The sequence below is a fragment of the Euwallacea fornicatus genome, chromosome 25 (assembly GCF_040115645.1).
Source record: "Euwallacea fornicatus isolate EFF26 chromosome 25, ASM4011564v1, whole genome shotgun sequence".
Taxonomy (NCBI): domain Eukaryota; kingdom Metazoa; phylum Arthropoda; class Insecta; order Coleoptera; family Curculionidae; genus Euwallacea; species Euwallacea fornicatus.
This window is the reverse complement of record NC_089565.1, coordinates 2,529,487-2,673,665: the sequence shown is the minus strand read 5'-3', so window position 1 is coordinate 2,673,665 and position 144,179 is coordinate 2,529,487. Positions and strand designations below refer to the sequence as shown.

General features: G+C 38.5%; 7 protein-coding genes across 8 annotated transcripts; 3 read left to right on the top strand and 4 right to left on the bottom strand.

Moving 5' to 3' along the window:
• Window positions 1–24,960: 24,960 nt before the first annotated feature.
• Window positions 24,961–44,583, top strand: LOC136346931 (uncharacterized). Its single transcript, XM_066296488.1, has 7 exons — window positions 24,961–25,286; window positions 31,026–31,253; window positions 38,602–38,764; window positions 38,819–39,042; window positions 43,504–43,734; window positions 43,787–43,958; window positions 44,051–44,583. Exons 1-7 carry the CDS (start codon window positions 25,205–25,207, stop codon window positions 44,247–44,249), a joined length of 1,299 nt encoding a protein of 432 aa, XP_066152585.1. The 5' UTR covers window positions 24,961–25,204; the 3' UTR covers window positions 44,250–44,583.
• A 1,163-nt stretch (window positions 44,584–45,746) lies between these two features.
• Window positions 45,747–47,922, bottom strand: LOC136346867 (sialin-like). Its single transcript, XM_066296362.1, has 8 exons — window positions 47,757–47,922; window positions 47,370–47,547; window positions 47,084–47,317; window positions 46,852–47,026; window positions 46,522–46,782; window positions 46,182–46,458; window positions 46,007–46,130; window positions 45,747–45,952 (listed from the first exon to the last, which is right to left on the bottom strand). The coding sequence occupies exons 1-8, from the start codon at window positions 47,789–47,791 to the stop codon at window positions 45,827–45,829; spliced, it is 1,410 nt and encodes a 469-aa protein (XP_066152459.1). The 5' UTR covers window positions 47,792–47,922; the 3' UTR covers window positions 45,747–45,826.
• Window positions 47,923–49,892: 1,970 nt separating this feature from the next.
• On the bottom strand, window positions 49,893–53,707 carry LOC136346907 (guided entry of tail-anchored proteins factor 1). Its single transcript, XM_066296449.1, has 2 exons — window positions 53,413–53,707; window positions 49,893–50,309 (listed from the first exon to the last, which is right to left on the bottom strand). The coding sequence occupies exons 1-2, from the start codon at window positions 53,482–53,484 to the stop codon at window positions 49,902–49,904; spliced, it is 480 nt and encodes a 159-aa protein (XP_066152546.1). The 5' UTR covers window positions 53,485–53,707; the 3' UTR covers window positions 49,893–49,901.
• Window positions 53,708–53,838: 131 nt separating this feature from the next.
• Window positions 53,839–57,044, top strand: TyrRS (Tyrosyl-tRNA synthetase). Its single transcript, XM_066296448.1, has 10 exons — window positions 53,839–53,950; window positions 54,118–54,351; window positions 54,596–54,795; window positions 54,855–54,952; window positions 55,006–55,146; window positions 55,211–55,482; window positions 56,018–56,153; window positions 56,210–56,347; window positions 56,480–56,630; window positions 56,690–57,044. Exons 2-10 carry the CDS (start codon window positions 54,145–54,147, stop codon window positions 56,940–56,942), a joined length of 1,596 nt encoding a protein of 531 aa, XP_066152545.1. The 5' UTR covers window positions 53,839–53,950; window positions 54,118–54,144; the 3' UTR covers window positions 56,943–57,044.
• Window positions 57,045–57,768: 724 nt separating this feature from the next.
• LOC136346924 (lipase 3-like) lies at window positions 57,769–61,487 on the bottom strand. Of its 2 annotated transcripts, none has more exons than XM_066296479.1 (9): window positions 60,959–61,487; window positions 59,786–59,942; window positions 59,188–59,374; window positions 59,009–59,138; window positions 58,711–58,957; window positions 58,490–58,651; window positions 58,346–58,430; window positions 58,079–58,221; window positions 57,769–58,021 (listed from the first exon to the last, which is right to left on the bottom strand). In XM_066296479.1, exons 2-9 carry the CDS (start codon window positions 59,885–59,887, stop codon window positions 57,842–57,844), a joined length of 1,236 nt encoding a protein of 411 aa, XP_066152576.1. In that variant the 5' UTR covers window positions 59,888–59,942; window positions 60,959–61,487; the 3' UTR covers window positions 57,769–57,841. The 2 variants fall into 2 exon arrangements, with proteins under 2 accessions (XP_066152576.1, XP_066152577.1); XM_066296480.1 differs by having other exon boundaries at window positions 61,366–61,452.
• A 3,410-nt stretch (window positions 61,488–64,897) lies between these two features.
• On the bottom strand, window positions 64,898–69,060 carry LOC136346926 (lipase 3-like). The gene is made up of 8 exons (XM_066296481.1): window positions 68,918–69,060; window positions 68,483–68,669; window positions 66,246–66,375; window positions 65,945–66,191; window positions 65,725–65,883; window positions 65,584–65,668; window positions 65,167–65,309; window positions 64,898–65,111 (listed from the first exon to the last, which is right to left on the bottom strand). Exons 1-8 carry the CDS (start codon window positions 69,014–69,016, stop codon window positions 64,956–64,958), a joined length of 1,206 nt encoding a protein of 401 aa, XP_066152578.1. The 5' UTR covers window positions 69,017–69,060; the 3' UTR covers window positions 64,898–64,955.
• A 9,711-nt stretch (window positions 69,061–78,771) lies between these two features.
• Window positions 78,772–86,353, top strand: LOC136346930 (trypsin-1-like). The gene is made up of 8 exons (XM_066296487.1): window positions 78,772–79,814; window positions 80,012–80,069; window positions 80,356–80,401; window positions 81,229–81,391; window positions 84,710–84,921; window positions 84,979–85,184; window positions 85,238–85,295; window positions 85,349–86,353. The coding sequence occupies exons 1-8, from the start codon at window positions 79,789–79,791 to the stop codon at window positions 85,486–85,488; spliced, it is 909 nt and encodes a 302-aa protein (XP_066152584.1). The 5' UTR covers window positions 78,772–79,788; the 3' UTR covers window positions 85,489–86,353.
• The last annotated feature ends 57,826 nt before the right edge of the window (window positions 86,354–144,179 follow it).

Genomic DNA, 144,179 nt, shown 5'->3' with positions numbered 1-144,179 from the left:
ATCACTTTCGAGACAAATTGGATTTGAACATAGAAAAGTAATCGCTCGGCATCCCGACGGATGCATCACGCTGCCCATAACTGGAAATGCGAAATTGACAAAGAGAGACACGGGAAATGGTAATAGAATGCATATTTGTTTATTCTAGAAGGAGAAATGTTAATGGAGGTCTCCAAGTAATTTTTTTAATGTAAAAACTAACTTGGAAGAGCGTCAGAAGAGCGAAAGGTGTGGGTGCATCTGCCGATGATCAAACACTAGCCCTCCTGGTAAGGTGAAAGAGGGAGATCGTAAGGAAGTGAAAACTAATCTAGGACACGTGTAACGAGTGTAAAAATAAGATGAGAATAAATAGAAAAAATACGTTTGAAGAATATAATTAAAAGATTAGACATGAGGTGCTTTGTTCTACGTTTGCGAAGTGTGGGAAATGGCACTATGGAAAAAAATTGATGGAGCATTAGGAAATGAGGAATTATCCCCTATACTCTTTGATGACTAACGAATCGTGATTGTGATTGAGGGATCGAGTCATGATGCCTTGCAGAGAATTTGCAGATGTAAACTCCAGGCAACAAGGCAAGTCTTTATTCGTTCCTACTAGGAGTATGTGGACAAAAGGAACATAATGAGGAAGAGGAAGTTAGAATTCTGCTGCCCGGCAACATGCTAGAAACAAAGCTGACAGGTATGTCTAGGAGAGAAAATACTAACACAGATAAAGAAGGGGGGCATTCGTGAAAGGCCTTTTATTGTCGCGTGTGACAATAGGCTTATCCATGATACGAGTTTCCATAAAGTAGGAGAACTACCTGCAGAAATTGAGACGATAGAGGACAACGATGTGGTTTAGGGCAGGAAGGGAGGGATTGCGACGGAACCAAAAAGCCCAAACCTGGGAGAAAGAGGGGGAGGGAAGAAAAATACGTAAATGAAATATGAATATATTTCTAGTACGTTCTGGATGGGATAAACAACGATCATATTGACCATGGTAGGGATTAAAGGTGATTTGCTCTCATGAGCAATTAGTCCCCCATATTATTATTACGCCAATCGTCCGATGCAAATTTCAAGAGGAAAATCGCACTCATCTTTCACCCCGTTGCCTGCCGAATCTAACTCTCTCCAACTATGACGCATCACCAAACAGAATCAGCATCCGATTTCGAATTCTATTACGACCTTCCTCCGTTCAGATTTGTTAGATATACGACTGCACCAAATCAAAAGAAAAATTCAATTTTATCCGGCGGTAAATGGTAGGCGGTATTCTAGTAGGTCTCACATGTTCCAAAAATCACTGGTCTGCAAGTGCCCTTTCGGCGCGGCATTTTTGTTAAGATACTTTCGAAATATTTTTGCAGTATTTGGCGTAATTTGAAATTTTTCATTTGCTATAATTTAGCGAAAATTTTATGCTTCTATTTATATTTATTCATATTTTTATGTTCATTGAAACGTTCATATTGAAGAATGAATTTTGTTGATGCTACCTGATCGTGCAGGTACATATAATAGTTGTACAAAAAGAAACTGAGCAACGAAGTTATATGCAATAAAAAAACATACTTAGACATGTTCAATCCGCCTGCAATTGTAAGCAGGTGTTGTTTATTTATGACTTTTTATATGATAAAAGTTTCAGTTGTTCAGGAGCTGTAGTTCAGTGCACAAAACATAAATGGAGACATGGACATTTCCAAGCAATATTTGAGAATATCAATGTTGTTCTGGTTGAAACTGAAAAAAAATGCTGCTGAAACAACAGAAATGGTTGATGCGGCTTGGGGAGATGATTCTCTTGGTGCTTCAACTGTTAGGAGATGGTTTAAGAAGGTTCGTGAGGAAAACTTTTGTCTTGAGGACGATCCACGTGCGGGTGTCGAAAAAAAGTTTCAAGACGAAGAACTGCAAACTTTACCGGATGAAAATCCATGCCAAACTGAAAGACAGCTTGCAGAGCAGTTAGGAGTAACTCAACAAGCAGTTTCAGTTCGATTGCATGGGATGGGAAAAATTCAAAAAGCAGGAAAATGGGTTCCTCATGAGCTAACCGAAGACGATAAAAATCGAAGAGTTGACATCTGCACGAACTTGCTTTCTCGGTATAAAAAAAAGAATTTTCTGCATAATATTATTACGGGAGATGAAAAGTGGATTTTGTATGACAATCCTAAGCGCAGAAAAACGTGGGTCGACCCAGGCCAGCCATCCACAAAACCAAACATTCATGCCAAGAAAATCTTACTGTGTGTCTGGTGGGATTGTAAAGGAGTCGTTTACTATGAGCTTCTGGAACCCGGTCAAACTGTTGCGGCTGACCGTTATCAGGCCCAGATGATCAAATTAAGCGATGCTCTGGAGGGAAAAAGACCATTTACGGGCCAAGTGATAATGCTCGTCCGCATGCAGCTAAACCGACCCAGGAACTCATCTTCTCGTTAGGCTGGGAAATACTTCATGCATGCGGCGTATTCTCCAGACTTGGCTCCTTCCGACTTCCACTTGTTCAGATCCGTGCAGTCTCATTTAGCTGACCAACGATTCTTTAACGTTGAAGATATTCGAAAATGGCTCGATAACTACTTTTCGTCGAAAAAACTAAGTTTCTATCACGAGGGCATCCATCATCTACCCAGTAAATGGCAAAAGACCATAGACAGTTATGGATATTACTTTGATTACTCATATTTTCAATAACTGTGTTTTTGATGAAGATTAATTTCACCAAAAAATGCTCAGTTTCTTCTTGTACACCTATTATTCGGAAACGTCCTCATTAGGAGAAACCAAAGGGTCCGGACTAATTTGTCTTTCTTGTAAAATAAGGTTCGTCCTGCTGCCGGTTTGCGTCGATAATTCGATAACGGCTCTTCGACGAATTTCCGATTTAGGCCCGACCTAACTGCAGCTGAGCGATCTGTTACCTTTTCGTACAAAACCACTTGCTATTTTTGACAATTCCATTCGTTTTATCGAATTCTCTCTCTATTCGACTTCCCAGTTCTAAGCAGACAGTGAATCCGCAACTGCAACATATATGGAACATTTTTGACCCAAATAGTTGGGATCCCTCTCAAACAGTTCGAGAATTTAGACGACTACACGGAGGATTTCAATCAATGCAGCAACAAAATGGACTGGTCCACGTTTTATACCCGCATACATCCGACTTAAAATTGTCTATGATCAAAATGAAATTCTTACAGTAGTCAAAAAATGAGGGGCATCCCAGGAATGCAGGTCGATCCACGCCATTCGAGGCCTTATGGCGTACTGCTTTAGAGGAAGCCGCCTTCTCTTCAGCGCACACCGACAAAGCCCTAAAGATACTACAAGGATTTTGTTTTACTGTCGGCAGAGGCGTACTTGAGAGGATTTTCGGAAAATAGCGATTGAAAAAATATTAAACTAAAAAATAAACTGTAAAAACGAAGTACCTCTCGCTGTTTCTTTTTTACCAGCACGAGGATAGCCCCGGGAGGGCCCCGCTTCACGCTTAAAGGGAAAAAAATTGGAAAATGTTACATTATTTGTTGACATAGTTTCCTTTGAGATCGACACACTTCTCCCAGCGATGTTAGACGGTCGCCCCCTTCAGGAGCTTCAAATGCTTCGAAATAAGCGTCATCTGCGAGCCCCACCTCATCGTTGTCCGCGAAGCTCTTTCCCCTGAGCCTTTTTTTTCAGGCTCGGAAGTATTATAGGAAATAATCTGAGGGGGTCAAATCTGGCGAATAGGTGGGCGAGGAAAAAATTCGAAATTAAGTTTATCGATTTCGGCCATCGCCATGACGAAAATGTGCATTGGTGCATTGGTTTAATGGAACAAGACTTTATTCTTCTCGCAATAAGACGTTTTTTTCTGTTCCGTCGCTCCAGCATTGCAATAAATTCGTATAATATTTTCCGTTTATTATTTTGCCTTTAGGAAGATAATTAATAAAAAAATATTAATAGTTACTTATGAAAAACTAACGCCATCATTTTTCCTACGGATGCCCTTTCGGAGCCGATTCTCCCCTTTGAGCCCCTCGCTTTGACTTCTCTTTCGTCGTAACTGGGAAATGTCGGCCCCACGTTTAATCCACGGTTTTGGATCGCCGGAAAAACTCGAGCCTTTATTACTACGAAACATTGCCAAACCCTCCCTTGAAACGTCCTCACAGTTTTCTTCAATTGTGAGTAATGGCGGCAGCCATCTTGCGCACAGCTTCCTCCCATCTAATCGTTCAGTCAAAATGCGATGTCCAGTACTATTTTAAATGTCTGTCTTCTAGTACGGCTTCATGGGGTTTTACCGCAATTTCTGGAGAGGTCAGATCTGGAGCGTCATCGGGTCGACCACTGCGGAGTTCGTCCTGGCAGCTGCTGCGACTGCGTTCCACCTCTGCCACCTAATATTTTGGAGTTGTTCGCCAAGGACTCGATTCCTTCAGAGTGGAATCTGACTCCCCTTTGATGTTGGACGGGCCAAGACGTTTCAAGTGAAAGTATTGAATCACGTATCGATGACTAATTTTTTTAAATCTGTAAGAGCGGTCACTGAAAACGGCTCCAAAGCAGACGTGAATCAACGCAACGCAGCCTCAAATCTTCAACATAAGCTTTTTGAGGTTAAGTCTTTGTGATGTAGCCACATTTTTGGTTAGAAAACCGCCATCTCTATGTCAGGTTGAGCACTTGTGGGACTATCCCTGGAGCACAGTCGGTGGTATATCTGAAGAGGTGCTCCTTGGTGGATCTTTCTGGCCGGGACATGGAGCAAGGTTTTCCATTATCAGATCCACAGCGGGACTCTCTATGTTTTCAACATTTTTTTTTCTCAACAGATGTTTCCTTCTTACGGTCGTTTCCCCGTGCGATCTTCAGCAGCTTTCTCTGATTTCACGCTGTCAGCTTTCATGTCAATATTCGATCTATTTGACAACTCCTATTACTCTAACTTGTAATTTGGTCTATTTACACGTGTCCTAAGCTGGGAATCATGTTGTCAAATTGTAGGCAATGTTTGGTGACAGGCTATCAGCCAGCGGTGATATATTCACTGTTTAAAATTCAGTTTCGGCACAAAAGGGAGCCCAAAACGTCGGCAAATTCTCGTTTGGCGAATACGTAATGCGATTCGTCGGTACTTGTTAGGCTTTTTTCCAAGACAAAAGAGAAAAGGACGGCCGCTCCACTCGTCCACCGATATAATTGAGTTCTTGAAATTGTTACAATCAGCGGAAAAAATCGAAGCTCTTTGATTTTAAGATCGATGGGCGTGTCGCCCGCTGAAAATTTGAAGGCTCCTGTTGATGTATTACACTGTTGCCTCAAAAAATTTTAATTGACATTCAAAAGAGGATAATCACTGCAGAGAGAACGCATCATAAGCGCTATCTGTAACGGTTGGATCGTCATAAAAGCCTGTAAATGTTTCTCGCAATATCAAGAAAGCAAAAGGACACTTACATCGGTTACATCCTTCATTTTCGGAATCACTAGAAGTTTTCAAAAGGCGGTAGATAATCTCTGAAAGCTGAGGACATCAGTGTCGCGATAACTTGATTACTGCTAAAGGGCACTCGCGGCTTTGACTCAGCAGCAGCCGCTTCGGGCGTCTCCCACTGGGTCTGCGCCCATAAGTCACACCGGCAGGAGCCGTCCATGTCCAACAGGATATTAATATGCACCTAATGTGCCGCTCACATCCTACCTACAAAAGACTCCACGGTATCGTGTGTTTATACCTCCTTTATTTGCTTTTCGCAAAACGTAAATTACGAGGGTTAGGAGAACGCTTCTGGGCCATTCTCTCAAAAGTTTTACCTTTGGGTATTTTGAGTCGACCCACCTTTAGAAAATCCGCATGGGCATTTTTCCGGGTGAAGTTATCTTTCTGGAACCACCCGGCTCATCATGGAAGACGCCCAGGGGGTCGCGTTAAATTATGGAGTTGAGTCGAACTGCATAGTATCTTATGACTTTAAGGGCTGAATCTCTGACGAATTCTAAGATAAAAAGTTTGTATTAACGTGGGTCTGCGACGGTTTAGGTCTCGCCGTACAGGGTGCGCAAATAAAAATGTAAATTTAATTTTTTTAACATATTATTTTTGGACAGTAACGCGGCCCTTTGATGATATTTTGCGTGCCGCATTTAAATGCTTATCCAGGATTTTCTAGAGCACCGCATATTGTTATGTATACCTTCACATAAATAAATTTTCTATGGCTCGCCATATGTCGTTTCGGAATAAAAAAATTATGAACGAGGAAAGGCACTTTCAGGGTTTTTCGCTAAAAGGAGTTTTTCTGAAAAAGAGAAAAGACTTTCGAATTTTAATTTTTGTTTTAAAAATTATAAAGTACTCTCCGCAATTTACGTCTAAAGTGGCGGTGCACAAGAAGACAATACACTTTTTCCCATCGCAGCAAAGTGAGAAAAACACTGATTTTTTTTATCATCGCCAGTTTATCAGTATTTAAAAAATGTATATAATATTAATTTTTGAAAATTTTGAATTCTCTTGAAAACACTCCAATTTACCAAAACTCATTACACACATAGCTCAGCTACGCACTTACAATGCTCAAGCGACAAGACAAACTTATGAAGCGCGCTTTCGCCATCGAGTGTCCTGAAACGTCCCGACCTTCACCAATGTTCACTCAGAACCTTTTGAAGTTGGCAGTTCCAAAGGAACAACACATACCTCACAAACCTCAGCATTTTGTCGACGTTTTAGGCGAAATGTAAATTCGTTTATCTCTAAGAGCCTTAAAAGTGGCCATCAAGCGCAGGTGTAGCCGGAGCTGCCCTTGAATATTCTGAAGTTCAGTCACAATCGCCAGACCTCAATTAACGAAGGAAGAGCATCCTCGCGAATTGAGCGAAAATCATCAGAAAAATTTGTAATATCTCAGAGAAGTCGTGTGCTTTTTACAAATCATGGAACTTCCACCACCACCACCACCAGGGAGCGCCCGTGAGTCGGCATTCGTTTTGGTAAAATTCAGTCCAAGCCTTAATGACGGAGAATACCATCCAGCGCTCTTCCAAAAAAGTTTAAATTCAGGACGTATCACAGTCGCAACTTGGACACAAAGACATGAAGGGGTCAAATACCGAAATGAAGAAAAACCATATGAATTTGAAAACTGGTTCAAAGAGGGCTTTGTCCAAATCTGTGCTGACCACATTGCACGCGAGTTTAATCAACCGACACTCTAAGACCAGTCGAACCGAATTTGGTGTGATTATGGCGGCCAATGAGAAAACTTGTCACAGGTAATTAGTGGAAAGTATCCGACTTACGGCCGGAAACCAAACGATGCTACAAGTAAGTGAAATGCCTCGAATGAAAACCGGGGAATCACAGATTATTTGATTCTTGAGGAAGACTTTGTCGAGACCAAAGACTCGGGGAAAGGTGATGGACGTACAAACAAGAAGTCTGTAAGAGAATTATGGAAAACGCTGGAATGATTATTTCATACCATTAATGTTTCTGAAAAAAATCTATTTGCTGTTCCGGAATGGATGGTTGGTTGGGATCTGGAAATATTTTATCAACAAGAGGCCCCGGAACAGGTTCAGAGGGTAAATGAGGCTCAATTGAGCTCAAACTGGAAATCGTCATGCTATTGATTCGATAGACTATTTTCGGAACTAACAAGAAGTCTACGGAAATTACCGTAAATAGGCAGTAGACCAGAAAACACCAAATGATAAGTAACAAGCAGTTTTCGATAGCTTCGAACTGAACCATCACAAATCGAGATTACTGACTTCTGGGCTTCTTGGAGGTGCTAAATCTTTTCCATAACGCTCCATGAGACGACACAATCAAAACCTACGAACAACAATGGGGTTTCACGGGATTAAGTAAAGGTGACCTGAAGGTGAAGGAGTGATTTGTTGTGATGCTCCTTATTGCTGGGTGCCTACGTACAAACAGGCCAAGATTTACAAAGTACGTCTGGCAATGCAGAGATGAGGGAGGAGACACTTCTCTGTTTAAAGTAATATTTTTTACTATTCTCCAAATCTAAAACTCACAGGTAACAAAAGAATCAAAGCAACGCAGAAATATTGAAATACTTTTAGGACTGATTTGGTATATGTGTGTGCAATATTGATGTAGATGAAGTTGGAGCTAACTCCGGGCCAGTCAGGGGTTGCCTGAAACAGCCAAGTTGGTCAAGCAGGTCCTGCAGGTTAAAATCGCGAAAAAGTGCCATTAAAGCTTATCGAAACGTTCTTCTGTGAAAAATCCAGGAAATTTCCCTTCGAGTCTGTTCCAAGTATTCCAGATTCCAGATAGGTCCCCCTACCGATAATGTAAGAAAATTCCCAGCGAACACAACCTCCGATTTCGAAGGTTGTTCCAACCACTCCACTGATATTTTCTGGTGTTATGGTACACATTTCTTGGCGTTTGATCCGGGAAATCTAATGTCTCCAGGACACGCCGCAGGGGCGGGCCCCTGTCCTCATTTGTCGTTGAGGTTACCGATCTCCTCGGAGCGGAGCTTCAATGCTTGAAATATTAGCCAGGTTATTCCATCCAGAGCCTCGCTCAGTGGATGATTTGTATGGATCGATTGACGCAAGGGAGTTGAGGGGTGTGCGAGAGGGTTCCAGCGCTTTCATTCAAGACGGTGCTGGTAACATGACTGAACCGAATAACAGAGGAACCTCCTCTCGCACATCGAAAGACATGTGGGAGAATCGCCCCAAGACATTGTTTATTTTCCTTTTGGCAAGCGTAAATTACAGAAGTTAACAGATATTTATTACCCGCGCGGCGATACAATGCTGAATAATTTATAAGGTGAGATCTGACAAACACAAATTTTAAAAACGCTCAGAATGTTCCTATTTACCTACTCGATGTTTCCCGCTGAATCCTGTTTAATCATCTTCAAGATGTATGAGGACATTAGCGGATTGTTATTTTTTCTTCGCATTTCGAAGAGGGTACTTTACACCAACGGAAGGCCCATTTTATTTGCATATGTAAGCTTCTTGTAGTGATCTTCTCGAGTTCTGTTATTCGGGCTGACGGTAACGGCATCCTTTTATTACTCTTTAAATTTATAGTTCAGGTTCTTGTAAATGTGATAAAATGCACAATAATTTCTCTAGGTCGTCTCTGGCCTCTCTCAGATTTTTCCAAAACAAATTATCTCTTGCCTCCATTGCCTGCCGTTTTTTTTGTAAGAATGCGACCGCTCAGCACGCTCGGTTTGGTTCGGTAGAACGCAAATACAGTGAAACTGCCACAAGTCGAACGTGTATAACTCGGACATTTCTATAGCTCTAACTGGTTCGTAGGCCCTTGCCCTTCAATGTCATTTCTTACCTGCAACTCGAACTTCCAAAAGTCGAAAATCTCTATAACTCGAAACAAATTAGATGCGCAACAACCCAAAAACTTCCACGATTCGAATTTTAAAGAGTAAAATTTTTTATTAACATTAGGAATCTTATTAACACGAACATAACACAAAAACCCGAAACGAATGACTTAAAAACAGTCCTGGTTAACAAGAGCTCAAAACATACAAAGACAAACGCTACTTGAAGACTCCCGAAATACTGGCAAGTATCCTTCTGGAGGCTTAGTAATGGTGTATGTAGTACTTGGTGTGGCCACCTTTAGCGTCCATGCCTGCTCTCAGTCTTCGTGACACAGAAGAAACTAACTGTTCCAAATGATCAAGTGGTGTTTTTTCCCATTCCTTTTTCAGACCCTCTTGCAGTTCTTTAAGTTTGACACCGTCTTCTCACGAACTTTCTTGTCCAAATACTCCCCCAGGCGCTCAACGGGATTCAGGTCTGGAGAGTGGGGCGGCGTTTCGATCACTTTTGGGCAGTTGTACGAGAGCCATTCTCGCTTTATGCTTGGGATCATCGTCCTGGTAGAATCGAAATCTGTCCGAGATCCATAATTTTTCTGCTCTGGGTCGGAGATTCTTTTTCGGAATATCAATGTACATTGCAGCATCCACATTCCCGGTAGTAAAGTGCGATGCGTCTACGCCATTCGCCATAAAACATCCCCAGACCTTGATGTTACCACCGCCATGTTCTACTGATGCGGTCAAGTTTTTGCCGTCTAGTGCCGTATTGGGTTTGCGACATACTTTTACTTTCCCTTAGGTCAAACTTGGACTCACGAGTGAAAATGACATCGTCCCGAAAAGTTTCCGACTCAAGCTGATTGCAAAATTTAGCCGCTTTTCCTTGCTCACTGCACTAAGGTAGGGTTTCCGTCGAGCAGAACCGAAAAGTACTTTTATCGCCCTAGGAAGAGTTACAGCTGAAATGTTTACTCCTTTTCTCTGCGATAACTCTGTAGCTAATTTGGGTGCACTCTTTCTTGGATTTATTTCTATTTCCCTCTTAGTCCGACGTTCATCGACTTCGGTCAACTTTTCCTGTTGACCTTTCACGAGGAATCGGTTGGATGCGATTTTCCGTTTGAAAGCGACGTGCGACTGCGCAAACGGTGGCCCGTCCCACATTTGATCATTCCGCTATTTGACCACCCGATAAATCTTCATCTTGGTTCGTAATCACGAGTTTACGCGCTGCAAGGGGGGCAAGTTTGCGCGACATTTCTGAACTGGCACGTATATACCGAAACCTTTCCGAATCTCGATGAAAATTACAGCGATTCCTAGCTAAATCATCCCAGTTGCACCGGCGGAAACGAGTTGTGACACGTAGGTACCCACGGCTCACGTGCGAGCTCTAACATTGTCGGCGCGTGCGCAGATCGATGCAACGCACCGTTGTGCTGCAGCTTCACGTGTTCCACGCTAAATTCGAATCCAAAAAATCGATTTTGCTCAAATTTCGAGGATTCGGACTTTGACGTTGCCTCTGTAATTTGAGAACTAAAGCGACGCAGCATATCAAAGAATCATCGAGATATGGGCCGTTGAAGGACCTGCTGCGGGTTCAAAGATTAGTGCGGCTCGCTGTACGTTCTTGGCGATCTTCGTGTTAATAACACTTTCATTTACAAATTAAACGTTCGTTTTTTCTTTAACTCGAAATTTCCAAACCCGAGCGGATTTCGGCGGCCCCTGAAATTCGAGCTGCGGAAGCTCCACCGTAGCTCCGTTTCCAAAAGAGAAACGTAACGTTCAAACGCAAATTGCACGGACGACGCGCCCGTCTACTTGGATTTTATCTAACGTTTAATCATCAGAAGCATATCTCTGTAAACGTTATTTTAAATTACAAAACTATCATCATACTTGTGTAAGTAGCATTCAGAATGATGGGCTTGATATCAATCGCAATCATAAAATTCTGGCGCCATTCGTATAATGTGCTCGCTGGTCAATTCTCTGTCGTATTTTAATTAAATAAGAATCCCCATCTGAGCACACTGAAAAAGAGATAGCATGCTTAGAATGCCGCTTAAAATGCACGAAATTAGCAAGAAAATTGTTATAAACGATCGGTTAAAAGATCGTTTCATTTTAAAATCACTTAAAAGGCAATCGCGTTGATTCTACCTGTGTGGCATTTCGAAATTTGTCTCCGAGTATTTTGCTCTTTATTGGTGTTTTGACGAAGTTAATATCTTTTTTAAGGTTTATTCCGGTTATCAAATCCAGCCTTAATCGGAAAAGTAAGTGAATCCGCCTGTTTGTCGTTTTATGGTAACCTGAAAATGAACGTTTAAGCAGATATGGGCTCTAGCTGGGTTTATGGCGGCTTTGTGTTGACCCGCCGGCGCATAACCCCATGCGTAATATTGGCAAAGTAATTATGCATTTTATAGGGGTATTAATATTTAAATAACCTCGTACCAGCGGGTTTACGATAAATATTCAATGGGAAATTTGCCTTTAATTACAATAAATTAGAGTTTATATTGTTTTATGACCTCTCACTGCAAGGGTCGACAAAGTGGTTTAAAGAATTATGTGAGAGAAGCACAGGAAGGCAAAGAAAATCAAGGAAGTTTTAATTCCTTGGCCTCGCTTAATCTTCGCAACTGCACATATTAACTTTAAAATATGCCTACTTCGGCTTACGTGTATTAAACTAATCCTAAACTAACGAGTGCACATTTCGTATTTCTGTTATTTCATTATGTTCATTCGCACGGTGTTGCACTATCGGCGTTCGATGAATCGCGCCAGATTTCGTTTGATTCTTTAATGAACTTCAAGAGCACATCACAATTAAATCCCGGACCGGTTTCCCAAAGCCCATTCATTTAACTGGCAAAAAAGCGTTTTTCACACTGAAGTTAAGCGTAACCAGCAGTCCACGCAAGGAGGAGCTCTTTGATGAAACACCTCCCCAATTTACATCAGCCTTTAGTCAAGACACTTCGACCAACGATGACCTCTTACTGTAAGTTAACATGTTTGGGCAGCACGTCACAGAACCAACCCTCAGGATCCGTCAATGTTCTGTTGAGCGACAGCTATCGGTGAACATCCAACTTGCAGATAAAGAGTGGTCAAACCGAAGATAAAGCTTACGGAAAAGTTGAAGCGATTTAAAGCAACTCCGCCACAGTTTGACTGATGGTTACGTTTGACTGTTAGTTACTTCTCGCATTTAGGCAGGGCATTGCGGTACTGACCCTCAGGGTCCGGCCGTGTCTAGTTAGGAAGCGACAGCTAAGGGCTAACTCTCAGATTAAGGATTTTCAGACTGTACGTAGAGCAAAACCAATTGTTGAAGCAAAAGCGGTGATTTGACTCACCTCTACAATCGATCGAGATACTTCAACTGATGGTTACACTTGACCGTAAGTGACTGCACATATTTTGTGGGATATTGCACAACTAACCCTCACAACCGTCAATACTCAGTTAGGATGCCCTGACACGAGGAGAGCCCCAGAAGCATCCGACCTGACATATTGTGTTGGTTTTGGTGCCGCTCTTAGAGAATTCTTTTAGGGATTTTGTGAGTATGGGGAAAATTGGTCATCAACGCTTGATTCAATAGTTTCATTTGAAAGGTCTGAGTCCATCCAACACCAAATCGGAGTTAGATCCTATTCCGAGGGAATCTGGTCCTTCGTTAACAACTGTAAAATATCGAATGGTAGAGTTCAAACGCGGTCGTGCCAGCTGTTAAGACGAACGCAGCAGTGGCTGACCAAATGACACTCCAGATCTGAACACTACAGAAATTGCGGTGGAAGTCCACAAGATTGTACTGGAAGTTTGACATTTCAAAACGTGTTGTACGTTGCATTTTGACCGAACAATTTGATATAAGGAAACTGTGCGCAAAAAGTGCCGCGATTACTCGCGATTGAATAAAAACAGCGTCGTGAGGATGTTTTCGGCAAAGTTTTGTAGCAATAAAGTCAAGCTTTTCTCTCCGTTCAAAATCATGGATGAAACAGTAGTTCATCTTTTTACACCATGAAAGAGCAGTCAAAACAATGGACGCAACGGGGAGAATTGCCTCCAAAGATGGGGAAAACCGTTCCGTCTGCAGAAAAGGCGATGGAGCTAGTTTTTTGGGGTGGTAAATGAAAAACAGTAAACGGGGAACATTATAAACATTTATTGCAGCGATTGGGCGGAGACGTTAAGATAAGATAATCTCACCTAGTGAAAAAGGTCCCGTTTCATCAAGACAACGCACCAGTCCACACTTCCGTCATCGCAACGTCCAAAATGAATTTAGTTTCGAGCTTTCTGCTCGTCCTCTCTATTCGTCAGATTTAACCCCGTCGGATTATTTTCCCTTTCTAAAATCGAAAAAATGGCTCGGCGGAAAGAGATTTGCCAATAACGAAGAGGTGGAGTACGAGATCGATGCGTATTTTGAAACATTCGAAGCTTCTCACTATAAACAATGTATCGAAGCCATTGAATATTACTGTCACTCTCAAGGGGGACTGTGTTGAGAAATATGCAATATTCCTCAAAAAAATTTTCTGCAAGAGTTAGCTCGGGAACTTTCGAGACTGCCCTCGTAAACATACCCTCGTATTTTAATACTCCGAAATCAAATCTGAAAACAGATTTGTTCCCATCACCCATAGATACTGAGTAACGTGTACAGTTCTAATTTGCAATACTTGAAATTTCTTCTATTGCATCCTGCCGCGACATACACGATGATCCATATTTCCCGTTAAGAGAAGTCTGTTTATTACATCTAAGCACTATATGTTTTGCGATCATATTACGTTTGTTAGTAGACCGACTTCCGAATCGGCGATATGTTCTATGTGTTGAGCACTGGAATGCAATTGAGGTATGTCAAATATCGCTTTTTCCTTTGCGAACGGGACAGATGTGCACGAGATCATCATTAGGTAGAGAAGGAGCGGCCATCACGTCAGGCATTAACCCCGGGACTAAAACATGTTACAAATGAACCACTAGGTGGTTACAAAAGGTGGTACCGCGACGTTTGCGTATTAAATTGGGACTCGGAAGAATTTTATTAGAACAATGGAGAGAATGGAAGAATGGAAGGAATGGAAGAATGGAAGAGAATCGTGGATCTAGAATACAAATTTCCGAGAGCACATTTGTAGGTCCACCATTATTCGAGTTAACGAAAGATGAAATACTTGACAACATACCTAATGGAACTGAATTGCGAGCTTTGAGTGCTTTTAGGTTTGTTGTTGACAAATTTTTGGGAAACGTAAAAGCTGACAATTGCAAAGATATTGTGAGTGAACTATTTAATGCTTATAACAGGATGGGATATCTCATGTTCCTTGAGATCACTTTCCGCACCCTCACTTCGATTCCTTCCCCGAAAATTTGGGGGCAGTAAGTGACGAGCGTCACGAACGGTTCTACCAAGACATTGTTGCCATGGAAAACTGACATCAAAGCAAACGGAGTGTCATTGTGCCTATTTCCAGACACCACTGAGGGATACTCCCGAAACAAAATAGCACCGTAAAACGTCAAAGATTACATTCTAATCCACATTTAAAATTAATGGTAAAATACATCTGTCGATATGTCTTGGTAGAAATCAGCTTCTTATAGCAAAAAAACTGTTGGTGATACAAAAAGCTCTAAGGCCAGTCTCGGCCTTTTGGGCGAGCTTTCAATGGCAAACACCTCGTTTCGTCCATGTCGCAAAAAAGGCGATTTTTCGTTTACCAACGGTATCATCCAGATCCATGGGTGTCAGCAACTATGGTTTGTGGTTTGGATCTTTGCATGTGCGTCATACATACGAATCGTATGCATTAAATCAGTTTAACATAAAATATGGCCGATGGCGTCTCAAAAATTTTATGTTTTTTGAGTTTAGGTAAAAAAGCTGGTATACAAAGGCAGCTGAGGAATGACGAGATGAAAAACTGTTACTTTATGAACGTAACATCAGAAAAATAAAATAAAAATCACGAAAACTGTTTATAGGTATACAGAAAACAGTGAAGTCATTAACATATATTGTCACGCTTCTGATCGTGCTAGAATTATAACAAATAATCAACTCAGAGACATACGTTCATACCACCATCTTTGTTCAACCCGTATATACTGCCATTATCAATGTTCACTCGTTAGTATAGAATGCAGAAGACATGCATTTTATGTCTCTGTCCTTGTTCTTTAAACGAATATTATCCCCCCCCCTCCCCCTTTTTCCAGATATCCTAGACACCTACATGATATCTAATTCGATACGCACGCAAAGATGCGAGCTGCAACTAGATAATGAAGCATCTCTCAAATTGAAGCTGAAGCATCTGTAATTGAAACTATTTCTTAGAGAAAATACATATTCTCTCCATAGATTCCCAACTAGGAACCGGATCTTCAATGTCCTGCTAAACCTGCACGTGAAGCGACTTACAGTCAAGGGTAACTATCAGTCAAGGTGTCTGTGTCAATTGCGGAGGTGCTGCAGATAGCTATTATTAATTCAGCTGATACTTAAGTGTTAATTTGAGTTTGAAAAACACTTAAGTCGTTATCTGACAGCTGTCGCTCCCAAACTGCCGGAAAAACCGGTTGTAACAGAGTTACTTTGCTGATGCCTTCGACTGTAACTTACTCCACATGTCCACTGAAAGATTCTGCTTCAGCCCACATCAATTCTATTACATCACATCGACATGATATGGATGGGGGAACTCATATAATTTCATGTTCATATTTGAGCCGAAATTTTGAGCAGCTACTATGATATTTTTACTTTTAAATGTCACATTTGAGTCATTTTTGCAATTAATGAGTGATATGCAGAAAACTTTGGAGTTCCCTAAACCCTTAAATAATTCAAATCGGACATACATGTATCTATAAGTTGTTTTCTTAAAATTACCTCACCTTTCATCCGCCTCATTTTGTCGATGAGCTAAAATCCCGTCGTGTATGTGCTGCTTATTTAAAATCCCGGAATAATACGGGGCGTTATCTAATATAATTAAACATCGAACATTCAAAGTTGGGATGTGTCAAACAATGAGCCGTTTCTTGAACAATGAGTAATTCACATTTTCGTGATAATTTCAACGCTTTGAATGTTTTTGATTGGTTTTTCACAGCTCAGTGCAACCTTGCAGGTTTTTTTTTTTCAAGATCTGGGGATGTATCTTGAAGAGTTTGCAGCTAATTATTGTCTTATGTCATTTGCTAAGAATAATTTTCTTGCCGCTTTTGTCAGTCCCTGTACTACTGGAGGTTCCAAAACGACAATAGAAGACCTCGCGAGCTACATCTGTGATAACTTTTGATTTAGTCTAAATTTTCCAAATTAGGTCGAAGAACTGCACATTCACATTTCTTTTATTATTTCATGGTGGTATCCACTAAGATTGTGCTAAACCCTGAACATTAGCCACAAAATCCTTCATAATTTTGTAGAAATCCATCTATACTGCCGGTGAACGCAGGTTGGAGGTAATTTTGTTAGGTTCACCTCCTAGGTCCCCCGAAATATCTAAACTTTTGCAGCCACGCGTTAATGTCTTCATAGTTCAACGGTGTTGCATACCATTAAGTGGATGTTAACGAGGAACCTATCTCGGCAGCTAGCAACTCATAGAAGTATTGAATTAATGGATAGGTCATGAAAATCAGGGTCAAAACTTTTGCTTTTAGTTCCGAGAATTACTAGTGATTTTACCGTCTCATGTTTTCTCTAGTTATGCCTCGTAGCTTCACTATCACATATTCGTCCATTTTCAAAGATCAGTCTTCGAAACGAAAGTGGAATCTCGTGAACGCATGACTCCTGCATGAGATTCCGACCTATTTTGGAATCTTCGGCTATCGAAGATCGAACAGTTATGCATTGGCCTACGATACTACATGTTACCGCAGAGAGATCATAGATTATTGTAATTTTCCGAAAGAGAATTTTGGCTTTTGATTCATTGAAGACTATGTAGATAGTTCCATTTTACAATGCTAAAAATTCATAGTTTTTAAGTCTGCTTTAAGGAACTTCGTGAGATCTTTCACTGCGTGTTTAGCTAAAGCACTGAGCCCGATGAAATTTTACTTGATAAATGCACATCTACGAGATTATGGCACGATACAAATGAATGAATTTTTGATTTTGATAATGTGAATGGGGTACTCTGGTATATAGCAAAGTGGTATTGTGAGAAAAATAGTTCCAGCAGGTTTCTTCATATTCTATTACAGGCACTAGTATCTGTAAGATTTGGAGTAATCTGGCCCTCATCAACGAAACATAACATAACAGGAATAACTAACTAGACCCAGCCTTATTAGAAGTTCTCCCATTTGGGTGTATTTCTCCTTTCGAATATAAGTCGTTTCAGGTTACAGTTCCTCAACGGGGATAAACCATGGATTAACATGAATTGTTTTTGCGTTTATTGTACATTCTCCGAGCTTTAATAATGTCGTGTTAATTTTAGTCTCCTGAATGTCGACTTGGACTGTGTCTTCAGCACCTTCTTTGGCGTAGGGCTAAATGCTCGTAATATCATCGTTACTCTTTCAGTTCTTCTCAATTAAAGTTTCAAAGTTAGGCAATAGGTTCCCATAAGTATCGATGTAAATTCTCATAAGGAACGATGAGTGTGTAATATAAGAACAAAGTTCTTCATTGACGCTTATCACATTTATCAAAATAACACAGAATTTGGATAGCCGCCATTGCACATATAATTACACGGACTTCCTAAGAGAATAAAATCTACCGGCAAAGGGGAAGAAACTACTTCTTTTTTCAACATTAGCAAAATTTTTTATAAAAAATGTAATCATTCTACGTGTTCGGCATTTGAGTGGTATTTTTGGCGCAACTGCCCTTAAGTCCATCATAGTATGATTCCAAGGACGAAACAAAGGATCTATAACACATATATCATTAATAACAACATAAACAGAACTACGCAACATCGAAACTAAAGCAACTGTATAAAACTGAATTATTTTCGTTCGCCTTTCTGTCCAGAAATAATTTTTTAGCAACACTTTTAGGTTCTTTTTTCTAAATAAAAATAAATATATAGTAAGTTTTAGACGATTACTTTTTGTCGGAACGTAAATAATTTCTTGTAGAACGTAACCCCCTAGAAGTAGGCACGTCATTTCAGTTTCAAAATCGTATTACGAAATTAAATAAACTTGTTCGATTTTTCGAACAAATTCACCTTTAGGACAAAACTGCCTTATCGCTGTGTATGCAAATAATTCTTTCAACTCGTCATTACTTTGTATAATGTTCTTTAAAGCATCTTTGTGGTCAAGTATTATTTATATCTACGAGCAACAATTATTAGTTTAGTACTAAATAGATACATAATGTTAGAGCGTAGAAGAAACAAAACACCGAATCTCCACTACACGTCTCTATTTCGCTTTTTCGTCGATTTATCCAAAAGTGCTTGGTCGTAGAGATTACACATCGCCAGCCGCATTTTTGGCCGCGTCATCATCACAACTTGGCTGAATCGCCTAATGAATAACACTCGTAAATACGCAACCACCACCAATAATTAATTAGTTACAATAAGTAGGTATACATAGATAGATTCTTACTACTTCAACGCATTTTCCTCACTTCAGGCCTACTCTTTGCCTCATCTTATGTACAAATGTGAAGAGCGGCCATTAAAATAAACTTCGCAGGTGTGTAAAATTAGAGGCATAATTTGGATAAATTCATCTATTGTCAATACTTTTTATGGTAAATAATAAATAATGTAATCGAACATACTGAGAGTTTTTAGCACTGATGTAGGAAACTAGAAATTTATTTAAACAATTGGGCTTCTATTTTTAAGGTTATTGCAGATGTAATACAAGTCAATTTTTTTCCTTCACCATCCAGTCGAGAATTTGGGTGTTAGGTAATTTTGTTCTGATATTTATTTATGCTTTATGTAAAAGTTGCAAGGTAAATTGCAAAAAAAAACATAATTACGAATAGAAAAGTTTTCAAAAATCTTAGTTTTTGTCAAACATCCCAATCTGTACTCCAATAGCATTGAAAGTATAATTATATGACCATTTACGCGTGACAATAATAACAATAACACGTGCCACCCGTGTAATTAGCCAATAGGAATCCACTTCATCAGTCTTATGTAAACTCAGCTATATTTTTATATTTAAGCAACCACAATCATTCAGCGATTCATTAAGAAGTTAATCAAGTCATTAAGTAAACCTACTGCTAAGTTGTCTTGTGAACCTATATACATATATTATACTTTGTACTTTTCATAATAAATCATTTTTTTATACAAAGTCCTAAAAGTTAAATAAAACTGTATATTTCATGCACAATGGGCCGTTCGTAAAGGCTTATCCATGAGGGAATGTGCGGTGTATACACATATAGTAACAAAACTATATGTAAGTGTTTCGCGTATTCATTTGATATTCAAAAGGGCGTATCCATTAAAGTATATACCACGTACGTTTGCAATGAAATATACAAATGTATTTTTTTTCTTTCACCTGAAATTAAAACATGAAAAAAACGTACATGCTGACAATCAGAATTAAAAATCTTTTCAAGTGATGTCTCATTCGACCTAAAGTGCCATTTGAAATTTCAAAGTCGAGTTCGCTCCCGCGAAGGGGGTTGTTTTGGTGAATCTGTATTTAGCGCTAAAATATATCTTCAAACACGAAATCCGGATATAACGACAATTTCCAATATTCTGAGGACAAGTCGAAATAAGCCAGGTGCAGATATTGCAAGGTATACCCTGTATATCTGTCTTCCATTAGTAATCGGCAAATAGGGCTGGTGGCTCAACACTATCTCCGAGAGTGTGTTATTAGTTTCAATTGAGATTATTTGAACTATGGACTTTATCAAATAGCAAAAATCATGCTAGTTCAGAATCATTCCTAACTTAAGCGTTTTGCAAGCAGTCTGATCCAGAGAACCACCCTCACGTAGTCTAGATGATGTATCATTTAATATTCAATACCATTAAACCTTATTCGTGTTAAAAGTTAACTGTTACATTTTCTTACTTCGCATTGGCGAGTTTACACGACTTTGGCGAGCCGATGAGCTTCGTTCGTCTCTCGTGCTTTGCTTGAGTTTAATTTTAAAACTTTCATGACCCAAATAATTGAGATAGAGCTCCTCTTAGTATTTCGGCAAAGTTTGACAAACGGCTCATGCGGACGGAATTTGTAAGAGGCAGTTCATTCTCGCCGATTCAATGAAAAATCTCTCTATTCTCCATCGTGAGTCGATTGGAAGTGCGAGTCCACCTTGGGCTTTGATGCCTGCTCATGGTTCCCAGAAATATGTAACGCATATCGAATTTGGGATATGACTTTGCCCATTAGATTCGATGTAATTTTGCTATAATGGCTGTATTATAATTTAAACGAATAAAACTTGATTTATTGAAATGTGTTGGGAAAGTGATATTCACTCCTTCTTGAAGTTAATTTTCCATTATTCCGGCAATTTTTCTAAATCAAGCCAGAAAGTAGGACCAAAAATTGTTGGCATGCTTTGAGCATAGTTCTTTTGTATTAATGGTTACAAAGAAACATTTTAACTGCCAATTAAAAATAAACAAAGTCAGTCGATGGCTGCTTTAGTATTTCAGTATTGACGGATTTATTTTTAGAAATCATTTGATGAGGTTTTAGTGAAACTTTCCTTATCAGATACGTAGGTTTTGTGTATGATGTAAAGCGTTGGAGGCGGCATTAGATTAGAAGACAACTAATTTGGAAAATTGCGCAATAGAAAGTGAAAGCGCTTTTCGCAATTTCGCGCTTTTTCTGAGAATAATTGCGCCTTCTACTCCGGTTACGTCCCACGCTTTTGATGACCCAAGGATCCCCACTTACAGGGATTTCACGTGTAAATCCCTAACTGATCCTTCGTCATAGTTAAATACAGATTACCCTATATATTTCCAAATATACCAGATGTCAATTAGCCATTGTGAAATAGCGACTAAATTTTAGTTATTATAGCTGGTTAGTGTCAGTTATTCATGGTTAATCTCACACCCAAAAAATAAACCTTATAAAAGCATAATTATTTTTATTTTGGGACGATGAAGCAAGTTGGGCGGATTCAAACGTCGGAATCTTTTTATAATTAAAATTTTAAACATTTAATTAACGCCGTGGAATCTGTATCATATTTCTCAATTTCTGAATGAAGAGGTTTTATTAGTGCGGCCAAACGATGAACTTTATGTTTAGTCAGTGGTCCAACGGAATAGCACAACACGTTAGTCAATAAGCCTCCGGTCTAACTGAGAAAATCTAAGTAAGGAAATCGTATGAGCCTGTCAATGGTCTTGTCATAATATATACAGGGCCTCGCAATAACGCGTCAGACTTTAGCTTCTATACCAGCGAAGTTACAATTTTTTTTCAACTGCAGGATTACATAGCACATAAAGGCATATTACCAGGAATATTTCCTATTGTACAGAGTGATCCCAAAAAGTTTGATGATATATAACTTTGAGCCCACCCTGTACATTATAAAATAACTTCTGTAAATACGCCTTTATGTGCTGCGTAATCTTGAAGATGAACAAAATGCTAATTTTATTGGTAAAAAGTTAAGGAAGGCTGACCTGTTATTGCAGAACCATGCATGTGCCACACCCGACACTTATTGAGCAATATGTCACATATTATTGTATTCTTATGATTGATAAGGCCCCAAAATAGGGTTTTCGTTGACAATTCAATGCTGATAGACGTACACAAATGGGAGTAGATTTGATGGGTGAATATTGAAAAATTTGGTTACTTAGTCCGTCCCTGGAGGAAATCTGATTTGGAACGAAACTTGTTGAATTATTACTTAAATGTTTGTTTTCTTGGTTGAATATGTTTCTTATGTGGCACTCTCTAAATGAAAGTTGATACTGAAACGTGGATTACTGCGCCCCGAGTTTCTACGAAAAACTTAAATTTTCAATTAGATTTTGAGAAAACGAAACGTGAACGCTGCCGGTAAGGCAAACAAGAAAAGTTCAAAAATAGAGCATGCGAGGAAGTTTTCTAATAAGAAGAGGAACAAGGACACGAACTTCTACACACGAAGGAACAACATAACGCAAACAAAACTATAAAAATCAAAATATTGTTAGATATACGGATGAACTGCGATAATAGAGTTGGCACACTTAAAGCTAAAAAAGGTTTTGTAGAAAATGTGATTTTTTTAGAAATTTAAAGCTTTTTTTCATAATGTATCAGGACGAGGAGCTTGCAAAATTATAGAAAAAAAAACCCTCAGGTCGACTAAATATTAAAGTATTAATAAGAGAATCCTGGACGAAATCTATTTTTTATCCACGTGAACAAGTGTCGATGATATTATTCGAAAATAGATAAGGAGCAAATATATGTAACATAATACAGGATGATTCAAAGCTCGAGGCTAAAAATTGCGGAATTTGTAGTTTAACATTCCTTTAAACGGGGTAAAATAAAATTTTGTTTTAGAGCTATTGCATTTCAAAGTTTCTGCATATTATCACTTTCCATTATTAATAATTAAATAAACAATAAAAGTAATAAACTAAGTGCTCAAAAATATCATTACCGCCGATACAAGCTTGGCAACACGAAATAAGTCAGTTACATCCTGATTGTATACTTTATCTATTTTCAAAGCATTTGACTGTAGTCGTTATTCTTTGCATTAATTGCCCATTGCTATCAATTTCTATTGCATAAACCAGTTGTTTTAAAGGCCACTACATAAGATAATCCAAAGGATTGAAATCGGGTGATCTCGCAGGCCACAGCACTTGCCCACTCCGACAAATCTATTTCCCATTGAAGCTTTCGTTTCGCCAAAAGACGACGAAATTGCTTATTTAACAGAACTGCGTATGTAACGAAACACACAACAAGGGATTTTTTAGATAAATGTGTCATTTAAAAATTTGCTAACTCTTTGCGATTGTGAAATCTAGAAAAATAACTAAACGTTCATAGATTTACTGCAAGCCTCAACACGCTCGTTAAAAACACATTTTAAGGAAAATCGTAAGGAAAATGTTTTCCGAGAACGCGGGAAAATACTTGAACTATATGGACTGTAAAAGAAGAGAACACCCCTGAGAGCAGAAAACTGCCTCCTGCACGAGGGCGAGGGTCGCTTTCATAAACCTGAAGATATTTGACCTCACTTGAGAAGTCTTCTGTCAACTTGCCATCCACTCCGAATAGGTAAGGAGTATTTGAATCAAGTTTTCAACCACGGGGTGACCGTTCAAAGACGCATCTTTTGTTCGAAAACGGTTTGCACATGTAGCTTCACATTTTAGTATTGGCGATATTTATACAAAGTGTTTGGAAAACGAACGCACGCCTAAATTATGTTTTTTCAACACCCCAAATATCATCAGGCATTTTTCTTCTGACACGCATTGCAGGCATCGTTTATGACGCAAGAGTGTTTACCCCACTACGGCGCAGTTACGTAATGGCAATACATTCCGTCATTTTCATCAAAATTTCAAATTGCAAGTAGGTGAAATATCTGAGAAACCGCTAGAGTTAGATTCGGTAAGAAGGAAATGGGGCGTTTAATTAAACAAAAACAGAATAAGACAGTGTCGTTTAGATAGATTTGCGATGTTGCCTGTTCGATTTGAATTGGTTTCTTGCAAAGCGGAGAAAAATATTTACTTTGCAAAATCAATTTTTTCTTCACAAGAATAACACCTAAAAGATTTTCGTTGGGCCGATAACTAACCATTAGATCCGATTTATTTACGTCATTCATTTGCACGCTTTTTTCGTTTATCCATACATCAAATCATTCTTTTTTTTTATTCATCCGCACATTCATTCATTCCGTTTTTATTCATCCGCACGTTCATTTATTCCGTTTTTATTCACCCGCACGTTCGTATATTCCGTTTTTATTCATCCGCACATTAATTTATTCCGTTTTTATTCATCCGCACGTTCATTTATTCCGTTTTTATTCATCCGCACATTAATTTATTCCGTTTTTATTCATCCGCACATTCATTTATTCCGTTTTTATTCATCCGCACGTTCGTTTATTCCGTTTTTATTCATCCGCACATTAATTTATTTCGTTTTTATTCATCCGCACGTTCATTTATTCCGTTTTTATTCATCCGCACATTAATTTATTCCGTTTTTATTCATCCGCACATTCATTTATTCCGTTTTTATTCATCCGCACGTTCGTTTATTCCGTTTTTATTCATCCGCACATTAATTTATTTCGTTTTTATTCATCCGCACATTAATTTATTCCGTTTTTATTCATCCGCACATTCACTTATTCCGTTTTTATTCATCCGCACATTCATTTATTCCGTTTTTATTCATCCGCACATTCATTTATTCCGTGTTTATTCGTCCGTGCGCTCGTTCGTCAATTTTTTTTTATTCATCCCTGCATTCGTTCATTCAAAATTGAAGGGTACATCGAGCTTTTATGGTGGCATAGCTGCGCTTGTACTAAAAGCCATAAAGTTTTGCAGAAAATGAATAATATATGTGTTCATGAGGAACCTGGCTGCCACCGAGTCTAACACGGATCCCTACTGCACAACACGATTCAAGATGTGGTGTCGGTGTTAGTTGGGTCGATCCGCGACGAGAAACGCGAACTCGCTCGATTTGGCGGCAGATACGAATCGTTCTGAACATTTACCAAAAAGTCGGATTTCGGAAAAACTTGAATTTTTACAATGGCGGATTATAGGCCTCAATAAACGTCGGGGAGTCGAGATAGTTTGGAATATATCATGGCAATTTCTGTCGTTTCCAATGGTGTCGCTAATTTGATCTTATTCTCGTGCACCCTCATGCTCTTCTATGAATTCGCAAGTAAGTGATTATGTCATCTGTAATAGAATATAATTTTTGCCGAGTAAAATCAAAGATAGGAATTTTACGCAGAGCCTTACTTGCAGCTCCGATTGAAAGGTATAAATTACTCCGCTATACTTCAGTTCTTAATAGCAAAATATTTATAGATCTGCCCTCATTAAATGTTTGTTCTGCCATTGATGTATCTTTAATTATACTTGTAAAGAAAAATAACGTTTCGCAATTTTGACACTTCTTTTAATGGATAAACCGTTAATCCAATTAAATACATTATATCTATTATTAACACAGTTAATTAAAAAATACCAATTAAATACAGCGCAATAATCAAAACATTAGATGCAATTAATGTCCTCAACATATTAATTTCATCAGAAGATAAACTCATTATTGACACTCTCCTCGGATTACGGGCCTTTTACGACATATTAGAATTTTCATATTTTTTCCTGCATTTTAGGAATTCAGTGGCCATTAGCTCTGCAAAAAAAATCACCTAAAGAAGCTAAATTTCTAGATTTTAGCAAATAATCTAATACTATTTGTATCAACGGTGCACACGTTCGGTATACATAACGAGCGTATCGTCAGCGAAAATTGATAACTTCATGCAGGTGATTAAGCGGTGTTGTTTTTGAATGTTATGAAACCATACCTGGTAGGAAAAGTCTCTTATCATCAAATCTAAATCCTTCATTAAAAACAGGTATCTGGTTTGACCGTCAAAATTAGATAAGAGCTAGAGGACTGTAGATAATTTTTGGAAATTTTGCCGCTCCCGCTTACAGCTATTCTATGTGGGTGAGGCTTCATGGAAACAGAATCGATTGCAATTAAGCCAACACCTCGACTTACCAATTATTTACAGAAACATTTCGCCAGACCGATTGCGATTTTTACTTTAGAAACGCATAATGCAAAATAGTCTTTCACGTGGAGAAGGAAAGCTTCAGTCTTCCATAATAATCTTCCCATTGTCAATTTTGGAATCAAACCTGTGCTGATCTAATTCGGAGCTATCTCCGAAAATCCCGGTTACTTCCGAAACGCCTGAAAGTACCGTGTGCTTCCAAAAGATAACGTTCTTTCGAGGGTCTTTTAGAATGGTGTGAACGCATCCTTGCCTCACCCACTAGAAAGATGTTCAGCATCTCTGAATATTCCCTTGAAATGTACACGTCCGAGGGACAATCCGTCATACCAACTTCAGACATTCATGCTTTAGAAGGACAATTAGAAATTTGCCTGGAACGATCAAGAAATCTACCTGGAAAATAGATTTCTACTGCGTTTTGCAATGAGAGAATTGGAAAATCTCTATGATCCTCGGGTATGGGGTAGATTAACTTTTGGCCAGCGATTCAGTAATTTCTGAGCAACTTTTACCTTCAATGTGCCACTTCAAAACGAGCTTTCTATCGCTTAGTGAAACTTCAATACTTTTTCTCCCCATTTCTAGTAGTTTCTCATAAAAACAACATCAAATCTGTATGTCTACTTTGTTAATCATTCGTCCTGTGCCTCAAACAAGCTAAGTCACGCTAAATTTCTAATGATTTCGATTTTACTCATTACAAACGATTGTAATGCGAATACTCTCATGAGCCTCATTTTGTTCTTGTTTTTTTTTTTTTTAATTTCTTTTTCTTCATACGAATATTTCAATTCGCAACAAAGTATAGGTATGTAAGTGCGAAAGCTCTTTAATTGCAATATGGATTTGGCATAAGTTTGAAAGCTTTCATCGTAAATTGATAGCATCGAGAGGCGTTGGGGTACGGATCATCATGAGACTAACAGTACGACGAAACCACAAGTTAGCAATAAATTATTTTTTGAAATAATATTTAGGATGCAATAAAATTCTTAACGGTTGGATTTCTATGAAAAAATGTTATTGCGTTTCCGAGAAATTTTCAAAATTACAAGTTTATTACCATCATACCATGTCAGTTTTGAGATTTTACTGCATACAAATTAGATTTCCTGCGTTGATCGTCGACAAGGGACCGAGCCGCAGGGACTCGTTATACAGGGTGATATATCGGAAATTTCGCATCGCGGCCATTTTTCCATTTGTAAATTTAAGAAAGAGCGTGTCGTCCTGCACGTAGGGAGGTTCATTCTGAGTGAATTCCCCCCTTCGTGGGGCCTACCTCATGTTGAGGGCACCCATGTGTATTTATCGCGTTGAAATCAGTACGCCGTGCGTCAAAAGCTCCTTCTTCGAGAGCAGTTTCTACCCTACATTTACTTATATTCGTGCAACTAAAGAGGAAGTTCTAATTGTACGGTTTATGTGGTTTCAGAGAAAAATATGTATATCATATAATACGGTAGTTATAATTAAGAAGAAGTACCACTCTTAAAAAGGATGCCATTCATCAGCTAGCGTAGGTATGTTATTATTTAAATTTTCTTTGTAAATTGTAGATGACCTCTGCATTTCGGGCAGTTAACACATATGGCACAATTACAGTAAGATCCCCATCCTAACCGTTACTATAATATTAATTTAAATTGATTACCCATATTTTCGATAGAACTGGTAAGTAACGACTGTTTTATTGCCAATTTTCTAATCTATTCTACAATTTAATGACGGTCATACTAGACGAAGTGGAATCATAAACTTGAGATCAAGCTTCGCCCCAACCGAACGCGACATCTCTTTGGTATTACCAGTGAAAACAACCATAATAAACCGAGGAAGGTTAACCAATATAGGGACAAACACCAAAATTTCGATATTTTTTTACATTACTCACAGCAATTAACACCTATTGAATGGCCTTAGGCAAGTGTTAATACGTATCATTACAAACTATTATTAACCACGTAACGCAGCAAAAGCAAGAATTTCACCTCATTGTAAAACTACATGTTTATATCGATGTAATTTATAATTTTCCAGTAGTCTATATACATATGTTAGTAATACTATTTCTAACATCACAATGGGAATTTTTACACCATTATAATAATCAAAGGCATAAATTTGTTGCAAAGGTATGTGACAGATGTGCAGGTGTGGAACAATGTGGTAGTCCGGAAAATATCTTAGTAATTTATCATACTATTATAACGTTGATAGGTAGTCTTAATGAGGCAATAAAACTTTTAATCGTATTCATGGCTTAGACGTTTTACTGCCTCTGTTACTCGCCCTGAGGTACATTCACGTTTAAATGCCCACCGAACGCTCAACTAAAACAAATTTCTACTGAAAAAACATTTTTGGATTGGGTTAACGATAAACTTTGGGACACCCTGTATAATGGAACAATTTTTTAGTAGTAGCAGCTAAAAGTTAACAAGCATTTCTTGCATCCTCCAACCACGAAAGGTTGGGCCACCCTGTAGATGAAAAAAAATTCGGCCGAAACTAGTCAGGAATTTCGCTATAAGATAGAGAAGAACACATCTGCTCATCATCAAGTGAGAGAAAATTCATCATATCGATCTACGCAAATCGCCCGTGGGGCGGTAGCGAAATACGTGAAAATACTTGAATATGTACACGGTGGTTCACGTAAGATTGTCCACTACCTTATCGCAAAAAACATAACGTTCACGAAACAAAGTTCTATGAAATAATTATTCAGTGTTTCGTGAATTTCAATATTTTTGATGTTACAGGGTAGTTTAGAAAACAGTGGCGTCGCGTTTTTTTTTTTTTTTTTAATGAAATACTCAATATTTTGTTACGGATACTAATTTCTCCTGTAATTATTGGTATTTTTTGTTATTACAAAACATGAAACGACTGAAATTGCAGCTTTCGTGTTAATTCAATTTTAACTAACGATCGAAGGATAAATAAGCTGCTGAAAACTCTTAATAAATTTCCCAAGTATTAATTAAAGTATTTCAAAACTTACCTACTCGGTGCTTCTACTAGAGTATACTTTTAATTTTCGAGAAATGTTATACAGGCTGTGAAAAAGAAGTATCCAAACTTTTCACATTTCAAGAGCCTCAAACTCGATTATTTTTAATGAGACATCCTGTATTTTTTTTGAAAATGTTTTTTTAGTTCGCCCCCAATTATTAGTAAATTACTAATAAGTTATTAATTACTCATAATTGAAAGTGAGTGAAATACATATTTTTTAATGCTCCATTAAAAAGAATCGACTTTGAGGTACTTGAAATGTAAAAAGTGTGGAAATTTCCTTTTCACGGTCTGCACATAAAATCTCTCTAAAATTAAAAATATACTGTGATAGAACCACCCTGTGTTCGAAACTAGATAAATTTTCAAATAATAGAATTAATACTTTGTGAATTTTTAAAGATTTTTAAGAAGCTTCATGTCTTTAGCTTCGAGTACGTACAAAAATACCATTTTCATCTGGCAACTTATTAGTAATTTATCAATCAAGTAAAAGAATAAAATTTTATAATTGTAATTAATTTAATGATTTTTTGATAGCACAACGCATTAAAATCATTTATGGAATATACTATGCACGTGTATACACATATGTCGCCTTTAAATCAGTTTGAAAAAGAAGGCGTAAAAAGAACCAGGAAATCGAGGGATTCCGAAAAATATCCAAAAACTCTGATGTCCGTAGATTTTATTGAATTTATAAATTAATTAATTTCTAAGGAAGCTGAAGAGAACTCGGCTAAAAATTAGGAAAAATCAAATTTAGGTGAAGAATTTGGGAAAAATTTTAAAATTCGCCAGTGGCGTACACGCAAGTTTTTCTAAAAGATTTTATAGCCTAATACCTCGAAAAACATACTTTCCTGTATACTCGCAGTAGTTGGAGACAATCTACTGTCGTAACCAGCAGGAGCTGAATCCTAAGATGCATACTAAAGTTGAAGGCCTAATCTGCGACAGATCAGACACAACAAAAGAAAAACCAAATTTTTCGTTAACTCGTAACACCCCGTCAATTTTCTCTCATTTCGTATTAGAGGATACATCTCTCGAATAGTGCCTCGCACTTTTGAAGCACTCTGTATAAAACGAAGTTATGGTTTTCTTGACAATCTTCTGCTGATGCAACTGACAAATATCTGCGTTAGTACTTCATAGGTACCCTTCCCATCGTCGTTTAACCGCCTTGCATTGTGAAAACAGAAAAGCCATTTAATTGTACCTTCAGGGCACACCTATCTTCGGTTTAATTGAAGCATATAACTGTTGTTTAGGCAATTCTTCCGTGTATTCGCATCAGATTACGATTGCGCCGTCTAACTAACAGATAATTTTAATTCTGAACGTTTAGTCACATTCTTCTTCATACTAGGGAAAATAGACTTTGAGATAAGAATCATCGTCCTCATCTAGTTTTCAAATCTAAAATGCGTCCAACTACGTTGCGAACTCCGGTTTAAACTGAGAGTGACGCCTTCGTCCCATTTAGTAACAATATTTTGGTATTAGGCAAAGTTGATGTTATTGTTGAGATTGTAGCAATATTTTTCGACATTGAGAAAATGTACTAAAACGGGGTTCAGATAAAATAACAGAAAGAGAGAAAAATGATGATTGACTTCTAAGGCCCAGTTGCGCCATTGCAGTTCAAGTGCAGTTCAGCTAAGTCCAGTACTCTCACGAGGAATAAATTCGTCTTGAAGTTAATATCAATGCACGACGCCGAGGAATGATTCGTGAGTGCCGGAGATTTGCGAGGATCAGGATGATCTAGCTCCGTTTCGAAGATTCCGGCGCATCCGGGCCTTAAACTTCAAATTATTATTTTTGATTTTTTTCAGGTTCGACCACACAAAACAACGGGTCTCTTCAGTATCACTACGTATGCCCCGACAATTTCGAGAACGTAGGTCGCAAATGCTACCACTTCAGCAACACGACCGCGACGTGGTTTCAAGCTTACTTCAGCTGTAAGGATTTTGCGGAAAGCAATTTGACTGTCATCACTCAGCGCTATGATCAGAGACAAGTTGAACATTATTTATTCAAAACGAGGAATCAAACCTGGGGTAAGTCGTGTTACAACTTGAACGAGTCTTACGTTGCACTTTTGTAACGTGATCCTGTAAATTTGCAAACAAGGGAATTTCCAGAAGAACGTCGAATTCAAAGTTTATAGGTCGACCTCTCCGGTTTCAAGGGCCTATCTTCTTGGGTTTTAAGTGAGTATGCAGACGAAGTTCGAGGTGCAAGTAAAGTTTTCACTTTCAAACGAATCTTTGTAAAATTTTATTATAAAATGTTCCTATTAACGTGCGCTCACCAAAAATAATCTAGAGGGTTCAGTTCGGGTAGTCTTGCAGTCCATGCACGCGGCCCCGCTGTTGCCTTCGTTCAGAAATTGCTGCGGTGTTGCACCGTCGTTCACGACCCAAATTTTTCAACTGGTGTTCAAATCGACATCTCCTAAACGTTCGATAAAATCGTACTCAAAAAATGCCCTTTTCGCCATCGAGTCTTGCCCGAATGACGCAATAAAATAATTACTGATAGTTCTAATACGAATGATTGAGAAATATTTGCACTTCCTGATGATTTCTTATGAAAGCATGCGGATTTTCTGCAATATAAATGCGATTAATGCAATAATTAGTGATGACGTCACGATAAAATACAACTACAGACGCCCAGTGTCGCTGCCAATTCAATACTCCACACGCGGCATTTGAAGAGTAAGTTTTTGAGCTTTTGATATTAGTTCCCTTCAAAACCGATTTAGTTCACTACCGATTTTCCAAGTACTCATTCGAGGGTCTTTTTCGATATCGTTTGTGGCAGATTTTCAATATTGACCAGTCGCGATCGGTGCAGGCCTCCCTGGAACATCTAGACTGTTCCATGAAAAACGGGCAAAGCTATAACTCAGTTATTTTGATGAACTAAAAAACGAATAAAACGATATTGTTCAGACCATTAAATGACGTCATAGTTGATTTTTTTTTTAAATCAATTTCTGCGTCAGATGTAGTTTTCAGAACTTTAAACACACCCTGTATATAATAACAAACGTAACTCCGTATTTTTTTTTGGCATTTTTTGATATTTTTCTGAACCTGATGATGCACGACAAGTTAATGCTACAACAGTTTCTGGCTGTAAAGTTTTCATGTTTGGAAACACTCAGGGGAGAAATCGTACTTAAGTTAAGTTCATCCTACAAATGAAGAATTTCCCTGAAGATTTCGTAGGAAAAATGCAGGCGTACCAATGCTGCGTTAAAAATTTTAACAATTTCACGAACCACAATTTATTGTTCAAAAACTCGTATGAAAAAAAATTTTAATGCAGAAAAAATTGAAGGTGGAACATCAAAATGTACCATCAATAAATTTTATGATTTTAGCGCCTTCGCAAAATGATCATTGTTTTCCAAAGCTCTTTTGAATTCATCGTTTTGATATTTTGATAGTAGAAGCGAAAAAATCAAATAATTTTTTTCAGAACGGTTACTTGTATGGGAAATGCAGAATAATTCTTTATTCAAAAATGACACATAATGGACCACAAAATTCAGGTATATAACAACATGCGGTGGCCTCTATCGGTAAATAAAGACTGACTAAACATGCCTAATTGCGAATGCCGCATTATTGTTCAAAAATATACAGGGTGTTTCTTAATGAACGGTAAAAAATGAGGTGGGTAGATCATACGCTTGTTCTAAGATAAAAGCTTCATATAAAAGCACGTCTTAAATTTCTTCCATTTTGAATTACGAGGTGGTCAAATTTAATTTTTTCTTCGATTTTCAACTCTTATTTGTAAATATTGATAACTCACAATTGGCAGTGGCAATCGCTTTAGCATTACGAACAAACTGCAATTACAATCATTTAAAATACTCTACAGGGCGTTAGTTGCAATGACAGAGAAATTTATCAAAATCGAAAAAAAAAATTAAAGAAATTTAGAACATGTCTTTACATGAAGTTTTTACCTGAAAATAAGCTCACGATTAACCATTTAATTTTTTTATCATCCGTTAAGAAATGCTCTGTACATAAAAACTGAAATAGAAATAAAAACTTCAATACCTTGCATACCAAGAACTTCGCTCCCATTGCGAACCCATGTTGACATAAACTTTTTTTTTTTTTTTTGAATTCACCCTTTAAACTTTCTCTGCGTGCCCAATCAACACCCTGTATGGGCCATATAGGACGCAAATTTTTTTCTTTTGGGTTCACAATCAAATGCGAATTATTTTCTCGTTCCAGTTCCATTATTTTGAAGGTTTTAGGTTCAACTGGAACATAAACAAAATGAATATTTAATAGCATAGCAAAGCTTATGGGAAAACCGTCTAGCAACCATTCAGTGTGTGTTCCGGTCACGACTCAACTATAAACCCGTCGAATAAAAAAATGTAACTTTTACGTGCTCGGCTTATGGATAAGTCAGAAGCGAAATTGGATGTATTTTCTAGAGGTTTGAAACGTTTTTCATTCTGATTATTCGGGGCAGAGCCATAAATTGTATCTGTATTTGCTGTAGATATAAAAAAATATTGCAGAGCGCCCACATGAGCCCTAAATTCGCGGCCGCAGGAACCAAGAGGTAATTTCAGGTGGAACTGGGAGGAACGGAGACAATTAGGTTATAAGGCAGGGAGGAAATGATCCGACTCGAAGCAAATGTTAATATCAAAAATATTTTTACGGGAATTATGATCCATACACTAAGAGCTAAAAATCTTTATATTATTTCATCATCTATCTCTGTAATTGATGTCCCAAATGAAAGGCTGCACCACAATGACGAAGAGATAATAGTAAGAACTTCATTTTTCCTAACAAGGGAAGGGGCCCAAGTGCCCCCCCCCCCCTCTTTGATTTTAATGGAATTTTGCGGAGAAGTAGCTTAGCCCTATCTAAGAATAGTGATGTACGCTTTACGTCCCATCTTCAAGGTTTAAGGGGTGAAACTACCCCCAAAGTTTCGTCAACTTTTCGTTTTTGATCGTTTTGATCCATATGAGTTAAAGCAACGAAAAAAGGAGCAAAATGTCCCTTTTTCAATTCGCCATCGGCCTGTCAAGGTCCGGAAAAAAAAGTCTTTTTAATATATTTTTGTTTTTTCGCAAATTTCATTTCGTCTTGACCCCGTTTTTACACGCGTCCAGCTGTCCCGTTCAATTTTCTACCGTTTTATAGATAATTTCTCAATAAAATTATGTAAAGCAGAGCGCGGTACCACGTTTCTAACAAAAGTTACAATTATTTATATAAAAGTGTGCACGTCATGTTCGACCGCTTACAACTTTAGAACAGCAGATCCCAGAAGAAGAATTTCTCACAATAAATGAAGCTTCATTCATTCAAGCCGATGATGTAATTATTATACATTAATCTCTGGCCCAGGTGACATCATATAATCCGCATAAATAAATAAATATTGTTCGCTTTTTCCCTGTAAAAATGTATACAGGAGTAAAAAAATAACTCTTTCGAACAATCATCATTGCTTCATTAACAAATCGAATTCTAACGAAAACGCATTCCACTGATCCAAACCCCAAATTGTCAAGTGTGTAGTGGGACACCCCCAATCATCACAATAATTTTTTTTAACTCATCTAGATCAAAAGGTATTGTGAAAAAAACGAAAAATTGGCGTAACTTTGGGGGTAGTTTTCACCCCTTAAACGTTGAAAATGGCACGTAAAACTTGCATCGCTATTCTTAGACAGGTCTAAACTACTTCTCTGCAAAACTTCATTAAAATCAGGGAGGGGTCCTTTCCCTTGTTAGTGAAATCTTCACAATGCACTCGAGCTGGTATTTTTTGCTTCGGGTAATATTAACTTCACCGGCAGTCCCTGAGGGTGGCCAACTGCGTTCGCAACTTTTCTCCAAAAACCCCGGGTTCCCTGAATCTCTGTGAAGCAATACCTCAGGAAAACTTCTTAATTTCATACTTTAAGTTTGTAGTATGTGGTCTCGTCTCTTCCTCTGTCTTCTTTACAATAACGTCGGCCCGTATGTACATCTTTCAGCTTTTTGACTTGAATTTTCAGCATGCGAAGATGATGCTGGTATGAAGTATCATCAGCTTAGGAATAATCCCTTTCTTATACTCTGAAGGAACACTCCATACATGCTATGTGCAATGATCGTCGGTACCATGAAGAATTTTGCTCCCTCATACCCTCATTATTTCCAACTTTTCACATTGTTGATGTAGGCCATCGTATTTCCTTCATATTTAGATAATCCTTCTTGACCTTTCTTGGTTCCTTTGCCACACTTAAATTTTAATTGGCTTCGTTTGCTTGGTAGTCTTTGCTTCGATGGCATTTCGTCTACTCTCCTGCTAGGAGAATTAGTGGCAATATTCCCACGATCACCAGACAGCCTCCAGTTTATAAATCTCTCGCAATGAACGAGTTTGCGAAAAGTTACCCATTAAGATGCGAGTCATGTTGCTATATTGTGCGATTTATCTCTGGCGAAGGGATATTTTCTCGTCAAGTGCCTGATCCTCTGAGACACCCTGACCCGAGGTTCGGCGATTTTTATTCAGCACTGTTACACATGACTTGATATCTTTTCTTCAGATAACATACAGGGCGTCAGCTAGGTACATGGCCAGATTTCAGAGGGCGGTCTTTTAAGCCATTCTAAGACGGAACGAACGTAGATCCGGTAATGCTTTGTTCTCAAGATGCGGGGTGTCAAACTTTGTCTAAAAATCTTGACAATGCTTTAGCCGATTTAATTGCAATTTGACATTTACTCAGTGTTAGATGTTTTTTTACTGAAAAAATTGGTTCTATTTGTTTAAGCGCAGTTTTAACAAAGCGTCTTTGTTGTTTGATTTATCTTAAATTTCTGGCGTTAGCGCTATGCCTGCCATTAACAGAAAAGACAATTTCTAGCTTAAAATGTCCCTTTTTAGTGCATTAAAAATTCTTCAAATTTCAACGTCACATTAATTTGCATTTTCGTGTTATTTGGGAGTTTTTCCAATACGTAAAGCACCTTAAAACAAAGCATTATCGGACCCATATTCGTCTAAACTTTTCGCCTTAGAATCGCCTCTATGACTTGGCCACGCACTTAAGTGAAACCCTGTATAGATTGATCCGTATCGCTCTAGCGGTCCTAAAGTCGCTCCCGCAACGTCACGCATCACATTTATTCGTTCGATTTTGCTCTCTTACCACCAACATTGTCAAACTTGGTGTCAGATCAGCAATTCAAATCCCTGACACTCGATGCGAAATTAGGGACCGTTTGGCCTCACCATTCCTCGCTAATATCTTCAGACAGTGAATCTAATGAATGAGCTTCCACATTTTGGAATATGCAATTAGCTGTGATAATCAGCAAAGTCAATATAAATTATTTTCTGATGGGATTGCGTCACGTCGACCTTGTCGGGTCTGCTTTCAGGGTAATGTAATGCGTGCAAGAAAACTTCATTTATCAACATCATTTTCGAGTAATTTACATAAATGCAAATTAGGGAGGACCGCTCGGGTGCAAAATTGTCAAAAATCGAGGATGAATTTTCGTTGCACAAATCGTCCTCACGAGGAGAATTTCATGTGTCTCATCCTCGGACCACTTGGCCTCCTGATTTTAGCTTCTTGCAATGCACCAGTGAGGCACGGCGATCCTGCCTGGTTCAAAGAAACACTAGATTGGATAAAAAAAACTGTCAGTTTGACACTTTTCTAGTTAGGACCCACAGACACCTTTCCGAGTTACTCAAGTGGTATCGATTAGGGGTGCGATTTTTGCAGTTTTGAATCACACGACGCAGCTACGTTCCCATTAAAATGAGCCCTATTTGACGTTCATTAGCAGCAGACGGATGATACTCGTGATCCTATTAATGATATCGCGATGTCAGTTTCAATAACCGAACGGGACCTTCATTTTAACGTACTATTAGATTAACCCAAATTAATATTAAAGAATGCGGATTTGTGTTGATAGAGCTTGCCTGCAAGTAGTGCTGGAGTACGCACTTGCGATTTTACATCGACGAAAGCATGAAAACCATACTTACGACTAAAATATTGCTATTTTGGGCAGAAAGACCATCAATGGTCGATAGCCCTTTTCCTTGTGGAAATAAATATTTATACATATATATATTGCTATTTTGTAGATAAAAATTTCCTCAATCTGACCTTTAGAATAAATCTTCGAACGCAGAATTCACCAACAATGATGGAATTTTTATACAGTACGAGCGCTGTTTATTTCGGTCATTACTACTTCTGTGCGTAGGTCGTAATTCCTATTTTGCCTCTATGCTAAAGAATTCGGAAATAAACAATTTATCGGAGTAGGAACGATTTGGGTCCAACACAATTTGCCAAAGCATGATTTAGAACAATTTTCTTATTAGTTAGCACGCGAAGGAGCAGGATATAATACACAATCAGCATAAGAGGACCTACACTTTATCAATATAGTATTATCATGTTGGAAGTTAAACGCAGAGGCGTACTCGATCCAATAATTCATCCTTGAAAGTGGAAGCCGATTATCCTAAGCCCATTACAGGCTTAGACTATTACATAGAGGGAGGCCGTAGGGGCTGGATTCTCCAATCTGGAGAGTAGGCAGCGCTCCTTTCCTTGGGACAGACATTAAAAACGCTCCCTCAGTGGAGTTCAGCTATCTGTAATCTCATTCTTGGTGAAAGAATATTTCTTAGACCGACAACCCCCTGCACAACCCATCCAACCAACTGTTATACCAAAGCACCAACATGAGAAGAATAACGGAAAGAATTCTGGACGTGCAAACGAAATAGAAGGACAATCCTGACAATCGGGCAATAGTAGCCCCACTGTGTCTGACAAGACAAACAAGACAGTCAAATCTCCGATTCCCCAATACAACCCTGATAGAGCACTACAGCCTGTGAATGTAAATAGTGCAACTGATTCAAAATATTTCTCTTCTTTCTTCTTTTTTCTCTTGGACAGTATGAAACACTAAATTTAGTAATTTATATCATGGGCAGAAACACCAACAACGGTCGATAGCCGTTTTCCTTTCGGAAATAAAGATTTTTTATATATATTTCTTAGATTTGAAAATCCAACTCGTTCTATTGATTCCTTGAAGAATTTTGAAAATTACACCAGAAACTAGAGGAAGTTCGACGAATTGGTTAAAAAAAAAACACTGATAAAGTTCAAATAAGGAATTGCTTCACTGGTTCCATTGAGCAGTTCGTTATGAAAACTGCCGCCCAGAACAATTAAGTCAATACAGTTGTGCCTCTTGAACACTGCCGACAGTTGACCTCATTAGGATTTCTCCGAACATTTTAATTGATAAACGAAATAGTATCAAGGTTTGTTAAACAATCTAGATTTTTTTTCTCTTTCAGTGCAAAATTCGTCCTCGTTCTGGGTAGGAGGATTCAAAGACTGGAAGCAGAAGAAGTGGATATACACTGACGGATCTTTGATGCAATTCCCAGCATCGAAAGAGATCCATTTGAGCGACCGAGACAACTGGACGTGTTTACTTATAGACTCTCTTAAAAAGAGGTATTACACGGGTCGTAATTTTAGATTTTACGATGATGAAAGCGTTCTCGTTAGATGGAGCGCGGACAACTGCATGGAAAGAAGACCGTTCATCTGCGAAGCCCAAGCCGTTGCCTCTGTCCTACTGAGCTTTTCTGACAAAAAGGCCAAACGTAGAATCACCGTAGATGAGTGCGTAAGCAATCACTATAAACTGACCAAGAAACAGAGAAGAAAGTGCATGAAATTGCTCCATGGGAACGACAAGTCAGGCAGGAGCAATGAGCCGGCAGCAGTAAGTGAGTAGTAATATTAAATTCTTCACAAGATATAATTCATTCACAGCTGCTGCATTAACAAATTGTAATTACGGGGACGTGTCGAACATGAACGTGATCCGTTTCGTAAAAAGTTTAAACTTAATAATGACATATATTCAAAATTCAAAAATCAAAATCAAAGAATTTAGAGGTGTATTTTTGAGGTCAAAACATGCCCTTTTCCCATAAACGCGGGACTGCAAATGCTTAGTTTTCGATATACAGGGTGTTCAAATATCGTCACCATCAAAATTCGTAGCAGGTGATGGCGGCGTAGTTTGACAATCCTTTGCCGTTGAATTTTTTGACAATTTGGTTTAGCTGAAAGTTACTACGTCAATATCAAATTTGTTTTTTTCGTCTGGCTTGAAAATTGCAAAATCGTTTCGATCGCATTATTGTTAAGTTTCAATAAATTTGGGTAATTTTTAATTTTTTTTTTATAATAACAATAGTCTGTTTGCCGGCCGTGTCGTCCCTAGAAATCTTAAGATTTCAACGAATTTGCCAGAAAATTCACGGGAGTGTCAAATTACGCAGCCGTTGCCTACTGTGAATTTCGATAACGACGATACTTTAACACCCTGTATATCGAAAACCAAGCATTTGCAGATCCACACTTAGGGGCAAAAGCCATATCTTGCCCTCAAAAGTGAGTTCCTGAATTCTTTGTGCTGAATTGGGGATCACGTTGTGACATTATTCTTCTCCATAGTCCCCAGTCCTAGAACGGCATCTTTCCCCTTAGATTGGGACCTTTTTTATTCCATCATCGTAGAAATCGTTTGGGCGGTCTTGCAGCCATTGGAGCACGAGTGCTTCGACCGCATGGTCCTCGTCGAAATAGTGGCCTTCAACCGCTTCTTCAAGGGGCCCAAAAAGGCGGAAGTCGCATCGGGACACCACATGGAGGATATTCCAGCATTCAATTTTTGAATCGTGCAATAGCAGGCGGGTAACACATCCGGCGGACACTTCGAGACGAGCCATCTTCCACGACCTGCGGACACTCCCATAACTGAGGTTCGGCTTCTCGACGATTTCCCAGAGGGTCGATTTCCCTCCGTGAGATTTCGGACCTCCTCACTGTTGGCTTCGGCCACGCTAGTCTTCGGGCAGCGAGCGTGGCTCTCTTTCTCGACTTTGTTGCGCTCTCCCGAAAATTCCTTCTGATACACGACCTCTTGATAGGGTATTTAACATGTTGACGATGCCCTCGAAATTTCAGTGAGATTCACCCTCGGCGAAACGCCTGATCATAATCCGTCGTTCCGTGGAGACCTCTGGCCCGCCCGTGGTTTCCTTCGTCCATACTAAAGGGGACTTTCGACTCTCCCCTCTCCCTGACGCGGCACAGGTGATCCACGCAACAACTCCTCCATGGCCACGGACTCCTCCGTAATAACAACAAACCAGTTTCTGTTTTTATTTGATGCTCCCTCGTATATCACTGCCTTGGACGAAACAATAAATAACCGCTCATCAGCATAAAAAACATTAATTTTCTGGATGATTTGCTCATTTAACTAGACAATAAATCTAATGACCACTGAGTAAAGCCATAAACTTCGCAAGGTATGTCGTTGTTTGAATGCATAAAGATAAAAATTTGTCATCCGAGAACAGGGCGTACATTCTAAATTAAGATCGTAATTAGAGATATATACGTAGGAATGCTGGTACCTCTTTTATCGGCACAGATGAGCTCCATTCAAAGATCGAACAATGAGCTAATGTGATCGTACTGATGGTTTATCTAGTGACACATTGACCTTTTCGACAAATATTAAATCGCGGTGTTTGACATGTCAATAGAGATTGCACAAGCCAATGAAAATAATTTACGCATAACAGACACAACAATATTTCCCTCTATTAATTCAGTGAATATTCTCGGTAAACAGCGAACTTTTAATACCCATGAGTTCCTCAATTCAATGTAGCTATTACATTAAGTAGTTCAAGGGAAGTTCGTTTTAGTACAGGCGAGGAACGTAAACAGAGTAAAATATTTACTATGTAACAATTAATCATTTGTTGAATTTGTGAAAAATAGGCACCATTTTGTTCACTTAATCAACAAATTTCTCCGGGTCGTTTGCTTCGAACATCGCGTTTATTGTCCGAAACAAGGCAGTATCAGACTATTATTGGTTTTAAACCAGTGAATGAATGAATATCGGACTACTCCGTTGACAACTTAAGAATCGTATGACTTCACCCCGAATCGAAGCAATAAGTCGGTTTTCTACAAGATTACATCATCGTGGGCCTCATTTGCATTAAACAAATAGACCAAATTTGAATAAATGCCAATGAGGAGCGGGGCCGTCACTGACGGAAAATAGAAAAACTATTCAAAAGATAATTTTAGTCCTTGATAATTTGTTTATTGTTTCTTTCCGAAATTATTGGGCCACAACGAGCGGCTCGAAAATTTGCCAAAGTTTACGACCTTAATAAATTTTAATTTTGTTTTGTTAAATAATGTGAGCCATGAGGTTGAGCAAATATACAGAGAAACCACAACGCGTTGTCGGCGTGACTGTTTCAAGTTTGCCACGAAAAGCTGGATTATTCGGTCCAGATTTTGTTGCGAATTGACATAAGAGTGAGTTCCGAAGTTGGGCACTTGCTAGATTAACTTGGTCGATGGTGCCAACGAGCCAGATGTCTTCCATTTTCCGTGCCTTCGTATTGATGATTTAGCAACTTCCAGAAAGTAATCTGGAAAATTCGGACGACTTCGATTAACCAGAATTTCCCCGACCAGCTGCTCCGGACGATGACTTCGAGTTGACTAGAGGAATATTGCAATTTGCGACAACTGACTTCCGCCTGCAAATAAATCTTCATTAAGTCCTCGCTTGCCTTTTCATGAGCACTCTGGCCAATCTATCAAATCAATCAACTTAGAACGCAGCTTTCTCTCAAGTGTTCTCTAACCACAAACAATCAATTGATGTTGCGAAAACGCTCGTGGAAAAAGTATGCGCCAGAGGAGGTGGACTCTGAAACCCAAGTGGTATCATGGGTTTGCACTCCGGTAATCGGACTGATGGTCTCGTTCGGTGGTCAGCAACCGATAAAACCTGCTAAGCGTTAAACTTGGCGATATTGCAGAGCGGCTTGCCGGGCCGTCACTGGTTCGTCGAGAACCACGCTGAGACCGGCGCTTGTCGCTGTGCAGGAATCGCCGGAACTTCCAATCTGGATCGAGAGGGAAGCTGAGCTGTACCCTCCCGTAGAATGGTTGAGGCCGACAAACACAGTGGAATCAAACGCTAAGCGAAATCGGTCATTCTGTGCAAGGCGTTTCAGGCAGAAAGGGCCGCAGGCTGCAGATGGATGGACTATCTAAATTGCTCGTAAATGCAACCAGAATCTGACTAGTCTGACTCTTCTTTGAGATACAGGAATTTTAGTAAATTTCATCAGAAAACCCAACTTTCTTTTATCGAAACTTGCCACATCGTCAATTTCTACTACTCGACACACAAGTACGACTACATTTTTAAAATTCACATTAAATTTTCTGTAAGATTATGTAAGATCGGGTGGTTTAATATACAAGATGTTCCTTAATGGATGGCAAACAATGAAACGGAAAAATCATAAGTTTTACGGTAAAAATTTCATATAAAGGCCAGCGCTAAAACATCTCCGTTTTAATTTACAGGGTGTTGAAGTATAATTTTTCTTCGGCCTTAATTAATATCTCTGTTATTTGTAAAGATAATTAAATCGAAATTGATGATAACCATCATTTTAGCAGTATGAAGAAACTGAAATAAAAACGATTAAAAAATTTACTCTACAAGGGGTTATTTTTTTCGTGGTCGCTCTCAAGATATGATAAGTCATATGTGTGCTTTGAGAGATAGGAATTGCAGAAATGGCAGGTTCAGACCAAAAAGGCGGATTTTCAACGAAATCTCCGAAAATATCTATATCTCAAAAAAAAGTCGGGTTGCGAACTTCATTTTGGCTGCATTTAACTGTATTTTAGATGCTTTTTCCATCCGAAGCTTATGGCCCTTTCTGCCAGCAGCATCCAGTAGAATTGATGGGCTCGGCGAACTGGACATTCGGATCATACTCTCAAAAGGGGAGGACGAAAACCCGAATATTCCATTAAAGTTCAATCGAACAAGCAATCCTCCACCAGTCAAGCGGACCTAACACCTGTCATGCGCAAAAGCTGCATGAAGTCAAAGTTCATTAAATTAGGCTTACTCATCAGACCAACACTTTCTTCTTTCTCGTAACTACTAATTCGAGCTGGTTTTTACCTGACTGTCTTTAACTCCACCATAGTTGCATCCCAAACTCAGAAATTCCTACAGAAATCAAGTTTCTTTGTTTTTCTCCGATTTCCGTTATTTATGATTCAGTCAGTGCGCTTTTCAATCAAATCATCAAAGTTAATTTTATTTCCAGTACAACGAGCAAAACCGGGATACCAAGTGCAGCCCACAGTGGTGAAAGCAGTCAGTCACATTTGCCATCAAAACTGGATGGCACTTGGCAACCAATGCTACCTTTTCAGCAAAGAGAAAGCCACATGGTCAGATGCCCACTTCAACTGCAGGCAGATAAACGCCAAGCTTGCTATTGTGAGAACCAAAACTCAGGATCAGAAACTGAGGATATTTTTAAATGGATTTGCAGGTCGGTTTTGAATTATTTAGCCAGTGTACATTTGAACTTTAACATTCCGCAGAGAAATCAGAACGTTGGATCGGAGGACGATACAATACTAAAATCAAAGAATGGATTTGGGCTCTGAGCGGCAAACCTTTGGGCTATAAAGGTTTCGTCCAAGAACCATCTTCAAACTCAACTGACAACTTGGAGTGGCAGGCTATTGTAATGGATCCGCAGTATGCTTACAAGTAAGTGTCTTTACATGGCCCCGTCAGCTAATTGACTATCCTTGAAAGTCTGGAAGAACCAAAACTTCACTAAATCGATCTTTTCTCTCCAGATGGAGTCACAGAAACGAGCTCGATCGTCACCTTTACATCTGTCAAGTTAAAGGTACTCCGGTGAAGCGATTGAGCTACCCCAGAGGATCGTCAGCCACCATCCAGATTAACCACGATAGGGGGCACCCACGAAAGCAGTACGAGGGCAGGCCTAGAAATCAAAACAGTAGACGTACCAACCGAAATCATAGATCTTGAATGTTTTATGTCTGAATGGTACCAAATCGAGGACTTCGTGCATAGGTGTTAGTAGTTCGTGTTAGGTCTCGTGCAGCTTATTCCACTATACGTAAATTGCGCCTGGTGGTCGAGTTAAAGGTGTGTAAATGCGATAACTACTGCAATAATTATTACTTTTATTAACTTGTGCAAGAACAATGTGTATCAATGTATCAGTATTGGAAACGCATTTTGGGCGAACGCATACCCAATGGAAAACATGTCAGCTTACAATTGTTTAACGTTTATATAGATTTTAATTCTATAAGTAGAACATATAATTTATACTCTAATAGACATAAATATTTTTAAACAGCTTTTATTGACTAGATCCAAGAAACCAAATTTACACACCCCTCGTGACAAACCCTTCTAGTTTCCTTGTGGGTTGCATTGGGCGAGTTGTTCCAAGCTTCATGAGCGGGTCCAAAAGCAGAGAATCCCAGCGCAGAAATACTGGATGATTCGCAACTCGAGGTGAAAAAGTAAGGAACCTGTGCAGTTTGATATTCTGATTAATAAATTTAAAATAAAGTTTTTCCTGGCAGGCCCATTTTTCTGAGTTACTGCACTTCAAAGTTTCTACATTTTGATCGTTTTTGTTATTAATAATTACACGGTTAAAATAATAAAATAGTTCTAACACGTGCTCAAAAATATCGCCATTAGCGCTGATGGAATCTTGGCGAATCGTGTCTTGATTGTATATTTTGTCTATTTTGAACGTATTCGACTGCATTCATTATTCCTTGCACCGACTGATCGTGACCATCAATTTGTCCTGCACAAATCAATTGTTTCGAATGCTTAACGTACGAAATAGTCCAGAGAATTCAAGTCGGGTAATCTCGCAGGCCAGAGCCGCCCAAATTATCTCCCGTTAAAAGTTTTGTTTAGCCAAATGGCAACAATCCAAACAACAAACAAACTTTGAAAAGCTCATAAATAATTTCCTTTGTCAGCTGTGACCCCTCCTTATCGTTCGCTTCATGGTTTGCTATTTTTTTTATTAAAAAAACGATAACATACAGAAACTTTGGGGTGTATTAACTCGAAAAGAGAGGCCTACCGGCAAACATTTTATTTTAAATTGTTTAACCAAAATATCAAACTATACACGTTCATTAACATTCCGGATCGGGTTTCGAATCACTATAATGTATATGCTCAGATGTTTCATAACCCTTAAACACCCTAAAAACATCCCTTGCGTTGAGAATCTCTAGTAACTCGCACCAGACACTCGATGAAGTGCTCTCGTTTAAAGTAAAGAGAATAAACTTGCTAGAATTCTTATATTACTTCTCTGTTAAGACTCGGCAGACACTTGGTCAGTATGGCGCCCTCTCTGGAATTGCCTGTGAAATGGCTCGCACACCACTCGCTCGGCATGTTGAATGTTGGCGAAAATGATCAGAAGAATGGTAGATGTTGAGGGTTTGAGTGTAGGAAATTTCAGAACTGAAGGAACATCAATTTACGCCTTCTGAGTTATATTTACCTCTTTAATTCTTATTTTTAACATTTGTTATATCACAAGCTCCACATGTCGTACTCTAATTACTCCCTTTCTGCTTTGCCCATTGTTGCACCTCGCCCGAAGAACAAGTGAGATAGAAGAAAGCTCCAAATAAATACAAACCCGCTGCTATGAAGAAGACTATTTGCCATTCTTCAACTGACTGAAACAAGAGATACTTTTCCCGAATCTTTAGAGACCCCCTGTATTTACCTACCGGTTCGTTTGAAACAATGTATCCCGTTAAAATTGGGCTAATTATACCAGGGACGGTTCCCAGTGTGTTACTAATTCCTAATATTATGCTTGCATATTGTGGAGCTATATCCAGAGGATTCACACTAAAGAGAATCATTTTCTTTTATCAAATGGGGGGGTAGGCGATATCATACCAATAAGCCGCAAATGCGAATCCGCCAATACCAACAGCAAAAGTTAAACATATCACCGATGCAATTTCGCCAGAAACGAACGCCACTGCCATGAGAAAACAGGCCTGGGCGAAAAACCCTAGGAAGTTCCAAATTTTCCGACATTTGGTGACCGTGAGGTAACCCCTGGAAAGACAAAAATCTGCCATTTGACCGGAGATTGGAACCATGAATCCCATTGCCAAGTAGGGGAGACCCGACAGAAATCCTGAGGTTCCCAATGAGAAATTATAAATGTCTAAAATGATTTTGGTTGGTAAACAACATGAATGATGCTTTGAAGTTTGTAGAGATTGTACACCTTTTAAGTATGTGGGAAGCTGTGTTAAGAAGGTGTAAAACCCCCAATTTTCGCAAAAGTTCGACATGCAAATTGCCCATACAGCCTTTGAACTCGCGATAGATGTCCACGGTATTGTCACTTCGTCATCTTTCTTACTGATTAATCCTTCCAATGACGATTCGATATATTGACGTTCGGCTTCGGAGATTCTACTATCTTGAGCTGGAGAACTGGCCACTATGACCAACCATAGAGCATACCATAGAATTGCCAACGACCCTTCAATTTTAAAACACTCGAAGATGCACATTATCTACCTAGTTCACGTTTTAAAGTATAGATTTCTACCAAAGCAATAAAATATGTATCTCCATCCAAATGCTTCTGCGAGCATTGCACTAAGTGGCATTGTAATAACTGTTCCAAAGTAACTTCCTGCAGTAGACATCATAGAGAGGCCAGTGCGCTCCAAGGGAGGAGCCCATTTTGACCATATGCCCAACATGCTGGGATACGTGACGCCCTATAACAATTCGAGATTAAAATTTAAGAGCTGTTAACAGCAGGCTTTATTTTTTACCTCAAATACTCCCTCAATAATCCTGGCAGCGAGCAGCAGATACACATTGGCGTCGGCCAACCAAGGGGTGATCACGGTGAGGGCACCAGTTACGAAAATTCCGGTCCCAAAAATGATTTTCCCCCCGTATTTCTTAGCGAAATAGCCTCCTAATAGCTGAGTGGTAATGTATCCATAAAAGAAGGAACTGAGTATGTAACCTCGCGTCTCACTGGACCAGTCGAACTCTGGTTCCTTCCAACAAAATCTTCTAAATTAGAGGAAACAAGTAGTTTTCTTTACTTGCTGTGCTGATGATTGTGCCATTCTCCAAAGTTTTAGACCCATTAGAGGTCATCGCAACAATGGCAATGCTCAAGTTTCCCCTGAGAGTGTAAGCGTTGAAAAATCCAAAAAAAGCCATTAGTGCTACTATGTAACGCCGGTGTTTCCAGAACAGCCATTTTGAGGGTAGAACGACTTTTCTATATTGTTATAGGGGCTGTATAAGTATTTGACTCAGCACGTTTGAGACATTAAATGCAGAAAAGTTAGTAAGGATCGATAGGGCAAGTTTGTGACAAATCCGCTAAGAGCAACCAGGTAAAAATGGAAAAGTACTTGAATGCTCTATGGCGTTTGCAGACTTACCTAAATGTTTTTATATTGTGATTATTATTGCTACGCCACTTACCCATCCTTCAAGAGATCATTCTGGTTAACAGTCATCTTGTAATGCGATAGGAATCAATCTTGTGTTAGGCGTCTACTATATATTGATAACTGGCGCGTCTTTGCGATAACACAAACAACTCTTTACACGTTATTTACTCTTATTAAATCACAGAATTTCAATGTAGCTGTTAATTGGTATAATAAAATGCCATAAAATTTAATTTGATATAAAATACTTACTAAAAGATTTAATACACTCAATTTTTATCTCGTCGCCATATGCGTATGATACTAGGACGTAGCGCGCATAAAATCCTGTTTTTGAAGATTCAAAAGGAAATCATAAACACTCCCGTTTCCATCGATTTTATGGAATCTTGTCTCTCCTTATCCGGTGATGGAAACGCCAAAGCGAAATTTTTGAATTTGCAAACTCTTAGTAATATACTTTTCCTTAAAACGGTAATTCACCGAGACCGCTTGCCTTCGTAGATGTCTTAGACCAGAGTGGTCGGGAGTCGAAAGCCTCACGATTGATTTAACCCGTATCAGGGAACAATGAGGAAATTACCAGTTTACGAAAAAACTTATTTTTATTATGATAAAGTTGCAATTGTTATTACTTTTTAATGGTGTCGTAAGTAGACATGTAACTAGATAACTCGGCAGCAGAGAGACAGAAGTCAAAAATTTCAAGATACAACAGGATGGACTAAATTCACCAGTTCTTTTTCAAAATCAGCACCATCGAAACACGTCTAAAGGCGGCAGGAAATTTTTGAGCAGCTGCCGCTCGGGCCCCAAAATAAAGAAATTGAACTACACGAATTGAAAGCGTACAAAAAATAGAAAAAATTGTGTCAAATATTTTCGAAAACAGAGAATTTATTTGCGCTACTGCCGAAGCAGCAATGAGCTACAAAAAAAGCCGTGAGTTGCACTTGTAAAGCCAAAAAGTGAGGTGAATCACTGCTCATTGCATGTTTTCGACTGCCTTTGGTGTTGCGTCTACTCCCCACTTCCTAACAAAAAAAAAAGTAGGATTTTGAATTTTCTAGTAAATTGGAATTTCAAGTAAGATAACAAAAATCGCAGCAACGGTACTTTTAGAATTTAAAAAAAAGTCGAGGTCAACGATGAGTCCCCGCAAGTCAATTGCTTATCATCGTGATCGAAGATTTGGAGAGATTCATACAGAGTTCCTTGATGAACCTGCACGGTGATGATACTTGCCAAGTTTGTCGGTAGTACCCAGCCGAAAGAGTTCAAATTGTCTGTAGGATAGTAGAACGTTGATCTATTGGGACGGAACTGCCTGCCAATTCATTGCTCACAAACCAGCACTATGCAGCAGAAAAAAGACGAACAGAATTCAAGCAACCTACACTGCACGAGAAGTCCTTACTACTCCAGCAAATGCCTAAGCATGTAAGCGTGACCATCGACAGGAGACTACCACAGGAAAGACACGTGAAAACCTATGCAATAAGACACTAGCACAGACTAGCAAGTGCTCCAAACACTGAAGTCCCTCACCACATACTTACGATAATCAGACTAGTAGAAGGGGATGCGTAGAAGATCCGTAGAAGAGGATCTTCTACGGATCCGGGACTTATTGGTCAGCAATGAATAAGACTTGTTATCTCCTAAAATTGACAAGACTGCGGAGAACGATCTTCTATGTCGCCATCAACCATGCATTTAAGATCAAATAGGATGTTATGATTTCCCACGGAAAGGTTGTGGCTTTCAGACGGTCGAAACCAGTCATTGGAAGACTGGTGGGCTTAGGCGACGAGGCGTTTTCATCATATTGTCGGAGGAGAACCTAAATCGGCAATACATGAGGGAGAGCGGCAGTTCCCACAGGTGATTGCAAGCTAGACCGATACATGACCTTCTGGGAACACCTTTTTCCTCAGCAAAAACTTCCGATTCTTAAAGGAAATAGAATATGATCTTCGTAAAGAGGACGGACAGTTTTGCAGAGAGGACCTACGTGGAGCGACCGGGGCAGGATTTCAGCCCTGGGATTTACCATTTTACCATTGCTTCTCCTACTCGTAATTATTGTAAATGCCAATCGGCCGCGATTATGATCTTTTGTAAATAGTCGCTAGGTGGGGGGTAATAAATAATCAAAGTTGGTAAATATAATATATTAAACTTTTATTACGCGAGCAACTACGTTACAACTCATAATCCAAAAATGAAAGGATACATAGTTTCTCTCATTCGGGTAACTAATAATATAGTTAAATGGTGTCAAATCTACATAGTCCGGGATTTTGAACAATGGTGTTCGTCCATAATACAATGTTAACGTTAAAAGGATTAATGTGCACACTGCCCGAGGACCATAGGCTACAACGATTTGCCACCAGACTGGGTTCTCTTTTTCGGCGCAGTCCTCGAGCTTTTCGTCGACGACGTTGATTTTCCTTTGAATTTTCGAGTACTTTGCGAAGCTCTCCATCATGTTGTACTGTCGTTGTTCCGCCTTAAGGTTCTGCTTTTCTTTCTGTAATTCGCGCCGTGTCGACGAAGGCATGTTGCTCCATTTTTTTGCCTAAGGTATATGTACAATAGATAGAAGTTTCGTAGGAACGCGAGATGATCAAAAATTTCGATGCCCACCATTGGTACTTCGAAAACAACGTTAGATTGGCAACATTGATGAAATTAGGGAAAACGTGTGCAGTTATGTGTATTGCCCGCCTTATGTTGTCTACATTTATCTACATCTACGAAACACAGTAAAGCTCCGTTAATCCGGTTCAATTAAAACCTGTCCGATCCGGATTTTGGAGTCATACCAAAATATCGTGTAATGAAAGGCAAAAAAGATGGCGAATTAGGTGGCTTAAGCATAGGTAATAGGCTTATTTAAAAATTTATATAACGACATGGTTTAAACATTAGAATAAAAAAATTAGAAATTTTCGTTTGGCGAATACATCCTTGTCCAGGCTTCAGTGATCGCTGGCGAAATATTCTAAGGTTGGTGATGCTATTTATTTCGATATTGTTTTCCTCTGCCCATTGCATACACGTAGAGAAACATTTAACAGCCTCTTCATGCTTTATTCTTGGAACATCTATGGACACTTCATTATCAGAACAACCACCCGCGTTATTGCTAAGATCGTCAAATTGTAAATAGTCGTCATCTCCAATGATTCATTCGCGTATTTTTGATTCTACTGGATTTTCGTCATCAAGGTTATTTTTCTACAACATGTTTACGTGTTCAACCATATTTCATTGGCAACACTTTTCCACCAATACTCCTATTTGATTGTTGCAAAATATTCTGCTTATCACCGATAGATAGCGTTTTAATCGAGTCTTTTTCGAAACATGCTCCTTCGACATAAATGAAACTAATTCAGGGGTTCTCCTTCATTCGCTCAATTCATAGTCGGGGATTCCTTGGGCTATTGACATGCAATTCAGATTAGCGGAAACGTGGTGGATCCGGACTACAAGCCACTTAATAGAAATTTACATTGCAATTTTGTCTGGACTACAAGGACGTCCGAATTACGAGGGATTCGGATTAGCGGAGCTTTACTGTACTGTTATTAATAGCACAAATATCTACCTTTTCACATATTTTTCTCATCGTTTTCAATCTAATGGGATTCGATAATTTTGTGTTTTTGACCGAATATATCTAAGCATTAAAATTAAAGCAGAGAGTTGAATAAGAAACAAGTATAGATAGAAGTGCTGCATATACTTTTAAATTAGAGGAAAATATATAGGGTCCCTCAAAAAAGAATGCCTGGCATGTTGAAATTGTTTTTTAATAATTTTAATAATGTGCCCAACACAATTATCTACTTCCATTATTCTATACAGGGTTCAGACCATAGTACACAATTATTTGAAAGCCTATTGAAGACAGATACGGAACATCGTTAACAGGATATTCTTTCCTCATGCAAAGTGTTTGATTTGTCAGATATGCCTCGACGTTGGAATTTTTTAATTTTTGAAAAGCTGTTGACTTCAAAAAATCTATGATGACGTGTTCAAAGTTCTTTTATGTTTAATGAAAATGGAAGAGTACCTTATTGTTAATATTTACACATAAGCAACTGTGCTTATAATTGACAACAGATGATAAGCAAACTCGTTATGTATAGAAGTTAGTGTGCATTCTTGGATTTTTTTTAGTTACTTGATGAGTAATAAAGTGGGAAAAAAGTAAAAATCGTTTGTTTTTTTGTTTTTTTAATTAAAAAGGCAGAGTACCACTGTTATAGACACCACTTTGCCCCTGTTTTAACAAATCAATTAAAAGCCTTAACTCTATTACATGACAATTGTTTTGTAAAGTTTAGGAACTCCAAACTCCAAGCTGCCAAGTACTAATTAATACTATATCTGGCCGAAGTGGTAATTATTATGTGTTAAACAATATTAACACACATCACACAATAAAAGAATTATCTATACTCCATATTTTAACAACACTTGGTAAAAAATTGAAGTAAATTAGAAAATATATACAAAAATTGCACAAGAAACTGCTAAAAAACATAAAGAAATATGAAATAAATGAAAATAAGAGGTTATACTTTTGTTATTGTTATAAATACAGTTAGTTTACTTGTCCAGATGGGAAATATTTGATAATAACAATTTGTCTTTCATCTTAAAATTGTTTTAGATCCAGGACTACTGTTTCAGGCCTTGTTTTAAAATTCTAAAGTTAATTGATTATTAAAACCAGTTTTTTTTTATATATAATCAGCATATATAGAGTAGGTTTTTTAACATATTATCAGGTAGTTAAGAAATACTCCATTTAAAGCCATAAATGTTGATATTGGAATAATCAGAACATATAAAACAACCAACAAATATGTAACTAAAAAGGATATTTAACTTGGCAGATAGAAGTTGGTAGCAAATAAAAGAGGCTCTTAAAATTGTTTCATTGTTTTTTTTTAAATTTTATGTATTGTAAAGCTTTCTCTGTTGACTTTATTAAACTGACATATCCATATATAGCAAAATATCAGTAGAAACCTCTCAAGATATTTTATTACATTTACTTCAATCCAAAAATTTGTAAATTCAATCCTGGAACCCCAAAACTATTAACCGATTTTAGTTCAGAAATTGAATTCTAATTCTCAAAATTTAAAACTCTAAGGCCACTTCTTGAAAACAACTTTATATATTATGATTTGATCAACTTTTAAATCATAAAAGTTTTAATTTCATAATCACGGTACAAGGCAATAATCAATTCACTAAAGACTAGAGAAGTGTGGATTTTCTATTTTGGACAATAAGAAAAATAAGCTTTTAAGTAATGAACATTTTGATAATTATTATTATCTTCCTGAGAGTACTAATGTTTAACTGATGGAAGGCAAAGTTCCAAAGAACCTTAGACATTGCTTATATCAAAATTAAAATTCATGCTTCTCTAGTTTCTGTTTTAAATCTATCAATGTAACTGGTAAGGCAAGACTACCTTCCTCCAATAACCAATAGGACTTATTATATCTGAATTAAACTACTTTATCCTATGCATTCATGTGGTTATTAGTAGGGTTCACACCATAAGCTCAGTTTAGAGTCTTACATACTTACCTTCAATACTGCCCTGCCACCACAATATGTAAACCAGCCAGGAAATCACCTTTACTTACCACATTATCTAGGAAGGAAGACTTGGCATTTAGAAAACTGAGGGTAGTGGTAATTATCAATAATATAAACATGGTTTAATGGATTTCTCAATATAACTTAACAGAAAACTAGCCACATTATTATGAAATAATTATTGTCAGTCAAACCGCTGAATCTAAAGTATTTCTAATTCTTTTTGTGTAAGTAACCTCAGGCACATCTGTAATATTTCACATTTCACAGGAATCACATCACAAAAGACAAATCTAACCTAATTTTAATTAATATAATGATCCTTAACTCCCATTTGTTCCGCGTTCCTCGCCGGACGGTCAATAAAGAACCCAATTATTGTACTACTATCACTAATATTTCTAAACCTGATCAGTAGTTGTCTTTCTCTAGTGTAATAAGATAAAGAAAGAAGTAAGAGGACGACACATGTCAATTTTCAACTCCCATTTCCATGAAGTTGCCGGAGTGCGGAGCATAACATAACCTTTTTCATTCCACATCGTTTAAAAGAGAGTTTTTCCGAATTTCTCTCCAATTTCTAAGGTAAGATTAGAGTATTTTAAACATTTATAACAAGTAACCACGATTGCTTTTACATACTGTGCGCATTATATTTCTACTAGTTGTTTTATAATGATATAACGTGCCTAAATGTATAAGATGTTACCATATGGATCCTCTTTATCATCACCTTTCAACATTCATTTCAGAACTTGTTACTTAATATATTGAACAAGATGTGTGAAAGACAGTTGTCCCCTGATGAAAAGTATAATTTAATAAGCAGAAATTTACAAGAAGTCCTTGGGGAAGACAAGATTAAATCAACATTGAAAGAACATGATTTAAAAATTTATTGGGGTACTGCTACCACAGGGAAACCCCATGTAGCCTACTTTGTGCCAATGTCAAAAGTGGCAGACTTTTTAAGAGCTGGAGCTGAGGTTCGTATGTGAATGTCATTGATCCCACTTTGTTTTGCATGGGGTAAAGTCTTCCTGTCATTTTACAAATATGTAAGGCAGAGCTACTTAACTGCACTCCCATAGAAAAATACCTTTGAAAATAATTATTATAACACATCATTTTATATTTTACTAATTTTGGTTAAAAAAGAGTCATATGATTTCATTCATACCTATATCAACACTTTGTCAAATTGAGTAAGTTTGTTACTTATTCTTTCAGGTGACAATATTATTTGCAGATTTACATGCTTATTTAGATAATATGAAAGCTCCATGGGAGCTTTTAGCTCTTCGCACACAATACTATGAACATACCATTAAAGCTATGTTGCGTAGTATAGGAGTACCTCTAGAAAAGTTGAAATTTGTTAAAGGAACTGACTATCAGCTTTCTAAGGAATACACTTTAGATGTCTATAGGTAAAACATATGCTTTTATTTTTTAATAAAATGTATACAATTATTTTGAATTCATTCAGATTGTCATCAGTTGTCACTGAACACGATGCCAAAAAGGCAGGAGCTGAAGTTGTAAAGCAAGTAGAACATCCCTTGTTAAGTGGTCTTTTATACCCAGGTAAATATTGCTTTCTGCAAATTGAAATTGATTTAAAAATAAATGCCTTTTAGGTCTTCAAGCTTTGGATGAGGAATACTTGAAAGTTGATGCTCAATTTGGTGGTGTTGATCAAAGGAAAATATTCACTTTTGCTGAGAAATATTTACCTCAACTTGGTTATGCCAAGAGAGCACATTTAATGAATCCAATGGGTATATTATAAAATTTTTCAAATTAAACATAGAATTTACAATTCACTGAGAGCTATTTTTCTAGTCCCTGGTTTAACTGGATCAAAAATGTCTTCCTCAGAGGAGGAGAGTAAAATTGATCTACTAGACACACCAGCAAATGTCAAAAAGAAACTAAAAAAGGCATTTTGTGAACCGGGCAATATAGAAAACAATGGAGTCCTCTCTTTCGTCAAACATGTAGTTTTTCCACTATTTGATGAATCCCAAGGTTTTGTGGTGAAAAGGAAGCCAGAGAATGGTGGAGATGTAGAGTTTGATAATTTTGATGCACTTGAAAGGGCTTTTGCAAAACAGGTAAAGTAAAATCTAACTAAAAATACTATAATATGTCATTTGCAAATAACTAAACAGAATAAATTGTCTTTATATTTAACATAGAATTTACCAAAAAATTCTGTCTGTAGATTGAAGTTTTTATGTTTAAATTTCACTCTTTACCTAAAACTGCATTTTCTAATTGGTTAGAAAAATAGCCATTATGTTATAATCTATTAAAAAGTAATGAGTTACTATTCTCTACCATGTTAATATTCTCCAAGCACATTTCTTATACAAAATATAACCATAATATCAAATTCCATTGCTTAGTCATATTTTTTTTGTGCCAATTATCCATGTTCATGTCTTAAAAGTTATATTTTGAGGTTTTTATTCATTCAGATCTTCATATGGGTAAAAAATATTTAAATGAAGTACTTGTAACCTAGTAATATCATATATTTTTTTCTACATTCAGTTTTCTCATTTGCCAAAGATAATTTTTTTGTACCTTATTGAACAATATATTACTCTTTTGTTAGTGATTTTGATATTAATAGTTCAACTATAGGAGGTGCACCCTGCAGATTTGAAAGCAAGTGTTGAAATTCAGATCAATAGATTACTTGCACCGATCATCAAGGAATTTGAAGCTCCAGAATTGAAAAAGTTAGCTGAAAAAGCTTATCCTCCACCAATAAAGCAAAGTAGGTATCCAATTTTGTTCTTGTTTTCATTTACCTCTTAATTATTACTTTTATAGAAGGAGGAAATCAACCAGCAATCAACAATGTATCAGATGAAATACTGCCTAGTCGACTAGATATTAGGGTAGGACAAATTGTAGAAGTTGGAAGACATCCAGATGCAGATGCTCTTTATGTGGAAAAAATTGATTTAGGCAAGTAGTATTTAACTGAATTTTTTTCTCAAAATACCGTTTTCATATTGAGAAGAGAGAGATTAGAGAGAGAGAGAGAGAGAGAGTGCGTACGCTTTAATTAAAAGTTTAATGGTTTTTAATATATCATAGGTGATGGAGAGCCCAGGACTATAGTGAGTGGTTTAGTAAACTACGTTCCTATAGAAGAAATGCAAAACAGAAAGGTCATTGTTTTGTGTAATTTAAAAGCAGCTAAAATGCGGGGTATTGAAAGTCAAGGCATGGTTCTTTGTGCTTCAGTGTAAGAGATTTTCATGGTTCATAATAATTTTTTGTCCCAACTTTTGTTTTTATTTATAGAGATGATCCTAAACAAGTAGAACCGCTGGATCCTCCAGAAGACGCCTTACCTGGCGAAAGAGTTTTTGTCGAAAACTTCGAAAGCGGAGTTCCAGATGTTGTTCTAAACCCAAAGAAAAAAGTGTGGGAAAAGCTGCAAATTGACCTGAAAACTAGTGGAGAGTGCCTGGCCCAATGGCAAGGAAATAATTTACTAACGAAATCTGGAGGAAAGATTCGTAGTAAGACTATAACTGGAGCGCCAATTAAATAAATCCAAAAATTATTTACTTTAAAATAATATGAATTGGATATTATGACTTATATATTGTTTTTTTTAAATTAAATAAACAACATTTTTATATTTATTACAAAATGCTGTTTCAGTTACATTTTTGGGTTTTTATGAAAAAATGTTAGGTTTGCTAATCATTATGCAGTAAATTTTACTGAAAATATTCAATTTTTGAAGACGTATAGAAGATGCAGAATGATATAATAAAGTATTGTCTAACGATTGTAGTTCACGCCTCACAAGGCTGATGATGACTAGGCAACTTCCAAAGTTCTAACGGAAATTACGAATTTGTACATCATTACTCGTAGGGCTACTACCAAACGGCGATCCGTTAACTGCGTGAGGTCCAAAAACAACGCTCAGGATCCGGGAAATAAGATATGAACAGCTCTCGATTGGTATATGTCAAAACTAGCTGGCAGTTTACTAAAGTGTGTCCTACACTGGCTGCCTCTTTCCCAAAAAAGAATGTGTTGAATGGGGTAAGGGCTAAATCGTACAATCAATAAACTGTTTACAGACAACAAACGGGTCACACTATATATGACAGTTTTTCCCTACCCAGCCGAGAAATTGGATTTTCCTCTCAAAACACTTCAAATCCGAACACCCTGTACAATAGCAATATATTTGACAGACCAATGTTGTTTCTGGATAGTACCAATTTTCGAACGGTATCTCCAAATTTCTTGACAATCTGACGATTAGTTTACATTTTTGTTTGGTACGGCATTTGCTTCTAAAATTTGCTCATACTGGGCCAAAAACGTAAATTTATTCAATCGTAGAAATGAAAGGTAAATTAATAAATCTATTTATAATGATTAACGAAATAGGTATAATCACAAATCTGTGTCAAAAGATATCAAAGTACTTTATTGAACAACATTTTCTTGTTTCTGCAATCCGAAAACGTCTTGCAGATTACTAATGACTTCGCTATACACATATTTCTGAGCTTCAATGCCAAAAAAAAAGTCAATATGACTCCACAAACTATAGTTAACCAGCTTGCTTATAGCACATGGCAATTCCTTTATAAGTCTTTGGTAATCCTACAGAAAAATATTATTATGCGAGAAAGTCATCACTTGTTTGCATAGGTTGTATACCTGCACTCCGGCGAAATAATCATTATATCCATACCAAACATAAATAGGAATATTCCTAACAGAACTCAAATCGTAAAAAGGAGGTTTCGACTGATTGTATACGGCAAAGTTGTTTGAACGGTAATCAAAGAGGCGAAATTCATCTGAAAGTACATATTTCATTAGGATTATCGAAATACTATAAGTAAATAATTTTTGAATTTTGTAACGCGCAATACTTTGCGTTAAGTACAATATAACTATTATATGAAGAAATTTCGAACTTACTGGTCCTGGCAATCTGGAGGAAATGGAAGAATTGATTGAACGAAGCTCCAGCTGGATCGTTTGTACTCAAAACTGTAATTAACGACTATAAAAGGCCACAAGTGATTGATTAATTTTTTTTTGAATAGAATACATTTATCATACGGAATTTATTTGAATTGGGTCCGGTCCACACAGTTGACCTAACAGATCTACGCATAGTCTTAAAGTAGGTGCGTCTCTGCTGCAAAATAAAATGGCTATAGGCAACAGAAAGGGGTTGTAAGACAAAACTCCCTTATTTAATTTTAGATCTGTGAGGACGTCCTAAAACAGCAGCCATAATTCTCTAAATATATACATACACAAGGAAAGTGTTTTCTTACTTGCAATATTTCATTATTTTTCTTAATCAAGTCGAAAAATGGCAGGCGAGCGTACTTCATATATACTACAGGGGCGAATAAATGGGCTGCTGAAATTCTAATTCTATATTCTGGGCGAGTAGCTGCAAGGGCCACAAAAGCGGTACCACCTTGAGAATGGCCTATGAAGGAAATGTTTACATTCCCTGTGAGATTAGTAATTAAGTCCATATTGGCGGGTATGTCATAGTATCCTACTTCATGCCAGCTAAAACATTCCTGAAATATTTTTAAACTATAACGAATGAATATTCCTTACCTGAAGTTCCAATATGCCACAGAATCGCGACTTAAAGTTTTGTGACCCACGCTGTAGGTGTTTCCTCTACTGGCCATTAAATAAACATCGAAACCGTGCTCTGCCAGGAGGAATCCTATGGAACTATCCCCTAAATAAATAAGTTGAAGCTTTAACAATTTATTACTTTGGCTAACTACCCAGTATAATAAGGTCTTCAGGGTTGCTTAATATTCCATGAAGCAGTAACGTAGCAGGTTTCGTCGTGTTAGTGCTGGTATTTTCATTTTTCCCTCTCGGAATTCTGACTGTGTTCAGAATATAATTGTCTTCAGTAACAATGGAATAGTTCTCGTAGTAGTATCCATGGTTATCGATAAATTGATACTAAATTTAATGCATTAACAATAATTATTTAACGAAAAAGTCTATTAACGGTAGCAATTACTATACGTGTCTGATACAAATTATTTTGTCGATTGCATCGCGAAGATAAAAAAAAACAATATTCCTGTTTAAAATGTTTAAATAACTTTTCATATCAGAAACGAATTTACATTTTACTTCAAGATTAAAAACTTCCCATGACAAAAACTGAAAACTTTATAAATTACCGATTTCTATTACGTGTCAAGCATAAGTATTGCGATTGGTCAGATACAAGCAATCATGATCACAATCTAATCACAATGCGATAAAAATGATAAACTAATAAAAAATCATACATTAATGGGGGGTCATTAATGAATAATTTCGTATGTATTGAAATAAACTTGTTAATACTCAGTAGACGCTTACCAAATTTAAACCTGTGTCTGGGTCTAGCCAAGTCTCTGCAGTAATATGATAAAAACCGCAAATTAGGAAGGAAACTAGAACTGCTTGGAGTATGAAATGCATGGTAGATTTAAATGTATCTATCTCTAAGTAGATGTGAAGTAATTAGACATCAGGCCTGATAAAATTTAAAAAAATGCCTTAAAATCTCCATCCCTAATAACGTTTGGTTGTTAAATAATAATAAAATTTCATGAAATTCGTTCATTTTGTAGTCGGAAAGCATTCCAATTTAACCCGAACTAACTAACCTGAACTAACTATTCTGAGACTCTTAGCTATGACCTCTTAGAGAGGAGTAAGATTCGTCTTTAAATTATTAAATAAAAATGGACGGGCAGGGCAAGTCACATATTGTATATTGTTTGAAAGACTCTTTTATTCGAATTGAAAATATGTCGACCCTACATTTCATATTGTGGTTTTCGATGGGTACTCGTAAAAAATTGATTAAGATCTATAAAATACTTCCTACAAGATATCTCAAAAAAGTCAAAGGTGGTTCCGCCAAAACTTCATGATAGAAGAACTAAGAGAGATTCAATAATTGAAATATTTATTATTGCTAATTTGTTTTTTGGACATTGAAACAAAAAGGTGGAGGCTTATCTTATACTATTGTTTTTGTATTTTCCCAATTTTAAAATAGTAAAAGTTTACAATTTTTTTTTTAATATGGTAATGACAATTTCGCAAAGAATCTATTATACTCATAGGCAGGGTTTTTGGGTTCTAACTAAATAGGCAAACAAGCATATGTAGCAGATTAGGACCGTTTTATGCACAAGATATTCTAGTGTAAGCAATCATTTTAAATCAATATCGATTTGCGAAAAAAAATTAAATTCAATATCATTTACTTTTTTAGATTTTAAAAATATATTACCAAATATACATTCATACATACATTTAAAAATGTATCGGTGGAACTTATGAACCAGTGGCTTTTCTTCTATAGAATTTTTTATAGGAGTGTTGAAAAATATTAAAATATGTACAAAGTTTAGGATCAAATTCAATTGTTAGTTGTAAAATGAAAATTTAGCAATTGGACGCAAACAAAAATTTCAAGTTATCAAGACTAAATAACTGGAAATAATTATTTACAAAGACAAAAACATTTTCATGACTCACCCAAAATCGTATAGAGGTTAGTCCAGGTTAGTTTATGGCAGCCAGTTACATTTTTCTTACAATCTTTATGCCAAAAACTAGCAATAAAATGTGCACTTCACTTGAAATTTCTTAGTTTTTGAACGTGCTTTCATCACTACACTGTTTATTTCGAAAATGATCAGATATTATAGAATTTTCATATTGACCGATTTAATAAATTTAATATAATAATTATTGAAATATTTTCCGAATTACTATTATAAAATATAATTGAGTTGACTAGGAGAGAGGAATTTTCAATTAATTACAAAGATTCGAATGATGAAATAATATTATAAACTATTAAAAAATGCTACATTTTATAAGACTCTTAGATTATACTTTCCCAATCACTAATTTCTAAAAATAAGTACTTTTTTTATTACCGTAACACCTTTCTGTGTATCTATATCTATAATAGTTGAAAAATCAATATGAATATATTTTTACTGTTTGTTTTACGCATAGTAATTTTAAAAACTAAACGTGTAACAAAGTGCAAAATAAATTTAACGATAATTATCTTACTAATTATATAACATTATATTAATTATAATTTTTTTTAATTATCGAATTATGCGTGTTTGAAAATTCTAGATTCCTATGTATGACGCACATTCAAAGATCAAAACAACGAGCTATAATGACTTAACTATTGTATAGTCATGGTAATAGGGAACGTAATGATGCTAGGTTGAATAATGTCAATATTACCGTGGAATTATAAGTGTAGGTATTATATTTTACCCTTGACAATTGGACTGAAAACAGTAACTTTAGAAAAAATTCTTGAAGTGCGTGTTTATTTTTTTTACAATTTTGGTATGAATATTTTGTACAGTAGAAACTTCAATTTTTCAAATCAGTACTTTAAAATAATTATTGATTTTCACTTTTCTGTTCATTTCTGATATTTATCATATAGATGTTTTATTATTATGCGTATTTCTTTTAAAAACAACATTCTTACGGAAATAAATTCTGAATTTTGATCACTACGCTTAATTAAGCTTTGTGTAATGTTAATAGTGAGGGAAAGCTGCCTTGAAACTAACTTGGGAGTACTAGGGAAATATGCGCTAGTTTCCCTATTACTAAACGCGTTACTTAAATCAATTTTCTTTGTATCACCAATTATAAGAAGCTTTGAAAAACTTTAACTTTTATATGTGAAACATCTTAAATCATATTGATCACAGAACCATAAATTGCTTAAAGCGACGTGACTTAAGTCACAATGTCACAAACGGAATTTATTCCGTAAATAATTTAATACAGGCAATCAGTAACAATCATTTTTGCTGCAGTTTTTTGTGCGCATACTGGGCGTATCTTGAATAAATACAATTTTTTGCCCTTTTTCTCTGATTTCTTTGTCTTACTAGGTAATCCGAAATTATGGTGTATTAAATTTGTTGGTAAATGGTATTTTATATAACTTGTGGGATTGTGGAGCTTTGCTTCGCTCACCAGGCTGAATTTAAGCTGCTTTTACAGCGGACCAGGTGAATAATAATCAATAATTTTATTGTAGAAATTCTAATAATTTTCATATGAAAATTCATATAAAATTTATATTAAAAAAATTTAAGTTCTTGCAAAAGATCAAGTGCATTTTATAAGTTTACTTGATACTCCTCTTTAAGCTGATTCCAATAATATAAGGTTTTACATATTTATTTCTTTTCGTTCTCCGAAAATTCCATCGAAGAGTCTCTAAACGTCCTTGAATAATTTGAAGGTCGCGTTCCTTTTATAAAAATACAAACAACACTCTCAAAAACCGGTTATATCCGGTGTTCCCGAGTTGGTGCCGCATTCCAAACATTCCACCGTGAAGTGTTTCAGCGGCAATTAAAGGGGATGCTCCACTTAAAAAACAGATAGTCCCAAATGAAATTAAATCAGTCGGTCACCGCAAGTAGGACAGAGTACGAAAACGTCGAGACGACGGTCAGAGAGAGACGTCAATATGTGTGTGACATGACTGGTCCATGGAGCCGAATCGATCACATAATGTATCTATCCTTGTCTCGAATACTCGGGTCATACAAGTCAGACAGAGACAGACTTTTCTAGATCTTTGATTGGTCTGGTTAATCATAACCTCAATAATCTTTGTTTTGACGTTTGTAAGAAGATTGTTTTTATTACTTTATTTATAATTGGAGTTTAATTAAAATTTTTGTAAATTATGTTCAGGGGTAATAGCATGTGTATAAAATACGAAGATGCCCTCCTGTCTCTTCAAATAAGCCCTCCCGGGATAAGGACCGGAATAGTGCACATTAGAAGCAAGCCATATTCCAATTTATGTTTCTCCATAGCAGTCTCTATTGTGTAGATCCCCTCTCGATGTTAGTCCTAATACGATTTACATAAGATGGTTAAGAAGGTGTCCTTCCTACAGATTGTGAGGCAAGCCAACTTTATATATCTGCAACTGCTTAAGTTCCTTGCGCTATATCTGAACTTCTGATTAGAACGGGTATCTCATGTTAGTCATCTAGTAAGTTGACAGAAAAGAAACATATATAAGTTTAGGAGCCCTTTTGTAGAACATATTTGTTTTTGAGTTCCTAGAGATATAACAATATCTCTAATATTACTGATCTCAAACAAATTGGCTGCCTCACTGAACTCATCTTTCGAACTTTGTTTTCATCCATTAAAACTTTGTTGTTCTTCATATTTAATAACATACAATATAGCAATGATGGTCTTGCATCCTCAAGGATGAGTTTTCATATATACCTACATATATCCATTCCTACATGTGATAGTTCCGAGACTTTGTTGCATACTGCAAAGATGCTTGACAGCAATAACATTTATTGCTGGCAATGTGATTCTATGCTACTCAAATCAGTCTTGTAAGCTTCACATTAGACACATTAATATATCTATAAAATCTTTAGTAAAAATCTTAACTAGTCGTGAAGTAATATTAATCCAATGTAAAGACTACTGTCATAAGGAATGGCAACGATAATGAGATACCACACCACATTGCATACCAAATCTTTCCACCTAGCTGTTTCATGAATGGTTCATGAAAGATATGTGTATGCAGAATTGTGACATCAAACTATTGCCGATAAAAAAAACCATATAATAATAATAATGTAAGTAATAATTTGTCCTCAAAAAAAAATTTGGTTACTTCAAGTTTCCATTCGATGCAACTTTAACGGCTAAGGAAACATTACATGGCTTTTTATCTGCTCATAAAAGCCATACTTTAAATATGTTTTTTATGTATTTTGCGATCCTACTGCCTTCAAACTTATTAAATTACAGCAACAGGAACATCAACAATAAACTAATAAGAAATAACTATCCGTGATTTTGAACGATTGTAATTTAATATTCAGACAATATCAGAGTACGGCATAAAGGCTATCTGATAGCAAATTTTATGCTCTTTCAGACGATCTATCTGATTTCTTGTTATGTTAAATGGGATAGTCACAATTTTAATAAATTTGAAGTGATGTTAAAATTCAAGATAACAGTAAAAACCAAATATCTATTAAACAGTTGAAAATCAGACTTTTGTTTATATGACTTTTTTTATTGGAAATTGGGTCTATAATCATCTCTTTAAGTATCGTCCTCTCGTCATAGGACACCCTGTATATAGTATAATAATAATCTAAATAAACTTTATTTTCAAATCCATTAGACATGATTAAAGAATTAGAAGCGCTTATCGAAGGGCAGATTTACTTGAATGTAGATTGTTCTACAAAATTTGACCAGTGGTTTTACAGATATCTAAATTAATTCACACACATTTGTTGCAAAATCACCATATTTAGGAGAACCAACACTTAAAAAAGTGTTAGTTGAGATGAAGTTATGTGCAGCCGATGATAAATTATAGGGCAACGACAATTAAAAATCAATAAGACAAACTGAATAATGAAACTGGATCTATTAATATCTCTATAGACAAAATTTGAAATTTGGCCTCTTATATATCATATGTGTCCTTTAGAATATTTATGACCTCGTCATACACATAAAATTTCCCTTTGTTGGCAAAAACAAAGTCTATGTGATTCCAAAGAGGACTGGTGACCACTTTCGATATAGCACTGGGAATTTCACGTATCAGCCTTTTGAAATCCTGAAGCAAAAAGTTACTATCAACGACAGTCGATATTATGTGACTTGAGCTTTACCAATACTCCGGAGAAGTAATCATTAATTCCATACCAAATATAGATAGGAATATCGTCGATAGAAGACAAATTGTAGAAAGGGGCTTGGGATGTGCTGTACATTAAGGTGTTGTCGGAACGGTAGTCATAAAGTTTAAATTTACCTAAAAAAATATTAACAACCTGTATATATAATATACAAGTTTTTCATTTCAAAACTGTTTGATTGACGAGTTGATTTGTTCATTCAAATGGTGTTAAAATTTGAAAAAGTAAAGGTGACGTGACGTCATAAATTATGTCGTTTTGTGAGAATTTAAGTATTTAAGAATTAACTTTGATTTGTGGGAATTTTAGTCCTCTTTGTACGTGTTTTATCTAATGCGTTTCAATTATTACTCCTCGTCTGCAAAAATTAAAGAAAGAAAAAAGACTTACTAGATTTCGCTACCTGAAGGTAATGGAAAACTTGCTTGAATGATCCTCCAGCCGGATTGTTTGTGGCCATAACCGTCAGCATTGCCTGCAAAGGAATAATTAATAAAGTGATTGTTTATATCTTCTTTAATACCAACTCACGGGATCTAGTTGGTTAGGATTAGGTCCGACCAAACCAAGGAGATCTACGCACGCATGTACGGTAGAGACATTTACGTTGCAAAACATAATTGCCAAAGGTAAAACAAGGGGGCTGTAGGTAAGAATGCCCTTGTTAAGTTGCAGGCTAGTAAGGAGGTTCTGAAAATTGCGGCAATATTTCACTAGTCAGTACTCAGCAACCTCACAAATTAGTTCTTACTTCTAAATCTTCATGAACGCTCTTAAGGGCGGAAAATAGTGGTAATCGAGAATAATCCATATATACTACGGGAGCAAATAAATGAGCTACTGAAATTCTGGCTCTGTATTCTGGGCGAGTGGCTGCCAAGGACACAAATGCTGTTCCTCCCTGAGAGTGACCAATGAAAGATATATTAGAGTTTCCGTTGAGGTTACTGATCAGGTCTATGTTGGCTGGAATGTCGTAATATCCTATTTCATGAAAACTAAGAGATTGATCAAATTTTCGCTAAGTCATACATAAAGAAACTTCAACTTACCTGAAGTTCCAATACTTCACAGAGTCAGTGCTCAACGTGAGGTGTCCCGTACTATAGGTGTTGCCTCTGCTGGCCATCAAGAAAACATCGAAACCCTGCTCTGCCAAAAGGAACCCTAAGGAACTATCCCCTGTACCAAATAAAATTTGAACTTTAATATTAAACTGCCTGCACCCTTGGACATGATCTAAGGGACAAATTTAGAAACAAGCAAATTTTTTGAATTAAACTTGTCAGACCGCCAAAGGACAACGTCCGGGACTATTTGGTGTTAATTTTTTTTGCACAACATCTATGCGACGAACTGAAGAAGTTGACGGTAACGGTCTACAACAGTTGCATTATCTACTTAAAAAAAAGGAAAAGTAAATATTACTTTCAGTTTTTCTATTGTTTAAAACCCAAAAACATCGAAAGACGTCATCTTATACATGAGTGAAGCGGTGCGGGGTGGAAGGGGGCGGGGGATGTGGGTATGATGCATAGATTGGAGACATCAAACACCAAATGCCGCAGACAACGTTATCAAGACAGTGGCGATGTAAAAAAACTATCATGCATCTACCAGGAAGACTAATTCTATTCAAAATATGTTTTTCCGCCCTCAATTTTTTCCTAGCTGAAACACGACAGTCAATCGGTTAAAAAATGAACTGCAAAACCTACAACGTTTAGTGGTTCGCAACCAAATTATGAGAGACAGGTTGACTGAGGTGGACTGTACATTCTTGTCCAGTTAGAGTTCCTGACGTGCGGCACGGCATTAGCGCATGCGAAGTAGGATGTCAGAAAAACATGTAAATTGGCAAGAAAAAGACAGTTCATATTCATTTTACTAATGAATCGAGAGATGGTTTCCAAAGACATTGTAGAAGAATTACGGCGTGGATAAGATCTGGAAACAAAACCGTTTGGAAACTACGGGAAGTAGACTAATACTAAAATGGTAAAATTATAGTTTGGGCTAGAATCTAACTTGGTCGCAAAGCTGATTACGTTTTTCTGAACTGTTGTTTTATAGAGGCACGATGTTAACATCCTGTTGTTCTGGCACTTGTGCGTTCTTCCTGATGCATGATAATGCTAATCTAGAGGTTGCGCAATCTATTGGACTGCTCCTATAGTACCTCAGAGTTAGTAGATTGGAAATTTCAATATCATGATTTTATTTCAAGAGAACACCTTTGAGATATGCTTAAGAGGCGTGTTTTGAGCTGTGGCATAGGGTTTCAAACAAGACTGGAACTCTTAAACTATAGGGTGGGGTTTTTAAGTGTGTCACGTGAACATCTCTGAAGTTATCAGTTTTGGAAAAAAAGTTTTATAATAAAGAAGGTTAACCAAATTTAACGTCTATAGATTTTTTTTTGGGGGGATACTTCAAAGTAATTGGCAACGCTGAAGTACCAACAACAGTTGAAACAATGAAGTAAAGAATAAGAGCAACTTGTAGTAAAAGCTCACTAGAAGCGTTTTTTGATAACTAAAAGTCGTTTAAAGTGCTATTCGCTGAGTGTAATTTAAAAAAAATTATTTTTGTTAAATGTGTTGATACAAGTATTTTTCGTTGAAAGAGAAAATTTTCAAAAGTACCAACATGTTGCTAAAGTATCAATTTCATGAAAAAATGTTTCAAGTAAAGACAGGTTTGTTTTCAATAATAAATGAGAATCTGTCAAAAAATGTGGGATTTCCGTTTGACGAAACAAAGTCGACCTTGATTAGAGCCTGAAGGTGACCTTGATTAGAGCCTGAAGGTTACCTTGATTTAAAATAGCGATAATGTCAAAAATGTTTCCCTTACAGACAGCCCCTTCTTTATTTAAAGATTGTTTTCTAAAACTGATAACTTCTAAGATATTTACGCGACACGCCTCAAAACTTGCCCCATTTGCGCGAAGAGTGACCAAATATGGGTGAAAATGCGATGGGTCATTTAATCAGAAACATGCCCAAGAGGTAAAACCTTAATAACCGCGGTGGCCATACCATAGTATTAAATCTCAAAAATGTTTGTTTCCCTTAATTATCGATTAAATAAAAAAAAAATTAAATGAAATGGCATTTTCTGCCACCTGTATATTATTAATTCATTTTTCTATGTCCGAATTTCAGCAATCGATTTAACCATCTGATTAATTAACCGGTTCTATTTACTTTTCGGCAAACTGCTACGTGCATAAATCTTCATCTCATCCCTTCGAACATTTCGATGTGTGAATTTAAATTAATATTACCCTTAATGATGAAGTCTTGAGGATTACTCCAGATTCCATGGAGCAGGAGTACTGCGGGTTTCTTCGAGGTGCTGTTACCGTTTTCGTTTCTGGCACGAGGAATTCTTACGGTGTTCAAAATGTAGTTGTCTTTCGTTTCAACGGTGTAATTCTCGTAGTAGTAACCATACTTTGCGATAAACTGATACTAGATATAAACGATTTAGTGAGAAGATGACAATAAGAGTAAAACTATGAATTACTATGTAAAATTGTAGCTAATGATAAGTGTGTCACTAGAAGATGTAGTGAATACGAGAACTAGCTGAACTAAGGAGTTTTTAACAGAAGTCGACACGGTGAACGTGAAGACTTAATGATCATACAAAAATTCTATGTTCTTTGCCGCATTTCTGCTAAAAATTCATGAGTTAATGACAACCTAAGGTTTCTTACCAAATTTAAGCCTGTATCTGGGTGTAGCCAAATTTTTGCTTTAACACTGCCAGAGAGGCAAACCAGCAAGATAGTTAAAACAACAAGTGATGACTGCATGCTGGTTTATTTAGCTCCAGGTTGGCATTTCATAGTAAAACACTGGTTCTAGCATATTTATACTAACTTTTTCCGTAATCGTTCGTATACGACAATTTTCATAAGATAACAACGTTAAAAAGGGTTTAAGTACATTGTCAATATTTAAATATTTGCCTGACTTGATATTTATCCATATGATTTAAATTGACAGTTATTACCAGTAATGTAAATAATTAAATTTTTTATTAAATTAATTTAATATTTTGGTTGCATCTATGTCCTCTTAGAAGACGACCAAGGGAGTGTGCGACTTGTGAATGGTTAGATTGAAAGACCATTGAATTTTTCTCTACATCTGGAAGGGATTTGAAAGTTTCCCCTGCAGGGCAAATTTTAATAATTGATGTTATCTTTGATAAGTTTTTGCACGCATTTTTCGACATTTTTAGGTATTTTCTTTCGTAATAGAACATTTTAAAACTACATTTTCCCAGAATGAAGTGCAAAACACACTTTACTGCCTCCGAAACGGTTGGCATCGTGACGATTATTTAATATTTGATGTTCTCATTGATTTGTGCCCAATTCATTCAACTCCTTATTATTTTAAAGTTGTTCGGCAAACTGGCCTGCTGCGTTTTTGTTAGGAAAACTTCCAGTAAAAACACCGTTAGGTAATGAAAGTCCTTTCAACGTATTCTTGTGCATACCAAGAAACGCCATTGTTGCTAGTGCGATAAAACAATAACTGGCAGAAAAGTCGTACCAGACATTCGGGCGCAAAGTATCCCAATTCCGAAACCATTCGTGTCCCGCCTCGTGTCGCACATTCCCGTCTTTTCTTACCGAGCGGCAATGTAGCACTTTGCGTCCTCAATACACAAATAGCTATTTTCTGCATTACGATTAAACTGATAGCTCTGTCGGAATGAAATGATGATCCTCCTCCATACCGCTTTTTGAATGTTGCTCTTCGATGTTAACATACATGCTCAAACTTGATATTTAAGGTCTATTAAATACTCTGTCGGCCGTTATGCATGTGGAAATTTTATTAGACGTATTCTAAAGGGGGATGTGTATTTCCGAGGGACTGGAGCATTTCGTGTGTATTGTTAATGGAACGTGATAGAATACGTATTGTATCACGCCCGATGGCATTTGTCGCATTTTAAGTGTCAAGAGGCCTTATGATTTCGTCACAAACGAACGTAAAATTACTATAGAGTTATTCATAAATCGAGACAAAAAATTAAAGAACGTGCGTGGTTTGGTATTCTGGTTAAAAAATCTAGAATGGAATTTTTGCTAGAAGGCCTTTGTTTCCCTCTTATTACGCCTCAAAGCTTCTTTATGTTATCATTTGTTATTATATGTATTAATAAATAATAACAAGCCACAAAAGAAGTGATAATAATTTCGTAAGTCACAAAGCAACTTATTTCTGAGCTTTTCAAACTTTTTTCGTGTTTGCTTTGTTGAGTGTATAATTTTGTTGTAATTTGGCTAAACGAAACTGCTAAGGTGAGACGGATTGGCATAGTCAAGTGCTATGGCCTTCGGGATTGCCCGACTTGAACCCTTTGGATTATTTTGTACGGGGACATTTCAAACAATTGGTCTATGCAGTAGAAATTCGTAGCCACGAGGGATTAATGCAAAGAATAACGGATGCAGTAAAATACACCCAACATGGACAAAATATACAATAAGCATACGATTTACTTGTTTCGTGGTCCGCGCTAGGGGTATTATTTCTGAGCACTCCTTATAATCGTTTCATTATTTTTATTTTTCCATTATTAATAATCAAAAATAATGGCAACTATTGCATTATTATTAATAGTGAAAAACGTTAACATGTAGAAACTTTAAAGTGCAATAACTCCGAAAGGAAGGCAAAAATTTCATTTGACATTTCCTAACCAGAACGTTAAACTGTAGACGTTCCTTAATTTGCGCCTCGACTTTTGAATCACCCTGTATGTTCCAATAGAGTCGTCGAAAAAAGTATGGCGTGTAAGACACACCGCTCGTCAGTCTCATGGGGGCACACGTACATGTAAGGTCCGTGGTTGGAAGGGGGGAAAAACGGTACAAGTTCTCGAAGCTTTTCTTTGCTCCCCGTAACTCAAAAACGGAATCCCTGACACGGCCTGGTATCAACACCCCGAACACATCCCCTCTTCGTGAGAGAACCGTGATAGGATGGAAGGGCCGCCCATCCTTTTTCTCACGGGTACCAAACCCTTAACCATTTTTCTCACCTACGTTAAAGGAACTTATAAACAACCCTCTCTTCCCATGCTAATCTTGGGAAGAACTTGGGGCCAAAAGCCTGTCCCACCTTCAGATGATGCCTATTAATGATCTTAACATTAACAAGGAACTGCGGGGGGATTCATAACAGCCTTTTATCGTTTTCTCTATCATAGGAGGAATTTAGAGCCAAAACCTCGTGATATTTTCAAATAACTGATTGATAGCCCCGTTGTAGACAAGGAGTGCTCACATGCACGTTCATTGCGAAACTCATCTCTTCGCTCGTTCTGTCGCAACTCGCATTGGTACTAGCTTTGTGGTAGTTGCCTTCTGTCCCGTTGCATTATTTTTCCGTCTTTCCACGTTCCTCCATTCCGTTCTCAATTGATCTCACAGCAAAGAGCGAGTTGTTGTCAAAAAATAGGAAAAAAATTTGTGTAAAATAATCATTTTGTCTCTACGCTGATATCATGAGCTTATTTTATGGCGAGTTCTGTTTCGTTAAATTTACAGTTTGAATAATTTATTTTTTGATAGTTTTATTTTTGTTATTTTGTTTTTACTGTTTTGTACTTGAAATTATCGATTCGCGCTCCTAATGTTGTGGTATGCTGATAAGGAATTGAGTTAGCGTTGAGGCGTTGAGGAGCTTTATCCCTCATTACGCAATAAACCATATCTGAAGAACCGATGCCTCTAGTATCAGAAAGATCCAAGAACGATGCTGGCGTGGGTGGTATATTATAAGTGCTTAAATTCGGTTTCTATGTATTTATCTTCATAAAATTCGAATACAGTGTGTACTCTATTTACATCTTATCTTCAAAAGTAAACATTATTTATGTGTTGTATAATATATAAGTAGTGATACAAAATGTGAACATAAACATATTCATTTTTCGAGCTAAAAATTCCTTTATTCCTCTTTAACTTTTGCAAACATGTTGGGAGTATATTATTTGAAAAGCTTTTATTTATACAGGGCTTCGTAAGTTGGCTTACTTTTAATTTTAGGGTAATGTGGAAATATTAAATATTTTTAGGTTTTTCCAGTTATCTCATTCGTCATCGAGACTAGAAGTTAATGCTAACTGAGTGATGGTCTGAGAAGCCTTGAGTTTGTCAGGCGCGTATACTCGTGTTTCTCCGATAAAGGCAGTGTCAATTATTTTTATAATTTATTATCACTTTCGTCTTTTAAGCAAACTTAATATAGGGCGTTCCTGCACGATTAGAACTGAAAATTTATTTGACTTTTTTAAGGAAAAAATTGGTTCGCATGACCATTTACAGATATGACAATAACGCATTCTGCGACCTTAAGAATACCGAAAAAATTATTTAAAAAATTTCAAATTTTTAAAATTTCTTTTTCGATAATATTATATTGTGGTACCAAGTTTTTGCACATTCGTTAAAACATTTTTATGGCCGACTAAGAAAAATAAATTACTTAAAGCCCTGACTTAAGCTGGCGCTGCGTCTCGTACTCATTGGAGCGCACCCTCGTCCTGTTTTTCGCATCAACGGAGTGCAGAAAAGCCGTTTTCAGAGTTCCTCCTTTACGGAACAACTTCTTTTTATCATTTGAATATCTAGAATCGTACCCCAAAATATTTCAACGTTATTTCCGGACGCCCTGTGACAATTGTAAAGTGGGTTATACGTGGACTTATTATTCCCTCATTTCAAATGGTATATATGGTAAGGACCGTCTAAAGAAGAAACGCCTTTGACAAATCAGGAAGGAATTTCCAGTTTTGTTGGCGGACTTCCAATTAATATTCGTTTCTAATCGTCATTAGAATGTGAGTTGTGAATCAATAATTAGTTTTGATGGTGCCAAAAATAGTAGAAAATTGATTTATTCTAAAATCACCCTCCAAGAATAATTAATATATTCCATAAGAAACATGTCATGTTGTGGCATCTTCAGTTATTAGAAATAAACGCTTTTAGAGCCATAAATAGGCACCTACGTCAAATTAAATCCAAACATCATCTATCAAACTGGGATAATATGAAAACTCATTATCAGATTAGACTTATACCCTACATTACGGGATTAGCTCCTATAAAGCAAGACCATCAACAATTCCTCAAGAGCTTTGATCATTCTTAATAAATTATTGATCCTTTTCCCTCTAATGTTTTACAGATAATGGTAAATACTCTTCAAACCTCTAACCTAATGGGAACTGACCTGAAGCAAGTCTATTTTAGACATGATTCGGATTTGAAAGTGTGGTAACTTCCCTTCGACCTTCTCCCGCCCTATGCAAGGACATTCCGTAAGGTCCATAAAACGCGAGATTTGAATGCTCTCCAGTGAATTTTCTCAGTTGTATTCATCCAATCTTTCTAACTTGAGGAGGCTTTAGAAGTATAACGGAGCCTTAATACATGTTTTTAATCTAATTTTAGCCGCTTCGGGGAAGAAATACAGGGTGTCCCAAAAATATACCGACAAACTTTAAGGAGTGGTGGGAGACACCAATACATTTTTTTTCCTAAATAAACACGAGTCCTTTTTTTTGTTCATAATTGCAAATTTTGGTCAGGGGCGTCACATAAAAGAAGCCTCCTGCACAAATTTTACACTACATTTTTTGTTTGTGACATTTCTTCATTTTTTAAATCAAATTATTGAATTGCTAATATATATATATTTTTTTTAAATAAAAAAGGTCCTCTCATTTCATCTCGTTAAAATAAACAGTGTTTTAGAAAACTGGATGTTTATGGATCGATGCACGATTGTATGGACATTGAAGCGCATTTCAATGAACAAAGCAGGCATCTTTGTAGTAGAAATATTTTTTATTAGAAAGCAATAATAATATTAATGTTATTAACAATTTACCATTTATTCACGACTAACGTTGAAAATGTCCTGCGTTTGCCTGAATGGATCTTATAATTTTTATCTTCACAGATTTCGATGTCTGTGTAATCACGCATCGGGCTACAACGACTAATTTTTCTGGAAAACTTTTAGGATCTAACGATATGAAAGCAGAAGGTGTTTTTTTTACCGGAAAATATCTGTGATTCAGTAATTTGACTTCGAAAATTAAGAAATGTCACAAGCAAAAAAGTTAGGGCAAAGGGAGACCTCTTGTATGTGACTAAAATTTGAAATTACTGACGCAAAAATTCGTTTTCACGTTCAAACTTGTTGTAGTACTGCGAATTTCTTGATTTTGGTTAGCGCAAGCCGTTTTGAAAATATTGCGAAAAAATCGCCTTTAGAATCTCTCTCTCTCTCTCTCTCTCAAGGGTTCTAGCCTCTTTAAAAGGCCATTTTTAGGGAATATTTATAAGAACTTTTTTATGGTTTTCATCTTTAGAACCTTCTCGCAAAATATTTCAACGTTGCTTCTTGACACCCTGTATTACATAAGAAGTGTCCTGCTCTCGCATCCCTCTTGGGAAAAATCGATTAAATCCACAGGTACTTAATACATCATCCATCAAACTTCGCCAATATACCCACCCATTTCTAGATTACACAGTCGACCCACAACTCAAATTATGACATTATTTTCTATAAAACATGGCCATCAACAACTTCTCGAGAGTTTTACTCATTCTTAGTGTGTTATTGATACTTTTCCCGCCAATGTTTTGCAAGTACCCAAAGTGGCAATTAGTGTTTAAAATTTTCGCGTGGTCTCTCATAGTGTTCACTGCAGTTATAGGGCCTTTCTCCCTTTACGTGAAAGACAGTGTGTTCACCAACGTTCCAGTCTCCTCAAGAATAGTTTACGACCTCTCTTTCGCCTTCCTTTACGTGGCTAACATATACATCTGCCTGAACGCAATTTTTCAACAGAATAATTTGTCAATACTGCTAGAAAGCTGTCTGGATATCTTGACTTCTGGAAAGGAGTTTGTGATCTATTTTGGATGCTTCCTGTTCATTAACTGTTTGAATGCAATTTTTATTCTGCTCACTCAGATGAAGAGAACTGAGAATAAGTACTACTACTTGTCGTTATTTATAGTGGAGGGATTGCTGGTCATCAGAGTTATCACTGCGTTGTTTATAATATTTCTCTTGGTGAATAACATCAGAAAAAGCTTCATAAAGTTCAACGAAAAAATTTTATTGCGCGCGAGCAAGGAATTGAGGAGGGAACATAACGTTCTTTGCGATACAGCTGAGCAAGTCAATGAGTTGTTCGGAGCCATTTTGATGTGGACCATATTTTACTTCATCACCAACTTTCTGCGACATGGAGTGTTCATTTCTTCCATCAATGAAATTAATTTACCTTCAGTAGTTCGGTGTATGTGGATTTGTTCCTATGCCGTGAGTAGTTTTATCTAAATACTGACTACATGGTTTAACTACTGGTATTCCTTTCAGTTTCAGGCGGGATACTTAGCATATGTTGGAGAGCAAATCTCCAAATCCAACAGAAAAACTGTCTCAATATGCTACGGGTTACTTGCCAGCGTTCCTGAAGGCGAAGCCGAAGCAACCGACCACCAAGAACTGTTCATGCTGGCTCTGCAAGCGCAATGCAGAAAGGTCAAACTAACCGCTACGGGATTGTTCCGTCTGGACCATTCCATGATTTTATTTATGGTTACTACTTTTGGCACATACTTTATAGTTGTTTTGCAGTTTTTGTCCGTTACCGACAGTGCGCCATGTAAAAAGCAGTTCTTCCACCAGATTTTTCCATCTATTTTTGATATATTTTGGCAACTCGATAATTAAAAAAAAAATAACCCATACAAACACAATATAAAAATCACAGTGAGGAATTATCTTCTTGCTTCTGAGATTCCAAAATTAAATTCTAGAAGATAACAATGATGAGGTTATTGTGATGAGTACATGAAGGATGGATGATACGAGGGTAATCCCCGATGCATCGAACCTGATATGTAACTGGCGGTTTTTTCGTTAAAAATTGGCCTACATTACAAAGACTCAATCCTTAAAAGCTCATATCTAAAGTTTGAGGGTACTACATTGACTTGTGTTGGTTTCGGAACCGTCTTTGGCGATCGCTCTTAGAGATTTTGTGAACATAGTAAAACTCGGTAATCAATGCGTGATTCAATACCTTCATTTGAAAGGTCTTAGTCCATCCCACGTCAAATCGGAGCTAGATCCTATTCTGAATGAATCTGGTCCTTCGTTAACAACTGTAAAATATTGAATGGTAGAGTTCAAACCCGCTCGTACGAGTTGCGAAGATGAACTCCGCAGTGGCCGACCCAATGACAGGCCAGATTTGACTACTTCGGAAATTGTGGGGGAAATCCACGAAAGTATACTGGACGACAGTCCGCTCAAATTGCATGCGTCAGCAGACATGATGGACATTTCAAAAAGTACTGGACATCGTATTTTGACCAAAAAGTTGGATATGAGGAAGCTGCGCGCAAGACGTGCGCTGCGATCCCTCACTACTGAACAAAAATAGTGCCGTGATGACGTTTCAGGGGAGTGTTTGGCAAAATTTTCCAGCAATGAAACTTAGTTTTTGCGTCGATTCATTGTCATGGAGGAAACATGGGTCCATCATTTCACTCCTGAGATAAAATAAAAGTCAAAACAATGGATTTTACGGGGGGAATGAGCTCCAATGGAGGCGAGAACCGTTCCATCAGCTAGAAAGGTGATGTGGTCAGTTTTTTGGGATAATTTTCATCAACTATCCCCCTCAAACAATAAGCGGAGACAGACAAATTTATTGCAGCCTTTGAGCGAAGAAATCAGGAAAAAGCGACTGCATTTGGCGAAAAAGACTCTTGTTTCATCTAGTCCATACTTTCGTAATCGCCAGGGTCAAAATCAATCAACTTGGTTTTTCTTCACCCACCTTATTCGTCAGATTTAACCCCTTCAGATTGTCTCCTATTTCCAAACCATATTTTTTATCTCTTAGATGTCTTCCGTTCCAGATATAGCTTTCTGCATAATATTATTTTTACACTGTACCAGGTGCACTAAAGACTTAGGCTTAAGACAAAAAGTTGTTTGTGGCACGTGTAAAGGTCCTTCTCTGTATATTGCTGTATTGTTGGGAATTTCCTAATAAAAATAATTCACATTTCTGAATTGGGGTTTAGTCCCATTTGGGAGACGCATGTGACAAGGTCAATGTGAAATATTTACCAACTGCAGCTTTAGATGCAGCATTACAACGTGAAAGATTTTACCATCGTGAAGATGCTTATCGCATGTGATCCGATGTTCTAACACAAACTCCGTATTTGACTTTAATTAGAGTCGAATGTGTTGAATCAAGCCATATCTACTCTAAAAGGCTGCTATTTGAATCAGTCAGCATTCGAATAACTCATCATAGATAGTTCGCACAATTTTCTTTAATGATAATTAAATGATGAGTTTCGGTAATTGTTTAAAATGTTTAACCATTTGGTTCAATGCAAAGATTGTATCGTTGGTTCACTGGCTCGCGGACTCTATGGAATATTCAGGAATAGCTTGAAGATGTGCGTAATGGGCCATTAATCTAGCTAAGAGACCTTCCTCATTACGAATAGGTGTTTTGTAGGACCAGCGATACCTCCCAAAGAAAAAAGATCTTTGGTGTTGAAATTAGGAGAACGCGCGAGACAAGCTGCAGGAGCTCCTCTCCCAATTCATCGGTACGTATCGGTAAGCTCTTCAAATGAGGAATTAACGTCCATTGTCAGTGCAAATTATGATTTGGCAATCAACAAAATGATCTTTACTGTGCCAACTGAATAATCATAATGCACACATAATACCTATTATGGCCTTAAAATTGGTATCTTTGGAGTATCTGACTGCGAAAAGGAAATGTGTTTCGAAGCAAAAATCGTAGTTGACGCAAAAAATGTCCAACAAAAGACAGTGGTGTCCGACTAAATCAAAAATTAATTGATTGATATAACATAGATTATTTTATTTTCTCTAAAACCCCAACGGCGCTTTTGATGATAAGAAAAGGGGGATGAACAAAAGTTTGTATTGACGTCCCCCACCAGCCCTTAAGCTTTGTCGGTATATTTTTGGGACACCCTGTATAGACTATATATCGATAGTCTTGTGTATTGAATTCTTGCTGTTGAAAACGGGGAAGAGCGAGAGTTGCATTGATCGAGGCATGGGACGGATCATCTCAAGAAGTACTCGATGGGCTCGTCGGACCTACGGGAAGACTTCAGTTGTAAGGATTCGATGGGGGAACGCACACTTTTGAGGCAAAAATAACTGCAGTAGTTGGTTTATCAAGCTCAAAGTCAACAATAAAGTTATTCTGTTCCAAACCAGTATTTTGTTAGAATGAGAAATTTTCGAGTTTCTTCCTTCTTCGACGAATTTCACGTGGTGCAACACGTTCCATTTGCTTTACTTAGCTTACTTTGAAGGAACTATCGGAGAAATCTTAACATTGCGTATACTCTACAGAAAAAAAAGGAATTTTCTTCTGTTCCTTTAAATTTCCTTCTGTGTGCGTTTCTGACTGCCTAGTTTCGCCCGACTTGCCACGTACGCCATTGGAAGTTGGAAGCTAAAAACCTTGTATTTCAGCTGCAAATATGAGTTATATGCAGGCGAAGTTTAGTGGTAAATTTGAGTTGTAAAGAATTCACGTATTAATGGAAACATATAAATTTTGTGACAATTCAGCTGAACTTGAACTAAAAAGAAAATAAATAATTATATTTCCGTTAAAACCACAGAATAAAAATGAAAAAAATGAAGGATTCATGCTCAAACCGTAATTACGGATATTTCCCATTAAGTCGCATAAAATTCAAGAATTTATTATGCACTTTTCCGAGGTTGCCCCCGAATATAGGCCATTTGCATTATATTAGTCAAGTGCGCTTTATTATGAAAGTATGTATGAAAACTAGTTCACAGCGGGTGCCGACCTGTATTTTCGATAATTCTTAATTTCTTATTTGCATAATTGCAATTACAGTGTGGTAATTAACAATGCTAGATTGAATAATTTAGCGAGGTGTTAAAATTTAGTCGCAAAAACATTCTAGATAATAACATGGAAAATAGTTGTGTGCAGAGCCATATAGAAAACTGGCTACACCATGTTTATTGAACGGAAGGTGGAAGTTTAGGCCCAGGTGCTATGATCATCAGGCCCGAATTTAGTAGCTGGTTCAATTAGATGCGATAAATTGTGATAATTTAATGAAATTGAGCAAGTCTTCATTGTGATGAAACTTTCGTTAGGAGGCATTTTTTTCGTATCGCGAATAAACCTTGAAAACCTAGCAACAAGGTCATCATAGAACCCAATATAGGTACCTATACCAACATAAAACTGGAGATAAAGTTGATTTATTTATTAGTTTTCCTCTTGACATAAAATTTGTTCCCTAGACAAGCCTTATCTCAAACAATACTTGCGAAATTGGGTCGCCCGTGCATTCTAATATGCCGTCCGACCCTGAAATGCACGTCCAGGGCCGTATAGGCGGGATATCTTGCGAAACCGCGATCGTCGTTGATTACATATGGTCAAGGTGAAAAACTCCCTCCCGAAAATATGTGTAGTATACACACATCACAGAGGTAGGTATATAAAAATAATGCTTCCTTAAACAGTGTTAATTAGTTCCTCTTTTGCATTATTATTATTAGCATTATCGGTTACCCGCTCCGCACTCTCCTAATTAGTTTATTTAATCTATTTCTTCTCATACTCCTTATTATCGTGTTTTAACTTAACTCTTAATTGAAAATATGGTGCATTTATATGTTTATTTTAGTGTCATGTTAGTGGCCGGTGCACTTCTTTGGGAATACACACACGGAGTACCTGTAAACGTAAGTTACTACCACAGACATGGGAAGTTACCCGCTAGGAAAACTTCGTTCACCAGACCAATTTGCAACTAAACATTTCGTTCATTATGGTAGTAAATTAAAAGGCGGCTCGTGGTAGAAGTAACTTTATAGCTACCAAATAGAGTAGGTTTATTGTATTATGTAAAGGATTACTGGTAGATGGTATGTAAACGTAATGCTGGCTTGTAGGTGATCTACATTACTTTTCTCCAGCAACGCAGATCAAATCACTTTAATTTTGTTTCATCTGAATATTTTTTTTTAGGAACATGTCAGGCAACCTAGGTCCGCTCGTAGCTACTGCAACTGTGGTAAGTTTTTCCACTTGCAGCGTTTTCCATTTACGACAAGTAGATTTAATCTGGAACGATATCTATTCTTCCATTTTTTTTAAATATTTGTTAAATTGCAATATTATTTCGTTAATAACCATCAAAAATAGGTAAAATGCGATATTCTTGACTAATTCTTCACAAAAATTTCAATGATTCTGGACTTTATGGTGAATAGAAGACGTTGATTAAAAAAACACATGTAGGTTCAACATAGAGATAAACCGATACCTGATTGTCAAAGTTAGTCAGCAATTCTGACTGATTTTGACAATTCTGACTGTGTCTCACAATACACAAAGCGTTTCTAAAAGGTCTGAACAAAATTCTACCACAAAGTTTCTAAGGTCAAAACGTGACGATTTAACTCAATTTACCTCAATCCAAAAGTAGATGGTTTTCAAAATACAGGGCGTCGAAGTGAGAGTTAAAAAAAATGTTTGCAGTGCCTTTGTCTGAACAAACTATCGCTTCACGGGGTTTTTAGGGGTGAGAAATCGAAATGCGTTTACATTTTCGATATGCAATGTAGAGGGCGTTGTCAGAGTTAGGTGGACTCTGTGTAAATGGGCATAACTGTGTTGTCACACAACATAAAATTTATTTATGACGAAACTTGTGTTTTTTCACATGTTTTATGAAAAAATGGTATTTTGGTACGAGATCCTACAGGCATTCTTTTTTGAGATTTTTGACATTTGAAGTTCGCTGCATGTCTTGAAAATAACTTTAAAGCGCATATTGGACAAGAAATCGGTAAACAGAACGAACTATATCCAGATATATATAAATATATATGTTTTTAGAATGTGGTGTGGTAAACAGAAGAAGTAAAGTTGTTGGTGGTAACATTACAAAATCGCACGAATTCCCCTGGATTGCTGGTTTAAGCCACGGAGGAGAGTTCCATTGTGGAGCTGCTTTAGTATCTAAGAGACATGTTATTACAGCTGCCCACTGCGTTAATGGGTAAGTATTAAAAAACGTATAACTTGTTGATAACTATTGAAGAGGTCATAGGGTAACAATCAGAAGAAAAAAAAGTTCTTGTAAAACGGACATTATTATTAATCGGTTACTGATCTTGTTTTCCTTCCATGGAGACATCAAGTCCTAGATGTGAGTCTGTTCACTCGTGTGGCCCAAGAAGTGGAATTGGAGTTCAAATAAACTTTGTTATTTCATCACTGGCATGTTAAAAAGGAGCCTCTACGCTTCTTGATACATAAATGATCATGAAAATAAAATCATAAAATGTTAATTTCTGCGAGAAACTTCTAACCGAAGCTCAGTACGCGGCCGATGTAATTCATGCGGATCCAACTATGAAATTTTGGTTTTTTATCAATATCCAAAATAGTGCATACCGGAAAACCATTGGTCTACCAACTCTATTTAACGTGTCAATTCTTTTCAATTAGTAGAGCCGAATTCGTTACAGTCGAGTTCAAATAGAACTCGGCACAACACTTCGTTATAACGAACGAGCAAAAAAGGCTCGTCCAACTTCCTATAAGGTTAATGTATTTGTATTGGGTTATAACGCACGCGGATATAACGAAAACTTGGTTATAACATACCATATTTATTGTTCTCTGGAGCTTTGAGCTCGGTTATAACGAACTGTCAGGAGAAGCTTCTGGGAGCGAGCTGCTGGAGATTTAAGTGAACGGGCTAAAAACCAGCAAATTCCCGATTTTGAGGAAATTAAATTAAATGAGGATGACATAACTGATGGACAAGGAGAAATTTCTGAATTTCCTGATGATAATCGTGTTGCTCAAATAGCTGCCGATGATCAGTATAAAAATGGTTCGAGTGATAGCGAGGGAGGTGAGAGAAATGATGAAATTTTAATCGCTACAGCTCACGAAGCCCTTTTCGCTTTAAACATCGTAGCATATAATATACGGATAACTAATAGAGAAAATGAAAACTTTTGAAATGCGACAGATTTCTTGCAAAACACAAGAGATTTTGAAGAACCACGAGATGCAGAGAGTCAAAATGCGGAAATCTTGTCTACCTAAACTCTGATTTTATTATAGATTTTTATTGGTTTTTAATTTTTTTTTAATTTTTTCTTATTTAATATACACCTATTTACTACAACGAAAAATTCCATAATTTGACATTTGGTTAAAACAAAGATTTTAAATCAACAATATTGTTTCATCTGTCGCCTACAACGAACAACAGGCCAGGCCTCTTGAAGGTTTGTTAAAGCTGAATTCTACTGAGTTGAAATGACGTTGAAATGACGAAAATTGTGATTTATAAGGGTAATCTTCTATGCACGCTTTATACGCATCAGGTTTCAATAAGACGAGTCATAAGGATAAGTTTCTATGTATAAAATCCGAAATCGAAATTTGGTGGGTCCTCAAAGCCATACGCACTTCTTTGACCAAAACTTCACTCTATCCAGCTACGAAAAATCTTTATCTTCCATGTTCTGAATTGTTACTACTGTAAGATCTAATGGTTGACAGGCTGCTGCTAGGCCAGCTACAGTGGCAACTTTCATCATTGGATTATTTGAAGTTTTCTTAATAAATTCGGATATCTCCTCTTTAGCGAATGATCCTGTATAATCTTCAACAAGTGGTAATCTTCATAAACTCTCTGATATCCAAGTAATTTTTGGTTTTTAACGCAATCTTCTGCATGGAATGTTGTGACTGTACGATTGATGGCTTAAGCTTTTTACTTGGGCTTACCTAAGCTTGGAAATATACGAGGAATACTTCTTTGAAGTTTTAGGATGCTCTTACATTGCATTATTTCATGAATACTTCAAATTCCTTCGAGAAGTAGTTCTAAGCGTGCTGCGTTGGTTTCATTAATAATTCATCAAAATGTTGTGAGCTTTGCCTCATCAGGTCTTCATCAATAAATATAATTTTGATAAAAATTGGTACTTTTTAAAAAAATTACGTATTTTCTTTAATGTCCGTGTTTACACATCAATACACGTTTTAGATGCTGAGTCTATATTATGCCCGACAATATTCCATTTAGGTGCTCTATTTGGTAGCTAAAGTAATAATTATTGCGTAGCATCATAGTATATTAGTATATTAAGGAACATGATATGTTATTTCCACCTTAATTTACTTCTTTTGCACCCTTTTACTTTCCGCATTCTCGTAGAAAACAATACTTCCCCAACGCTATATTTCAGCTTTTCTACTTGCTCTATATTACGGTAAAGCCTTACTCTCATTCCGACCTTGTCGCTGGTGTACCTGCCCCTAAACCCAACCCACAAAACTCAATTTCAGGGAATAATGTCATTACGTGCTTCATTATTGTGGATGTTGGGAAATAGAATATTATCCCGTTATACCCGTTAATCATAAATTTCTTGAGTATAAGTAAGATGAAGCTCAGTTTAAACATGGTGTCGTAAGCGATTCTACAAGGCGTTTCTGAATATAGCGCCATAAATTAACGTACTTATTCTAGGTCCCAAAATATGACGAAAATTTCACATAAACATATAACGCGAGGCCTTTCGTTTTTTGACATACAGGGTGTGAAAGATTGGCTTTTGAGAATAGTTCTTATTAATATTTTCAAAATATTTCTAGATCAATTAATGAAATTTTGTACTTTATTTCAACTTTTTGTACTCTTCCGGCATCTCTGTAAAGAAATTGTCACATGTTTCCAGGAGCGGGTAGTACAAAGGGGTTAAACTTGAAAAGTACCTAAACTTTTTGTACTTAACTTTATTCACGATTTTGTAAATAATTTTGACATTTTTGTTTTTTTTTTGTTTCATTTCAAGGCCAACGGAATTTAAAATCTGACGTTTATTTAATAAAATCCACCGATTTGTTAAATGTAAATTTTCTCGAAAATCGATAGAAATTTCAATCTGCAACAAGAGCACCTTTTTTATGTAAATATTCTCGAATTTAATATTTTTGCTACAAAATCGTCAATAAAGTTAAGTGCACAAAAGTTAAGGTACAATTTAAGCAGTACTTCCTTCCATTACTCACCCTGTAAAAATTTTGCAATTTCTTCGTACAGACTTAGAAAGAGCACAAAAATTTTTAATAAAGTACGAAATTCCATTAAGTCATTTGGAAGTTTTCATCATACTTCGAGACTTTGAATGTGTGGGTGAATTTATGGCACTATATTCAGAGCCACCCTGTATACTGATCTCAAGAACGACAAGCCTTTTATTCTTATTTTTTAACGTATTTTCTACCATTAAATTTGCTTAACTAGAAATGCTACATCAAGTATTTGTGTTATCGAAATAATTTTAAGATTTGAGAGAAAGGATCTTTCCATCATCCTTGGAGACCACGACCGAAACTCCCCGAACAGATTTAATAACATTGAAGTTCGTCGCATTAGGTCACTACACAAACACGAACATTTTGATATATCTACTTACAACAACGATATCGCTATTTTGGAATTGGACATCCCTGTCGATTTCAATGAGAAGATGAGCCCCGTTTGCCTCCCTAGCAGTGGTAAACTTGCTTTATATCACTATGTCCAAGTGAAGAAACTAGGATCTTCTTTGGTAGGCTCAGCAGATTACACTGGGAGAGTGGGAATTGTGGCCGGTTGGGGTAGGATAGAAGAACGAGGTGATACTTCACAAATCCTTAGAAAAATCGCTGTCCCAGTTTGGAGCACCGAGCAATGCCACAACTCTGGATATGGAGAGCAAAAGATATCGGGAAATATGTTTTGTGCCGGCTATGAAGAGGGATTAATTGACTCATGCCAGGTGCGGTCAAAAATAAAAGACTGAATTCTATCATCCACAAATAATGGTTTCAGGGTGACAGTGGTGGTCCTCTTCAAATGAGCAATAGCATTGGAGATATGGAGCTTATAGGTAAGTTCTGGCTTCAGTTTCTTTAATGAGCCTGGCAACAATTGCATGCCTAGGGGTGGTTTCTTGGGGTCGCGGCTGTGCTCGTCCGAACCTCCCAGGAATCTATACAAAGGTGGCGAACTACCTCCATTGGATTGAGGAACACATGGAGGGGGAATGTTTCTGTCAAAAACCGACAACGAAATTCTTCTAAATTAACTTTCCTGAAGTTTCCAACCTAGTCATATCGCTGATCAGAACCGTTCTCGAGGTGGTTGTGATTTTCAAAACTGCCGAACTTTGCGATTTCAAAGTTACTCCAATGTGTCTTAAAGCTCTTACCGATAAATCATTATGCCAAAAACAGTTACTTATAAATAAGTAAGCCGATAAGTTTTGCTAGAGGCGCGGGGGGTAAGGATGCCTTCGTGGCCTGTATGCTGTCTAGTCTTAACACCGTTCATTTTTTTTTTTTTTTTGATATTATTTAAGACAAATAAGTTATGATTAATGATTAAATGATTAGCTTGAGCGGATTCAGAACAAATGATATTCCTTTGAAAAATTTGGAGTCCGAGGTCTTGCTGAATCGGTCCTGATCGATAATTTTTGGTATCACATCCCCCGTAAAGACTTTATTTAAGTAAACATTTTTCAAGGTTTTTTTCAGATTTAAGTCAGTATTTTAGTTCTAAGAATTGCTTTCAAGACGTAGAAATGATCTCAATGGTTAAAAATTCTTCTCTTACGGAAGTCATTTAAGTAGTTTAATAAATATATTGTTTAAATTATGCAGATCGCTTGCATTTGGGTCTAGGTTACATTACCGAATTTCAATGTCAATCCTTTGTCTTGGTTACCAATGCTGTCTGCAAGTTCATCGAGCAAAGGATGTTCGCTACGAATCATCATGTTCCATTGTTGTACAAAGAAGGACAGTTTTGGTCATTATTACGCGTTAGTTTATAATATGTGTTATTTATTAGAACCTTATTTATTATATACAAACGTTTATTTCCGTGAATGCTATAGTGCCACCCCTAGTTTGTAAATTAGACCAAAGATCGAATAAAATCAAGTATTTGATATATTGTACCGAATTACTCTTTGATACCTCTCCAACCACCTAACGATCATTGTCTCCACGTATCAGTGTTAAATGAATGTAAAATTCTCGATGCACCTCGCAGCTTTTGGTGACGTCAACGTCCTCAAAATCACTGTAATCTCCCCCATTACCTTCATCTGCGTTAATAATAGCAGATCGAATGCTCAATCCGTTAAATGCAAGTTCTTTCTTGATCCGCCTCCTCGTCTCGTCTTCTGCATGTCGTGCCACATTTTTCCAAATTTCTGGAGTAACAGTACGAAGAACTTCTTTCCACATTCCACAGAAAAGTGAATCTCTGTTCTACCATCTTGACCAATACGTCGGTTATAATAGTTTTTGGCAATGCCCCATATGCATGTCCAATCAGGTTAAAAGTACCATGGAATAGAGACAATCGCAGGTCTTTATTCCCACATTTCTCGGCCAGTTTGTCGCATATTCTTTTGAAGGATTGTGATAAGGAAACAGTTTCAGAAGTTAAAGGGAGATGACTGACGAAAAAATAATTCGCTTCTACTGAACAGCAATATTTCAAACTTACGCTTGTTGGAGCACAACTTCCAAACAGTTTGGAGGGTGGAGCAAATTCAATTTGTTTCTTGGTTAACCATTCCTGAGTTGAAACGTTATTCCAGGAACGATTGAATGCATGTTCTAACAACATGCTGTGGTAACGGGAGTTGTCGAATGCAATTGCCGACGTATTTGAAAGATCTTTTAACGATTAGTTGTCAAACTATTGCTAAAATTTTTCTGATTCGTTCCCCGACGAGAGCCACTGAGCTTGGTTTTCGAGGAAAAAAATGCCTCATCGTCCCCACTGAAATCGTTTTCATTGCCCTCGTGGGGTGTTACGTGTCTACAAAAGCACTTGTTTACCTTTAGGTAAATATATTGTTATATTAATATAATAATTATACTTTTCATTGGAAATTTTTGGGGATTTCACGCCATGTTGGTAATTACCTGCCAAGAAGGTCCTGTTGTGCCATTCTGGAAAATCCTTGTTTCATCGACAAAAACAAATTGATATGCAGCAGTGGAAAAATGTAGAGCAACTTTTTGAACAATTCCAAACATTTAAACAATTTTTGCCTTGATATTCGTTTCAACTGTAAGTTTGTGCCAGTAAACACGCCTGGAGGACCACGTTTGTCTTCAGAAGTAAAAGAAGCTATTGTGAATTTACACGAGAGTGGTCAAAAGCAGGGCGAAATTGCAAAGACGTTTAACTTAAGCAAGTCCACTCTTCCCCGAATTATTAAACAAAATCGCGTGTTCGGGAATAGTCTGGTCAGGAAGAAGTCCGGAAGGTCCGAAAAATCCAATAGACATGAGGACAAACAAATTGGAAAATTTGCAAAAAGTGAACCTTTCATTGGCTCCAACACGATTAAACGTTCCCGAAGAACTTGGAATTGAAGTCACTTCTAGGACTGTGAGGAATAGATTGATAGAAGCTCAGTTATACGGCCAAAAAGCCTCTGTTTTCAAAGAGAAACAGAGGGATCGCCTCAATTTTGCCAAATCACATTTGCGTTGCACAGAGAACGACTGGAAAAAAGTCATATGAATCGACGAATCAAAGTTCTGTTTATTCGACAGTGATGGCACGGCCCACGCAAGACGCCCTAAGGGTGAAAGACTTAATCCCAAATGTCCCACAGTCAAGCACGGAGGTCTGGGGCTGTTTCTCGGGCTATGATTCTGGTCCACCGCAGGAAATAGGCCACATGGATGGGTTTCACTATATGGGGACATCTTGGAGAACCAAATGGTGCCATATGCCGATGAGGTTATGCCCTTGCGACTTATTTTTCGACAGGATAACGACCCTAAACATGCGTCAAGATACGTAAAGGCTCGGTTAGGAGAGAAAATATCGATGTTCTGGAATGGCCTTCGCAGTCCCGTGATCTCAGCCCGATCGAGAACTGCTGGGAAATTTTAGACCAAAACATCCAGAGAAAAAGTTACACGAGTACCGATCAATTACTTGAAACATCGAGAGAAGCCTGGCGCAGCATGGATCCGATAATGATGTCAAAGCTAATAGGGTCAATGCCCAAGAGATGCCAGGAGGTCATTAAAAATAAGGGTTTTTTTAAGAAGAAATGTTTACTTCCTTTGAGAGTTGCTCTACTTTTTCCACCCTCAAAAGAATGTTATCGGTATAAAGACATGCAATAAAATAAATGTGAATGATATTTCTGATGGTCAGAGTATTTCCTTATGTGGTGGCACCCTAATATTGAATCTGTATTGAAATGAGTCCGACTAACTTACCTGTAATTATATAATTTTTTTTTAAGTTGCTCTACATTGTTGCACTACTGTAGATCATCATCTTTTTCTATCAAAAAAACAACTCTTTTGAAAACTACATTTTTAAGTCTCACAAAACCGCGTCTTGGATCATCTTTCTTCCATGGAAAGTTTTTTTTTTGCTTTTAGCAGACTTTGTAAAGAACCATTGTAGTCGTCAAATAATCGCATTTCTCTTAGTTTTTTACTCTGACATGTAACGGTTACGCGTTGCTCAAAAAAACAAGTTTTTACACTAACTTGTAATAAGAGTAGTTGTTAGATTCAGATCGGTCATACTCACTCTTTTCGCATATCTGAGAGGTCGTTTCTTGATCGCCTCCGTGTTCAGGATGTCTAAATTTATAATCTTCTTTGGATGCAAATGTTCCTTTTTGGGTTACTGTAATGCCTCATTATTTTTACGAAATTTTGCAAAAATGCTTAAATTTGGGGCACCGGTCACGTGCTTAAATTGAAAAATTAATATATACTTTTTTTTATCTATAATTCAATCTTATTTCTTCTAACTGCAGTTAGTGGTAATGGTGGTTCGTCGTTTTTTGGCTCACTGTCGAAATTCTTAATCAAAGAAGCTGTTAACCCTTTGCCGAGTCTCTTCAAGGTCTTCGACATATTCACATGAGTAAAAATGCGAAAAATATTCACTCCACCATTTTTTGCTTTCAAAGAAGAGTTTTCGCAATAATATTGAAAAAAATGATGTGAAGTTGTAAGCCAAAATTGCAGTGTGATCACTCAAAAAGGCGGAAAAACTCATAAAGTCTTGAAGGAAATGACGTAAATTAAAATGTGGTGTTGCCAACCTGAGGATGATAAAATTTTACAATTTAACTAATTTTTACAAGTTTAATTTAAATAATTACTTGCTACATTTCCGTTATAAAGTAAAATGATAAACTTCGTAGCATTCTCATTAGCAGGCCAAAATCGACCATTTTTAGCCTAAACCTAAACCCATCACAATCGCGGTCTTGTGCGTTGCCTTCTGGGTAATTTGTGACGTGCATCCGGAATTTCATCGCGAATGGTACTGCGCATGACTCTACAATTAGCCTCACCATATTATCCATAACAGAACCCATAATATGCAATAATATTTAAACACTTTTTAAAAGTTTTATGATGAATAAGCTTAAGTGTGGTATACAAGTAGGAATGTCAGGCACCAATAAGTTGATGGATAACGTACATGACGTTCGCTTGAGATTAAATAAGGTTTGAGCCATTTGCTTGAACGGCAAACCTTTGTATTGTTTGTAGGATTTATTATTACTACTAAGTATAGTGTAATATATTATCAGGGCGCTTTCGTTTGTTCGAGTTGAACTCTGATTGTTCGAGCATAAAGTTGATGTATCTGAAAAAATTGAACATTTTGTAGGAATAGTGGGGGAGAAAAGGCCCTGTTGAGACAGCTTGCCATTAGAAGATGAAAATTCATAGCATTAAGTTACGGGAGATCGACCTTGAGGGAGAGGTTGGAACCATCGTGGTGAAGGAGCCGTATCGAGTTTCCAAAGCGCTGACGTAAGAGACACGTACCACCATGTCGGGTAAGGTTGCAGATGCTCATACATGTGGGGCAGGCTTTGTTCGATCATGAGCGAAGGGATGTTGGAAACTAGCAGAATTAGGAAGTCGGTTGAATAGGGAAAGAATTGCAGCTTCAGAGGACCAATTTATGGCCACTTTTCTTTCCTTGAAAAAGTCTATGGCTCATTAGATATATGGCAAAAGCAAAATTTTCTCGATTCATTTTAATCGATCGGGCCGTGCAATTATTTATTCTAAAAAAATTGTGTTAAAAGAAATGTTGTAGATAACCCGGGCAGAAACTGAGATGAGACTCACCTCGGTCCGCTGGTTCTTCCTTTGTTCTTTCATTTTAGTTAATAAACGCACACTCATAGATTTTATTTCTTGAACTGTGATTCCTTTCGTAGCCATAACCACCACCACGTATCTACTCGAGCATTGGAATTTGATATCACATTGAGTTCCGATGCTGTAACCATAACCATCACTTCACACCTAAGACGAGAAAGGAGTCACAACGAACTCAAAGGGAAGAATCGGCTGCAAAGAAGGTGAAAACCTTCTCTTCTGCAAGAAAGGTGAGGGGGTCAGTTTTTTGGGGTGCACGTGGGACAATTTTTATCATCTAAAGAAAAACAATAAACGAAGAATATTTCAGAAATTTATTGCAGCGTTCGAGCGAAGAAATCAGGAAAAGGCGACCGCATTTGGCGAAAAGGGGCCTTGTCTCGTCAAGACAACTTACCAGTCCCCATTTCCGCCATCGCAATAGCCAAAATCAATAAACTTGGTCTGAAAGTTTTTCTTCACCCACCTTATCCGCCAGATTTAGCTCCGTCGGATTATTTTCTATTTACAAATTTGAAAATAATGGCTCGGTGGAGAGAAATTTGCCGATAATGAAGAGGTGGAGTCTGGTGCTGGTGCCTATTTCGAAACGTTGGAGGCTTTTTTCCATACACAGGGCATGGAAGCCATAAAACGTCGTTGGGAAAAGTGTGTCAATCTCGAAGGAGAGAGCGCTGAAAAATAACGCGATATTTTCCACATTCGATTTTTCTTAAACCGTTAGGTCGGGCACCTCTGGTACTATCCCCTTAAGAGTACTGAAAAAACATTTGTTTTTGACTAGAGTAGAGGGGAGGCAAAATCTCACGAGAAAACTGCGGTCATCTACTGTCAATAGCTGACCACATCGTGGTGGAACATTTTCTATTATATGCACCCAACAGGAAGGAATATGCGTTATTGTTGTGGCAAAACCTCTTCTCTTTCACCAAACGTCAATGGCGTCGTTTTACATTTTGGCTAGCCCAGCTGACACGGCAGAGAATCCCTTTTCGTAGCATATCTTTCAGTTAGCCCTTTTTTCCGTAATTGACTTGCTGGCGACTTTGTCGGCCTGCCCTAGGCGGGCCGCTCCAGGGCTTGCAAGATATAGACTAACTTCATCACTAATTTTCGCGATTTTGAAAGAGCTTCGAAACTTCTTGATTTCTTCGGTTTTTAACCCTCCAAAGCCTCCGCGGAGGTACAACCTGAAGGTACTCTAAGTCACCCAGTTTTTATCACTTTCCAAATTTCACGCGTCGGTATCTCGGAAACGCTAGGAGCGACGGCGTAAAAAATTTATACCGTCCGACCAAAATGGAAGTTATTAAGTATCAACGTCATCATATTCTCTACTTCTCGGAAACTCTTCTGCTGAAACAAGAAAGCGTCCATAAAAGTTGCGACACTTAGTTTCATGTTAAACACATTTCACCTCGCCTTAACACTAAAAACCATGTCTATCTCCATTTAACTGGTTACTCACCATTGAATGCAAGTTTAACGTGGTGCATATATAAACTTCCACCCACTAAGCTCTATCCTAAAGTGCAAAACAGCAATAAGCGAATGAGCTCGTCTAAAAACCAAACGGTCCTTTGTTTGGCTTGCGACAAACAAAGCAGGGGCGCCGCTCCAAAGCGCCTCGAATGCGCTTTTTTATTGCGATATCGCTTCCGGGCCGGCGCCCCCGTATCTTTGGGGCCCCACCGATTAATTTGCATCCGCGATGAAATACGAAAAGTGCATCGCGGATCGGGTGCATTCGGTCGGTCGACCGAAATCTAAATGATTGTTATAGGTATGAAATGAACATCAAACAATTTGGTGTTCACTGTTCTATGTTCTTATTTTGTGCAATGCTGCAAAAAGTACCGTGCATTGAACATTTTTCTAATGCTCTATTGTTAAAGTAGGCATATGATCCAATGAGACTGCGATTGGACCCATGTCCTTCAGTTAGTCCGTTATTTCTTGTGATCGCGTGGACAGCCCACCGTCTCAACAATAATCACGCGTGTAGAGGCTGTTTCCTTGGCGTAGCAAGCGAACCTAAGGAGGTACTCCTCAACTCGAGATCGGAGAAGGTCTGCGTAGACGAATTTCCGGAACCGTTTCACTTCTAAAATACAGAGTGTTGGAGTTTAGAAAAACAGTCGGGTTTGCAGACATTTTTACAAGATGCTTACGCCGATTTAACAAAAAAAATTGCGGCTTAATTGCAATATACTGTGTCCTCTAGATGTCTCAAAGTTCATTCGTAAATTTAACGTGTGTGCCCACGGGGCTGGTCGGATCGATACCCTCAAAGAACAACGAATTCGACTAGAATAACTAAAAAATGAACTTTTCTATCTCTTGATATCTTCGCGCGTCTCGCTACAACGCCGCGTGTTTAGGAAACGCCCTGTATAAGTTTCATCTTCGCAATAAAGAACGGAACTCACTGTCCTGGATGGAATTTCATCAGAGGGACGCATATCAAACGACAGATGAAACTTATTAAAAACTATACGACCACACGTAATCTTAATGCTCATAAGGATGAAATAAATCTTTCAAAGGGCTTTGCCGGAAAAGTTGGTATTCAAAACACATTGAACACTATGACAGTTCTTTTACTCTATGTGAATTACGATTGAATTATGAAGCAGACATTAATTATTAAGGCTTCGGGCTCCTAAAGGCTAACTGACTAACTGAAAGCGTTTTAGTCGTCAGCCTTATCTAGGGAATTCAATATAACACCAGTCGATATCTATTAGCCTAACCCGCAGCAATTTTGACGAGGCTTTACATTCAACTAGAAGACCATCAATAGATGTGTTCCATTTAATAGAAATGCAGCTAATAAATATTCTTCAGCCGAGGCGCTGCTTCCGAATCCTCAGGAGATCTCATTACACTCTGGACACCTCATTATTCGAAATTTCACCGGTGACCATTTTCTGATCTTTGTTCCATGCTGAATGTCACATCAGTAACATGTTACCGAATCTCCCTGTTTTCCAGCCACATATTCGGCAAGGCTGCGTGCATGAGTCTGATAATCGGACTAAAGGATATCAATGGATCATCTAATATTGGATGAAAACATCTTTTTGCATTTCGCGTTTAACAGTGGTTTTACGCTTCTTGTTTCTCTATTAACTTACGTTTTTCAAGAATTCTTTTACTGTCTCAGTTCCATCCCATAGGAATGTTCACTTTCGAAACTACACCGAACCACTGAATATCGCTGCTCTGAGCACGTCTGCGCCCCTGTGCCAATATTCACAGTGGATCGTAACCAAACTGCGATCTTAACTAAACAGGAAAATAATCTACAGATTGTTTTCGTGTTCAGTCAAAATACGCAAACATGCCGACTCATCATCACGTCGAGCACCAGCAGCCTTGAGCGAAGCCTTGAATGAAATCTGGTCTCGGCGGTTCTTTCTCGTTAAATTAAGATAAATTCGCCTTTAGGAGAACCAGGAACCAATCACCATCAACCAAGTTTGTCTTCCTGTTACACGAGACATGAGGTTCTTCCCCACTCTTCACCAATTCAGATATCTGAAAGATATCTCTTTAGAAGACATAGATGAACAACTCTGAGCGCGTTATTCACACTGAACCAGCAAATGCTAATCAAGAGCGATCGTGACCACTCCTCTTTTGATCACCCTCAATCCGCAATTCTCTTCTCGTTTCTCAATCCGCGCCAATGGTCGATCTTCTCCTGATTTGAGAAACGCCGCATATCTTTACTTTACAATAATAATTTTTTTTTGGAGTCGGTCGATTCGATAAGCGTTGCTTAGACTTAAGCTAAGTTTAAGTCTAAACGTGTCATATTGGGACAGACAATAAATGAAATCAACCATTCAATAAAGGATGAGGTCGCAAATAAGGAAATACAAGGTTTAAGGACAACCAAGGAAGGGAATATCCTGATGACGATAGGTAGAGATGCGGACTGCGTTAGGGAAATGGGGAAGGTGCTTGAGAAAGGTACGAGGGCTAAGGTGAGGTTAACGGAATTAAACGTAAAAAGGGCTGTAGTACATATATGGAGTATGGACGCGACTACGCAAAGAGAGGAGGTGCAACAGACGATTAGGAAAAGCGTAGAAAAAACGAGGGAGGAAGAATACACACTTGGAGGGATGAGGGGAAATATAAATGATACGCAGGTGGACACCTTGACAATGGAAGCTGAGAAGTCGGCTGTGCTAATGGAAGATTCATACGTGAAGGTGGGATTCGTGAGATGCAAAATAGAATGGGGGGTCTGGATCACATCACCAAGGACTGCGGCGTACAGGATCGCTCACGACGCTGTTTCAATGCGAGGAAAAAGGGCGTAGACAGGAGGAATGTAGAGGGGAAACGAAATGCAATTAAACTTAAGTCTAAACGTATCGTAATGGAAAAATCATAGTTCGCAAGAGGGTTAGCGCGTTCCAATGCAGCTTGCTTAATGACAAATAGGAAAATTATAAAGATCAACATTCTTGGGCGAGGTTTTCCGTTTCGCTCTTTCCAAGTCTTCAGGCCTGCTCAACATGCTGCATGGCACCTGCTTTGTACGCACATGTGGTAATTGCAACTATCAGTTTAATAACTCTGCACAGTGAATTGATAATTTGCTGATTTTTTTTTTAATGGTAAACGGCATTCATCATAGTTTTTTTTGCAATCAAATACAGGAAAAAGCTTCATATTTTTCTATGGTTAATTGTTCCTTGGTTATTTGCTCTTTCTGCCCGGGTATTCCATATTTAATATACAGACGAGGTTTGTTGGTTCGTTTTAATTATATTTTTTCTGCCTTAGCAACATCAGTCACTGTTGCTACATTTTTGATTTCATGTTCCTACACTGAGCCATCAATTTTTGCGTCCGCAAGCTGAGTTTAATGTCCGAATTATCACAAATATGCGTTCGGTACGGCATTTCAATCTTATCGTGGAAACATGTATATTTATCTATCCTCTAGACTGACTGCATTATTTGAAACAATGGGATTAAGTTTTGAAAGGAGTCATTTCAATGGAATATTTGATAAATGAAACCTGCTTGAATGAATCGACATAAGACAGATTTGGAGAAAATTAGTAAGATGAGAAGATAATACCTAATTCAATCATGGAAATGGATTTCATGAGAATATGTTAATTAAAGTTTTAGACATCGTTGTAGCAGAGTAGATAGTAGACAATCCTAATTAATTAGTAGCCCATGAGAAGAATAACGGGTGTTTGTTAAATATTTGCCTCGATCGTGATAACTAGAAGAAAACCGCTATTCGTTGGTCCCCACGCCTCGACAGTTCTGGAAAAGCCTAAAAATGCGACTAGTTTGTGGTCAAGCACCGTATGCGGAAGGCGGACTTCAACCTGCCGTCGATATATGGGACGCACCCCTTAATAAAAATCAAATCTTCGCCAATCGAGTTGCTTTGAAGAAATCCAGCATCTTAATGATTCACCAAGACAACATCACGCGCAAAAAGCGATGATTCTTCAAAGAGTCACCCTCAGACGTCTCCTTTGACGTGCCACATCCCGCCTTGCAAAATGCCATAACAACTGACAAGGTCGAACGCTTTTGGCAAGTCGCAGGATACCTGCTGAAAACTTACTCTCGTTAATCTCAAGATAAAGGATCGGTAAACTGATGGCTGATACTCATTGAAGATCGGACGTTCTAATATTATGTAAGGTCTATTTAATTGTTTAAAAGAAATTTGCATTTTAAACATCTCGACCTTGTTATTAATACCCCAATTATTTCTCTCTCTCTCTATGTGTTAACACATCAACGGTTCCAAACTTCCACTAGATCCACGCGATTTTGGCAGAAAACCCGAAGAGACAACGAGGACGCCGCGACGCTTCTGCCCTGCAGCGTCGCCGTCACTCGTTGCATCAACTTAACCGACACGTTAGTCGGCCACTGGGCCAAAGTGCCCCAGGTCGGGATTGTTTGCAGTCGATACTGCATGCGAAAGCTCGGAGGTCCGTTGGCAGATGGCGCTCCAATGTTGGAGTTACCTGTTAACTGCTACCTACTTGCTGAATTATTTGGAGGAAAAGAGAAACGTTACTACATAACGTATGTCCTTGTTTTAATTGTATAATGGGAAGTTCGATGTTGTTTACGGATCATTCCGGATTCGTCAGAGAACCTAAAAGTCGATACTTATCAAATGCGGTGAGAAAATTCATGCCCGATGAGTTAACGACAATTTCTGAACAAGATTATTACTCAAAGTTGCTTTATGGTGGGAAACCCAGAGTACAAACAAGCGGAATCCCACGCTGAGATTCGGCAAATTCTCGATGTGTCAGTATAGTCAGTTTTCGAGATCTTTCTGACTGTTCAAGTATCGTCACCGTGATCCTCTATAATACCATCATATCAAAAATCAGGGCTGCGACCCAATTCTGTCACCATTCCCAATGGAAACAATTTACCGGATAAATCCATAACATTATGGAGAATTTCCAAGATGGAAGCTGCCTTTGCAGATCCCGACAAGTTGATTACCCAAACGGCCCAGCAACACGGATAGTCGATTAAGACCATGATGTTTTGGAAGCTTCCAATAGAAATTTGGGACATCGCATTCGGATTATTCACGATACAGCCATATGCCACACATATAGCGGTCAAAGGTATGCTTAATTTATGTGTCCTGCATGTAACTGTCTTCATTTGCGGTAAAATTTGGAAATTCCACCACAGCATAGCTTTTAACCCTGAAAGTTCTATTATGTTTGTATGTTGGTTTAATAATAGGTGACGATTGGACAACTATCTCCACTCTAATAAATTAGCGAAGCCTCACATTGAATTTCCTTTGTGAGAAACTATTTATAAAAATTTCGAAATCTCTCTAAAATGTTACCGATTTCCATTAAAAAATATGTCGTTCGTTAGTGTCTCATCCATGACTCATTTAGTCTTGTACATTACCTCGAACGCATTACACAAAAAATTTATTCTAAGCTGAGCGCTATAGAAATGGAAAATCCTGGATTCTCTGAAGTATTTTCCAAAAACTTTAGATTTCGCATGGGCCGTTATGGCTGAAATCGTTTCCATGGAAGCAGACGGACTGCACGACCTACAGCTTGACGTCGTTGAAATTGACCCTTGGGCCCATCAGTGTAATATGGATAACTTCGGAGAGTCGGGGGCCATCGCCGTTTTTACATTTGATCGAACTTGACCGGACCAAAGTTGCTCTGGAGGAAGCAATTGCAGGGAGCAAGAAAAGCTAAAAGTGGAACTAATCGCACGGTGAGTTCAGTTTTGCAACAAAATTTCAGAAATTCCGCAAATTCCCTGGCGATGATGCAGCACTACATGTCAAAAAATGATTGAAAAATGGTCAAGCGCCATGTGACCATGCTGTTGTGTTTACGTTAGAAGAGCTGAAACTGCCAAAAAATAGTTTTGGAAAGTGTTCTTTTCCTCAGTCCTCTTGCCCAACTTCGCATCTTTCGCAGTTTGTAACTGATAGATGTATCCACACCTATTTCAGTCAAATGTTGGTTGAACCCTTTTCTTCTTGCAAATGGATAAATGACGGTAAGTTAACTCCAAAGTCAGTATAATTCGGGATGACTCATTAGGCTCCTTGATAGTAAGTGCAGAGACACGAAATCGCCTAAATTTACTCTCAATTTCCCACTTAAAATAGCTGGAGCCACGAAGTTTCTCAGGTCAAACTAGAAACTTTGCGACAATTGGATTGGTCACTCAAACAACCGCGTTTTAAAAAGGAATTTCGAACTATTCTGGGATGGTTTCTTGACCGGTCGGACCAAACCTTATTGCGTTTTCCACGGACCGCGTCGTGGTAATGCGAAGATATCCCTAATCTTATACGAGGTGTCCCAGATTCAATGTTACAGTCCTCATTTTAACGACTCCTATAGAATGAGAGAAAATATCCATGCGCAAGGTGCAGGGTGCATTTAGAGCTGCATGAAGCTTAATAAATTTTGTATACGGGGCGCGTGAAAGATAACTTTAGGGTAAGGATGTCTTTTATTTTCTCACATGGAACTTCCTGAATATTCCCCAATTTTCTGATTTTCGTTTCAATCCTAGACACTTTTCATATAAGTTTGATATAGTCCATAATCAGGGTCTTCCAGTTGAGAAGACAAAAGATATATTCTCACCCTAAAACTCGTTTTTGACCCACTCCTTACACAAAACTTATTACACTTCACGCAGCTCTAAATGCCCCCTACAGCTTTTGCATTATTCTCTCTCTCTCTCTCTGTGTGTGTGTAAGGTTTGTCAAAATAATGGCTGAAACATTGAATTTGAGACACCTTGTATTACACCTGACTTAACACACGATACAGATAACTTGCTAGGGCGCCTAGTTAAAAACGGTATTACACATTTTACTCTTGTCCAAGGGCGGCGGTCCGAAGATGTCAAACGAAGCTTTGAAGTAGCCGCGCTGGATTGAAGGGCGGTTTGACCCATTTGGTCATATTCAGTAACGAGCCGTATCGAGAGGAGGGTAAGGCAGGACTTATTAAACCGATATTTCAATGATACTGCTCTATAATTGGTATTTTAGAAAATAAAATAATAAAAGAACCTCTCTCCTGCCAAGTATCGAACAGTTGCACTCAAATTAGAACTTGGATCTGGCCTCTAACTTTATCTGACGTACAACCTACTTTGTAATTTGATAATTACAGGTTGACACTAATAATTACAGCGCTTAGGTAGCGTTTAAGTGCATAATATATGTATATGAAGTTTCGAAATTCTCCAGACTAAAGTGTTTTTTTTTTACAATGCGACGTGTAATGAGCATCTATAACTCATTCGATATTGCTACAATCAATCGCTTACTGTGAAAAATATGCAAAGGCCATATGCAAGGGAGTAAGTACACGGTTATCACTGCAGCTGGCTCTTGTTTCCCTGTAAAGGGCCTGCACACTGCCGTGCAGTGTGAGCCTACAAGTATTTGCTGCAATACTATAAAATTATAATACAAGGTGTTTCCGAACATAGAGCCATAAATTCACTGATATTTTAGGTCAAAAAAAGTGGCAAAAACCTCATATGAACTTACACACGTAGATCTAAAGGTGCTCCGTTTTCGATATACAGAGTATGAAAAGTTGTTTCCGGCGGATGGTTTTTTATTAATATTTTCGAAATGCTTCAGGGCAAATGAATAAAATTTTATGTTTTATCATAACTTTTTGCGCTCTTTCTGAGTTCCTATAAAGAAATTGCGACATTTCTCCCAGGGCAGGTAATTCAGGGGGGTAGCGCTTGGCAAGCATCTGTTTTCTTTTGTACCCAACTTTATTAACGATTTCCCAGGGAAAATATTAAATTTAACGTTTTTTTACATAAAAAAAGTGCGCGGTGAAAGTCAAAATCTCTCACAGTTTTCGACTAAATTGAGATTTATCAAATCGGCAGAAGTAATTTTTTTTTTATCGAACAAACATCCGATTTAAAACCCTTTTTCACTAGTTTTGTTCAGCAATAATTGTAATTAAACGCCGTTCCAGTGACAACGAAGAACGATCAGACTTTATTAATAAATGCTGTCATGTACAGGGATGCCAAAAAAAATTTTTTGTTTCATCTCAGAGCCAAATAGGTTTTAAATTTAATGTTTACTTGATAAAACATGCCATTCACTGATTTGTCCAATGTCAGTTTTCTCGAAAACTGTTGAAAACTGCGATTTTCTGCAAGGTAATCTCTTCGTGTATACACCTTCAAGTTTTATGCATTTTCCCTGCAATATCGTCAATTAGCCAGTCAATTAGTAGTACGGATTAAATACACAAAATTTTAAATAATTTTTAAGCACCCCCCCCCCTGGCCGCACGGCCCTGAAAAACGTGGCAGTTTCTTCTTAGAAATCCAGAAAGCGCACAAAAAGTTACAGTAAAAGGCAAAATTGCGTCAATTTACCTCAAAACGTTTCCGAAACTTTAATAAAAACCTTCTTCAGGAGCCAACCCTTCACACTCTGTACATCGAAAACGAAGCCCTTTCCGACATACATTTACGTGAAGTTTCCGTCATATTTTGGGATCTAGAATACCTGGTTGAATTTATGGCACTACGTTCAGAGACACTTTGTATGAAACGCTTGTGTTTGGAAACCAGTGAGGTCGCCTTAGTACCTTCTAAGCACCCATAAAATCCGAAGTAAATGTTCAAGAGCAGCAAGTGCATCAAGAGCATTTAATATTGCCGAAAGTTTTGTTGTCTTGGAAACAACTTGGATGCATTTTTATTGTTATTTGACATAAAGTGCCCGATCCGCAAGAGATGGGGAACTCTTTAGGGAAATAACAATAAAAATGCAGGAAGGGTATTACTTCAGGGTATGAAAAATGAATGCGAGTTCTTTTAAGTATTATTATATTTGAATAAAAATGTATAGGTGAGGCCCATTGGGAGTTTTTTTGAGTGTTGAAGAAGATGCGCAATTTCTGATTACGCATTTTTTGCCTCAAAAGTCAAATGAGGCAAGTCGTTGCCGGAGAAAATGGGGCTCGATATCTATAGTCGATCGTCAATTTGTTAAGGGATCGGGGTGCGTTTATGGGTTCCAATCAAGGTGCACGCAAAACGTAAGTTTCCGTGAAAATTTAATGGTGAATGAAACGTTTCGGTTTTGTCAATTGACTTCACGAAAATCAGCGACACTTCAGAATCGTTTTCAGTGGCTGCGAAGCACTTGGAAGAGAAGCTAGAAATAGAACGTTGAGCTGCAGGGTGATTTGAGAAAATGAGCGAAATTTCCTTTATTTCTTGACGCAATTTTGTCCCAATTTTGGAAAATCTCCGTTTTAGTTTGCATTTTGAAATTGCCAAAAACTCAGCGGGATAAATCGCAGAACCAATCGTTGGCACTTCTCGCCTCTTTCGTGGTGCAAAATCGTTTTCGTTCTGGAGAACCTCAGGTTTAATTCGTAATTAGAGCTTGCCCGAACGGGCAACATGCGCGGACGCCCACGACTCGTGTAACCAGCTCTTATGCCATTCTACCAGAACCACGCTGCTTTATTAATGCCGCCTTGCTAATCTTCTACCGTGTAGATAATGTTATTTGATCGGCGATCTAATAGTCCGCCTGAACTTACTACAACTCGGGACAGCAGCCGTGTCCTGATGTCGCTCGAACGGGCCCGAGCAGCGCTCTTACTGCGCAGCTCGCTCTTACATTTTCAGTGGTACGCGATTTTAGTCTAATATTTTCAATAAATGACAAACGAATGCCTCATCGAATGACTATATTGATATCATAAAATCAGATCTCACGTCCGTGCCTTCAGAAGCCCTGGGAGCGAACGACAAGGCGAGCGCGCGTTATCTCTTCAGATGAGCATCTTCGACTACCGTCCACGTGATCACGCTTCCCGAAGACAAGCACCAGGCGACCACGCCTGATCTTTATCGGAACCCAGCGCCAGTAAATAATATTCTTCAGTGTGTGGGTCCCTCGGTTGCGGAGATAAGACGACGACGGTCGTGAGAGGGCACGTGTCACGAGAGCGCTTTCGCATTCCTCGGGTGCCATTATTAATTTCAGTGGCAATACCGATTTTAGGACGTTTTTCACCGAGTTCGGCCATTAAATTTCACTTCCAGTCCTGTCCCATCAACTACGTACTGGGATTTTAGCATAGAGCGAAAACGCTATAAATAATATCACACGATCATGGGTGAGAACAAGACATCTTCGAAGAGGAGGCCCATTTGAACCATCCTGCTGCTTTAATCAGACACGCAGGGTTTGCTTCGACTGGCATTATGCAGCGAGGAAGGGGATAACTAAAGCGAGATGCGTTTGCACTACGTGGAATAGAAGCTGGGAAAAATCACAAATATGTAAATGCTGACACAGGATCGTGTGGTTTCGCATTTAACTGTTGCTCTTCTGGGAACGAACATATCTATTTCGTTAGTAGTGTATTTATTATACATCGTGTTAATTAAGTACGCGGACAAACTCGAATCTTTAAATAATTTCAATAAAAAATGTTGATACCAACGCGGGCCCACGTCCGCTGGGTTTTTTGATTATTCTTTTGGACAACAACGCGGGATTCTGGCGAAATTTTGCATGCCGGGAAAGTTGATGATGGGAAACTCCAATATTTACTCAGTTTTTTGTTTACCGATAGAGAGCACCGTTTACCGTTATGACCTGAATTTAATTAGCTGCAACTTTTTTGTAAATCACTGCATGTAATTTTTTAATTAAAAAAAAAAAAAAAAAAACCTTCACAATTCATTTTCCCCCGGTAGAAGGTACTCTTGCTGGCAAGCCTCGCCAAGGGCAGACATTCGGGCGAAAAACTTGCCTAAAGTTCGAACTTTTGCTATCAGAGTGCCAACAATCGACCTGACTAGCAGGGGACTAATAATATTTAGAATAATTTTCGAAAATGACCACCGTTTTTCCCAGTACACGCATCGAACCGCGTCAACATCTACTGACCGACCCTTGAACGCACCTCTTTTTATGGAGGTTGAGGGGAATCTGCAAGCAGACATTGGGGGCTCGGCACTCGGCGATCTTATCTGCCCCCTCGTGTCGGATTAACGTCCCAACCCAAGACGCGCTGCGCGACTAAACCCCCTGTCCTCCCTTCGCCGTTGTTCCCCCGGAACCGCCGCAAGGCACTACTTCGGAGGGTGCTGGCGTCTCTCCCCCGCCTGATCCGCCACGTCGCGGAGGACTCTCCTCACATCACATCTCTTTGCTTCCACAATCGTTTCGACCATCCTCACGAACGCATCCCATTTGCTTTTGCCCTCCACCACCTCTCTGCAGGCATTGAAGGTACCTGGGGCGCGTCTAATAATGGCAGACGGATTTAATAGAACGTGTCGTAGCTCTTATCCATTTCATAAGCCGTTTATTGCCGTTTTATGAGCCAGCCACTTCAAGTGAACTCACAAATGATAATCTGAAGGGTTCAAATCGGGAGATTTGGGAGGCCTTGCACGCGGTACTCGAACGGTTAGGGCAGTTGTCCAGAAGTTTTTGCGCAAACAAACCGAAGGGCGGCGGTGCGTCGTCGTGCACGGATCGCATCTTTTGTTTCGTCCAAGAATTAGCATTTAGCTAATAAGAAATCCGTGTACGTGATCAGGAAGATCATGCTGCGACCGCCTTCGGCCCCGTTCGCCGCTAGCCCTTTGTCGAAGATTGCAGACCATCCAAGTGAAAATTTTCATTTGTGGACACCTGGTATCCGGACGTTTTCGGATTCACGTGATTTCAGCATCCAAATTTCGCGAAAAATATGCCTTAGTTTTAAATTCGGCAATTTCCATTGCGTTACAGTTAAGGCGACTATGGAACTTAACGCATAGTGAAAGCGACAATTTGAAAGCACCATAGTGTCATTTCTAGGCATGCAAGGTAAAATTCCTTCCGAACGCGAGAAGCAGTATGTCGTCGAAACCTCTAGGCCCTTGAAGAAGAGAATTAAGATGATATAGAGCAGAAATAGAGAATATCACAAAACCAAATACGTGCCAGCCAGCCTTTGATAATCGGTACATAATTATAAATGGAATCATTATCAAAGAAGCGGAAAATCAAAGTAAATGCACGTATTTTACATGAAATTTAGACATGTTGTCCTGCACATAAAAACAGGAAAATTTTGCTCTATATATATCTTCAATCGTTTTAAAGAGAATTAATACTGCCAGTTTCCTCCACCCGTAACGAACTTCCTCTGCCAACTTTATTCAATAACATAATGGAACTCCAAATAGTCGAGGTGTAACGATGAAAAAGCTATTTTAATGACGACAAAATGATTTATCATAACCATCCGTTAGTCAATTTAAATTTCCAATAATCTTTTCATAAGAGACTTTTTGTGATGCGGCATTGACTGACATGGCCAAAAATTTGTTTTTCTTTCCGCGTGCGATAAAGTGCTCTTTACTGTGCCCGTTTAGTGCCATTGCCGCACTGACGGCTGTAAGAGTTAGTTACCAAACAATTCGTGACGTTGGCTGGCAATTTTTCAGCCTAAATGTTCAGATTTCACGCTATTACACGCCACACGCATTGATAGTTCTGCGGGCCCAAGTGCTGCCTTTAAATGTGGGAACGACGAGGTACCACGCGCGAGACGCCCAAAGGTTCGTGGAGCCAACAGCTATTGTATCTGTCTGGTAAAGTGGTACTTTCGACTCGCAAATGGCTGCAGTAAAGCGACTTTGCCAGACGTTTGAGCAAAAAATCATTTGGATCTTGGGAGAGTCTGTAGGTTGCCTCAAAAGTGCTTACAGGTTGTAGCTATACTTTCGCAGGTGCGTGGTTTGGGGTGTTCCGGGTACCTAGTCGACGATCACGCTCAATGGACGTTTCTCCAACACACGAAAAAATGCCGATGACGGAAGCTTTTATACTGAACCGAGAACTGAAAATTTCGGTTGCCGAATGTCAGGGGCGTGCCGCAAGGAACCGGGGCAGGCACGAGAGGGCTGACCCCACAAAAAATTTTTCGGCGACGAGGAACGAACGTCCGAAATTTGAGTTTAAAGTTTCAAAATGGCCCCCCGTGCAGTTATCAATGTGCGTTTCCAAATAATGACCTCTCCCAAGTTCATCCTATTTCGCACCTTTCTACCACGTCCTGAAAGAGCGCAAACTGAACCGTAACACCCCGCATTATCAATCGGCCTCACGGAGCTTTCCATGACCTTATATAAAATATAAAATAGGTAAGCCATCATTCTAACCGTTTTCTTTCTATACTGAACAAAACTGACATTCTAAATCCTTCCAGGAATATATAGGCAACTCGATTAAATTATTCACAATCAGGCGGAAGACAGAATACCGCGAGGATATTTAACATCTCATGGTAGAGGGAAAAAGCGCCCGTTCTCACATTATTCCACGGTCCCGACCATTACTCACTCCCGGGACGTGGTATCGCTTTCAATTAGCGCGGACTGCATTGGAGGCTCTTATTTATGTCTTAATATTGACCCGAGGAGGTAGAAGCCGTGTTCGTCTTTATCATGCTAGTCATCTTCTTGAAAAAAGACTTGTCGTTTACATGTTCACGTGGAATCCGGACACATGGTGGATGTTCATGGAGATGCGCCTTAAAATTAGATTCTTGTAATAAAGAAGAAAGTTGAAATTATTGCGCACCTCCTGTCAAGCTAGCCATTGTTTGGACATCAAACCGTCATAATATACACATTATACGATGTGATTAGGCCGCGCAATTTCGCACGAGATCACCCATTGTGGTCGCAATGGTAGTTATTACAGGCATTTAGCTCTTGCACGTGACCTTTTACATGATGCACATCCGTCGAAAATTGCGTTGCCATTTACACCAAATTACATAAAATCTCCCTTATCGTTACATGGCTGATTTTATCGTTTCTAGATTGTCGTAGAAGGGTCGTGGCCAAACACCTCTACTCCCAACTGGTAATGGTTAAATTCTTTTTAGAAAGTTGCGGTACCGTGCGAATAACACCACACGGATGGCATTGACGTTATTGATGGTACCGTCTTCTTCTCGGCCAAATCGTACCACGGCTAATTGCTCCTATAAATATGGCGATTAATATAGGACCTCTGACGTTGTACTGCACGCACATAGTGAGGCGCTCGCTTTGAGACCTGATGGATGACGTTGTAATACTCTTTATTATGAGTGCTCAACCGAGTTTATGGACTATTACGAAAGCGCAAAATGAGATCGCCCAAGTTTATGAAGTCTCACCGCGGTATTCTTTCATTATACCGTACTCATTAAGCGGTAATGTTTTCTTCGATTTTCGTTTTATTTTGCATTGTATCTGGCCAACTCTCGCGATACGTGAGTGAAATCGCGATTTCGGAAAATTGACGTAAATGACACGTCGCTCTTCGGACGGCCGTATGTCGCTTTGCTCCAAATTTCGCTCAACGAAAGCTCCATTTCCTAACTTGAGCTCTCCGCAAGTGTCAACGGACCGTTTGATGACGACGATCGGCACCACCTTCCTAATTCGCCTCTTTACGCTCTCAAATATGTTCCAAGAATGGAACAGAGAGTGCCCAAAAGACGTATCCTTCTGAAAGTGTCTGTTCCTTCAGACTTCCACGTACAAAAATTACGGCAATAAATCAGTAGAGTTTCTAGTAGAACTTGATACGTAGAGCAGAACTGAGAGAGCCTGCACGAAAATGTTTATTAAACCAGAGATGCAGAGATGAATTAGCAAGAGTGACTTGTATAGTGTGCGATTTATAACTAAATGCTGAAAAAATAAAATTTAAATTTTTCAAAATAAACGGAATATTCATGGGTATATATTATACATGGAGGACCGAAGTCCCGCATAAACTCGTTAAATATTCAAAGGAAATATTTTTCATGAAAATAATGGAACATGTCAAATATCGTTTTTAGTTGTGCATTTTTTGACGTAACGGACATGCATACAGGGTTACTCGCATGATAGGTAAATGCACTCTTTAATTTTTTCTCTAGCGGAGCCCCATGTATATTATGACGGTTTTGAGTTCTGTGAGAAATCCCGAAGATATTTCACGTAACACACCCATGTCCAAATCCAGCAGTTATTGGAGCGTTTGCGCAGTATGGCAACGAGAGTGACCCGCTAGATCTCCTGACCTCGCCCCTATGAACTTCTAATTGGGTTATCTGAAGCAGCATTTAAAAACGCCTAACCATGTAGAAGAGTTAAGGAATAAAATTAGCTAAGGAGTTCAATAGAAACCTCCTTAAGAGACAAGAAAAATTGTTGAGGGATATGAATTACGGCTGACCTGCTGTCGGGAGGTCAACAGGTCTAGTTCAGACTTTTAATGCATCAGAATACAACAGTTTATATTGCTATTTATTAAATATTAATAGTTCTATCATTACTTCTATTTGTTCTAGCTTTTTTCGAAACCTGTCGAATTGGGATGTGGCCATGTTGCATGAAATACGTTTGGAATTTCTGAAAGAACTCACGAAGGGGTTTCATGAAAAAAAAAATGAAAAAGTGCGTTTATTTACTACACGAGTAACCCTGTGGAGATGTCCGCACGTCAGAGAATGTGCAGCTGAAAGGAATATTCCAGCGTTTTCATGAAAAATATTTTCTTCAATTTTTCACGAATTCATGCGGGACTTTTGGTCCTCAACATGTATAGGGAAAAGCATTGCTAATACTATTGACTTAAAAACCTTTTTTTTTAATTTACATATAGAGTAAATGAACATGAAACTCACCGATTTTTGTGCGTAAGTGTTCCTAATTCGTTATCGCCCTTGACCTGAGGAGATTTAAACTATAAATTCAGTTCAAGCTAAGTGCGAATTACGAAATTTCCTGAAACCTGCAGCAAGCGATTTCACAGTCGCGCCGTCCAAAACTGGTTAACATCTCTTTATCAATTTATTCCGCACACTGGCCATCTCACATTCCAAAACGAAATCTCATTTTTTAGTCAATTTCTCTAAGTATCTGCTTTATTTTGCGGCTCTTTATGCTCAATTTCATTCTCGATTCATCCGCAATAATCAATTGCCGCCAGTGGAATAACCGCAAAACAGATTTGCTTGCTAATTTCCATTTTATAATTTTATTACTTATTTCATATTCATTCTATCTATTTCCGAATAAACACTAAAAATTTTAAAGTTAAACTTTTTCCTGTAAAAAATCAATCTTTCACTTAATTGCTCCTAGATCTAGCTAAATTTCAGAGAATTACAATAAATTTATCTAGACTAAGTACTAATTGAATCAGAAACACAAAATCACAACACGTCTTGAATAATAGCATCAACGGTGATACCTCCTTTCATATTCATTGTCATGATTATATTATGCATATTATATATGCAAATGACAGGTAATGTAGGCTTATCACGGAGCAAGTGAAATGTGATGAGCTCAATCATCACCAAGTTTGACTGTAAGTAAAAACATAACGGGCATTTGGTTGATGAGATTTTTCTTCTTCTTCTTCTACATGTTCTTTCTCCATTGCCAAGTTTTCCAATTTGGTATCCGACCATTTTCTACTCCATGTTCACATGTTGCGAATAGCTTTTGACAAGCATCACATACGACGCCAATAGCTTTTGGACGGCCTGGACGAACCGGAAAGTCCTTAAGGATTTTGAACAGCAGAATTGGGTGATGCGTTTTGGGAAGATATGCTTGACGACATGTTTTATTAAGTTTCTGCTCATTTAAGTCAGTTGAACTTGTCGAGACTGTCAAATTCGCGCGTGCGCATGTCTTAATCCGGTTGATCATTTCGGTTTTCCTTGCGCATTGTTTTTAGCAGCTTCGTTGACTAACACCTTCAAAGATTTCCTGGTACTGGATTGCGCATAAGTCGCTCGCCTCGTGTGGGGCAGTTGATGAGCTGCCCTACATGCCGCTGCCTTCACGTTTTGCCAAAAGTTTCCATTGAACACCTCGTTGGATCCCAACCCTCGTTATTGCACCTTCACGTAGTTCAATAAATGAATCCTTTTCCTGCATGACAATGGACGAGCAACATTGTTATAACGGTAATTTTTAGCTCATTAAAACAAATTACAGTGTGATTTCAGTCCTTTATTGGAAAAAACATAACGATTTCAGTATTAAGCACAGTAAAGCTCAAACGCGACGCCGGTGTGCGGCTCAATGTTTTAAGTCGGTAATAGTCTCGTTGGCGAGTTGATACATGGATAAACGATAGAGTATCTCTATTGTTGAATCTCCTCTGGATTGAGCGCAACATTGAGTTCATTAATATCATCGATTTGTTATACATTGAGGTGATCCCTTCAATAAAATTACGGCTGACCATGTTAGGATATGTTGGTCAGTACTAATTGAAACCAGCAATTCTGTAATTAGGCAGATCTACTTGTTTTTAATTGGACTTCATCATGTTTTTTTTTAACATGAGCGCGTATAGACACTTGAAGCTAAGAGGTAATTATTACATATGGAGATCCATTAGAATATCCATTAAAATACATTTGCTTACTGAAGGTTTATCTCTTTTGGTCGCTACACACTCTTAAAAATCTATATAAAGTGGGTTCAGCTTATTCCATTTCCTACGTTTTCACCTTAGTTTTCGTTAGCGTAGCTACCGCAGTTAACCAACTATGTTTATTACATGATTCGTACGCATACATATACGAGGTGCTATTACAGAACGTGGGCAAACTTCAAGGGGTGGTTTTTTACTAGTGATTCTAAGAGGAAAAATATGTGACGCAGGTCAGATAATGCTTCGTTTTCAAGATGTGTTAAATACTTTTTTATTGGCAGAAAGAGGAGCATCCTGCTTCGTGCACAACGAGGCCCCACCTCACTCTAGCACGTCATTTTCTGGATGTAACTTATGGAGAACACTAACAAAATTAACATCGATCGCGCGGTCCACAGTCGTGGCCCCCGAGATTACCGGATTTAAATCCGTCAGATTTTTTCCTTTCGGGGTATCTAAAATCCTTCGTTTTTAGAACTGCGGTCAACGCTGAAGAGGAATTAATCTAATGGATACGAGATTCACGTGATCGAATTAGATATAACCGTGTGCTCGCCGCTGGCAAAACCATTTCCAGCTTGAAAGACTCCTTCGTACTACATTAAAAGTTGCCAGCACCTCTGAACATCATATTACTTTGCATCTTCTTGTTGTTTACGAGATATTTTTAATACGTAAAAATTTTAAAAAAGTTTGTCACCCTGTATCTTGAGAGCTAAACATTATCGGACCTACATTTATATAAAGTTTTCGTCTTAGAATCACCTGAGGAATCACCTATTGAAGTTCGGCCAGGTCCTTAAATAACCCCCTGTACATCCTAGTGGCTCCCTCGCTTGATCATAATCATGACTTTTCCCGTCTATTTCCTATATATTACAGAAGGTACGTACTGTGCTGTATTTTATGGAGTTGAAGTTGAGCGAAAATCAACAGCGGAACGTTAACGATCAAGATTCGATCACTTACGGATGGAAATTACGTCTTGGGCTATAGGTAAGTAAACTTTTGCAATGGAATCGACTTTACGTGTACACGTGCAATTTTGTGAACTTAGCATTGACGAATTAGTGCACCTTGATTGATATGTGAATGGCGCAATGGACAGATTATATAGAGTTGGATAAATACAGGGTACTGCAAAATGTTGCTCCGGTAAGCCTAGGGCAGATTCTACATCCATAAATAGAAACCCAATTACCTGTAAATGAGGGCCCTGAAATTGTCCTTGGCTGGAATGCGAGTTGTTAATATTTGAAAACGGTTCTTCATCTTCGCCTTAAAACTTTTAGAGTTCCTAAGGACGTTACTTAAAATCTTGATCAAGGAGAACCCTCTCGGATACCCACGATTTTTACGTCTCAGTGGAAGCTAGGGGTCTACAGATTAGCGCTAGCTGCAGGTCCCCCCAAAGAGCTGTAGGCCTACCCAAAAATTCACCCCGTGGCTGTTCAAAATAGAAATCCTCTTTGCGCCGTCCTAAAATCCTATTTCATTTGCAACCACGCGGTAAGTACCGCTCACCCCACCCTTGCGAGTACCACAACTGGCACTCTGCCACGTGCGATTTAATTTTTCTAATTGATGTGGTTGCAGATGAAGTACTCTATTATAAGGCGTAATTGGTAGTTCCCGCTCCTACCCGCCTCCCCGGCTCAGCTTGCAAACTTATTACCGTAGATGCCACCCCGCCCTTCGAGATTCCTTCACTTCCCGAACTATCGAATATCCATCTCGTCTTCTCGACCCGTTCTACCCTAGGCAGGGTCCATTATCCAGGCAAATTACGGTATGCTGAACATCCAGCAGGAAAAATCTCCATATATATTTTTTAATTTCGTAATTTCGCCGCCCTTCCTGCTTCGTGATTGATAAAGGGTCGGAACCGGCATAGAGACATCGAACTCTTCCGAATTGTTCGGAATTTGTATAAAAATGCGCGCTTCTCGTGCCGAAATAAATAATAATAATTTTCAAGCAGTTTCTTTGCTCGGATCGGTTTGTAAATTATCTTAAAATATTTGCCTCGCGTGTCGAGATGCGAGATAAATAAAGAAGGCGGTATCCGCGGTGTTTTATTCTGCTGGTACGGTTCTCACCGCGAGGTATCGAGGCATTTGTACCCACAAATCAAAATCTGGGCCAATAAATACTGGAATTTTATCAAATTATTACCGGACTGGCATCAGGAAGAACTGTTAATTATGACCAGCCTCAAAGTCAATGCTAAGAGTTCCGACCTTTTACGTCACTTATTTTGACCTCGAGGTCAGCGCAGGTCAGCCGTCGCTAAAGGAATAGTAAATTTGGCTTCGATTCCTAGATCAGGATCTGTGCGTCTTTAAGAGAAAGGTAGAAGGGCCTTAATAATCCTTGAAAATTGCGTCAAAACGGCCGTCGGCACGGTGCGAGGTGAACGTCCGCCGGCGTCGTCTACGTCGGGTTTAAGGACCGTCGCGACGCATTTTGCGTCTTGCGCCTCCTGCCGATTCCGTGCATCAGCCTGTTCTGCGGGTCAAAAGGGTCATCAGGGTCAACGTATGGGCTACCTGAACGCTTTAGGCTGTCTCTTCTTTGTGTCTAAACGGTGGCAGTGTAGAAGGGACAAAACGATCCACATCTTACGTCTTAGATACTGAAATCCGAGAACTTACAATTGATGATGGATTGTAGTTCTAATCTATGCGCTCCTCCAGCGACACTGTGTGAAAAGTATTTTTTACTTTCGTATTTTTAGGTGTATTGTGTAGTTTTAGATTTCGTCATTGCTAACATACGTGTGAATGATTTTCCCGATAACGTGGAGATTATTTTGAAACCAGTTTGATGACACGTTATATAGACACTCGGAGGGCACTGTCGTGGGTCAACCTAGCAGTCATACCTCTGCGGTCTTGGTCATGGGCCGGTACGGAGCATCTCATTACTGGAATCGAGAAGAAATCACCTTTCAATGTCACTTTGGTTAAAGCTTGTGTTGACGACTTCGTAATGGCGACCCCGAAGGCTCAAGCTAATTTGAAGATTGTTCGGTCCAAATCGAAATTCACCATTGAACAAGAGGTCAATAAAAGGATCCTTTATTTGGACGCACTATTCATATGACGTCAACGTTAAGGAATTTCCACGAGATGAATGACGTTTCGGAATAATAATAAGAAATTCGTTTTTTACTGTACGGGAAAACGGCTGTCCGACGACTGAACTCGCTGTAGTATACAAGACGAAGTGAAAGAACTGTGGAAGAGCATGTACAAGATGTCCCAACTAAAATTTGCACCCCACGAATTATCCGATTTCGTCCAAATGCGGCAAAAACGCTAAAATATGTCAGTTTTAACTCGAGGGATGATCAAATTTTATCTTGGTTTCAGGGCAATTTCCGCATCTCCCTGAAAACTTTAAATGGCAAGAGGAACCGAGTGGCACGTCATTTTGAAGCCGCTTTCATTTCTTATGCAATCGTGCCTTTTTTAAAAGTTTTTCGGAACACTGCCCAGATGAGTGCGAAAGGAAACAAAAGTGGTTGTGAAAAAACAATTCAATTTAACGAATATGCTGCTCAAGATGTTCTCCACCGAGTCCCATGTAATCGTACAAGCAATTTCGAAAAGTTTCTCTAGCGTTTTGCGAGATATCTGGCTTGATCGAACGGCACCTCGCGACGATTCGTTCTCGAAGAACTCGCACAGGGCAGGTGATGTAACAGAAATGTTTAACTATGAATGGCCGTAGAAAAAGAAATTTAGCGGGGTTAAAAATGTAAAAATTAGTGCAGGTAAGGTAACATTTCTTATCGTCCTCCTACCTAAAAAAAAATCGAAGGAGAGAATAACGGATTAACGATGTTGAAGATTTCAACGAAGCTACAACAATTTTCTGATTTCTGATGATTCAATCGCTGAGACTTGAAAAAGAACAGGGTTGCATAGATAACGAAGGCAGCTACGAAGTGATGCACGACTCGGCCCCGCGTCCGACTTGAAGTTTTTGAAGGGGTGGCTTTTGACGTTGGAGGGATGCAGAAATTCCTTCGAAAACAGGGCAAAAATTGGTCTTCCTCCAAGTTAAAATCGAGACATTCCGCAATTTTTTCCAAATATGAACGCAATCGAGGATTTCGCTTGGTGCAAATTTCATTTGGGACGCCGTGTATATAGACCGAATAATGCAAATGCCGAGTTACGCGTGGCGTTTTAAAACGGCGTTCTTCGATGCGTAACAAGAAATTGTGCGTGACGGCGTTGCGATACGATGTTTTGTTGCATGTTTGTGATGGACTATCGTGGAGTATCACATGTACAGAGCACAAATTACATCACAACCACAGGAATTAAATTGTTTTAAGTGCGAAAAATAAATTTCTATGTTACGCAGATCCTTCCAGACCTGCAGAGAAGTGGTGCGGACCGTTTCACATCAGGGCATATCGTTTCTTTGATGTGGTAGCGAAATATGGACAATCGATTGGACGCTTCGATGTCACGCAGTGCGTCCATATTTGTTACGAGGCGATGTTAGGGGTTAAAAGAGATTTATCCACAATTTTAAAGTTTGATGGTCGCATCTTGGAATCGGTTTTCGATATAGGACATTAGTAGTGAGAATTTTATTGTGCAGAGTGTCCCGGAAAACACTCCAATCAGATGACCACGGATGGGCGCTGAAGTCTACAGAAATCCTACGACAGCAAGTTGTATCCGCATTGCGCAAAACGTTGAGATACATGAGGCGTTTAATTTCAACTTCTTTTTGGTTCATAGCTTTAATATACAGGGCGGCTTTTTTAGCCAGGCCCTCTTTTTCCACACCAACCTTCTTTCGTGGTACGTCAATGGTTTATACATTATCTGTTAGATAAGATAAACGAATATATTTTAATATTCTAACAGATGCATGAAAATAATTGAGAAGTCTAAGTATGTTGGCTCCAATGAGTTGATTATTCCCCAGATTACAAGTTAATCTCTATAAATATGCAGGAGATTTAAGAAAAAAAAAGGAAACTTTAACACCTTCCATGTCTTAAAGCTTTAAGAAATAGAAATCAAATTTTCCACCCTTTGATTTCTTTATAATTAACGATCCTGCGAATAGCGGATCGGTTTGTTTCTTCGCACCACCCTGTATGTGCGTAACAATCCGTCCCACGTCATTATTGGATTCATATTGCCTTCGGCGATGCACCTCTTTGGTTTTCGCATGGGGAGAGCTCGGCACTTCAAGAGCTTTTTGCAGAGCTTAGCCTTGTTGACATGAATGTCGAGGCTGCAAAAACGTAACAACAAGGAATTCTAGTTTCCGTTGCAACAGCTTACTGTCCCATGTGCCATCGTAACCAACTTAGTAAACCACGAATTAACTCCTTAAGGAAATTTTTCCTGTTTCAGAAGCTTCCAGGTAATGTACGAAATGATCGAGCACACTCTCTGCTCCTCCATTTTCAGTACTTACACCGAAAATGTGTAAAAAAGTTTCGACCCCTCGATTTTTGATTCGGGAATGACGTTGTTTTATCATGTTTTCAACCCTGCAACTTCAATCCTTGTACAGGGTTGATAGGCACCCTCGAAATTTCGAATGGCAGGGGCACCGAGTGACACCTCACGTTAAGGATAGTTGTACCCTGGTTGTAATCTCCGAGTCTGAAGTCGCTGCTGTTATCCCCGTTTACGAGACGGCCCATCAAAGTCCGTGAAGAAAAAAGCCTTTGGTTAACAATTAATTGATTAAAATAAAAGTTGCAGACCTCGGAACAAGGGCAAGAAGACCTTTCAAAATGAAATATCACTGAATCGTTTTGAGGAGGCGAGCTTCACCTCTAATCGTATAATTCACCAATGCCCCTGAATCACTCCCGAAATATTATGTAATGTAAACGCTTTGAACGAAATTTATTTTATTACATGGACATAAATGGCGGCCATTTTCAGCCTTTTAATAAATCGATCGGAAAGGTAATGTGCAGCCTTTTTTTCATTTACCCACCTTTTCTAAGAAAACAATCAGCAATAAAGGAACGTGCCCTTTTTAATTTGAGGGGTAAAACTCGTCTCCGCCGAAACGATTCAGCGATTTCTCACATTTAAAGGTCTTTTTACCCTTATTTTGAAGCCTGCGCATTTTCTTATCGTAAACGAATTAGTAACCGAAACCCTCTGACTGTCACAAGCTGCCATGTCGAAGGGGAGAATGGCGGTGACCTCAAACTCGGAGGTTATACTCCTTTAAAATGAGGTACCCCTCGTCATTAGAAATTTTGAGGGTAACTATCACCCTGGTCAGCTTCGACTGAAGCCAAAGGGTTGGAACCACAATTAGAAAGTTGTCCCCCCAAACTCGAAAGTCGGCGACTCCGAGAGTTTTTCCGCATTCGCATCTTAAACACTGGCGCAACCTTTCCGCTAGGCCACCCTGTATGTATCACTTTAGGGTCTTGCACTTTTTTCGGTTGGATTTTGAACTTAATCGAGCCATAGGTTAAACAATCATTTGTCCCAGAAGCATGCAAATGTATATGATGGCAATCTGTTGATAGTAATCTACATTCTCCTCGTTCGTGTCTTGTTCAATCTCCATCTAATACTTGCTAAGATTGCATCTAGAATTCGCAATATGCATCAGTGCAGTGTAGTAGTCGATATCCCGCTGGTTTGTTTATGGAAGACTTTGACAAAACACATCTGGCTATAACCTGATATTAAGTTTCAATAAGAAAGTGTTATACGGTAATATATAAAACGAAGGAAGTGTTACACGGAAGACATAGAAATCTATACTAATGTTCCCGGTGAAATTTTTCTTCAAATTTTGTTATTTCATTAGATCATTTTTACAAACATCCGATTTGACATATGGCCGAGAGCGATCTAAACAGTTAAAAGGCAGAACGATAAGACTTCCGAACTGACTTAATTTACTCACTTAAGCCGACGAAAATCTTCGTTAAAATCGAATTCGCCGATTTAGAAAAATTCGCAAAATTTCAACGCGAAAACTCCCCGTTATCCGTTATATTGTGGCGGTTTTGCAGCTAAACAGTTCGGATAAAAAAAATATATTTTTCAAGTATCGCATTCAGCAATGGAATTTAATTAACAACTTTTAGATTTGCCTGTTAGTTCATACTGCATTATCCTTGTGCCCCATCGAATAGATAACTGTTAACTATTACTTCTTTAAATTAAATTTTCTAATTTATCCTAACTGCCAAGTCGAATGAAGTACTTTTAGAATCGATCCTTCACACGATGCACTGGCTGGTCTAACTGCTTTAATGCTTGTCTTCCCAATGCTCAGACACTCTATTTACTTACATGGTAAAACAGTTTTCAAATACTAATCGGTAATTATACCCCTCGGGTGATATTTACAAGGGCCCTTCACTGAAAGCATCATTCGGGAATCCTTCGTGCGAGTCCTTTGCCGAGCAGTGGGCTCGTGGGGGAGAGTTTTCTCTACGAGCTTCCGTGCGGTGACTCACCAGACTGGGTGATCTGTTTTAGCGTCATATTGCGTAACGTTTATAGAAGGCAATTTTCCTTACAAACTTTTAAATTAAAAAAAAAAAACTAATAGATAAAAAAAACTGATAAAAAAAACTCTGCCAAAAATCTGAGAGATCAGCAGCATTTGAAAAAAATTTTCTTTGTTGTCGGGCGTCCAATAGTCACATATGTGGAGCACGACAAAACGGCTTCTGGTTTCCATGATATTTCGAAAAGGATTATTCAAGCCTTGCTTGGAAATTCGTTAAAGTCTCTTTCCGAAGGGACTGATGCGTTCCTTTAATCATTTTTATTTCTATCTTTTTTATTCATCTTCTGAAAATTGCCCCTTTCGGGCCTTTTCATCTCTCTCGCAACCAAGAGATGTGCCGGTAATTTTCCTTTTTTTAACTCCGCCTCTCCTCCCACTGACTGAGATCCACGTCTGACCAGCAATCATCCTCCCCTCCCGCGCGGAGGAAGGGTCACTCTTTTTTAGCTTCCGCTTTTATTTTGGTGGTCTGATGGTGATCCTCCTCCCCTCTCTTTGTCCTATGTTATCAGTCAGTTCTTCTAACAAACTATGTTTATCCGTGTAATTAATTTGCTGGTACTTCGTGTGACAAGGGGCCGAAATAATCAAAACTAGGCTTACCTCGAAAATAGCCTCACTTGCCTAGGGGTCGATCAAGGATTGCTCAGTGCTGTTGCTCTTAGACACATTAAAGCGCGCCCTGCGCAATGTGGCTTCGGACCCTTGTAATCATACTTTATTTTTTTGACGAGAGCCCTAAGGTGCCTGATAACATGGTAAATTTTCTCACCCATTCAAGTTCACATAAGCCCAGCTCAACCTGGCAGTCCCAAAGCGATTCACAATATAACCGCCCTTCGGACGGTAGCAAGCCAAAATCATCAGAGACCGCCACCTGAAGATGCGAAAAGGGCTTTGACCTCTATGCTAAACTAATGTAATATCAATAATTTTGTAGTAGCCAGATGTTGCAGAAAATGCTTCAATAATTTTCATATATTCCATACTGACTCCGTAGAGAGACGATTCTGCATCATGTTGATGTCACCTCGAACAGATGTTTTAGTAATTTTTAAGTAAGCTGACGGGACAAAAACCTGAATAACTTTGTCACTCAATGAAATCTCCTCTCCACATAGAAAATGTTCTAAGTATGTCGCTGTGCTGCAGATGCATCCTTCTGATCTCTCTGTCTCTTTCTCCCCCCTCTCCCCCTTCACCATTCTCTCACTCACCCTATCTCTCTCTCACTCTCTTTCTCTCCCCCCCTCTCTATCTCTTCCTTCCTGTCTCTCTCGTAGAGACCCAGATAATTGGTTTATTTGCCTCATAAAGTCTTGCATGAAAATAGTAAAAAGGAAATCAAAACGTACTATTAATTTTCATTTAACAAAACAAAATTCAATGATGGCGAAATATATGATTCCTATTTATTATATTATTACGGAAATATAAAATTGTTTTCATTACGCATGCGTCATAAATATAAACTTTTATGCCCGATGCCGCGTGCATAAAATGTTCTTTATGATGCACATACGGTTACTAGGACAAGCCACTGAAATTTTAACAAACTCATAATACTCCTTGATGCCTAAAAACGTTAAGTTGTTGTGGTATTAATGCACTTACAATAAAAACATGATACATGTTTATGTGTACGGGCCGTTTTCGCTACGTGTCCAGTTTTGCAAGGCATCGCGCATGCCTTGAAGGCGCGTCCGTCATGGCATGTTAACCAAATATAGCTGTTGCTCGGTAACGTAAACAATGTCCACGCTCGATGATATGAACAGTTCTTGGCGACACAGAAAATAGAGTCGATAATCATGTGAAAAGCGAAAAATCGGCCCTCATTTTTTTTATCGAGCTTATTAGGTCCAAGCCGAACTGGCCAAGAATGACAAGAGTCAATTACCATGAGGCATATTTGCACAAGGGCCCAAACATCGGTTTCGTTTCGATTTAACGTAAATTTAGGCATTTTTCAGGTGATTCCCAATGCCTCCAAAAACGAGAATAAATTAGCAACATTGTGTTCGAACGTCGACCGAGTTCGACGCATTTTCTCAGATTTAACCAGCCTCGCACCTTTTGCGGTTTCCAAGATACCGATGGCGGGCATCAGCACTTTCACCACCCCGTGTATGCGCTAAACGTTTCTCTAGTAAATCGTTTATTATGTAAATCGCGTTCGCTAATGTAAACAGGCTGATAATGTGGATTACACACGGTCGGAGTTTACACCATAGAGCGTCGGCCATACTGCCCTTCGGAAGTGATTGTTTGTTAGTTTTTTTTTTTAATATTTATTTCGCCTCTTTCGAGGAGTTATCGGAGCAACTCCCTTGGTAAATTTTAAATGACGCACCGCCATGGTAGTGTATTTCAGCTGCTCCAGAATAATTGAATGGCATAAAGAATCGTCCACAATGGAAACGTTAAGTGCCTCAGGCTATTGATTTGCGGGCGATACTATAATCTTCTCAGTCAATCGTAGATAAAAGTTTCTTCCGGTTACAGTTTATGAATTATGAATAACAATGGTTTGTGGGAGCGTCAGGGAAGTGGGTGAGCAGGTTGGGCATGTATTTTTAATGCGTAGAAAATACAAAGAAAAGATGACATTTCAACAAGCTGTATTATATAGTTAAGTTGCCGATGGCAATTATTCAAAAAATCGTACACGAAGATTAATAGCGACAGAATAAATTTTTTCCATTCGGCGGAACCACACCGACTTTAAATAGTCGGAATGCTTTTAAGCATACTTCCAATGACCTGGCACAATGGCGGACTTTTTCCTTACACACATTGCTACAGAAAATCGTAAAAAAAACGACATAATTCGCATTAGAAAAAGTGCTGCTTTGTGCCGGGTACTTCGTGCAGGTCGGGTACAGCGTGACCGTCGGATTCACCGGGTTCTGCATGACTGCTCGCGATGCATTGCGGTTCCACTATCTGCGAACGCACTTTTTAACCATCATCCTCAGAATGTTGCGGAAAAAAAGGCCTAAAGGAAATATGCCTTTCTCCGTGTATTTGTTTGTCTTCAAGTGGCAGTCTCAACGATTTAAATTGGCATTGTTGTCGAAATTCACTTTCCTTTGTATATGCAGACGATGGTGATTGGCCGACGTGTGACAGGGACAATTAAATGCAACGCGAATTCATTTCTTTCGTAGTTTTTTACGTGTCACTTCTTTAATTAGAAAAATGTGTCGCCCTTTGGAAAAATGAAAAAGAAACGTAATACATAGTCGTTGTTTTCTCGACTGGGGATCAGATAAACTCTGCAATTTTCTATTAGCTCCAAATAATAAAGGTTTCGTGCAATACACTCCCAGATTTCAGGCCGTTCTGCACGAACATCCCGACTGATTTATGTAGTCGCGACTCAAGTCCGATTCTACTTGCGAGTCCAATTCTACTTGACCATTGTTTTTATTTCAAAACTTTTTGAATTATTCAGATTATAATTCTTCGTTTTCCCTAATAAACATGGTCTGCACGAAACCGAAAACCAACTAAATCTTTCGGTTCTGCCGAGCATAGTTGGGTCACGATCATTCTAGATATTCTTTCCTCGTTAACTGTGGAATGCACCGGGGAAGCCACTGTTGTGGTTATTTGCTTAACAGGTCCAGAAGGTGATCCTTCAACGCGCGCCGGTTGCAGGTGACCGATGGAGAACGGTGCCAGCTACGAGTGTTTTCGACTACACCTACTCGCATTCCATCTTTGTGGCAAAAATTTAAACATGACGATCTATTTAATGCTCTGTGATGAACTTACGGGCCACAAATTGGAATACCAGTCCGGCCCGAGCCCGACAGTGTATAAATCAGGACTAGCCTGCATAATCCGTCTTGATCGGGCCCGAGTTGGAGTAATATATCATTAAGCTATGCATTTTTTAAACATAATAAATACCCCCGTATAAATTTTACAAATTAACGCTTGTACAGATCTCTGCTTAGCGATGAAATTTGTTAACACCGAAGAACTGTTTTACGAACTAATGAATACTCAAATAACGGTGCGCATACATTTTAGGAAAATTATATTTTCGGGGAACCTGATGAAGGAAATCGAAAGAAAATGAGGAGAAACTGTTGGATGTGCGATATTTAGGAACCGTGCGGCTATCGGTGTCAGCTGACTGGCCTGATATGCTTTAATTGGCGTATAGAGAGTAGAATGGTCAGTACTAGCACTTGCGGCGGTGTTGGCCAAGCTACTCGCTATACGCCGCACCAAATGAATACATAAGAATATATGCAGCGCTTGTAACGAGCAGTGCAATACGTTTAAAACTTTCATAAATCCGATACATAACAAAACATGCTTAAACGCACATAATTTTATCAAAAAAAAGGCGTGTCATGTATTATTTTCCATGTTCAAATGTTTCACCCCTATCCAGCTACCCCTATCAAGTTTTTATTCTTAAATGGACAGGCACCACTGTAGTGAACCAAACGAAGGGTAATTCAATAAGGAACACTGCAATACACTTAGAACCAAAATTAAAACTACAATTTCAAAATATTTTGGTTTTCATAGAATCCATTGGTAGTTGAGTTCAGTTCTCAGATATCTACCACAATTAAAATATTTTTTAAAAAATCTGTGTATCTGAGAAGCAAAGAATTGGAATTTCAGTATTTTTCTGGGATGGAGATAGCGAAAGAACTCACGAGGAGCTGTGTCTCGTACTTAATGAGCAATATCCAGACCGGCCCATTGACACTAGTGCAGTTTACTGGATGAATAAAAAGTTTTAACTAATTGGAAGTGTGAAAGCTGCTTCGAAATGCGGAAGACCTCGAACGGCAACTAGTGGCGATGAAGCACTAGAAATTCTTTCATCCATCGATAAACACCCCATATACTCTACTAGCAAATATGCCGATGAATTTGATGCACCTGCAAAATCAGTGAGCAATTTTTTTCAATCAGAAAATCTTCATCCGTGCAAAATGTCCCTTGCTCAAGAATGAGCGCCTGAAGATTTTGATTGCAAGATGGAATGTTGTGAATTTGGGCATGAAAAGGGCACTCGGGATAATAATAAGTTATTTTTTAGAGTTTTAGTTTCGGATGAAGCAACGTTTTGCTTAAATGCATTTATCCATCGATATAATTGTCCCTGCCGTTCTACAGACAATTCTCGTTGGACGCAGACTCTGCACACATTTGCAAAAAACTCAATGTACGGATAGGTGGACAATCGGCCACCATTTCGTCGGTCCATTTTTCATGGAAAAGAACTCAAATAACGCATCATACTTGCCCTTATTACAAAACCAAGTAATTCCATCAATTTTTCTTGGAGAAAGTGAGGAACAAGTAGTCAATAATATTTGGTTCCAACAAGATGTTGAAAACCACATTATGCTATAGTTGTGAGGTGAGAAAAGTGTGTGGGTGAGATTTCTCCTGGAAGTTGGATCAATAAGAGAGGCGCAATAGAGTGGCCGCCGCGCTTTGCAGATCTAGGTCCGTCGAATTTTTGTGGGGTCACTTAAAAGGGTCCGCCTACAAAAACAGGCCACAATATTTAGATGATTCACGTATTAGAATTCGAACAAAGTTAGAATTAACAATAGAAGCAACACTGGATAATTGCATAAAAGAGTTCGAGGAACGACTGAGTCATTCCCAAATTGTTACTGGAGTCCAATTTGGGTATTTATTGTAAGGACTGCAATGTTGTTTGATGTAATAGTGAGTTACTCTATTTTATATTTGAAGAAAATCGTAGATCCAAAGTCCTGAGTGCACAGTTCTGTCTTTTACTGAATTAGCTTTCATTTGATGTACTGCAATGGACGTCTGTTCGTTTGAAAATAAAATTATACGTGGTTAAGCACATTTTTTAAATATCAAGTTTACGAAAGTTATAAGCGTGTTTGAATGCTTTTCGCAAGCATTGTATATGTTAGAGTATATATTTAAATAATGAAATGACGGTGACCATGTATCCAGCAGCAGCACGACCCAGAGATGGCCCACATGAAGCATTGCGAAACAATCTCAAAAATTTTGTATTTTCTATTAATTCAAATCGCTTTGATACAGAGGTTTCGTTAGGGCGATATAAAAAGAAAAAACAAACTAAGAACAGACGTAGGTATAGGAATTATTAAGCAGAAATGAGCAAAAGGAAACAACGAACTACTTTTCACACAGAGTTGCCCCGAAACAGTGGTAGAGGGAAACAAAATAGAGTAATTCAGCTAAACTTGCCTCATATAAAAGTTGCTTGTTTTCATTCTACAGGGCGTCGGAGTGATCCTTTGAATTCTGTAATCTGGCAATAAATAGGGTGATTATGGGGCACCATAAATTCGTTTAATAATACACTCCGCGAGGGTTGAAACTTGCCGATATAATCGAACCGGTAGGGGTCGCTCCGATCCAGAAATTGCATGCAAATTTAGGCTCGATATTACTTAGATATTAGATATTTATGCTAAAAAAACGTGCAAAAGGTGTGTGGTTGACTAGGACAAATCGAGACAACTTCCAAATTCGTCGAACTCTGGCAACTCCGTGGCCCACCTTCGTTCCTAAGCTGAAAAAAAAACCAGTAATCTAAACTCTTGTCGTGGAGCTTAAATGGCCATTTTGGTAAGCTCACTTTATGGTAGAAACACAATGACTAATGCATATGACTAAGGCGTTTGTCTATTTTCTGCTTTCGCCTAGAGTTCGTTTTGTGCTTTTCTCCAAATAAAATTAAAATCTCTGTTTTATTGTTGTGTTATACCTGTAACGTTAAATTTTTAAATGTAATAAGCGACTTATGTGAAAATTGCACTTTAGAACATCGAATACATATTTAACAGACAGCTCGTTTCCTAATCGTTTGGGGTAATCAAGATCGTATCGGTAGTCTCAGCACCAACCATTGTATTTAAACAATTATTATTAAACCAATTAATTGAACTAAAACACACAGCTAACGAGTGGCTAACGAGCCATTTTTGTGGGAGCAGCACAATAATTAAACAATTTTTACATGTTTCGTTTTAATATTCCTTGCGCATATCATTAAGTGCAGCTTTGAGCATAACTTAAAACTGTGTGTTAAAGTAAAGCGCAAAGCTCGCAGATAAAATGAAAAAACATTAAACACACGTGTGCACACAATCGGGTATATGCCGAAACCCGGTAAATCAGCTGGGAATTAATTTGATTGGACTAAGGCCTATTTATTTATAAGTTTACGTTATTATTAGAAAGCGCTTATGGGTGCTCGTTAATTGTTGTTAGATTTATTATATTAGATAGGCTAGTTAACGACGAAAGCCCTATAATTTAGGGATTAATGGGATTGAAATTATTAGAATTGGCAGTGCTGCATGTCTTAGATTAAAAATAAGGTCGCTAAAAATGCGTGAAATCAGTGAAATTTAGTAGTGCAAAAACGTCGCGGTTGGGGTCAGATGATCCGATACCCCCCGGAGGCGCTGGGAAACAATGCCCTGGCAGCCTAATTAGCCGATATCGGATCCACCGGTTGGTCTACGAAGGCCGTTAAATTAGCTACGGCCCAAGACAGCTTCGACCACATTTTTAGGCCCCCAAAGCGTTGCTTCTCGACGATAACGCCTTCCTCGTGGAAGGCGGAAAAAGGCGGCGGCGAAATCGTGCCGGACAGAGGTCAGTTCATTGCATCTTTTTTTCTCGGCTTATCTGCCTCGAAATGGCATTTAATCGACGTTGCTATGCTACCCGAAATGACACAAAGACAAGAATTCAATCACATACCCAGCTGAAGTCTTTACTAATTTATCTGATTGATCGGAGACCGTAAATTAACTGTCTAGTAAATTCGTGAGCCGCCCGGCGCCCCCCTTCGGTCCCGCAGCGAACGAAATTTGAACCGAGGAGTGCAAAAGGACAACAACGCTGCCCCATCAAGGATCGACCGACCCCCCGACTTGCATTTCTCCTTTTGCTTTCCACCCGCTTCGAGCCCCCGAAAACGGCGACACGCAACCCCGGCCGCCGCCGCCGTGAGTCCTGGAGACAGGGGATGGTTTTTCGGCAGTTCAGTGGCGTATGGCTTAATAGCAGTTGTTCTGCAAATTCGACATATCCAAGGCATTCTGATGTGTTGCGAACAGTCGAAATTGAATGGGGGGCACGGTCCCCCGCCCCCCCCCCCTCTCTCAGCCCCCGTCCTCTAAAAAAAAAATCTGGGTGGGGAAAAGATGCTTTTCAATCGTTATTATCATCGGATCGAGACAAAGCGTGCACTCGTGTCTGGAAAAAAATCATACGTATAAAGTCAACCAAATCCTGGAACGGGCCGTGTACGCGCCCTGGATAGGGCAAATTGCAACGACTTCCGATTGCAGTCGTTGAATGTCAAACCCACGTCAGTGCCAGGAGTTAATTCTGTTTTTCAAAAATGACAAAATTAGATTTATAAACTTTGTTAATGCCGTTACTCGTTACTCGTTATTCGTTATTCGTTATTCGTTGTTTCTGATTACAGCTGTTGGGAAATACACATGCGAGACGGCACGCATCCATTTACAAATTTAGTTGATGTGTTAAACCGGACTCTCATGCATCCAAAATCCGACGTCCGACATCCGAAAAGTTGCATTGCTAATTAAGTTGAGAAACTCGATTTCAAAATCATACCAATTTATCTGAGCCTGAAACACCTCGACTAGGAAATAGTATAAAATACTGTGTCTTTGTTCTGCAACGAAACTCCTCTCGCACAGGTCCAGGGGTGTAGGAGCGGTGAAATTCATGACCTCGTACGAAAAGTGATGATGAGTCACTATTTTGCCAAACGCGTGATGTAAGCCCCACAGCGTGCTACAAAGTGTAATCTGTCGCTTAGTGCGAAAACCAGATGAATGCTCAATAAGCTACCAAAATCGTGAGCACGCGGGACTCACCTCCTTCACCAATTTGGCGCGAGCGCGTTAATGGACGTCATGAGTTATCCCGCTCTTGCACCAATTAAAGTATTACATTTCTTCATTGTTTTTGTTATATTTGTTAAATATATAAAAAAAAACTGTGTCAACTTCAACGAAAAAGAAGTGGTGTAACACCTTGCTGCCTCTTGAGGGTGCTATATTTAAAAACGCCCTGCAACTGGCTGCAGAGCATGCGTCGAAAGCTGACCTGTCATTGTATGACACTTTAAAAAGTGATTCTGGCGTTTTGCAAACTTCGAATGGTTCGAGCAGAGGCGAAGAAGGAATTGCCGTGGTTAAATGTATCATATTGAGTTATGTGTTTATGTACTATCACATCCCTTATTTAACACGTTCAAACTTGAGTAGTTGTGAAAGTTTACACTGACTCATCCAGTTCTTGCGTCAATTACATTTTTTTCATTATTGCGTTTTTTCAATGATAAATTAGCCGAACTTCCATATCTGTGCAAAAACGTGATGTATTCTACACGAAAAACAAAAAAAAACATATACAGGGTGATTCGCAACGCAACCGACACAGAACAGGTGCGTGCAGGGGTCCTCGACTTCTCGGGGGGGCGTAGGGGACAAATGACTTCTCGAAAAATGTCCAAGTATGCAAAAAGATATGAAATTGAATTGACTGTCATGTTGATAAACCTTAGTTTTCAATTTGGTCAGGGTTAAAAAAATTCATATAATTTTAAGGGTGGCCCACCTCTAAACCACCCCTCGCTAAGTTTTCAGTCGCTTCAAATTTTCAGCAAATAAAGACGTCAATAATGCGAAAATGTCCCCTAAATTTGGCGATTCTAAGCAAAGCCCTTCCAGAAGTAGGGAATTTTTTCAATTTTTTTTATTCACCTTCGGAATTCGACACCTCAGCAGCCGCAGGCATCAGGAAAAAACTTCGTATAAAAAATTGGCACGTTCCAAGGTCCCCTACACGCACCTGTTCCGTGTCGGTTGCGTTGCGGATCACCCTGTACAATACTTTTTGTTTTTTTTGACTCTGCTGAAAAATTTGAAAATGGCGACTCATCCCCTTTTTGGCATCAGAGTCCTCGGTTGCATCCCATCTCAGTTAAAAGTAACTGAAAATAACATTCACCCTTTACTCGGGGCGCAACGGGGAGTGCACACTATCCTCAGTTGAAGGTAACTGAGGATAATATTCATCCGTTCCTGAGGGATCACGCGAAAAGCCTTGTTAATGTTTAAATGACAAATCTGTCGCCATCTTCAGAACTTAGGGAAAAATATTAAGAAAAAAAAAGAAAAAAATATCAGAAATAAAGAATTTCAGTATACAAAATACGCGAAACACCGTGCAAATCCTTCGTCTCTATCGCAGAGAAACGAGTTTTTAACATGAGTCTGTTGTCGCTTTAAAAAGTGGATTTGAGATAATAAACTGATACCTGGTCATTACATACTATTTAATCCATCTTCTTTAAACTGTATTATCTGTGTTGATGATTACTTTAAGTGGTATTTGCTAGTGTGGGGTTTCTTCTTTCATTCGAGGCTTCTTGTTCAAGCAATTATGAACAAGTATGATCCAGGCTTACCTAACAAGAGGTCCCTACCCCGGTTTGTATTAAGCGAACAGACGCCCTTTCGTCGATTTCCTACTTCTGTGGGTATACTATTTTGGCCCCCCTCAATTTTTTTTTTTTTTTTTTTTTTTGCAGTCTCGAGGTACGTTTAGAGGTGCGTCAATTTCTCACATCAGCACAGAATTTTATATGTGACATTTTTTGTGGGTTTCGCATGCGTGTCAAAGGCGAACTCTTGTAAATTACACTGAGGCAAGTGCCTATCATCTACAAGTTTCATAAAACATCTCGTTACTTGCTGTCGCACCAGCACAAGTATGTAAAACAAGGAGTTAGGCGACGGGTTTTCGTTAGATGTGTGCGACAACGTGCCTTATGTATCGCGTACCTTGAACCTACTCACTACCAATTTCTATCACTAAAAATATAAAAAGTTGGTGATAAATTATCTCGACGATATATCGCATACTGTTTCCAAGGGAATACAATCACCAATTAATAAATCGTTGTCGTAAAATTGGGAAATTCCCCAGATTCAGTATTAGTTTTTTTTCTGCCACTTTCAACGCAGAGATTCATGATATCTGATTTGGCTACGTATACCACCAACCTTCAAAAGGTCAGCTTCCAGATTGGCGAAAGAACTCCCTTCCGACAACATAACAATTCGGAAGCCTGTCACGTGGATCGTTGTTGAGTCGTCATTGCCCTTATGAGGACTGAATTTCTGGCAAACTTATTAGCACACCGGCAACCTGGTACCAAGCGCGACATGTCTTGTAATTACCTGGGGCCCGATCTTGTACATCTTGGAGTTGAATATTCCCTAACTAATGACGTTAAAATAAGGTGAACTGTCCTGGAAACGTGATGCTTCTTATTAGAGAATCGGGTCCTTGATCGATGCAGTCTTCTCCTGTCCACCCGACCATCACCTGTTCGCGTCCAGAAATAATTATGTACCAATTTTGAATTCTGACACAAGTTCGGTTTGAAAGTTTGAAGTTCAGGTGGTCATCACCCAGTCCTGAAGAATGTTTGACGACATTTGTCTACACGAGAATGAGGAAGGCAGTTCCGGAAAAACGTATTTAGGCATCGCTTTAGATGAAGGAAAATTTTTTAAAAATATTATCTGCACGATCCAATGTCCATATGAAAACGAGCTGCAGAGCCAGGTTATCGTTTAATGACGTGAATTATTAGCAATAAAAACGTGTAAAAGCCAGTAAAAACAAGTTTTAATAACATTAGTGTGAAAAGCAATTGTATGAAGGTATTTAGACGCATGCGCATGCAGCCTTTCAATCATTTCCTACTCCTGGAAATACAGATGACTTTTAGCAGCTTCTTCGCCGTGATCATTTAGAATCAGTTGCTGCTTCATCGAGATAATAAAAACTTGAATTTTTGTGTAACTGCTCCAGAACTAGAGGACCAACAAATTTGGTTATTGAAATTTATAAAGTCTGCTAGGGAAATGGGAAAACTGGTGGGTAGACGCCATTCGACGGTATTACGTACTATAAAAAAAAAGTGGAAAATTTCAAATGCAGTCCAAAATGAAAAAACAACTCCGCAGAACTTCAAGGCGGCGGAGATGAGCGTTTTATTGTCCGAACCATTAAGAAGAACTCACTTGAAAGTTCAGCAACTATCGCCAGAGATTTGGAATCTGCAACAGGAAAGTCTGGAACACCAAGAACAGCGAGAAACAAATCGGAAAAAGAGGAGTTCAAAGCTTGGACTGTATGTCGTAAATTATTGATTGATGTGATGGTGATAATGAGCAGAGAGAAGCGATTTGATTTCGCGAAGGGTCATGAACACAAGCCGCATGAATTTTGGAAAACTCGTGTTTTCTGACGAAAGGAAACTTGTCATTTGTGGTTCGGACGGATGAAAATTGGTTTGGAGGAAGAAAGGTACAGCTCTGGATGAGGAAAATCTTCAGCCTGCAGTCAAACGCGAAGAAGGTAAGGTGATGGTATGAGGCCGTAAGGCGACAGATGGTGGTGGAAGTCTTGCATTCATTGATGGTATTATGAACCAACACTCTTAATTAGCCATTTTGAAGAATAGTTTGCCATTAAACTAATGTAAGAATCTGGAAGATCGCTATCGTTTTCACACACGATAACGATCTTAAGCGTGAACCGCCTTTCGCAAGGGAATAGCTTCTTTACAATGCTCCAAATGTATTGAAAACATCCCCGCAGTCACCTGACGTAAACGTTATTGAACATTTGCGGGAAGAATTGGGCAAAAAAATTGCCAAAAAAACCCATACATAACCGTACCGATTTGAAAAGGGAGCTAATGGACGCATGGATGAGCATCTCCACAGAAGTTACTAAAAATTTAGTTCATTCCATGTCTAGACGGCAAGAAGTTGTTATAAAGTCTCGAGGACACCTGACAAAATATTGCAACATTTGTTCGTTTGTTATTCTTCCCAGAATTTGCCCAAATACTTTTTGCCCATTGCATTTGATTCCTGTTTCAATCTAATTTGTTTTTGCCCTTTCACGTTTCTGTTTTGTTAATAAATTATATATTAGTTAAAAGCCCTGGCTGTGAGATTTATTTTCCGTAGTATATACATAGTTAAATCCAGCCAGTAGTTTCGGTTATGGAAAGTTTTATATTCCAAATGACGAAGCGATGTCTAAATGCCTCTTTTCGTCCCTGTCTGCCCTTATATGGAAAAAGAAACTTCAAGTATTCGTGTGCTGCAAACGTGGCACCTTGTCTTCCTTCTATGCTACATACGTCAACACAGCAGGATTTTTCCGTTCGTTGGGGTCCACTCCAAGTGACCAAGGTGACATGCGACATGACGAGTGAGGAATGTCTGACTTATTCCAGAAGGAATCGTGGCAAATCCTCGCAGGAACCGATCAACGAATGTCGAAAGTTCATTGATTCTTCTGGCTGTTTTCAAGTAGCTGAAGCAAAGTAATACATTTTTAGAGATAGAGTAGTGAAGTTCTTAAAGCTGTTTGCAGCCGATTGCAGACCGAAGTGGGGTATTAACTGCAAATGTTAATAACGCTGCAGAGATTTCACTTAGCTAGGAACTTGATGACTTTTCCCTAGATCACTAAATGGAAAGTCGAGTTTGAAAGTTGAAGCACTTCGCGATAGATTTTGACAAAAAACTCCCTATAACGTCTCAAGCTTCAATACCTGCTTTTTAAGTAATGTCAAGTTTTTAAGTAAAGCTTTGCCGAAAGCATCTAGGATAGTACGCAAATTTCACTAATGATCTTGGCCCTCGCCACCGTCTTTTTCCAATGGTAAAGGTGGGGCTGAAGGGCGATTAATCTAACACATCACTCCGTAGGTCTCTGGTCTAACTAAGAAAAAAAGGGTTTTTTTAATTCAATTTTATTCATCGACATGGTCTCCTTCAAGGGTGATACATTCATTTTCGTTCCTTTAAATTTTTAATGCCTTTTTCTTAGACATTTTTTCTTTGCGGTCAAAATAGACCTCAGTTTCAGTAAAATTGTAAACATGCTACCTTCTGATATTTTTAATATCAGCTATTTTCAGCTACCTCACCTAACCTCACTCTACGATTTTTCAAAACTATTTCGTGAATTTTTCTCATGTTTTCCAAAAAAACTGTCGATTTTCAATGCGCATAACGTTCAGCATTCTACGCATCTAAAATCCAGCCTGTCAGCCAATAGCAGTTGATTCGATTGATTTTACCAGGTGTATGATCTCCATAGCGCTTTTCGAGTCACTGATTGATTTCGACAGTATTTTTCCTCACACGAAAAGTGTCTGATCAACACACGCGAAATTCCTCTTTGTCCGTTATTTTCAAAACTACAACACTGGGGTCAATTAAACCACTGCAACCTACGAACTAATTGTCAGAATGTCATTATATTTTGACAATTATCGTTCGAAGGTTGGTATTATGCAAAAATGACACGGGCCTGTCAACAGAGTTGCCACATGCGTATCACGAGTGTACACGTGACATGTGTCGAAGACTTCTTGAGTGACGTTTCATGTTACGACAGAGAGAAAAACACTTCATTACACTACTGCTGACATTTTGAAATGTGACATATCCGCTTGGTGCTCCCCAGAGGTTCTCGTTTGTTTCTTCTCCGATACATGACTTGCTATTTCCACTGCTCTCCCTTCTGCTCTCTTTAAATTGATCGAAGGCTCATGTTAATACCATTTTGCTGAGAAGAATTAAGCCCACATGCGGAATTGTGTGGGGTTGGTAATAACGGATACGGAAACTATGTTGAAAGTGCGTCACGTCATAGAATCTGTTTTGAGCTCTTATCGGCGAGTTCAAAACACATTTGCAGAGAATAAAGCCTCAATTTAACTATTAAACTGCATTTAGAATTCGCTTAAAACAGTATCTATCTTTGATGCACATCTTGGATATGCAAATTGGTACAGGCGATACCCATGGTTGATCTTCTAGATAGACCACCCGCGCACGTACACCTATTGACAGATCTTTGGGTTCTCAGTCGCCCGCTGATTTTCTTGGAGCCGCAAGGTGCTATGGTATATCGATGCCAGGATATTGATTTATGTTGACTAATGCTAGTTGGCAAGTGGTCTTGGTTAAGACGTATGTGCTCTTCGTGCCGCTTTGCTCAACTTTGACGTTGATATTTGCAATTTGCTAAATAACATGTCTAAATGTTAGTCGTTATCGTTGGAATAAATTCAAAATTCAATGGTTAAATCTGTCAGATACTCTTGGCTCAAATTCAATTCCAATTTTCTTTTCACCAGAAGAGACAAAGTGAACTAATTTGAAGTTCACACCTTAGGGACACTTATTAGCAATATTATCCACATTCCGATCGAGAATGCAGCAGAAGAACATTCTACCGAAGGTGTAAGACTTCGGTAGAAACCATTTAGTTCTTATGGTGTAGCGTTAGCTAAGTAATTTTGTAAGGTATTTCTTTACTTGGACTCCGCAGAGTTTTGGTGAAGAATTCTATTAGAGAGATTAAGAGTTCACTATTTCTTGAGTAGTTTTTGATCCATTGCATGTGTCAATCTCCAGTAGTAAGTAGTGAATTGAGTAATTAACTGTGCGTGTTACGTAGCAAAATACTGGTGAGAGAAGTACATCATTAATGATTTTAATTAATACCTGGATTCGTAACTTTTACACTCGACACAACGTTGTTGTGAGGAGGCTCATCTCATATGACGCTGGAAGCCGCTTGAGCCATAACCTGCAAGGGCTTTATTAACGGGGGACGAAGTATTGCGGGGAAAACCTGTTAGTATCAACGCCGAGACGCACGGTACACGTAATTCCCTTCCCTTCGTAATGTTCAAAATGAAAGAAAATCACAAAGGGACATATTTCATATGTCCGGCCCTTCGCGACAAACCATCAATCTCTCCGCCACTGTCGATTCCCAAAAAACCTTTCCTAACACCTCCTTAACGTACCCTGCGCCCGCATCCGACTGCACCCGTCCGGCATCGATTTTCGATGAATCCGAGCGGGGGTCCGGGGGGCCAACACCTCTTTAGGAATGCATCCCCTGCCCCTTCGGGGGGATGCACAGTGCGCCTACTCCCCCACCCCTTCCCGTCGGCCCAAGCGGCCGAAAATTGATTCCGAGAGGATGAGAAGGCAGACCGGAAGCCGGACGGATGGTGCGTTTTCTTCGCAGACATGCTGCACAAATCCCTAGTGTGGTAGGTACAGGCGTTGAGGCTTACGTACGGCCGAAAGCGTGGTGGTCTCACCGAGGGGCAACTTTCTCGTAGGAATTCGTCCTAATGTTGGACCACCAGTTGGAGACACGCTGGAAGTTGGAGGAATCGAAATTTTAGTAGAAACAAAGTTGTAGAACTCACTCGTTGAGCGCGAGTTTGTGAGGTCAAATCGTCGTTCCAAAATACGGTCGTTGAGAGGCTCGTTGGGACCGACGAGCAAGTTCGCTGCTCATCGGAAGGAACGCGATGCTCACGGGTATGGAGAATGACACGGGAAGACTTATAATTTGTTGATTTAATTGTCTAAGACGCGTGTTGCTCGTTGTCGATTTAATTGAAAAATATGGTTTTACCTACTCATTAAAACGTGAGAATATACGATTTTCGAGTTTGATATCGAAGTAACTGCCCTCGAACAATACCATTATTTTTATTATTTTTATGCGGCCGTACGTTGCTGGTCACGAATGGATCCTGCAAGGCGCCTCACCTACTTTGCAACAAACCTGACGAGCGGACGCAAAATTACAGTTTGCAACTCGTTATGTTGTTCAGCACAGACAAACAAACGCTTATGCCTCCCATAAGTGGTAAAACATTTCGGTATTATTCATGCGTATAGATCGTGCAAACGTAATTTATTTCGAAACTAGAGAAGGTATCCGCAATCTGTATTTGCCAATCACTCGTTCGCGAACCGAGTAAGGAAGAACGTGAACACTGAACCCAATATTTACCCAAACGCACGATAGATCACTTCGGCCCCCCAATAATCTTCTGTTTCAAGCGGCGGGCCGGGCTTGCACAAATTGCAGTATCCGAACCAAAAGGAAAAAAAAAAACAAAAAAAAAACATCTTCGTCCAATTAATCCGCCGGCCTTTGTAGCACGTTATGCAACTCGGCTGGCCATTACGTTACAGTTAGCCGGCAACGCATCATCGGTTCTCCATGTAGCCGTTTCGCTTGGACGGCGAATTCGAGTCCGATAAAGTCATCCCGTCCAGCTAAATAAATAATTCCTGCTGGAAGTCGTGCTTCGGACTGCAATCGGGGAGGAATCGATCCTGGGGGGGCTCGGGAGTTCAGGGCAAAGCTCCTAAATTTAAGTGGGTGCTTTTAAGTGGGAAACGAAACAAAATAATTATATTACCTACGTTTCCTCCGTCCCGCGGCGTAGAGTATCACATTCTGTCTTGCTAGGGCGGTTCAGAGTACCATTTAAATTAATTTCGTGCATTTTTGATTTAATTTCTTTCCGCAACTCGAAAATAACTGCGACTGGAAAGAAAACCCCACTACGTCACCGAATTCGACACGAGAAAATGCACTTTGCCGAAAATTTTAAGTTCACAAAAAAAAAGAAAGTTGAAGGGTTTAAACGAGGAAACGCCCTGTAGCTCTCGAACGACTCGAGACATCGAAACGCTGTTTAGATAATTAAAATTAGCTCAAAAATCGTGTTGAGAATCCCAACGATGGTTTCTCTCCATCTACTTGGAAAATACCTGAGACTCCCCAAGTATGTTTGAAGTACGATACGTGCGTACCTAATTCTCAAACCTCGCAACGATAAGGGGTATTGTATTATACAAAATCGGATTCACTGGTTAGTCCTCCACTGCGGCCTAAGATCTGTTATCACCTTCTTGTATCAGGCTCATATTATCCCACAGACTGCGATACGTCCATTGCCCCATACTAGTTCTCGCTAGTATGTTCAGGTTCATCGCTACCTCGACTACTTCTTTAAGTGGCATCTCATTTAGATCTTATGGCGCGATAATTGCTCTGGCCAACACATCATATCTATGCCCGGTAAACCTCCTTTTCCTTAAGACGTTGTTGAAAATCCAGTTCTTCCGAGAGACGAGGATGGTCCCAGAACTACCTGACTTAACATTTAATAGAAAAACATTTTCAAAAATATTTAGATATTTCCCAATATAACTTCCTTCAGGATTGACAGAGTTTTCTCGACTATGTTATATGCCGCTTCTTCTAGTAAAAAGCTTCGAATGTTTCAAAATACGCATCAATCTCGTACTCCACCTCTTCGTTATTGGCAAATCTCTTTCCGCCGAGCCATTTTTTCAACTTTGGAAATAGGAAATAATCTGAGAGGGCTAAATCTGACGAATGGGGTGGATGAGGAAAAAGTCGAAACCAAGTTTATCGATTTTGGCCATCGCGATGACGGAAATGTGGACTGGAGCGTTGTCTTAATGAAACAAGACTTCCTTTTTCGTCAAATGCGGTCGCTTTTCACGAACAGCTCCGTCAAAATCGTATATATCCTGCATAAACCGCGATGACACTTCTTACCTGTTAACTGTGTCAGAGATAGAGCTACACCATTCGAAGGTTCCTTTTAGAGGACCATCCTCGGTAGGCTGATGCTGTGCTTCTGGAAACCCACCTCGTTCCGACCCTGGAGCTTCGCTTCCGCTAATCAGTATAATATCCCCGATACTTGTTCAAGCTCTATGAAAGTTGAGACCACCGTCCTTATTTGCAGGGTGACGGAAACCTCATTACCGTCCAGTCCCGAGTGACCTGGCATCCATAGAAATCGATTCTCCTCGTTTAGTTAAAACAAAAAGATACGAAAGCGTTAATGGCAACTTCGCTGTCCGAGCAGATTCATATCCAGTTGTTTGGTCAATTACTCCACGTGATATGGTGAATAGCCCTACGCTCTCCATGATATGGATTTCATCCATTTGACGATACAGAGTAGCTCTTGTGTCTTTGACAATTTTAAATCCATTCGTGTAGCATGCACAGGCTGCTCGTTGTAGTTCTACTATCCGGGATCCGTATTCTTCCTTGGGCGGAGTTCTAGTGGATGTCTTGTGCCTCAGGCTAAGGGTGTGGTTTCCGAGCAATCGATAGTAAACATAGGTCCGAAAAGAGCTTCACCACAACTGATAATTTGGTGCAGTTAGTTGGTCAGAAGTTGCAGACCTTGAAATACAGACTAGCGATTGGCCATCCTTGGTTTCCATGGGAATTAGCTCGATTTTAAAATCGATAACGCATTAATAATTTGGCCCCAAACAAAGACCTTGCTGGTGGACTAGCAGTTAGAGTGGCTACACATATTCCTCTTCGTATGAATGGTGGGATAGACTTATCTATTGGACTACATATGAAAGTTTTACAATTTACCTTTAAAAATTTTACTGTTAAAGATCGTTAACACTCTTTGTTATTTGATAAGGTATTTACAAAACCTTTAATTTCTGGTTGCGTTACACCAAGTCGCGAACGTAGCGAGACAAATTCGAACACAATTACTTTAATGCACCGTTTGAAAATAAAAATTTAAGAACTTTGGGGAATAATTTGCAATATTCCGCTGATAGTTTTTGACAAAAATAAATATGAGGGAAGTAGTCATCTATTTGTAAACGTGGAAAATGCACTGGACGATGGCGGTAGGGTAATCCAGGTTGGAAATGTTATGACTGCTTTGGCAATGAAAGATTTTCTATAAAGTGGTCCGTGAGAAGAATAGCCAATATGTTGTCGGGAAATGGCGAGCGGATCAGTATAAAGACAAAACGAATCCTAGAGAAGGATCTGTGGTAGATTGAAAGTTACCACAAAGACGGAAATCCAAAAAATCCCTCAGCAAGACTGATTCTTAAACCGATAAGAAGAAAGGAGGAAACAGAATATCCTAAGAGGACCGTCCTACTTTGGGGGAACAATTCAATTTTTTAACAAAAGTTCAGTGCTCGGTACTCACCCATCATAAATCACGTGCGTTACAACAAAATAAATATTATTTGTCGTCATTAAATCACTTACATATAATCACGTAAAAATTTGTCACAAATCAAGGATCTCATGATATTGATTCTTGAAAATGTCACTGATACAAGTTTGAGCTCTCCTCAAAAATGAAGGTGTGGCTTCCTACTGCCGCGTTCTGCATGGATCACATGCTTCGGCTCCATAAGTGCTCTAATTATGTTATTTGTTGAGCACTCATCCTAATCTCTTCAAGTGAACTTTCGGAAAAGAAGCAAACACTAAAAAATTCCACTGATTGATCATGTCTTTTGTTATGATCACCCCAGTTTCCTATATGTATCTCCTGATGTGTGAAATGCATCACTAACAATTCACGTAAAAATATAACTTTTGCATTTTCATATTACCCTTCTGGAGGGGTGGATTTACAATTAAAAATCCTGAATATGTTCGTTGAGACGTTAATGCAAACTTTCTGGAGAGCAAGGTGTTTCCACATTTTCAAACTCTGAATTTTTTAAAACTTTAGCCGGAAGTCCTTTGCAAATCGACAAAAATAAACTGAAATAGATTTTTTACATTTGAAAATTTTCATTAACCTCGTATATGCAAAAGCTAAATTTCAATTTTCGCTTCGCATAACATGCATGTAAATTCCCGGAAAAAACAAACGTCTTTTGTTATTTGCTGTCCCCTCCAACTGAGAAACGGTTTCTGGAACAACGTAAATCGCCTCGATTGGAATGAGTTATATGTTTGTAACCCTTTATCCCCGGGGGCCATAAAATAAAATGTCAAAAATCTCTCTGGAAAATAACCTTGTTTACCACTCGAAATAAATTTAGTGGTGTTAGATCCAGGTCATTAAATCCCCTGAACAAAAAGTGCACTCTGCTCTGTATAAGGAAGAAGGACGCGAGAAAAATGGACTAATATTTCTTGGGAACAAATTCCGGATAACCTTCGCACGTGACGCTCTAATGTCTAACCTCCGGCATGAAATGCCCGCCTCTTATCTTATAAATTCGAGAAAATTTCTTATTTCCGGGTCTTGTCACGTTTCAGCCAATCGGTTCGATCGGTAGATTTCCTAAATGGGCTTACCGTGGTTTAACTACGAAGTGAGTTTTAAATGTTTCTGGAACCGGAAACTTTATCACAATCCCAGTGGTCGACACGACCGAGCGGATCGAAATAAATTCAAATCACATTAATTTCGGCCTGAAACTCCTTATAGGCGTAAGATATGAAGTTAGGGCGCAGACAAGTTCTATAGTAGGCCTGGGACGTTGCATTTCCGGCGTCGCAACGGCACGGTAACCCACTTTCTGGAGTGTTTCCAACTTACTTTGGGCGGATCGCGGATCTTGTCGATGTACGTACGAAGGACCGGAAAAACACGAATTTGAGATGATTGAGGCTCGGGAACATAGATGGAGCTAAAATGATGGGGTTTTGCACGGGATCCAAGAACACAATGCGTGTGAAATAGATAGGACCGACCGGCGCGTAACCTCAAAAAGGGCGACTCCGTATATGCCTTTTCCGAATTGTTTCTGGTCGTGCCTGGATACGAATGGAACTCCTCTTCCAAAACAGTGACTTTATTCCTGCTTATTCCTGGCTCAGTTTGTGAACGCAGTGCAAATGAAATATGCGATGTCTGAGCCAAATTTTATAAAAATTCGACAGTTTTCCAATTTCTTTCCTATTCCATGATGGGGACACGTTCTTGGATCCGAGGACTGAAATGTTTGCCAGAAAACGAAAATGGCATTTCGAATTATTCACGCCTACACAGAGAACACGCACATTTAGAAAGTTAAAATGAACAATTAATTAAATTATCTACAGATAAAATCCTGAATTTGTGCCATCAATCTCCTAGATGAAAAGGTCGTATTAGCGGCGCCAAATAAATGATCCTAAAAAGTGGGACGTTTCCAGGAAAAGACGTAAAAATGATGCATTTTTCACAAACTTGCAAATGGCAGAATTGTCATGATAGGTTATTTTCATGCCATTTCCCGCATAACATTTTACTCCTCAGATTCAAGGATGTCTCCTCTCGTGGAATAGGAAAGAAATTGGAAAACTGTCGAATTTTTATAAAATTTGACTCAGACATCGCATATTTCATCGTATCGCATTCACAAACTGAATCAGGAATAAGTGAAAATAAGGGCACTGTTTTGACGGAGGAGTTCCATTCATATTCAGATATCAGAAAATCAGAAAGGAGGAAATACATCACATTTTAATTTGAAAGTATTTTTCAACAACTTAGTGAAACAGCACTCTAAAGCTATACGTTCCACATCATTACTACCTTTCCATGCAATCCGAAAACGTTTTCAAAGCGACTCCAGTACCGAAATTTATACAAATTTCCATCTTGCAGTTCAATTCATTTTCGTCTCGATTTTGGAACTTGTTTTGAAATTGGGAATTTTGAAAAAAGACAGAAACTTTTTGAAATTAACGTCAGTCTTGGTGCTACTATCAAAGACATCAGATTCAGAATTTTCAGATGGTTTCGTCTGTATCGTCCATATTTTGCATTTTTTTTTAAAGAAAAAATACTACTCGAACCCCAACCAATTATATCTAATATATCATAGATTCCCAGCACAAAAGCAGGGGAAATCTAAATTTATAAACTGACAGTTGACAATTTTGACATATTCGCCCTGATTTTCTCCCTATGCTATGCTATTTCAATCCCAGTACGGTCCTGAAAATTGGTAAGCCCACTTTGAAGCAGAAAAATATTGAAGTTCAGTTGAAAACGAACTAGAATTCAAAACTCAAAACGTTTTCAGAATATTTTTAATTTGATTTGGAACATAGTACTCGGGTACTCGCGAAGAATCTTCAGCGATCTTTGTATGATTTCACAAATACTGTAATATTGTATGAAACTGACAGATGAAAGTATACCGGACTTCAGGGCCATAATTAAGGTCATTTTCTTCCAATTAGAGACAAGTAATTGGATTTTTTTGCTTATTTTTTATTGGTTCGATAACCGATGATTTTGTTCGATGACCAGTAAGATTTGTGCAATAATCGATCGACTCATTGGACTGATAAGATATTGGGCTCTCAGACGTACATAGATGTAGTAATGTTCGATAGCAGTGATCTAGTTATTAATTAACTAGTGTACCTCGTCATTAAAAAAACAAAAGTGGGTGGCTAACAGTAAAATGACATGTGACATTTGACGTCATTGTCAATCTAGTAGTGATTACGTAGATCTAACTACCTACGTTCGATTTCGGTCGCCCAACACAAACTTATGTACTATATACATGGTGTACATAAAGTACGGGGTAAAACCGTTTTTCGGTCTGAAATTAAAACAATAAAAAATGTTTGGTTCAGGAGACTTTAGTTTACAATCCTACACATTTTCGTTGGACAATACCAGTTGTGATGTCATCATTGTTCCAGATATGACGCATTAGAAGGCGTAGATTTATTGAATGGCCACCACACTTTACAGATTTGAATCCTTTAGACTATTTATTGTGGAGCCGTTTGCAGAATGTTGTGTAGAAAACTAGATCTGACACAATCGAGGACTTAAAAACTAGAATCGGAAGAGAAGGCGCTAATATTAGTCAAGAAGCAATAATGGTGATTCGGCGATGAATGTATTTGTCGTTTGGAACGCTGCCGGGATCAATAAGAGTAAATACTCACCGTTCCTGTTTATTAAATATTATTTTTCGTTAAAATTTATTATGTAACATGCTGTGTGTCCTGTACATAAAAAAGTGTGCCGTTTCCCGTAAAATGGTCAAAAAGAGGGGTCGCCACAAAAAAAATTAACACTGTCGCCATATCTGGAACAAGGATGACGTCAAGCCTAATATTACGCTACGAAAATGTGTGGAACTCTAAACTGAAGTCGACGTGTCCAAGCATTTTTTATTATTTTGATTCCAGACCGAGAAAATGAATTTATTTCATACTTTACGTCCACCCTGTAATCGTATGTACACATACATAAGTATATACATAGCACAGAGGGGGGCTGGCGGTTTGCAGATTTTTTATTAATGTCGCAGCAAAAATTTGTTTTCACAACCCCTTGTAAATCCCCGTGCAGGTAATAGGCCAGCCATAACGATTAAATTATTAAATTTTAAGCATTCAACATCCTTTGCCTGGTTACGGTGAACTTGCCCTACATAAGTTTGGACATAGTAAATCTTAGAAGATTAAAGATTGTAATACCTTTATACCCTATTCCAGCTCTGCGTGTAATTAACTTGAAAGCCCCAAAGACCACTTTCGATCCTATTAGGTCTCGTGAGTTCGGTTCATCCTGAGTCAATTAAGCGCAGGCGACGTCGGCAATGTCAACGGCAAGTGCGTTGGACTTGCAGGAACGCACCAACGAACGCGATCTGCCGCGTCCGCTTTGGTGCATCTCGACCAAATCTTCGAGTCGGCGTGTTCGAGTTTGTTATAAAAATCAGAGCTGGAATTTAGTATGAAGTCGTAGTAAATGTTAATATTCACGGATTTTTCCTACGGCAATTTGCATCTATTTTTATGGACAGAGAAGTCAATAAAACACATCTTTGCGAAGGGAAACACAGATGACCTATGGAGATTGTGCTATCGACTTATAACAAACTACATATTCCCTTATGAAAGAATGTGAAGAGCACTAATTAATTAAATCGTTTCATTTATAATGCAAAACTATAGCGTTATAGCCAGTTCCTAGGATTCCACCACAATTATCATGACGTGTGGGGCTAGCTTAATGTGATGAGTCAAAGGTTTTTCTGGAGGTGTTCTAAACAGTTGTGCCACAAAGGGGGTTAAGCTAAGGAGAAGTTCGACATTTTGGGTACCTAATGAGAATCTGGGACCATTTTATGTCTTTTTGAGGTTGCATGCATAGGTACTGCTTTTTTAACCTTAAATTTTGTAAAAAAGTACTATCGGATCGACCATACTCCTTCACACTTAATCTGCCAATTTAACGAGTACCTGTTAAAACTGCCTAAATAATATAAAAATTGACCGATTCTTGTTCCTCTGCAACAACGCTTTAGGAATAAAAATAAATAACCAGAGATTAGGACAGACAAAACAGAAACTTTTTATTATTGACAAGCTGCCTCCCATGGATAATATAATACCTCCATGAGTGTCTCACGTGTATCATTTCATATTGAACGCACCGTATAGTAGCAAATAAATAATAAATTCACAGTTGAGCTTGAATTATGTAGATGTTTCACTTCCCGAGATCCGGCAAATGGTAGAGATGGTAAGTCAGGTAGCTGCCATAACTCGTATCAACACTTCTTTGAAGTCCTCCTATGTGCATAGTTGCTTCTTCGGCATGCGTCTTCGTCAGATTTCTTCTTCGCGAAACGCGCCACCTGAGCAAGGATGGGTGATGGCTTAGTGGATCTAATCAAAAAACAACATATCACAGCTTACGAGGAATCATGCGGACAGTTGCATGTCCCATGCGGCTTGTCACCATTCAGGACGTGCTGATCAGATAAGATGCTCGGCGAGTGCAAAATTTTTTTATTATTGTTCTTTTCAACAAGAGCAAGAAACTTCCTGGAAGCTCCGCTCCTCTTTGCATCTCAACAGGAATGAAATATTAATTTAATCTTGACCCTGGAAGAAACATTAGCTTCTGTCTCCACGTAGCCAGGAACGTGAGGAACACTGAACTTATTAATATGTAAAAATTAATATGAAAAAAGTGTTGGGGAGTGGAACTCCAATAAGCTCTGGAGACTTACTGGATAGCAACCAGGTCACTCATTATTGATGCTAAAATTGCTTGATTCCAAGGAACCAAAGAAAGTTACATACTAAAGTCGCTCCCGGGGTGCGTTTGGCATCCTGAGAAGTATACAGGGTATTCCTGAACTAACTGGTGAAACTCTAGAAGGTGGTTGTACACATCAAACCCTATCAAAAATGCAAAAGAGAAAATTTCGGAAAACTTTACTCGCTTCGAGGAAATCACTTAAATTTCCTATTTTAAAGAACCATCGGGAGCCTATCTTATTTGCATTTTGCTGAGTTTTAGGGGCTTGCGCGTGAAACTAAAAAATCTTTCTCTTTTTGTTGAATTCTCAACTGTCCATTGCTCCAAAAACACTCTCCGTTTTATACCATTTTACACTTCATGAAAAACATCTAGAACCAAGTACCTTCCTACCATGATACCGTCTCTTCAGTTTACCTTACTTTTGGAAGGGTAGGGGAGGTTGGTGATCACCACAAAACACTACAAGCTCTAAATGTTGTTTCATATGCCCTGCTTGTTGGCGCAACCACCCTAACCTTCCGAAGAATGGCCCGGATGAGGCGACAGATCTGCCTTTTAGTCTCGCCTCTTCGGAGACTATCTGCACGAGTTCTTTGTTGAAGTTCTTCAACTGTGTTCACATTACCTTTGTACACAAATGTTTTTAAAGTGCCCGAATTTTTTTGCGAACACAGTTTTTCCCTGGACAAGCGATTTTCACTTTACTTAACTGACTAAGTAAACTGACTTCTCCCTTACTCTTTCAAGAGTAAGGCAGACTCGAGGAATCGTGCCATAGAAGAAAGGTGCTTGGCTCTAGATGTTTTTTCTTATCGTGTGAAAGGTGGGGACGCTTTTGGAGCAACGAACGGTTGAAAATTCATCATATAAAGAAAGAAATTAAAAGAAAAAAGCGTTTAGGCCTCTGAAAAGTCAGCAAAGTGTGCATAAGATGAGCTCATGGTGATTACCTAAAGTAACGAACTTAAGTGGGTTTCCAACAGGACTATTGGAATTTTTGTAGCGGCAATACAAGGGAAGATGTGAGAGCATTTAGGTTACAAAACACGACAAGTCCTCAAAAAACAGAAGATGAAATTTCCTGAAAGTGGGCTGAATTTTCCGAAAATTTCTAATTTGCATTTTTGGTAGCATTTGACGTGTAGAACCACCTCCTGAGGTTTGACTAGGTAGTTCCGG

Coding starts and splice junctions, on each gene's coding strand:
- LOC136346931 (XM_066296488.1), top strand. CDS start 25,205: ATGGCAATTTCTGTCGTTTCCAATGGTGTCGCTAATTTGATCTTATTC. Junction 31,254..38,601: donor AACGAGGAATCAAACCTGGG/GTAAGTCGTGTT, acceptor TTTCTCTTTCAG/TGCAAAATTCGTCCTCGTTC. Junction 43,959..44,050: donor GATCCGCAGTATGCTTACAA/GTAAGTGTCTTT, acceptor TTTTCTCTCCAG/ATGGAGTCACAGAAACGAGC.
- LOC136346867 (XM_066296362.1), bottom strand. CDS start 47,791: ATGACTGTTAACCAGAATGATCTCTTGAAGGATGG. Junction 46,783..46,851: donor ATACATATTTTATTGCTTTG/GTAGAAATCTAT, acceptor TTAAAATTGAAG/GGTCGTTGGCAATTCTATGG. Junction 46,131..46,181: donor TTCGCATTTGCGGCTTATTG/GTATGATATCGC, acceptor GATTCTCTTTAG/TGTGAATCCTCTGGATATAG.
- LOC136346907 (XM_066296449.1), bottom strand. CDS start 53,484: ATGTTTATATTATTGATAATTACCACTACCCTCAGTTTTCTAAATGCC. Junction 50,310..53,412: donor CTTCCTTCCTAGATAATGTG/GTAAGTAAAGGT, acceptor CATATACCTTAG/GCAAAAAAATGGAGCAACAT.
- TyrRS (XM_066296448.1), top strand. CDS start 54,145: ATGTGTGAAAGACAGTTGTCCCCTGATGAAAAGTATAATTTAATAAGC. Junction 54,352..54,595: donor TTTTAAGAGCTGGAGCTGAG/GTTCGTATGTGA, acceptor TTATTCTTTCAG/GTGACAATATTATTTGCAGA. Junction 56,631..56,689: donor ATGGTTCTTTGTGCTTCAGT/GTAAGAGATTTT, acceptor TTTTATTTATAG/AGATGATCCTAAACAAGTAG.
- LOC136346924 (XM_066296479.1), bottom strand. CDS start 59,887: ATGCATTTCATACTCCAAGCAGTTCTAGTTTCCTTCCTAATTTGCGGT. Junction 58,222..58,345: donor CCTCCAGATTGCCAGGACCA/GTAAGTTCGAAA, acceptor ATGTACTTTCAG/ATGAATTTCGCCTCTTTGAT. Junction 58,022..58,078: donor ATTATTTCGCCGGAGTGCAG/GTATACAACCTA, acceptor ATTTTTCTGTAG/GATTACCAAAGACTTATAAA.
- LOC136346926 (XM_066296481.1), bottom strand. CDS start 69,016: ATGCAGTCATCACTTGTTGTTTTAACTATCTTGCTGGTTTGCCTCTCT. Junction 68,670..68,917: donor CAGATACAGGCTTAAATTTG/GTAAGAAACCTT, acceptor GTTTATATCTAG/TATCAGTTTATCGCAAAGTA. Junction 65,112..65,166: donor ATTACTTCTCCGGAGTATTG/GTAAAGCTCAAG, acceptor TTTTTGCTTCAG/GATTTCAAAAGGCTGATACG.
- LOC136346930 (XM_066296487.1), top strand. CDS start 79,789: ATGTGTAGTATACACACATCACAGAG. Junction 80,070..80,355: donor CACACGGAGTACCTGTAAAC/GTAAGTTACTAC, acceptor ATTTTTTTTTAG/GAACATGTCAGGCAACCTAG. Junction 80,402..81,228: donor TCGTAGCTACTGCAACTGTG/GTAAGTTTTTCC, acceptor ATATGTTTTTAG/AATGTGGTGTGGTAAACAGA.